Here is a 124,487-nt window from a genome sequence, read left to right on the forward strand (position 1 = left end):
GGAACTTTATTAGTATGGTCCCTGCCTCCAGTTAGTTCAACTTCAGATACCTCCATAATCTGTACTGTGGTGCTTCATTTGGTTCTTGACTTAAGAGTAACTGGTGTCGCATTCCCGGTCCATCACAATCTGAGCTAGAAGGACAATATGACAAAAGACAAGACAAATATGAATACACATAACATACAGAATAAAACATTTAAAGATATAGTTTACTATTCTGCCACCATTTATTCATCCTCTACTTGTTTCAAAGCAGTTTGAATCTGTTCAACACTAAAGCAGATATTTTGAAGAATGTTAGAAACCTGTAACTATTGATATACATAGTAGGAAAAACTGGGTTTGTGTTCATTCATTTTCTTTTTAGCTTCATCCCTTTATTAATCTGGGGTCACCACAGTGGAATGAACAGCCAACTTATCCAGCATATGTTTTATGCAGCAGATACTCTTCCAGCTGCAACACATCACTGGGAAAAACCCATACACTCTCATTTACACACATTCACTATGGACAATTTAGCTTACCCAATTCACCTGTACCGCATGTCTTGTGGGGAAAACCGGAGCACCCGGAGGAGGCCCACGCCAACACGTGGAGAACATACAAACTTCACACAGAAATGCCAACTTACCCAGCCGAGGCTCGAACCAGAAACATCTTTGCTGGGAGGCAACAGAGCTATCCACTGTACCATCGCACCGCCTGAGTTTATGTTCAACAGAACAAAAAAAATATTTTGAAACAAGTGGAGGATAAAAGATGTCATTATTATGTCATTATTAGATTTTTTAAATAAGCTATGACCTCACACAGTGATAAAATAGCAGCAATAAATCTTGTAATATTTTAATAATAAATAAAACATAAAATATATTATTTCAGTTCCCAACAACCAGTCTGACATATACAAGTTACAAAATATGTACAATATTGTACCTGGTGTGCTTGATGATGAAGTCAAACAATTAGTAATGCACTGATGTGAGAGTTGTCCTTTCCTTCAGCTTGCATCCTTGCATGATTCCTTTCTTTTCTGTAACAAATTAATACAATACAATCTATTTATAAAAATATTATTTTTACTTGCCACAAAACCATTTGTTTGGACTTGATACATATGTACAAGATTAATGGTGCAATTTAATTTCCAGGCTGTTTTGAAGTAACATAAAACATAAGATATGGATTTTAAGCTTATTTAACACAATTGATTTTATTTTTTTAACAAGGTTTAATATTTCATAACACACTTAGCCTTCTTTTTTAGCTAATTAATTTCCTTCATAAGTCATTTAACATCATGTTTCAACTTTGAATTTTTTAAAAATGTTTTGGCTCTAAAAAAATTTTTTAATGCAGACCAGTCTCAACAGTGGCCAGAATGAACCACATAACGTTACTCTGCAAACTTTTGCTGAAACTTGATAAAACACACATTAACAAGCAAATCAAGATCATTAGGATTAACGTTACCAAAAAGAGACTGTTCGTTCGGTGTTTGAGCTAAAACCAGTACAAAAGCAGAACTCGGCACCTATTACAACTGTATAAAACGGACAGCATATGATTCATTCATTCAAGCTCCCGTTTCGACGCTGTTCTTCATATAACACGTCTTATTGTTCATTTCAATTGTAACTTAAATGAATTTGTTAAAACCCCGAGCACAATCAACTTAACAGATTAACGTTACTGAACTGACGGCGGCCATCATTCTTAGCCGTTTTTAGCCATATTATCCACATATAAGTTACAGTTTTATTACTATTCAAAACAGGGGCTTTTCTAACAATAAAACATTACCTGACGACAAATATCTCACAAATATGATTTTAAAATAATAACTTACCCGATAAAAAGAAGATGAAATGGCGGACTTGACTTCACTTCCTCGTTTGAAAAAAATAACCGTCATTCACGAGGCTCCGCCCACTCCACCGTAATGCAAGGATGAAGCGAAACACATATTCGCCACCAGGGGGCAGTTTATGATTATGTTTAATAAATATATAAATATAAATATAAATATATATATATATATATATATATATATATATATATATATATATATATATAATAGTATATATATATATATATATATATATATATATATATATATATATATATATATATATATATATATATATATATATAATAGTATATATATATTAGGGTAAGGGTAATTAGGCAAGTTATTTTATAAAAATGACTTGTTCTGAAACTGTAGAAAAATATATAGCTTAAAGGGGTTAATAATTTTGACCTTAAAACACTTAAAAAAAAAAAACTGCTTTTATTCTAGTCGAAGACTTTCTCCAGAAGAAAAGATATTATCAGACACATTGTGAACATGTCCTTGCTCTGTTATGTAACATGCTGTAATTCTAGAATATTTACTGTTAATTTTAATATTCAGTAGCTTGTTATATAAAAACTATAACACTTTAAGATATATTTACAATTAACTAATTGCTAATTAACATGCTTATTAATAGCATATTGTCTATAAAATTTGTTGACGCTGTTACAGGTGCACACACACAGAACCAGCATAGACTTTTGGGCCTTTCTATGTTGAGTTTGCATGTTGTTTCTGTTGGTTTCCTCTAGTTTCTTCTATAGTGCAAAAATTTGCAGTATAAGTGAATTTTGGATAAACTAAATTTGCTGTAGTTTGTGATTAAGATAATGTGTGGTGTTTCCCAGCACTGAGGATTGTACCCTCAGGGCTGTGTTGCAGAAGCATTAGTATCTGATTGCAGACGTGCATATGCAAGCTGAGACACACAGTTTGACATGCAATGTCAGAAACAATGCACTCAAATAGAGCTAGTGACATCAAAGTGAGGGGTCGGGTTAGGAGCGGGGTTAGGTGTGCGCATTAAAATTGGTCAGATTAATTTTTATAATTTTTTGTGTTCTGTAGAATAAGTAAATAAAACTTTGTGTTGTTTACAAAGATCAGCTTATTCACGAACACATTCATGTTATTCACATTCTACTGCTCAGTTCTCTGACATTTTTTTCTATATAGTTATTTTATTCATAAACAAAACATTTATGTCTATTTAATATTCAAATTAAATAAAAAAGAACAATGTTGTATGTGGCATTTAATCAAACAAAATCATTATAAAAATGTAGAATTGCAAAAAATAACACCAAGAAAACAGCACTTTAATTCAGCATTATTAGATTATGAATTCATTTGTAAAATTGTTCATTAAAAAGTAGTACTAATAGCAAATTAAATCCACCCAGTAGGTGGCGGTAGGACACTGTCTTAATTCATTCAAATGGAGAAACTGAACAAAACATTAATGGATCAAAACATAATAAATAATGAAACTCATTGCATTTATAGACATACCAGGTAATATGAAAAAAAATATATGAATTTTACTCATGCTGGAACATTTACATATAACAGATAATATAAACTTATATTCATAGCAGCCCTAAAGTAAAAATAAATCCATTTTTGAGGAAATAAACTGAATTAATATGTGATAAGGTTACAAACATATACTTTCCCGGATAAGCAATAGCTTATTCCTATTCTTAATAACCTAAAGAATCATTTTCAATCACAGAAAGTCTTATTTAGAACATGCAATTTTATTATTTTCAGAGAAGGTGTAGCGCTCTCACTGCCTGATGAGGGACAATAATGTTAATAAAACACAGGAAACACAGAACTGCTGCTGCTTCACATCAGAGTCTGTGTATTGTTTGAGAGAAAAGCCCCTCCCACTCATTAGGTATGCAGTCCACAGGCAGAAGTAGCCGATCGGAAAAATGTAAATCCTTGCATCACATTACATTAATTTACAATACTTATTTTCTATTTTCTACTTCATAAAACGAAAGTGTACAGACTTAGAAAGACAAATTAACTTTGATTTTCAATTTCTAACAATTTGTAACCACTTCAAAGGCTCCCGTTAATTTAAAGTTAAACCGGAACTAAAAATACACTACACGCACTACAACCGATGTGTCACACGCGGGCCACATCTGGCCCACATACAGCAGGCCACAACTCACACTACACCCGGCGTTACACATACGGGCCACATCTGGCCCACATACAGCAGGCCACAACTCACACTACACCCGGCGTGACACATACGGGCCACATCTGGCCCACATACAGCAGGCCACAACTCACACTACACCCGGTGTGACACATAAGGGCCACATCTGGCCCACATACAGCAGGCCACAACTCACACTACACCCGGTGTGACACATACGGGCCACATCTGGCCCACATACAGCAGGCCACAACTCACACTACACCCGGTGTGACACATACGGGCCACATCTGGCCCATATACAGCAAGCCACAACTCACACTACACCCGGGGTGTCACACACGGGCCACATCTGGCCCACATACAGCAGGCCACAACTCACACTACACCCGGTGTGACACATACGGGCCACATCTGGCCCACATACAGCAGGCCACAACTCACACTACACCCGGTGTGACACATACGGGCCACATCTGGCCCATATGTCTCCTGCCATTGCCAGAAGTGAGCCATATGTGCCTTAGTTGGCCCAGATGTGGCCCAGAACTGTATGCTATCTGGGGAGTCATGCCAAACTATTAAAATCACGTTTTATGAACACCTGCCCACATCGACAGCTGCTCTAATAAATTGTCTGTGTCAACTCACTTTTATAACATTTATTCTACACAATAACCACGTAAAAAAATCTACTCAAATAAATTGCATTAGTTTTATTCAAAATATACAGTTATATAAAAACTGATATATTTTAAGTAAAGAGGAAGCAAATTTAATTTTTTTGGTATAAAACAAATAAAATTAACTAGATTGCAATTATTTAAAGTAGATAGAACCAACTTTGTGAGTGTAGCACTTTTTACAGTGTAAAGGCGGGGCTCCTTACTGCATAATCAGATTGTTGTCTTAGTCTGCTACAATGACTGTATTTTTTTTTATTTCTCTTTAAAATAACTGGCTGCTAAAATATTTTAAATAAACGACAATACAACGAAATCATGTTTAAAAAACATTTTAGGGTCAATAATAGCCTCCTTGAGTTTTTTTTTTTATTGTAACAAATCACTATAAAATGACTTAATTAATCCTACCATAACTTTACCCTATAATTAACCTATAGTTAAGTTTTTAAAGTGCACTTTAAACTGATATATTAAAAATATCTAGTATTAAAATAGTTATTAAAACTATTATGTTAGAAATGTGATATAAAGAGAGTGTCAATATATACTGACACTCTTTTTTACTGACCAGAATTCTATTGCATATAACAATTAGGAATATATATCAACATATTTTATGATGTTATTACCTTAAATTGTGATATTTTTGTTAATACAGTCTATGTGTATGAGTTAGCAGGTGGTTCAGTAGCTGCTAACTCATACTCATACATACGCTGCACCTCACTTTCACTTCGCAAACGGGAGAGCACGATTTTTTCGCAGAACTTGCTGTTTTAAAAGACAGAAACAGTTTAAACAGCCTAAACGCAGATGTTAGGCATTATTTAATATATTATTACAACATTTAATTATTTTAAGACTTTAGATGACATTGATGTTTGTAATTATTTTGAACGCATGGAATAACACTATTTTTGTACGCTAAATCCAGCACCGCCCGCTCCTTTCCCAATAATGTCAAGACACAGATGCATTGCTTACTGTCAAAGACAATATTTTTTCGTTATGACATAATTCGTTTCCTTTTTAATTTAAATATTTCATTGAAATCTAAATGTAATAAAACACATCAGCACCAAGGAAAAATCAGACGCTCAAAACATAATCTATAAAATTGCAAATATATGTCAAAAGATTGTAAGACAATACATTTGGTGAAGCATTAGGCTAATTAAATCCTCACTTTCCACTGACTGAAAATCATCCTCCCGCACAGCTGAGTGGACAGGCTCAAGCAAAAATATATATTTTTCTTAGAAAAAAAATATTTAAAAAAAAAATTTCGTATAGTTTTTCTCTTTGTTTCAATAATTTTGATGTTCAGTTATTTTCTAGAGAAAATATAAGAACGAATAACATTTGAGATGCTTCAAATCCGCTATATGCTTCAACAATGCCGAATCACTAATTCGGTTGTCAAAATAAATAAAATAAATAAAAATTAATAAAAATTTTTATTATTCTAGCCTAAATAACATTAATATTATACTAATGTTATAACATTAAAGTGAAATATTCAGTATCAGAGAAGCCTGTTTTAAACTGTTTTCCATGTTGTACCGGTCAATTACAATTTAATTAATTTAATCAAATAATTTATGCGCAGGACAGGCGTTTACAAGTTCGTATTCGCAACAGCACTGAACATGCCCACATTACCATACTCAGTTGAAAGGTGAAATAACTCAAACTCCTTGTGAGAATGGAGATGTCTGCTTATTTAAGCCAGTCTGTAAAATAAAATTCCATGCGAGATTACTGCGCAGCAGCTGGATCTAATCTGTCTGATGAAACGAGACAATTTCCATGGCTCATGTGCTAATAATGAGACTGTCTCCACTCCGTGCAGGGGATCATATTTGTCTAATTAGATTTACACTCAAATGTCTAAATTAAGTTTTTCTGTTTTAAAGAGCATTTACTCATTTTGAACCTTGTATTAAGCAATAGTAATCTGAATGGTAATTTTTGCGGAAAAACGCTTTAAAACACACAAACGCACACCTTTATTTGTTGTCATTCTTTCTTGCTTTGAATATATCACACACCGTTTAATCAGTTATCAGTTTAAATTATGTAATAAATAAATAAATGAATAAATAAATAAAAATAAATAAATAAATAAATAAAAACCAGCATTAATTTGCTCCCTCATGTTGGGTACAGTGCGTACTGCAGGCCCCACTGCACATATACAGACCCATGTCACAGACACATTTTTTACTAAATAACCTAGACTATACTATAAAGTAAGACCTTGCCTCTTCAGAAAGAATTTGGAGAGATGAGGTTCCCGCGTCAGTACAGGTGCACACACGCAGCAGCAGAGGCGCACTCAACTCACACGGGAGAAAACTGTACTAGTTAACATAAAGACTAGCAGCCTAATTCATTACATGATTTGGTAAACTAATTCTTTGAATACAACTCTCTTGAGCTCTAAAAGGAAAAAAAATGCAAAAAAAAACGTGCTGTTAAATTAATATTAGCAGAGACGCAACTGCCAGTCATTTGTACATCAGGTTTTTTTTTCATATTGGAGTAGCCTAATAAAATGTTTAGTGGGACACTGCACATTATCACAGTAAGCTACACTATAATTAATATTTAAATGTATTATATTCATTATTATTAACATTATTAAAATTAAACTTAAATTGACATAACGCAGAACCCTTTTAAATGTTTGCTTTCATTTTGACATAGCTAAAGCGCATTAACAGTTGTGAAAGAAACATCCCATTATGCAGCAACAGTCAAGTTAGGGCACTTAAAAATGCCTTTTGCGTTTAAATGGAACATACGAAAATATATTTTAGGCCTATTTTAACAGCTAAAATACAGTTATCATATCGATATTGTTTTGATAGCTCATGGCCCTAAATAAAGAAAATGTAACCTGAAAACAAGCTATTACAATAGGCTTAGCAAATAAATAAAATCAAAAAATAAAACATAATGGTTTATGATGGCGTTTTTACAAATGCCAACCGGACAATATCAAGAAAAGAAACCACACTTATTATAGCCTAACATAAATCTTTACTTTTACCTTTAAAACTATGAAAAAAAAGTTATATACTCAGGTGAGTTACCTGCGTGTTATGTATGACAAAATTTAACCAATTCTCACGGTAATAACTAAATGTATCTTTTTTTAGGTATTTTTCTGGCTAATGCCTTAAATGTAACTAAGTAACACAAATAGCTACCGTTTTTTTATTTTTTTAAATGACATTTATATTGGTTGGGTAAGGCTACGTGAAGCGTGATGACTTCCCAGCTAACATAAGACCAGCGGGCCACTGGCGGCCCGCCGGCGGCAAAGTCGGCGGTCCACCGGCAGGCGCCGTCCGCGGTCCACCGGCAATTTCCTCATCGTTATTCCAGCGGCCCACCAGCGGCTGCCGCCGCTTTTCCGACGGTGGTCCGCCATCGGATCGCTGGTTTTAAATAAGTGTTAGCTGGCGGCCCACGGTCGGTCCACAGGTCATTTTTAAATATTGTTTTAGCCTGTACAATTGCATTTAATATTAATTTGTCCAATAATTAAATCAAGTACAAAATACTTAATCATTATAAAATTTATTCATAATACTACATAACGAGCATACGTTAAACACTTAGATTATGGTGACTTGTTTCAAAAACACATACGTTAACAAATATAACAAAATAAATATAAAATGCATATAAACTACATAAAATTACGCTTTACAGTAGTTTCATTATGTTAAAGGGTTAAATATGAACTAAGTATCACCAATACTTGTACAGCATAATTAATGTACAGCATTTACTAATGCATTAATAAAATCCAAACTCATGCTTGTTAACTTTAGCTTATAAATTGTGAATTAAAATGAAAAAACAATGAACAACTTTTTTACCATTTACCAACATTAGCAAAGATGAATAAATACTGTAATAAATGCATTGGTTACGTTAGTAAATACATTAACATTAACTAATACATACAACCTTATTGAAAAGTGTTACCCATACAACAATAAGTTTGTCTATAATAAAAAGACAAACTTTGAGACTTATCATTATATATAAAAATAAACTATAAAAAACATTATAACATTATAAATTTTTTTATTATTTATAATTTAACATTATTATAATTATTTATTATAATATATTATAACATTAATATAACATTTAACATTAATATAAATAACATAAAAAATAATTACATTGTGAATAAATATTAACATATTACAATAAATGTAAACATTATTATTACAAAATCAAACTGTAAAATATCTGGAAGTTATTAAGAACTACACTGGGGCAGCACAGTGGCTCAGACTGTCACCTCACAGCAAAAAGGTTGGTGGTTCAAGTCCCGGTTGGGTCAGTTGGCATTACTGTGTGGAGTTTGCATGTTCTCCCTGTTTTGGTGTGGGTCTCCACCACAGTCCAAACACATGCGCAATACTGTGTAGGTGAATTTGAACATTGTGTAGAAGTGTCTGTGAATGCGAGAGTGTATGGGTGTTTCACAGTGCTGGGTTGCAGCTGAGAGGCCATTTGCTGTGTAAAACATATGCCAAAGTAATATCCAGATTCTTCCGCTGTGGCGACCCCTGATATTAAGCTGAAGGAAAATGCAGTTTCTTTTGTCTGCCCCCTCATGATTAGCAGATCCTAATAAAAATGTCTTGGAGGCTCCCTTCCGCTGTCTCTCTTGTAGCAGGCTTCTTTCTTATCCTGAAATAACAGAATCATCAATCATCATTTTTGTCCATCATCAGTAACTAGGTCACTATAAACAATAATGTTTGTATTTTTATTGTCTTTTATTGGACATCAAGACTGAATTGATTTGATTGATTAAATTAATTTACAGTTAAGTAACACTAAAATATGTTTACAGTTTAAAATAATAATTTTCAATGTCAATACATTTTAAAATGTATTTGGTAACATTTTATTTTGATGGTCCATCTGAGTATTAGTAGACTGTCTGCTTAATATCTGCTGATACTGCTCCTTCAACAGACATTAAACTGACAAGAAAAAAACTTTGCAACTACATGTCAACTTACACTAACCCAACCTAACCACAACCCTAACCTAACAGACAACTTATAATCTAATAAGAATTAGTTGGCATGTAAATGCAGTATAACTTAAACTCAACAAACGGACCCGCAAAATAAAGTGTGACCATGCAATTTATTAATGTGAGGTCAAAGCTGATTTGTCAGCATTATTACTCCAGTGTCAGAGGACTCTTCAAAAATCATTCTAATAGGATAATTTCCTGCAGGTTATTAATATTAACATTAATATATATTACTAACAGATCTGCACAAAACACCACAGTCCTTAGCAAATATTTAATGGTGCATGCTGTTTATGTGCAAATTAAGCTTACATGAGTTTTTAAAATAACATGTAAAGTGAAACCTCTGATAAGATTGTAAAGCAATTTGGGTCCACATTACTTTATAGTGCTACATAAATGCTTATAGTATACATTTATTTGCAGCTAAGAATGTCTAAATCATCTTACAGATATGAATGGCAATGATCTGTTTGCAAACATTTAAAATAAGAAATGAAAAACGTCAAAGTGTCAGTCTATTGTAATATCATTTACTACTTCTGATGGATATTTACTTATTGAAGGATATTTGCAGAACAACTGTAAAGAGTCAGTAAAAAAATTGACAAATCAACATGTCAAAATTGAAACAGTGGCACAGGATTGCAGCCAGGTTCGTAACTTATTCTGTTGTGCTCTGCACTATTTGTATTGTATTGGTATTTTAGAGCTTTTGTGTTTGCAGTGCAATTTAACCACAGTTAAATTCAGAAGTGATCTGGTTGAGGAGAGTTAATGCATGGAATTTTTAACATGGACATCTAGTGCATAAAGGGAACATATCTCAAAGCATTATGAATATTTCAAAATAAATACATTTTGAATTGAAATCTACATCAATTTCCAGATCTTTGTTTTAAAGAACTGCCACTCTGACACACACTGTCATTTGCTCATTACTGTCTGTCAGTCAGTCAAAACTTTACTTACATATAAATATGTTCAGCAGCTGATTGGCTCTAGAACCATTGGGCCCCTTTTAAGATGCTGTTGAAAACAAAAGAAAAAGAGAAAAAAGACATGACATAAATAAATATGAGTTGTTCATCATGCATGTACCAAAAAAATTATATTAATTTTTGGGCTTAAGAATGAGTTTAAGTGTAAGGGACCTAAAAATATATATTTTAAATGTGAATCCTAAAATGTAATTCATGGCTGTAATTTAAAGCTGAATTTTCAGCAACATTATTTAAATCTTATGTCACTTTATCCTTCAGAAATCATTCTAAGATGTTGATTTAGCATTTAAGACTGAACTAATATGTTGATTATCAAATGGTGCTGATTTGCTGTTTAAGAAACATTTCTGATTATTATGAATGTTAAAAACAGATGTGATGGCAAATACTTGTGTAAGCTATTTTCTTTTTTTTCCAGGATGTATTGTTTATTGTTGAATAGACCCTAGACCTTAAACGGTCATGTATACTACTGCAGTCAGTGAGATTTTTTAAGAAATGCATACTTATTAAACAAGGATGCATAAAACTGATCAGAAAAGAGTTAACATTTTTGATTCAAATACTGTTCAATTTAAACTTTCTATTCATTAATGAATTCTGAAATAACAAAACATAATAAAAATAAGAAATATTGCTTGATCAGCAGCAAATTATAAATACAATATTACATTTTGGACTGGAGCACTGGTGCTGTAAATTCAGCTTTGAGAAAAGCAAAGTAAAAATTTGTTTAAAACCACTCATTTACGTTTGCATGTCAAAACCTTAAAATAACTGCAATCAAGACATGTATCAGATGCATGATAATATAGGGATTTATTATGAAAAATGCAAATGAATCTATTTAACAATTAATTATAGTCTTACCTGTGTTTCCTCCATCTCTGTGATCAGCTCCCTTCATCTTGGCTCTTCTATTTTGTTGTAGGGGCAATTTTGTCACTCCTGAAACAACAGAGCACTTTTTGAAATCAATATTAGTTTACATTACTGTGAAATATCAAAGTAAGTTAACACATGTGTACTAACTTTAACGTTTTAATTTGCTCTCCTTGACAGTAAAGTGCATATTTTAGGATAAATAAAGTAGACTACCTCCAATAAAACATTGACAAACCTCTCATGTACACATAAAGATGTAATTAAATGCCAAAACTTGAATAAACAAGAGCTAGTAGCCTAATGCTAACGTTTCCTCTGCTAAGATGCTAACGGACTTTTTCCAAAGACACAACCGTCTCTATAAAATACATATTCAACTGAAACATGTCAATTGTCAGTAAGAAAGGTGTCGGAAACAGTTGTATGTAACATTTGCATGATTTTAGCGACTTAACTTACCTGAAATTAGTGAAAACTGCCGCATGAGAGAAGTGCTGTTGACGGTCAGGGGTCGTGTCGTGTCGTGTCGTTGCTCCATTTCCATGACAACGCTCTCTGCTGCAGTGCTGGAATAAGGCTCGGTAATGCACACTTTAAAGTAATGCAGCCTGAACGCAGCATTTACATAAACATTTAAACAATTTAAAAACAATTTAAATAATGGCATTTAATTTTAAATCTTGATTTTTAAACGTATTTTTTTGTGTTATGCTGATTTCACTATACCGGTATAGAATATAGTCTAACCGGGTTAGCTTGCATGTGTGGGCATAGTTTGATGTCTTTACTTAAAACTTTTAACACTTATTATTTGAAATAAAACGAAAATAAATAAGGAGAATAAAATAATGTAAAGCACTTGTTTGGCGCTGAAAGATCTGTCTCATTTATATAAACAGCATCGTTGCACTACCTAATTCATTGATGTAATAATGAAACTGTGCGTATTATTATTACTATAAAAGTATATTATACTGCCTTAAGTCAGTAACTTGGGCAGCAATGCAAAGTAATAACAAATAAGTGAATAAATAGCCTAAATGAAAGGAACAAGAGGGTCCAAAATCAGTCATAAGGTCTGCCCTATTAAAATGCCCCTGGCGCAGGGCCTGTCAGGGATGGCATTGTGGAGTTTTGCTATAACGCACATCAAACGCACCCAAACAAGCTAACCAACGTATTCAAGACCACTAAAGCTGGCAGGAGCTTGATGGGCTGGAGCTAAAATCTGCATTAGCCCTCCAACTGATGTTGCCCATCCAGCCCTAATAGTATTAAGTCAGTTTGCGTTTGCATAGACCTGCTATGTCAATGTAACGTCAATGTAACTTTACATTTTATTCATTATTTTAATTTATATTTTGCTAATTAATACTTAACTGTAAAAATGTTATTGAATCTACTTAAACTATTTACGTTCAATATGTCTGTTACAATGTTTAATATGTGTTAGTTGAGAAAGTTATTGTTGTGCTCCGGCTCCTTTAAGGGAGGCGCACTGGAAAGCAGGAGAGAGAGGGAAAAAAGGAAGTGGAGGAATTCGGCAGATGCAATGCTGTTGTAATGTTGTTTGTGAATGTTATGTCGATGCTCCAGATTAAATAAAAGAAACGAATTATCACCCTGGTATCCAGCGTTTATTTGCGATGCCCACGTTGAAGAGAATGGTCTGTAAACAGCCAGAAATAAGGGTTACAACAACATGCCCGGTCACTTTTGCCAAGGCACTTCCAAAAATACATTTCTGCTGATGCCATCTATCTAAAATGAACATTAACAAGCATAAAGACGTGGAATCTATCTATGTTAAAAGGTACTTTGTAAATAAGCATTTGCTATCAGTTCAGAGTGCCACGATCAGTGGTGAATTAGTCTTGTCTGGTTCTGTTCATCGTTGATTGGGTGAGAGCAGCTCAAGCTTACTGGCTGTGGAAATCAGCGGGAGTGGCTCATTATACTTCAGGAAAGCGCCGTTCATAACGCGCGTTTCAGTGGGGTTACGCCCTATTCACACGGGGCGTCAGCGTCAACGCTTCCCATTCACTTTGAATGGGTGACAACAGGCGTTGCCGAACTGCATTGTGGATCCGTCGGCGCCGCTTCAGGAGCGTTCCTCGCTGCAGAAGTTGGGACCAGCTCAACTTTTCAAGCGCCGACGGAAGCGTCAGCCAATCAGATCGCTGTATGCAAATACACCAGCTCAGACAGTGGCCTATGCTGACTGAATTTCATTGGCTGACGCTTCTATGACGGTCGTTTCAGCTCCAACTTCAGACACGCCCTCTGTCAAGCGTTGACGCTGAAGCCCCGTGTGAATAGGGCGTCAAAACGGCGTTTTAAACGGCGTTTTGTGGCAAGCGGAATGCGTCATAAGCCGCGCTTTTTACTAACACTAAAACGGCGTTAAAAACGGCGTTTTTTACAGGTTTACGCGCGTTATTTGCGGCGTTTGCAACCAGAACGGCGTTTTTAGCGGCGTTTGAAATGGTATTAGCGCCGTTTAATGCGGCGTTTTAATTGTAAACGCGATTGATTAATAGTGTATTTACGATACCTTCGGCTTGCCATACGCGGCTGGCTTGACCGCAGTCATATTCAGTCTAGTGCACTTGTTACGCGGATGTTGAGGAAGTGGTGTTTAGTGGCATTGGATGAGGATCATCCGCACTTGATTCAGCACCGTGAGAAAAAGAATCAAATGCCGCGCTGCTATGGACACAGCAGGCGTATCGCACACGGATCCGCTCGATGACTATGAGCTAATACATCGCATAGGCAGCGGGACATACGGAGATGTTTTTAAGGTAGGAAATCGATAGAAAATGTCTTGTACAAACAATTTTCGTGAACACTATGTGTCAGTGATGTAAAATAAAGAAAATATTACTATAACGATTTAAAATAGCCAATGTTTCCACCTCAAAAAAATCCAGATTAGTAAAAGTGTCATTTGTCATTTTGGTACCACTAACAGGGTAACAAACAGTGGCTCACATGCCTCATGCCTCACGTACACTGTTTATATATTGTCTATTAGCAAATTTAATTTACGCATTGTTTTTTAAAACACTTTCTTGCAGAACATTAATATGTTTGAACTTCACCGTATGTGATGTATTGTCAGACGGTTTCTCTGTTATGCTTTCAACTTTCACATCCCATTCACTTTGATGTTCAGGAACGCCCAGAGAGCATGCGATTCTGCTTACGTTCTGTAGGCTACTGTAAGCTACCTTTGCTGCTTCCTGATCAGATAGAAATCATGATATTTTACTGAAACATTATCTAGCAAATCAAATTTGTTCCTAAACTTAACTCTTTGTTGTCAAAACATTTAGACTTAATAATATCAGGGCATGAAAAACAGTACTTTTTGCATGCAAGGAACTGAGGAAAGAATTAATAAAATCGTTTTAAATCTCTATGCACAGTTTTGTCTTGCTGAAATGTCTTTGTGTATCTTACAGTAATCTTATTTTGATTGGCTAGATTTCCCATTTCATATCACTGTGACTGAATAAATTACAGTCATGGCCTTGATAGCTAAGAAAGACCTATTACAGGATGTGATTTGGTTCAGCAGGAAAGAAAACAGGAAATGAGTATTGGTACATGTCTCTACCTTTCTAGTGTGTGCTCATCCACTATTGGCTGATGGTTACTGTGGTTACACACTGACAGCTTTTTTTTTTGTCTTGGACCACACTGGCATATGTGCTTGATAAATTGTTTTATAATAGTTTGGTGGTGAGTGGTTGTAGATTGTTTCACGTGCTGTTGACACAAAATTAAAGGGATAGTTTATGCAAAACGTAAAATTCTGTCATCACTTACTCACCCTTTACTTTTTCCAAACCTGTTTTGTTTACATCTTTCTTCAGAATGTGTTCGGTAGTGTTTAACAGAATAAAGAAACTTATAAGAGTTGTTTCAACTTGAGAGTGAGTAAATGGTGAGTAAATAAAACAATTTTGGTAAACTAGCTCTTTAAATACAAATGAAATGTACAAAATTGAAACATCAAAAGGACATTATCATTAAGGACATTATGTATATTAAATTTGTTGGCAAAATATTCTAATGTTGATGTTTTGTTTATAAAATATAATATTGAAAGTGAGGTGACAACAGTTCTTATAATGGCTTGATACTCTGCAGGCTTTTAAAAGAACCAGGAAGAAGCTAAACTATATCTAAATCTGATTACCGCAAAAAGGTCTGATGTCAACACATGTTGGTTTTTGCAGAAGCACAATGACAATAAATTAATATGCTAAACCAACAACTTTGTTTATCTTTATAGGCCCGTAGCATCAAGACTTCAGTCATTGCAGCCATTAAAGTGGTCAAACTGGACCCTGGTAGGTCTTTTTTATTTAAATTCTCATTTGTATTTTATTGATATTGTAATACATTCATGTAATTTTCAGCAGATGTCGGCAATATTGAGTAGTTGCTTTTGCATTTTATGATTTTAAACTATCCATTAGCAGGCAAAGTCAACCAAACCCCTCCAGCTCTTTTTTTGTACTTAATGTACCTCCTAGGAATTTAAAGGGAACGTTAAACTGCACACACACCACACAAAACACACACACACACACACACATATATATATATATATATATATATATATATATATATATATATATATATATATATATATATATATAAAATATATTTATTAGATTTTTTTTCGCTGAAACTTGAGAAAAACTTTTAAAACACACAAAGAAAGCGACCAATAATAATCACAAAATAATTAGAAATTTTTAAAACACGAAAGCCTTATTTTGATTTAGTTATTAGCTCTTTATCAACTTACAAACTATAGTTGGGAAGCCCAGCATCATAGGAGGAAAAATGTTAAATGTTATTACTAGATGTACTATCCCAAATCAAAAAAATTGGGACAGTGTGGAAAATGCAGATAAATTAGAAAAAAAAGTGACTATTAAATTTACTTTGACTTGTATTTCATTACAGACAATACAACAGCACATAATTTATTGTCTAGCTCATGATTTGATTATTTTTAAAAAATGGTTGTTCTGCTTAAGCTTGGGAAACCTGAGGCGTTCCCAGGCCAGCCGAGAGACATAGTCCCTCCAGCATGTCCTGGGTCTTCTATGAGGCCTCCTCCCGGTGGGACATGCCTGGAAAACCTCCCTAGGTAGGCATCCTGGAGGCATTCGAAACAGATGTCCAAGCCACCTCAGCTGACTTCTCTTGATGTGGAGGAGCAGCGGCTCTACTCTGAGCTCCTCCCTGGTGACAGAGCTCCTCACTCTGTTTATAAGGATGTGACCTGCCACCCTGCGAAGGAAACTTATTTTCAGTCGGTTATATCCGAGATCTTGTCCTTTCGGTCATGACCCAAATCTTATGACCATAGGTAAGAGTAGAAACGTAGATTGACCTGTTAATCAAAAACTTTGCCTTTCGGCTTAACTCCTAATTTACCACAATGGACCGGTACATCGACCACATTACTGCTGCTGCTGCACTGATCTACCTGTCAATCTCATGCTCCATCCTTCCCTCACTCGTGAACAAAACCCCAAGATACTTGAACTCCTCCACCTGGGGTAAGGACTTTCCTCCAACCTGGAGATGGCAAACCACCTTTTTCCGGTGGAGCACCATGGCCTCGGACTTGAAGGTGCTGATTCTCATTCCAGCCGTGTCACACTCTGCAGCAAACTGTCCCAGTGCATGCTGAAGGTCCATGTTCGATGAAGCCAACAGAACGACATCATCACCAAATAACAGAAATGAAATTTTGTGGTCCCTAAAACCAGACATCCTTCAACTCAAGGCTGCACCTTGAAACTCTGTCCATAAAAATTATGAACAAAATTGGTGACAAATGGCAGCCCTGTTGGAGCCCAACATGCACTGGAAACAAGTCTGACTTATTGCCGGCAATGCAAACCAAACTCTTTCTCTGTTCATATAGGGACGAGACAGCCCTTAAAAAAGTGCCTCTGACCCCATTCTCCTACAGCACCCACCACAGAATGCTGCGAGGGACACGGTCAAATGCCTTCTCAACGTTCACAAAACACGTGGACTGGTTGGGCATACTCCCATGAACCCTCGAGCACCCTAGTGAGGGTATAGAGCTGGTCCTATGTGCCGTGGCCTGGACGAAAACCGCAATAGCCACATTTCCACTATCGGGCCAGTGCGAGCCAGGGCTTTAATCGGGCCGGGCCGGGCCAATAGCCCGGGAGGTTGAGAAATAAGGCCGAAATCATGTCGCGTTTCCACTGTCGGGCTAGTAGCTCACAGCGCGTCACGCAAACACCAACCACAGAACTCCCCGAATCAAACGTCACACAACCCGCCCACTTTAGCGGGAATCAGGACAGGCAGATAAAGCACACCATAGAATCATCACGAAACGAAACCATTGAAATGAAGACAACCGAAACAAACAAATGACACGTTACTGTACAGCAGTACATGAAATGTCTATACACACAGACCTGTGTATTTCCATTCATTACATTTGTTTACTCGCCGACCGACTGTTGGCATTGTGCATCGAGTGCTCTCGCCACTAACGGAAGGACCCAACACAGAGAGCGCACACATCCATAATATAAAGCCACAGAAATTCTCCTTTATAACTCGATATGGCATGTATTTTATTACATCCTCGTTTTGATAGACGTCGTGTTAAGTGTTTCAGCACAAGAGCGAGTAGCCTGATAAAATATAGCCATATTTGTTGCGTTCAGCAGCTATTCACTAAAGCTCTTCATTTAAAGTTTTATTTATAAATTTAACCACGTCACATAAAAACATAAATAGTTGTTTGAGGATATAGAACACATTTTGTGTTGGACTTTCCCCCGATTCGTTTAAAGCAGCGAGCGCTGCGCAGGACTGAGTGACAGAAAAAAAGGTATAGGTTAGATTCTGCTTTCACTCACCCAAATAATGCTCTGTTTGCGCGATTTGATTAATATCATCGCATCCAAATACTTTATAAATAATATTTCAAACTTTCTCCGGTGTTAACTGTTTTTAGAAAATATCGAAAATCGTTTTTTTCAGATAGGTCTTTGTAAAATGAAAGTTTGGCTATATGTGGCTTTTGTGGTTTGATTTATGTATTGTATATAGGCTACCTACATATAGCTAGCTTTTGTTTATTTTATATTGGTTTATTTATTTAATGCGATTTTTTATATATCCAATGTTTGCAATTCTTTAAATTATATTTCAATATATCTTAGGCTATTTTATCAAGATATGACACTATATTGTTTAAAGTCTACGAAAGTGGGCACGTAATTTGTTAAGTTTTATGTCTTTCTGTTGTATTTATATTGTGTATTATCTCCAAAATATATAAAGAAAAAAGCCGCTCGCGGCATAACAGAGCTGTGAAGGAGCGCTCTTGCCCGTTCTCACACACACATACAGGCATCTAAACGCGCACAAACAAACATTTTAAACTTGACAAAAACTCTCGAAAACCTTTACTGTCTGCTGTGTCTTTAATATGGTGTAAGGATTATTATGTGTTATTGAAACATCAAGGAGGACGCAGCAAAGAACGTCACTATAAATTAAAACTACTTTATTATTTTATGCAGCAGCCTTACATTTAAAAGGGAAACATAAGGGTGATCATACGCAAAAAGACCCCAGACTATAAGGCTAGATGTTTTCTTCCCCTTATTTCTTTATTTGTTTGGCGCATGTACTCATGTGCGATCAGAAAACTGCCCGCCTCTCCTTTCACTCCGCCCCGAAGCCCCAGTTGGCCCTCCTTGGCCCAAGGTATTCGGTGGGTCGAAAAAGGCTGGCCGCTGGCCCCAAGAAAGCCCCGCTTTGGCCCGATTAGGCCCCAGAAGTGACAGTGGAAACGCCACTGGCCTTGGCTCGCCCTGGCTCGCTCGCTTTAGGCGCGATAGTGGAAACGCGGCTAATGTTCCTCCTAGATCCTTGGTTCAACCGTCGGCCGGAACCTCCCCTCTAGTACTCTGGCATAGACTTTCCCAGGGAGGCTAAGAAGTGTGATTCCCCCTATAGTTAGAGCGCACCCTTCGGTCTTCTTAAAAATGGGAACCACCACCCCAGTTGCCCAGTCCAGAGATTCACCCTGTGTATCTTAGGTCACTGGATATTGTGTGGCTGTCTTGACTAACAAGTCTCTTTAATGTCACATGGATGTCAGGGACAGTACATTAATTAATACCAGTCCTGAAATTTTGAAACTTTGAAACTAAAGGACTAGAAAGGCTCACATGCAGCTACTATACTTCTCAGATGTTAATTCAATTAATTGCAAGAATTATTAACTATACAGCAATTTTTTATTTTATTTTTATTCTGGAAAATCAAGATGTTATTCTGAATATTTTTAAAAGATGATTAATTAAAACAAAATTAGAAAAGTTCACAGACCATTATTATTTAACTTTTTTTTTTTTCGATTAGCCTCCTGTCCCTGAGGGTAAGGATGTGCTCATTGTGTCCTTCTTGGTTGTCCACAGGGTGCCAACATTCTTTTGAAATTCTCTGTTTATTTTCTGTCAGGTGATGATATTTCAAGCATTCAAAATGAGATAACCATGATGAAAGACTGCACTCACAAAAACATTGTTGCCTATTTTGGCAGCTACCTAAGGTTAGTTCCACACAAAATTAATACTGCACTATGCAGAGAACTGAAGTAAAACTAACAACAAACATCTTTGTATTTCTTAGAAATAACAAGTTATGGATCTGCATGGAATTCTGTGGAGGAGGGTCATTGCAAGATATTTACCATGGTATAGAATTCAGCAATTTGCTTAATTTTTTTAATACTTCATATAATGTATTACTGCATGTGATTTAAATAATTGGACATGTTCTAGGCTATTGTTATTACAATTACATATTATAATTGTCATGTATATGCAAATAATATGACGATCAGTTAATCTGTCAGTTATTTTAATGCTTGATTGATTGGATAGAAAAATTGAAGTGAACATATTTACAACTTAAAATGAACAGGGCTTTGCCATGTTGTTTTTAAAACTTGTTTGAAGTGTATGCATTCACCATTGTTTTCTGTTGTTATTTATGTTGTCTGAAAGAGGGATAATGTTCAAAAGCTCATATGTTAATTTGTCTGTCTAAATGAGGTCATTGTGTTTCTGCAGTCACTGGTCCTCTGAAAGAGAGACAGATAGCTTATGTTAGCAGAGAGACACTTCAGGTGAGAAAGTATTCGTTCATTCGTTTTCCTTCAGCTTAGTCCCTGACTTTCAGGCAGGAAGCCCACGAGGTCTTAAGAATTCTTAAAATGTCTTCAAAAAATTTTTTTCAGCTTTAAAAAGGCTTAAATTTACTGAAATATTGGGTTGTTGGTTTTAAAGCTACCCTATTGGGCTGACACCCAATCTATTTCAAAACATTTTTTATATATTTAAGTTTTTTATTGCAAAGAGATTCTATTCAACAGCTGTTAAAATTTTACAGCAAATTCTCTAAACTTAATTGTCTAATCAGAGAAAGACAACTAAAGCAACACATCTCTTTACATGATTTTCCATTAATACAAAAACTATTTAAAGAAGTAACCAGCTCATTAGAAAAAATCCAAAAGTTTATCACTGTATAAGTCTAAAATTTCATTCATAATGGTCTTAAAAAGTCATAAATTTGACTCGAAGAAACCTGCAGAAATCCTGTCAAGGGTCGCCACAGCAGAATTATCTGCCAGAGAAGAAGCATTATCTTATCTTATATTATTTTCATTTGTTTTAAAGTAATGATTATTTTTTTAAGACTACTTAACTTAAAATTTGAAACTGCAGTAGTTCTGAAATAGGACTAAAGCAGTGCAATCAGTGCAACTTCCAGTAACAAAGAAGCATTATAGCAAGTTCTTGCATATATATATATATATATATATATATATATATATATATATATATATATATATATATATATATATATATATATATATATATATATATATATATATATATATATATATATTCTAGCCAAAATAAAACAAATAAGACTTTCTCCAGAAGAAAAGATATAATCAGACATACTGTGAAAATGTCCGTAATATAACATAATTTAATAAATATTTTAAAAAGAAAAAAAAATTCAAAGGGGGGCTAATAATTCTGACTTCAACTGTATATGCATGTAGCTTCGAGTACTGAGCACTGAAATGCACTGTGCATATTTAAAATTGTATTTTCTGTGACGCGTGACACTTGGACAAAATCATGTCCCTCTGGGATTAATAAATTGAAAATTAATCAATCAGTGGTATCAAAAGTGCAGAGAGTGTGGCAATGGTAAGAACCCTGTAAGTCAGACAATAACCGTTTTTTATTTTTTATTTATTTTTTTTTTTATGTGAGCAAAACCCAATTTGTGTTGTTGTTGTTTTTTCAGCAAACTACAAATGACATTTTATTAAATAAGCCTAGAGGTTTTCACCTAGAGCGTAAAATGATAATTGGTCAAAATTCCAAAACAATTTTAAACATGATCGTATACATTTATAAACCAAACAAAAGTATTTTAACTTTAGAAGAATTATGGAAACAATTAAATATTTAGTGGAATAACCCTTATTTTCATTCATAACAAATGACAACATTTGTCATTTTGACCAATTTTTTGCCATAAAAACAAAAAAATAGTAAAAAATATATATAAATAAAAATAATATTTTTAGTTTTAATCTGCAATTACTTTAACAGACATGTATAAAACAAAACAAATATATTAACATTTCTCTCAAATACATACTCTAGACATAATTATCTATAGAAAATTAGAATTCTTAAGTTGTCTCTTAATATATATGCGTGTATAGTGCACCTGCAAATTCATAGCACTTCACTTTTTCCACTTTTTTTATATTAAAGTCTTATTCCAAAATGGATTAAATTAATTTGTTTACTCAAAATTCTACACACAATACCCAATAATCACAATATGAAAAAAAGATTTTTTTAAATTGTTGTTAATTTATTTAAAAAAAACTTAAAAATCAAATGTACATAAGTATTAACAGTCTTTTATCAATACTGCTGATGCACCTTTGGTGGCAATTACAGCCTCAGGTCTTGTTGAATATAATAATGCCACAAACTTGACACAACTGTCGTTTGGGAATTTTTGACCATTCTTTTTTGCAGTACCTCTTAAGCTCTATCAGGTTGGAAGGGAAGCGAGGGTGTACAGCCATTTTCAGATCTCTCCAGAGATGTTCAATAGGATTTAGGTCTAGGCTTTGGATGGGCCACTCAAGGACATTCATCAGTTGTTGTGAAGTCACTCCATTGATATTTTGGAGGTATGTTTCGGGTCATTGTCCTGCTGGAAGATGAACTGTCGCACCAGTCTGAGGTCAAGAGCACTCTGAAGCAGGGTTTCATTTAGGATGTCTCTGTACATTGCTGCATTCATCATACCGTCTATACTAACTAGGCTTTCAGTTCTTGCTGCTGAAAAGCATCCCCACAGCATGATACTGCCACCACCATGCTTCACTGTAGGGATGGTGTTAGCCTGGTGATGAGCAGTACCAGGTTTTCTCCAAACGTAACGCTTGCCATTACTCCAAAGAGTTCAATTTTAGTATCATCAGACCAGAGAATTTAGTTTCTTATTGTCTAAGAGTCCTTCAGATGTATTTTGGCAAATTCCAGGTGGGGAGTGGCTTCCGTCTGGCTGCTCTACCATACAGGCCTGATTGGTGGATTGCTGCACAGATGGTTGTCCTTCTGTAAGGTTCTCTCCATAGAAGAACGTTGAAGCTCAGACAGAGTGACCATCAGCTTATTGATCACCTCCCTGACTAAGGCACTTCTCCCCTGATCACTCAGTTTAGATGGCCGACCAGATCTAGGAAGAGTCTTGGTGGTTCCAAACATCTTCCACTTACAGATGATTGAGGCCACTGTGCTCATTGGAACGTCCTGTCTCGGATGTCTACAGACAATTCCTTTGTCTTGATGCTTGGTTTGTGCTTTGACATGCACTGTCAACCCTGCGGCCTCATATATAGACAGGTGTATGCCTTTTTAAATCATGTCCAATCAAGTGAATTTACCATAGGTGAACTCCAATTAAGCTGCTTAAACATCTCAAAAATGATCAGTGTAAACAGAATGTACCTGAGCTCAATTTAGAGCTTCACGGCAAAAGCTGTGAACACTCATGTACATGTGATTTTTTTTTTTTAGGTTTTTATTTTTTATAAATTTTAAACAATTTCAAAAAATCTTTTTTCAAGTTGTCATTATGGGGTATTGTGTGTAGAATTTAAAGGAAATAAATGAGTTTTATCCATTTTGCAATAAGGCTGTAACATAAAAAATGTGGAAAAATTTAAAAGCTATGAATATTTTCCAGATGCACTGTATGTATGTGTGTTTGTAAACAGAAGTTTGTATATTTTTTTCACAGTTGTTTTTCATATGTTTATAGGGGCTACACCACCTCCATCAGACTGGAAAAATGCATAGAGACATAAAAGTAATTTTACTAATTAATATGTTATTACATGCAATCATATATACAGTAGTGCATGTGAGATAGAAAAGTTATGTGGATGTGCTCATTGTGTCATTCTTGGTTGCCCACAGGGTGCCAACATTCTTTTGACAGAGCGAGGAGATGTCAAACTAGGTCAGTCTGGGTTTACCACTATCTCATACACTTAGATATAAACATGCACATACATATATTAACTAATACTCAAATAATCTCCTAAATGTGGCTTTTGTCTCCCCTCTGTCTGTCAGCGGATTTTGGAGTGGCAGCTGAGATCAACGCATCTGTTGCTAAAAGAAAATCCTTTATCGGGACACCATACTGGTAAGCCACCAAGATGTAATGCTTTTGTAAACATAGATTGGGTATTTTTTCTACACTACCATTTTAAAGAGTATGTTCATTCATTCATTCATTCATTCATTCATTTTCCTTAGGCTTACACTCCAAAAGTATTTAGCTACTTATTCAAACTACTTGTTTAAAGTAATAACTTTGCACACATTTACACAAGTAAATACATAGACTCAATGATGGGCTAAAAATCTGCGGAAATCTGTGTCCTTGATTTATTAGGGGTCACTACAGTGAAAATAACCGCCAATTACTCTGGCATATGTTCTCTACGCAGTGGATGCCCCTCCAGCTGCAACCCAGCACTAAGCCTACACTAACTTGTAAACCCCCATTGCTCGGAAACACCCATAAACTCTCATTCCCACACACATGACAACATAATATTGTATTTTTTCATATATTATAATTAGTTACTATGGTTGTGCTGCTTAAAATTTTGGTGGAAAAATATAATTAATGCTCTAATATATATATATATATATATATATATATATATATATATATATATATATATATATATATATATATATATATATATATATATATAGTTGAAGTCAATACAGTTAAAAATGATTACTTACTATACTATACTTACTTATACTATACTTATTTTTTTTCCTTTTATAAATATTTCCCAAATTGAGGTTATCAGAGCCAGGAAATGTTCACAGTATCCCCTATAATATTTTTTCTTCTGAAGAAAGTCTTATTTCTTTTATTTCAGCTAGAATAAAAGCAGTTTTGATAAAAAAAAATAAAAAAAAAACATTTTAAGGTCAAAATTAAGCTTTTTAATTTATTTAGCTAATTAAGCCCCTTTAAGCTATATTTTGTTTTAATAGTCTACAGAACAAACCATTGTTATACAATAAATTGCCTAATCACCCTAACCTGCCTAGTTAACCTAATTAACATAGTTAAGCCTTTAAATGTCACATTAGAGATGAGTTATCAAAACTATTATGTTCAGAGAATAAAACATATATTGGGGAAAAATAAACAGGGGGGCTAATAATTCAGGGGGGCTAATAATTCTGACTTCCACTGTATAATGTCACTTAACACATCAAATGTAATACTAAATACTTATTTTAAAAATGGAGTGATATCAAACCTTAAAATGGTGGTATGAATAAAATTATTATATTGACTGTAAATACATTTAGAAAATACCATTAGTTATTTAAATAATAATAACATAGTTAATGGAAAAATATAATGAATACTTTATTTCAAATTGTCCAAATTTCTGTAATGGTTGCTCAAACATGAGGAGTCAAGAAGATTTATTAGCTTGAGAGCTAAACAGCAAACAGCTCAGCATGCAACATGGTTACAAGGTTCCCTCAACACATTCTTCTTCTACCCTTTTATAAAAATTAATATATTTATTCATTTTTAATATTTGTTGTATTTTATTGTATAATATTTTTCTCTTAGGATGGCTCCAGAAGTTGCAGCCGTGGAAAAGAAAGGTGGTTACAACCAGTTGTGTGATATCTGGGCAGTGGGCATCACAGCTATTGAGCTAGCAGAGCTACAGCCACCTATGTTTGACCTACACCCTATGAGGTTTGAACGCACAAACAAATATATACAAGAAAGTCACAAGATCCATTTGCGAGTGAACAAACATTTTTATTAACAAAATAACCAGCTGAAAGCTGTAGATGAAGGAGGTGCAAAAAATAATCCAGACCAACAAAGAGTAATCCAATACAGCTGAAAAGCTTAAGAGTCTAGATGACAGTGGTGCAGATTATAATTCAGATAGATGGGAAGTACACTAAGGCTGGGCATACTCTATGGGATTTAAGCAAGTGACCAACTCGCACTATACAGAAAGATCACATGTCTTGTAAAGCCAAAGCTTGCGATTCATGTGCACACAATACATTGTCTGATTGGTCCGCAGTGACTTGACTGCTCACACTATACATGTTTTATAAACATTATTTATATTTTTCTAAACATTTCATACAAATGATTTTTTTTCTAAACAGAATTTCATACACTTTTAAATATTTCTGTGCCTAGAGTATATCCATATCGTTTCAGCATGAGCCTGCAAGTGTGTGTATCTTTTTCTAAAACGCTAAATCAACTAAACAACTAAATCCAACGAGGCTCATTCTAATTTCGTACCCTTACATACATTTCTGGAGAGTGCAAAATACGACCAAGGAGCTACATTTTTTGCAGTTTTTCTTTTCAAAAATCCACCAGATGCCGATGTGTACGCTTTTTCAGCTCTCAAATATCTCTGACTGACCAACTGACCGATACCCCCACCCTCCCCCTTCCCTAAACCCAACCAATAGTGTTTTAAAACGCACCAATTGACCAGCCCTCCTGCTTGCCTAAACCCAACTGCAGTGTTTTAAAGAAATTAAGAAAAGAACCCCCGATTTTTACAACATTGTCACCCTGTTATTTAGTTGTTTATTTCATTTTTTAGCTTTTGTTTTTGTCCTACCTGCTGTCTGGAACCATTCTTCACTGGACTTGAATCCGGTTGATGCGGTCAACTTCGCTCTGCTTCTCAAGTCAATCGTCTGTCGAGCTACCAGACAAACTAATAACAGTGGAAAAGCCGTCTATACAGAAGTAAGCGGTCAGCTTTTAAGTGAGAAAAAGAACGACATCATACTGTCTTGTATCATTCTTTTTAAAGATGAAATGCAGCCATACATAGCTCTGGCTACAAAATTCGTCATCTCCAGAAACGTATATAGGGCTACGTTTTCAGAATGAGTCTATGTTGACTGAATCAGTTCATACCGTCACTGGCTTCCTTGTTTTTGGGATTTGTGGAGCTGGGCATTGATGGATTTGCTCTTTAGTGTTTGGACTTTCAGCATTGAAAATTAAACCACCCTGAAATGAACTAAACTGAACTTCAACTATGAAAACTGGACTGACACAGTTTCAATTTACTTGAACTTCTATGTTAAGCTGCTTTGACACAATCTACATTGTAAAAGCGCTATAGAAAGAGATTAATTGAATTGAAAATCGAAAAGCTCTGAACAGTCCAATGCTTGGATCCGATCAAAATTTCTGCCATGTCAAAAAATTGTCTGCCAATCTAACTGATTATCTAATCGGCTTTCAAATTCTGCACTAAAAAGCTGAAATTCAGCAAAATTCAAAGAAGGGATGTACATGTCAGAATTCATCTAAAAAATCAGGCCAAAATCACATAGTGTATGCCCTGCCAAAGTCTACACAACCTAGGTATACATGTTTTCTCTGAAATATGATTACGCGTGGGTGGCGCAGTAGGTAGTGTTGTTGCCTCACCGCAAGAAGGTCACTGGTTCGAGCCTCTGCTGGGTCAGTTGGCATTTCTGTGTAAAGTTTGCATGTTGTCCCCGTGTTCGCATGGGTTTCCTCTGGGTGCTCCGGTTTCCCCCACAAGTCCAAAGACATGTGGTATAGGTCACTTGGGTTAGCTAAAATTGTCTGTACGTGTGTGAATTAGTGTGTAGGGATGTTTTCCAGTGATGGGTTGCAGCTGGAGGGGCATCCCCTGCATAAACAATGTGCTGGATAAATTGGGGGTTCATTCCGCTGTGGCGGCCCAAGATTAAAAAAATGGATTAAGCCGAAAGAAAGTGAATGAATAAATGATTGTGTTCACTGTTGTTATTTTACTCACTGTACATGTAGACTCATGAGTATTTGCTCAAACATTTAAAACTCAGTAGTCATTGTAAAAAATGCATTTCCCAGTCTTAACTGTCCCTGTTTCATTTATTTTGCTTTATCGTCTTTAGATTACACAGTGTCAGCCAGCTGATTTTGGACTCCTTGTTAATCATGATGCTATTCTATGTTTTCACATGCAGAAAAGAGCGATTTTAGTTTTCCCTAGAAAAAAAGTGGGAAAAATACTTTGTGTAGACTTTTTTGTAAACTCTCCAAATTTGCCTTCAGAGCTTTAATGCTGATGTCCAAGAGCAGTTTTCAGCCTCCGAAACTGAAGGAAAAGAACAAATGGTAAACTGTTGATTTGCCTATCTCTGCATAAAATAATAAACTATTCTATTTGCAAAAAGAATGGAAACAATTTTATTTGTAACATCAGGTCCACAGAATTTCACAGTTTCATCAAAATGGCTCTCACCAAGAACCCTCGGAAAAGGCCAACAGCAGAAAAGATCCTACAAGTATGTTAACCCAAACTATGTAGACTATCTTTAATAATGTTTTTTGTTTGTTTAAATGCAGGACCTAATTATAACAATTGTATTAGTTATAATGACTTTTGTTCCTCTCTGTTTTCAGCATGCTTTTGTCATGCAGCTCCTCACACGCAACCTTGTTATAGAGCTGCTGGACACAGTCAATAACCCTGATCTGCAACAGACACAGACTATGGATGAAAGCGATCTAGAGGTGAACAAAGGACAATAATAATGTTTTACTTTAAATTGGGGAAAAATAGTTTTTTTCAGAACATGATCGATTAAATCTGTAGTGGGCATATTACTGTTAGTTACAGTTAACTTTTACTTACCTGAAAAAAGCTATACATACTTTTCCAGTTATTTTATTAAAGCTAGTTACCAAGGTAACACCCCTCAATTTTGTTTTGTTTGAAATGCAAAAGTAATATAATAAAAATATAGCAAAGCACTGAAATAAAAAAATAGACTAACAAAACTACAAAATTTAAACTACAAAAATAAAAAAAAAATTTTTACTAAAAATACTATAATAGTTTGTTATTGATACTAAAATTACACTATGTAAATGGATTTGTGATTACTATTCAATTACGTCTTGCTTAATAATCAGCATTAATAATATGGTTTTATTAGTTAATGTAATTACTAACACAGATTACGGAGAAATAAAACTCGTACATCATTTCATAGTTCAACATTTACTTATATTTAAAATTACATTATAAAACTAAACTTTAAGTTTACAGTGCAAGTTAAGAACTAAAAATAGGCTACTTTATTTTCAACAAAGTTAAGAGTTAAGATAATATATAACTTCTATAAAAAAAAAAAGATGAAAACAAATAATTTGTAATATAAGGCAAAAATCAAACAGTCCAATCAATAAGTGAAAATGGCAAAAACAAAAGCAATAGCAAAAGAAAATACTTGCGGACTTGTCGCTGGAATAATTGGGGGAGAATGACTAGTAATATTCAGGAACAAAAAAAAATAGTCTGGCTGTTAGATCTGTGGCAGGTTGGAGAGGAATCAAGCAACAGTCAGAACCAGGCCAGTCAAGGGTATGAGTCAAGGACATCATAAGTTCAGGCAACACAAGTGCAAACACCTAGCAAGGTAAGCCAGGGACTAGACAAACGTGCTGGGAAGATAGGGAGATAGTCCTGGGGCCTATTTCAGTAAGGAGGTTCAACCAACTCAGAGTTTAAACTTGAACTTTGAGTTGACTTACCAAGAGATTAAAAAAGAGTTTTTGGTTCATAGTTAAGCATGCACACCGCAACTATAAAAAGGCATTATCAATGAAGCGCAAATATTACGAGCCACCATGGCAACATCAAAAAAAAGAGATCAACATTTCTTTCTTCTGCTGAACTTGATGTGCTCATGCACAGTAATAGAAAATATGACCATATATTAAAAAAGCAACACCACTGCATCAGTAAAACAGAAACAGCATGGAAAAACAGCTGTCCAAGTTAATGCGCAAGTTTACATTTATAATATTTAAGTATAATAAAAAATATTGTAATGTGTGATGTTTATTGACTTTTCACTTGAAAAAAGTGGGGAATTAGCTGTAATTTTGAAGTTATTTTAGATGTGATTGCAATAAATTACATAAAATAGGCTGCTGCATAGTTTCTACAACAACAAGAATGCATATATACTTAAATCAATGTTCTGTGTAAACGTTTAATTTAATGTTTTCACTTTTACATGTTGATCAGTTTAAGAATTTTCTAAAATTTCTAAAATTGAGTTTTGAATAGGTTTAAAAGTGCACTTGTGTGTCTGCCGTTTTTATTGATCAATGGTAGAGGTTGATATGACATTAAGAATGTAAGCAGAACTAAAAAAATCGTTTTTAGAATGAGTAATAATCCCATTACTCTAGTTACAGTAGATATCCTTTTTGAAGGTCACTGAATTTAAGCGAATTATTTATTTTAAATGTACAAGCCATTCTCGTGACTTTGTTCTTTATGTTACTGAAATGTAGGTAACTGCTGTTTCCATCCAAAAATGTCAATTAAATTTATGTGCAAAACTGGAATATCACATAAAAGATATGTGACTAAAGCAGCGTTTCCATCCAACGAGTCAAAGCGAACAAAATCCACATCCTGATTAACTGGTGCCAAATATCAACAGTAAAAACAGAATTCACTGCGTTAGAAGAAGCTGCATGAATCTTTTTTTTTAATTTATTAAATGATTTGTGCCCCAGTGGTGGTGTTTGAAGGTGTCAGATGCGGAGCACAGACACTCTTGACAGCTCTGGATGTCATTAATAATATAATAACATTAATACTGAAATAGTTCAGGCATTTTAGAATGACCAAAACAACATTTCAGATGTTTTAAAGTGTGCTCAGCCGGCTGGTTTGTCCATTTGAACACATTTTAATCATCATATGATCTCTTACAACAAAATCACATGACCATTTGTTTGGTAAAATTGTTTCCATCGCATCTTTTCGTAACGAATAAAAGTTTATCCTACTCAGTAATGAGCATACATTTTTTTATGCACGTTTTCAAAAGTTATGCACATCTTGGCGTTTCCATCAACTGTTTTTTCTTCACATCTTTAAAAAGCACATAACTATAGGTGGGTGGAAATGTAAGGCTAAGGCGAAATATACCACTTTATCTTTAAAAAAGGGAAGGAGACTAACAGAAACTCAGTTTACAGAATAAAACCTGCTCCTTACTATGATAACTGATCCTGAATAAAGTTACCTCTCTTTCAGAAACAGGCTTTCTCGAATGTGACAAACCTGCCATTTTGAAATGGAAAACACAGAGTTTCTTTCATTTCGGGGTTAACATACTTTGAGATTTCACTTAATCTCCTTTCTGCAACGGTGCCCTAGAGTCAAAAACTAATAGCACAAATAAGGAGAATAAAAAGGGGAGCTAATGAGGAGGAAATGAGCAAAGACATGTGAAACAAATCAACTAAATGAAAGAGAATGATGGGGCGGTAAGAAACAATCAGGAGTACAAACAAAGAAGCATGTGGTTAAATACAAACAAACAAACAAACCAAAATAGAACCAGCTTATCAGTCTGGAGTCCTGACACTAATGGAACTTTTTTTGTAGTGATGCTAAACTTTAGTAGAATTACAAAAAAACAAATATTAAATTAAATTTTACAGATTTTCAGAAATCTTTATTTTTGCAGTTCAATTTGGTACCAAAACGTTTACCAAACATACACACTTCACCTTTAATACTCAATCAAATAGTAGACTAGTATTAAACTGAGACATTATATAGGATTTGTAACGTCTCTGTATGTTTTTTTACTATGTGATTTCAGAGTTTATGTCATTGTTTGTGTCTGTGTGTTTACAGACTTGCAGCGTCCTACCAGATAAGATTCATTCTTTAGCAAAACTTCCTGTTCAGAGGACTCTGTCAGAACAGCAGTGTGAGTCCTGTTTATAATCTAACACACAGTAAAACAGTTGTTTTTTGGTAAAAATGTAATGATTTTTAAAATTGTTGTCACAAACATCACATGAATACATGAATGCATTTTTGACAAGAGAAACCTTTACTTGAGTTTTCCTTTATGTATTAAATTGGGGGAGCAAATTGATCTTTTTTTCATTTGAACCTGACACCTAGAGTACGAATTGTTCCTAGTTGTTTTTTGCTCTACTCAATACACTCAAAGTCTATAGTGGCATGTGCATCAATTTAAAGTTGTTTAAAATAGCATTCACAAAAACTCATCAAATTTTCTCCAACACTATAATACAAAGAATTGTTGAGTAAAATGATTGTCATGAACTTTCTACACAAGTAGTGATCACTAATCAGGAGTGACAAAAATGTGACATTTGTCAGTGAAAGTCATTGCTGTGCTTTGGCAGATTACAGCAAGTCATGGCCACAAGCCAAGTTTAACTGGACAACAACAGCTATTGTAATTGAGAAGCCACTGTAGAGCAATGAAAGGATGCATTGTGTGCGTTTCTGAGTGTGCCTTTGGGTTTATATTTGTTTGCAAAAATGCAGGAGTGTACAGCCAAATCTGCATGGTAGAATGTCATGAAGACAATAATACAGAAAGTCATGCACTACAGTCCTACCACACATTGTATATGAAGGGGAAGTGTGGTGTGAATACAATGATTCTATTTTGACATGTGACTACATCTTTTTCTGCTTTCCAGTTGACCATGTGAAGTTTGGACTACCTATGAGAAAGGAGACAGATCCCTGTCCAGTTCTGGTGAGAATAAAAATTTGAATAAAATCTAAATGAATTTGTCTAATAGGGTGCATAATAATAATAATAATAATAATATTATTATTATTATTATTATTATTATTATTATTATTAAATACAGGGTTCATACGTTCATGGAAAGCCTGCAAAAAGTCATGGAATTTTGACATGGCGTTTTTCAGGTCTGGAACAGTTTTGGAAAAACAGAAAAACCCACAAAGTTTTGTGAAAGTCATGGAAATTAGTTTAACATATCTCTGTATACTTGAGTTAGGGCTGCACGATATTGGAAAAATCACATATTTTGCATTTTTGTGATATATATTGTGATGTGAATACAATTTTAATAGATGATTTAACAGGTTTATTTGGATTGATTGGGGGGATTTTGTAGAGGAGTGAATCTCGAATAATATATAACAAAGAAATTTCAAGCTTAGATAAATAAAGTATAGTAAAGATAAAAGTGAATTATAGTTTTCAGGCATTCAATATTCAGGTACAGATATTGAATAATCAACACTGCACAGTCTTCATTGTATATTATTTAAACTTTTTTTAAAGTTAAAAAAATTATTGTGGCCGGATGTTTTAAAATTTAAAATATTGAAATGTTCACAGTCACAGGCCCTAAAGGAACAGTTTACTCAAAAATAAAATTAACTCACTATTTGCTCACACTTTACTTGTTTTAATCCTATAGGTGTTATTAAATTATATTCTTTTTGTGTTAATTAAAAAAAAATCATAAATGTTTGAAACAAATAAGGGGTGTAATGACAATGGTCAGTAATTATTGGGTGAACTATCTCTTTAAAAATGCATGCAGATGATAAACTTTTACTCTATTATGATAAAACTCTATAACTCTATATAAACTATAATCCCAATCTTGCATTTTCTGCAATGTGACTATAGTGGATGTTGCGATATCAATGCTAAAACAATATATTGTGTGGCCCTAACTTGAATATAGGTTAGTTGTCTTTACTTCTTCTCTGTCCTTGGCCATAAACTTGCTCTGACATTGCTAGTGCTGTGTAGGCATTATTAGAAATAAATTTACATTGATAAAAAAACAAATTTAAACAAAAGAGATTGTTGTGTGTTTTATGATATGCTGTAATAAATTTAAACATAATTGTATTGCTTATTATTTAACAAGTAATTAAAAAGATTACATTAAACATTAAGTCATAAAGTTGCACTTGAATGATCTGGAAAAATCATGGAATTTTAGTAGTAAAAATGTGTATGAACCCTGAACATGTCTTCACAAAAAATCTGCCCAAATCTCTGTCAAATCTCGTATCAAATTACCATCAGTAGTTAGACAGCAAAGCTGCACAAATACACCCAAGGAAACTCTAAACTAGTTTAAAAAAATCTCCCAGTCAATCACCTGAATCCAATAGAATAAATATGGCCCTATCATACACCCGGTGCAATTAGGTACAAGACATGTATGGTGATTTGTTTCTATTTTTAGACCAGCGCAACCCTAATTTTTACATTTTGTGCCACAGTGTTTAAATAGGAAATCCATTTGCGCCACTTTGTGCACTCATGCGTGTACTGGTCTAAAATAGAGGTGTGTTAAGGCACATCATTGGCGCATTGCTATTTTGAAGACCTGAAATGGACCGCCCCATTAACCAACTAAAAGCAGGTCTAAGGTCCAGCGCAGACCGCGTTAGTTATGCCTTACACATTGCTTAATAAAGACAGGATGTACAGCAATACACAAATATCTTTACATTAAAAAAAATTAAATATTAAAATGTTACAAAAATTATTATTTTCTACATAAATATAAAACCACTGTCTCTATGCCTTCTTCTGGCCTCCATGCCTTTTTTCAGTTTATTCATAATTGTTTATTTTGTATAATGTTATAAGTAGTAGTATTTATTATATGCCTATTTATATTTGTTTTAATAATAATTAGTTTAGATCTTTTGATCCATCTGTCAGGTTTTTGAGACGTATGTCACTATATGGTCCATAAGAATAGGAAGTGTGTTTGGATATAACCAGGGCTGGAGTGGGACTCCTTTTCAGCCCTGGAGTTTCAAGCATTAGACCGGCCCACCTCAGTTCACGACTGACTACATTAAATAAGATCATTTCCCATTCAGTTTCTAATTACACTATCACGTCTTTTTCAAGAAAACAGCTGCTTTAGAACTTCAAATGTTCAACAACCTTACAGTTTTATATGTCTTAACAATAAAAATGAAAAAAAAAACCTAATTACTCAGGTGAGGATCGAACACGTCGTAACGCAACGTGCTGACCACTGGACCACAATGGTGCTGATACGCTTGTGTGGCCGGAATGATAGTTAAATCATCATTACTCTGCAGGCTATATATATACAGTATAGATATATATATAGATTTTTTTTGTGTGATTATTTATGTATTGCAGAACCAAGCCAGCACGCATAGCTAGCAACAACTATATACAAGCCAGGGTTTGCATTAAATGAAAATACATTTTAAAAAGAAAAAATATATATTCTAATTGTAATTTAAATTTTCATTTTAAAAAGAAAAGAAAAACTCTGAAGTGATCTTTATACACCTCTAATATAATATTATTTATATTTTAGTATACTTTAGTTTATCTAGTTATTATGCAGTTTAAGAAATATTCTCAATAAAGTTAGACCATGCTTTGATTGTTTTGGGTTTAGCTCTGTTAATTCTTGCTGTAGAACGTTCTTACAGCGGGTTCATGCCATATTTCAAATATCACTTTCTTGGTTGCAGTTAGTGCAGTATGAAATATCCAACGTTGGAAAGTTTAGATCATAATCATCATTGAACTAACAGATATTGGGGTATTTAGGAATAAATTTATCACAAAATTCTGAGAAATAAATAATATAATTTTGTAATCCTTTAATTCTTTTTTATTTGTAAAGATATTTGCGTATTACTGTATTGCATATTATCTTTTGTGTTTTTAGCAATGTGTAAGCGAGGTGCATAACTAACGCGCTCTGCGCTGGACTTAAAATCTGCTTTCAGCTGGTCAATTGATTGGTGATTTAATTTTCTGAAATAATTAAATAAGAAGAAATAAATAATAAGAGTTTCCTTGGCTGTATTTTGGTTCATTGTCTTACTGAAATGTTCACTCTGGTTTGATCTTCATCATCCTGATAATGTAGATAATGTTGGACTGAAGCAACTAATATTAATTTATAATAAGGAAGGGCAGAGGGTTGCTGAATAAAGATTTCAGCTGCTCTCTAGGATTTCACTGCCTTTTTACACTTCCCTTTCATCATGTGTTTAATATGTTTTTCCTGTGTCATTTCATTTTCATATCATTTCACAAATAACTTAACTTGTAAACTAATTATTTTGTTTTCTTTTCATATGTGGATTACTTTGGTTATTATCAACATCTGGTGAAAATTTCAAGTCAGCAGCACTTTTAGAAATATGTTTTCTGAGAAAAATGGTGGCATGATGAACACTTATTTCCCCCACTGTATATAGATTTATTAGCTCAATTTTAGAGCAAAATTGTTAGCCCTCCTGTGACATTTTGATTCTTTTTTAAATATTTCCCAAATTATGTTTGGCGGAGCAATGAACTTTTCTCTGTAATTCCTATAATATTCTTTTTATTTCTGTACAAATCTTAGTTCTTTCAGTTTGGCTGGAAAAAAAGCAGTTTTTACAATTTTTAAGGTCAATAATATTGAATGAAAAACTATTGCCCCCTAATGAAATATATTTTTTCACTTGGCTAGAGAACAAATCACTGTTATCCAGTAACCTGCCATATTAACCTTGCCTAGTTAAACTAATTACCCGAATTAAGCCTTTAAATTGCTTAAATAACAATATCTTGCCAATTAACTAGTAAACTATTATGTATTATGTCATGACAAGACAAAATAAATGCGGCATTAGAAATTAGTCATTAAAAACGATTATGTTGAAAAATATATATCTCGGTTAAACAGCACTTAAGACATATTTTTTAAATAATTGAAATTGATATTCATTGCATGTTTGCTTTATTAAAAAATATAGAAGTAAAAGTTTATAAAAATAATTAAAAAGTATGTGGATTTATATTTTGCTGTTATTTTGTAACTTATCATAATGTAATTACTAGAAAATAATTGGTTTGCTGTTCTGTTTTAGGAGGCATATGATGACTGGAGCTCTATCAGCGCAGACAAGGACTCTCCGTAGGTTCAGTTTCACTCTTTGCAATCCATTGACATTTGAGTCTCATTGTTAAGTGCTAAATTTAGCTGTTAAGAGGGCCTAATAACATACAGTTCTTAGAGGAAAGAGTTTAAAAGATGCCTTTTTATTTTGCAGGAGTTTGTTAGAATGTGTGGAAGAGGCCTTGATGGAAAGGTGATTATTTATAATGCCTTGACATAGATATAGAAATAAGTGACTACTATTGGAAATTTCTGTTAATGTAGGGAATGTTCAGGGAACAAGCTGTAAGGTGGCACAAATTACAAAATGATTACCATATTTTAAAAACATATTTTTGAATTTATGTATTTAATCTTTGATACAATGCAAACTTTACATTTAAACACTGAGTAATATTGAAGAAAACCATGTACTTGCTAAGAACAGTTGGATTTTTTGGTTGCCTCAGACAAACCTGAAATTTGTGTTTAAACATGTTTAACCCTATTAGAATTAGTGCATTCTTTTTAGCTTATGTTTATATTATATTATATTATATTATATTATATTATATTATATTATATTATATTATATTATATTATATTATATTATATTTTTTATATACTGTTTAATTCCTATAGTGCATGATAGCTGGTACAGAATATGTATTTATATGTATTTTGCCGGTTTAAAAGACAAATTCTTATTTTGCAGGAGTTTAACTATAAAGAGGGTCTCTTCAGTTGAGGTAGGAATGAATAAAAGTAAGCTTGAAAAGAGACATAGCATAAGTACCATTTATATATTGCTTATTTGTGTCCGTAATATCAACAGCACTCACCAAATGAAGAGGATAAATATGGGACTGTGAAGAGGATGGCCTCTTCTCCCCAATCAACAGCCCTCTGCCATCAAGAAAAAAAAGCTCCCACTCCCTCTTCTATCCCCTCGCCTATTATTGGCTCTAGCTCTCTGAAGAACCCTGCCCCCAACACTAACCCTAGCCTACTCAGTGAATCGGCTTTGCTTATTGGTTCAACATTGTCCCACATGTCGCTCATCACAAACTCCTGCCTATTCACAGACTCCTCCTTCCTCAGTCATTCCACCAGTCTAGGTTCCCTCTGTTTAACTCCAACTGAAGGTGAGATCTTTCAGTTCAAAGAATAGGCTAACACTTGAAATCAGAATATCTCTAGAGTTATGCTTTACTAATTTCTATCAGCAGTGTTTTAATTGTATTACATTTAATAACAGAGTACATTATCAACTACATAGTGCTTTCAGGGATTGAACTTACCTTTGTGAAGTTGGCACCTAATAAAAACAAACAATCCCCAAAACTATGCCATTCGTTTGTGCTGATACTTTGGTCATATCTAAACAAAAAAAAAAATTATAAAGTGTTTGTTTTAATGGCACAAACCACCACAAGTTTAGCACAAATGACCTGTGCTGATTTGAAGTCATTTGAGCATGGGGTGGAAAGTGCCGTCTCACGGTCAAAAAAATAATGCTTAATATCCCAGACCTCAAACCAGCACAAACATTCGTTTTTGCTGCACAAAACAGCAAAAACGTAGCAGAAACTAATGTCATAGTTTTGGGGATTGTTTGTTTTTATGGGGTGCCAACTTCACTGAGATATTGAACCTGCAGGGAACTTTACATAGAGTTAGCAGGACACAATTAATACTAGTTCTAAAGCCAAACACTGACACATTAAACAGGTTTAATACCAGAGAGCTCTGTCGCTCCAGACCCAGGAGGAACAAGGACTTATTCCACCCCGCCGGACTCTCCTGTCTCTCCAGAATGGAGCACTCTCAGAAGGAAACAGGATGACTCTGTAAGTAAATAAAGATGCACATAGCAAAATACCAAGCAGTGTGTAGCAATATTACATACATTATTATATACAGTTGAAGTCAGAAATATTAGCCCCCATTTGAATTTTTTTCTTTTTTAAATATTTTCGAAATGATATTTAACAGAGCAAAGAAATTTTCACAGTATGTTTGATAATATTTTTTTCTTCTGGAGAAAGTCGTATTTGTTTCATTGCGGCAAGAATAAAAACAGTTTTTAATTTTTTAAAAGCCATTTTAAGGTCAAATTATTAGCCCCTTTAAGCTATATATTTTTTCGTTAGTCTAGAGAACAAACCATTGTTACACAATAACTTGCCTAATTACCCTAAGCTGGCTAGTTAGCCTAATTAACCTAGTTAAGCCTAAACCTAGTTAAAGAAATTTGTTGAAAAAATCTTCTCTCCGTTAAACATAAATTGGGGTAAAAATAAACAGGGAGGCTGATAATTCTGACTTCAACTGTATTTTAAAATATTATACTAATTAATAAAGTCAAACTGTGTTTGAGAATGTCTCAAGGTAATCATTACCAAACTTTAATCAGTCTCTCGCAATTTATTACTTATAAAAGAAAGCTGTTGTCCATGGACTGCCACCTACACCACAAGTACATGTAAGTACAGAATAATTAGCCCTAATTCTGTTGCATGCCTTAAATTCATGCTTATTTTTCTGTGATGATCCTACATTGTCTTCCAGATGGGGGCCTGCTTCTCCAAAGTATTCAACGGCTGTCCATTAAAGACTCACTGTGCTGTTACATGGGTTCTACCTAAAACCAGAGGTACTTTAGTTAGCAGCTTTTTACTTAAAGTTGCTATTTATATTATAACTTTTTGGGACTAAAATGATCCAAAATCTATTTTTTAACAAGTACATGCCTGTAATTAGAACTGTCCTGATGAGGTTTTTTTGCCCCCGATTCGAGTCATTTGATTTGGAGGATCTACCAATACCTAAACCTGATCCAATACTTTTCTAATACATAAAAAATAATAAAGAAAAGGGAAAGAAACAGATCCAGGATGTTCCTTATTTTTTATTTAATTCACATTTTTGAACATATAACATCTCTATTTGCTTGTTGTCTTAAATGTAGACTTTTCCTTTCCACCTCTTGCATTTCCAAGTTTACATATCTCACTGTTTGCTATGGCAATGTTGTCGTCATCTACTTTATACAGGGTTTCCGTAAGGTCTCAAAACCTTTATCACAGCCATGTCACCCTGCAGCCCAAGACCGGTTACTCACTGAAGCTAAGCAGGGCTGAGCCTGGTCAGTACCTGGATGGGAGACCACTAGGGAACACTAGGTTGCTGTTTGATGTGGTGTTAGTGAGGCCAGCAGGGGGCGCTCAACCTGTGGTCTGCGTGAGTCCTAATGCCCCAGTAAAAGTGAAGGGGACTCTATACTGTCAGTGGGCGCCGTCTTTTGGATGAGACGTTAAACCGAGGTCCTTAAAAATCCGTGGTCATTAAAAATCCCATGGCACATCTCATGAAAGAGCAGGGGTGTAACCCCGGTGTCCTGGCCAAAGTCCCTCTATCGCCCTTACGATCATGGCCTCCCAATCATCCCCTTTAACCGAATTGGCTCTATCACTGTCTCTCCACTCCTCCAACAGCTAGTGTGTAGTGAACGCACTGGTGCCGTTGTCCTGTGGCTGCCGTCGCACCATCCAAGTGGATGCTGCACACTGGTGGTGGTGTGGAGAGACCCCCCCTCATGATTGTGAAGCGCTTTGGGTGTATGGCCATACACAATAAATGCGCTATATAAATACACATTACATTAAAAAGTATTAAAAGTTGATAAATCAATGTAAAGAAGTTTAAGGCTCTTAAAATGTATTAAAAAGTGGATGCTGGGTAGTTTATGAGATCAATGAAATCCTACTAGATTTGACATCATGCTGCATTGTTAACTGCAGTAACCAAGGCAACACAATTATTTCTGCAGTTCTATAGGCGCATACCTGCTGCATTAGCTATATTCATCAGAATCAGAAAGAGCTTTATTGCCAGGTATGTTAGCACATAAAAGGAATTTGTTTTCGTGACAGAGCTTATACAGTGCAACAAAATTACAGAGACAGGACAAAAAACAGATAATAAATATATCAAAAAGCAGCAAGTAGTGAATGCAAATATACAAATAGACAAGTGTATGTAGAGCTTTATTACTATGTACAACGTTATATGTGCAACTGTTATGTGCAAATTGGCATGTAAAGTGTGTTGTTAAATAAGTGTATAAGTGTATAAAAGTGTATAGCAAGAAGTGATGTTGGTTTCAAAATTATTATTATTATCAAGTGTTCATGAGATGGATTGCCTAAGGGAAGAAACTGTTTCTGTGTTGGGCTGTTCTGGTGCGCAGTGCTCTGTTGCGTTGACACGAAGGTAAAAGCTCAAAGAGGCAGTGTGCTGGGTGTGAGGGGTCCAGAGTGATTTTGGTAGCCCTTTTGCTCGCTCTGAAAAAATACATTTCTTAGAGAGTAGGGAGGGTTGTACCTATGATTCGCTCAGCAGTCTGAACTATGCGACATTGTCTTCGGAGGTTGGATTTGGTTGCTGAGCTAAACCAGACCAATATTTATGTACAGATGACTGATTTAATGATGGAGGTGTAGAACTGTTTCTGCAGCTCCTTTGGAAGTTTGAACTTCCTCAGATGGCGAAGAAATTACAGCCTCTGTTGAGCTTTTTGACAATGGAGTCAATGTGAGTGTCCCACTTCAGGTCCTCAGAGATGGTGGTGCCTTAGAACCTGAATGACTCCACTGCTGCCACAATGCTGTCCATGATGCTTAGTGGGGGCAGTTTACTTAGCAGGGGGGTTTCTACTAAAGTCCACTATCATCTCCTCTGTTTTGAGCGTGTTGAGCTACTGGTTGTTGTGATTGCACCAGACAGCCAGCTCCTTAACCTCCTGTCTGTAAGCAGACATTTAATAGAGTTTTATTCCGTATATGGATAATGTTTTAGTTTTGGATTAGTTTCTTACATTGATATTTAGTCAATATTCTGCAAGTTAAAATTTCGCCAGTGTTTCCAGTTGAAAGTAGTTTTAAGGTCTTAAAATGTTTGGAAAGTGTCTTAAAACTAACTCTCTGGTTCCTGTATATACCCTGTTATAATACCTCCAGACCACAGACATACTCGTGCTTTCTGCTACAAGCTGCTTCCATGTTCTTCTTTGCCAGCATTTATCCTATAGTGTTAGCAGTTAGGGTTAAACAATAGTAACAATTTGCAACAAAGTGATGTCATGCCGCACGCATTGCTGTTTTTGTGTGCAGTCAAAAAAGAGGTCTAACTCTGTGCCACTGCATTACTGGTGATCCCTGATCAGGAGGTAATGTCCAGTTCTGATCGAGTCTGAAACTGCGTTACTGGGCCAGATTTTCGATCACCTGATAGGATCTGGACATCCCTAGTTGTAATAATGTTTTCTAAATTTAGTAGTATTTGGTAGGTTTTCACTGGAAATATATAGTGCATCCGGAAAGTTTTCATAGAGCTTCACTTTTTCCACATTTTTTTAAGTTACAGCCTTATTCCAAAATGGATTAAATTAATTTATTTCCCATTTCCTAAATGTGCCAGACATTGAATAATCAACTCTGCATAGTCTTCATTGTATTATTTGATTGTTTAATCTTTCTTAAAGTTGCAAAAGTTTCTTGTGGCCGGATGTTTCAAAATTTAAAATATTGAAATGTTCACACAGTCACAGGCCTTAAAGGGATAGTTTACTCAGATTAAAATGTACTCCCTATTCACTCACACTTCACTTGTTTCAATACTATTGGAGCTATTAAATTCTATTATTTTTGTGTTCATTTAAAAAAAAACAAAAAAAAAAAAACAAGTGAAGGGTGTAATGAAAATGGTTAGTCATTTTTGGGTGAATTATCTCTTTAAAAGTGCATGCCCATGACACACTTTTTCTCTATTATGACTAAACTCTATATTAAACTATAATTCCAACATTGCATATTCTGCGATGTGACTATTGTGGATGCGATATCAATGCTAAAACAGGTTAGTTGTCTTTACTACTTTTCTGTCCTTGGCCAAAAACTTGATCTCACATTGTTAGTATTGTTTAAGCATTATCAAAATAAATTTTACTCAGATATAAAAACTAATTAAAAAAAAAAAAGATTGTTGCATGTTCTATGATATGCTGTAATAAATTTGAACATCATTGTTTTCTTAATATTTAAGTTAAGTATTTATTTTTATTTTTTTAAGTATATGTAGACATTACATGAACATTACACCATGACAATGTACTTGAAAGTTCGGAAAAAGTCATGGAATTTTAGTAGTAAAAATGTGCATGAACCCTGTAAAGTGTAGTAGTTCATTTAAGGGAAACAACAGGTACAGTAAAAACATGGTGATAGTTTCAACCTTGGCATATCGTAATCATATATACTGATATTTACTCATAGATCAATATCTTATGCTGGGTGCTGAGGAAGGGGTCTACACCCTCAACCTCAATGAATTACATGAGGACACTATGGAAAAGGTAATCATATAAGTTACCCTGTGAGATATAGAAACACGCATTCTATGTACAAACATACATACATTCAAAATAATTGTTAATTATACAGCTGAAGTCTGATTTATTAGCCCCCTGAATTATTAGCCCCCCGGTAAATTTTTTCCCAAATTTTTATTTTTCCAACACATTTCTAAACATAATAGTTTTAATAACTCATTTCTAATAACTGATTTATTTTATCTTTGTCATGATGACAGTACATAATATTCTTCTACATATTTTTCAAGACACTTTTATACAGCTTAAAGTGTCATTTAAAGCCTTAACTAGGTTAATTAGGTTAACTAGGCAGGTTAGTTAACCTATAATCAGTTATTATTTATCTGACAGAGTCAGTATAGCAGATAAAAATTCCTTGCTCCGTTAAACATAATGTGGGGAATATTTAAAAGAGAGAAAAAAAAGGAAAAAACGGGAGCTAATAATTCTGACTTCAACTGTAAATTCATGATTAATTTATTTTGTTTCATTTTAAAGCACTTACTGGTCTCCATGATTTACTAAAGCAAACATCCAGTGAAAGAGTATTATTAATTATTTTTTATTTTTCAGTTGCTTCCACAGAGATGCATTTGGTTATATGTGATGAACAATGTCCTTATGTCCATCTCAGGTATGTCCTGCATTAATAATAAAACCTTATATAATTTACAACAAAGATTTGATATCCTCTATAATTGTCTGTCTGGTTCTCTGTTTACAGGAAAGTCATCACAGTTGACTTCTCATAGCCTGCCAGCACTGTTTGAGTATCGCAGAAATATGCAACGTAGACAGGGACATCTCGCAATTAATGCACACCGCCTGAGCACAAAGATAAATGCAAGGTTAGTAGAATTAAACACACAATTCTGTCTTCCTATTTTGTATATAACATAATTGAATAATTTTATTCATATAACAAGAAGCGATTCTTGGACACACTGAGTTAAATCTAAGACAAAATAATGTTGTTGTTGTTGTTGTTTGTTTGTTTTTTTAAATACCAATCCCATCAGTTGGCCTTTTCTTAAAATAACACAAACACAAACAGTAGTGTTTACGATCTAATATAGCATAAAGTGTGTTTTAATAAATAAGGAGAATGTGCAAAAGATAAGGAGCCGAATGTACAAGAGAACATAAACAAGAGCAAACAATGAAGTAAAACTAGAGCCATTTCTAAAAAAATGTTTTCCTGCCTATACTTGTTTTTTTTTTTTTTAGACATGTTAGTGCTAACAACCAAGATATTATTATACAGTAGTTTTGAAAATTTAAATGAGTTAATCCCCGGAAAAGAGTGCATCTATCGTCATCAAATTAATCTAATGAGAATCAGATATTGTGTTAGAGGAACCAGACATCATGTTTTTCCTGAGACAGTCCCATCTCTACTTTTAGTGTCCTGACTTATTTAGAAAAAAATCAAGTTTTGATCTATATTTGAACTTTCGTTAAATTTCTTCAATGTGGATGTTAGTAGCAATGTTCTCGAATGTGAAATTAGCCTAATAAATAGTAGTAAAAGTATCCATAGTACAGGATGTTTTGATAAACACATGCCACTCAATAACATTTACAAATCATTATGTTATATAATAACAATAAATATTATCAGCTTGATGTGATTTAAGGGGAGTTTATGATTGCACTTATGATTGGTTGCTGCATGTTGCCTCAAAATCCAAAGGACTCAGCGCAATAAGACGCAAGATGTGCATGGCATGATTTGTTGCTATTTTAAGACCAGCGCTATTCTAATTTTTCTGTTTTGCGCCATGTTGTTTAAATACTAAATCTATTTGCACCACTTTGCATACTTATGGGCATGCTGGTCTAAAAAGAAGGTGTGTTGAGGTGCATTATTGGCGTGTTGCTATTATGAGGAACTGAAATAGACCATTTTTTAAATGCTGGTCTAAAGTCCAGTACGGAGTGCTTTAGTTATGTGCCTATGACCATTTTAAGACTCCACTTATCATTATATAATGCCAGAATGATAAAATAATAGCATCATAATGCAAGTACACTCTTTTAAAGTACATATTATATTTTATTCTTAAGAATATTTAAATTAATCATAGTCATTTCAACGATTTAATAATTAGGCATTGGCATCATGTGAAAACGGATATCCTAAATAAATAATCAATAAATGTTAACAAAAATGTGCAAGGTAAAAAGTAACAGAGGCTGCAATATCTGCTACCAGATCCATATTATGCACCCACATGAAAATATACTATAATAATTTATAGTAAATACTATAGTGTTTTTAACCATACTAACACTGACAGCTCCAAAACTCCAATAGAGATTGAGAGGCTGGACAATCAGCTATATATATATATATATATATATATATATATATATATATATATATATATATATATATATATATATATATATTGCATCACCAAAAATTAATGATGTCATGTCCATGTTTTGTGTGTTAGTTGATGGTTTGATTATTGTGACAGGCCTAGATATAAGTTTTTTGACCACACTTTATTAATATTTTTCATTTATTTGTTTGCTGGAAATTAAAACTGAATTTCGAAATAGTTTTGAAACAAATAATTGTATTTGTATATATTCGAAATTAAACTTGTAGGCTAATGGATATCTTCAGTTAAATGAGTTTCACTGTTTCCTTATACCACAAAAGTAAAGGAGTAAAGCAAACAGCAAAAGTAAAGTGAAAGTAAAGTTGCCGAATGGAAGAGACTCATCCTTTATTCTCGCGTAGATGGTGTGTTTAACTGTTTCTCGTTAAAGCACTCAGTTTTTCAGTTTGACTCAGACTCTGATTGGTTTAATGCATGTTATGCTCTAAACACACTCATAACTCGTTAAGAGAATAAGCACAACCCTGTTAGACTATGTACCAGGGCGCAGAGCATATTTTTCCATTTTTAAAATAGCAAAAGTGGATTCGGACACGCCGTTAATGCTAGATTGGTAAAATAGAGCACAAGGAGCTTGCCCTCCAACTTTCAAATACATCTGCATTGTTTGCGTAATACCCTCCGCCACCCCAGTTCCACCTGTGTTTTACATGTTATGTTTGCAACTGCAGGGTGTTATATTCTTATGCAGCATGTTTGTGAATATACTGACAGTAGCTAGTTATTGTATAACCTTTTTTTACTTAACACTTTATAAGGGCTACATTTCTTTATTAAAACTGATATAAAAAAGATGACTTGTGTTTTATATTTTATCTAAATGAACCCAAACTTAAGTCTGTATGTCAGTCTGGTGAGTTACGAGGTCACAAAGTTTGGTCCTATGTTAAGTCAATGGGATTTTTCCAAATTTTCCGATTATGTTTCGGAAAGCCGTAGGTTGGATCAGTTGGAGAAGATATAGCAACTTAATTCAGTATAGTTTGGAGGTTTGGAGTTAGTTTGGTGGTTGTAGTATGAACGGTCTAGGAGGAGATGCATTCTTAAAATTGTCTAAGAAGAAGAAGACAAAAGAATAATATGTTTAACAGTATGTTCTCTTCCTTAAACCACCATAATAAATGGTATCAATTCACTTCTTTCTCCAGGAAGTATGCCATGTCAGTAAAAATCCCAGACACCAAGGGCTGTAGAAGATGCAGTGTGGGTGAGGACCACTGTAGGATTGTGTTACTCATTCTCTGGGCATTTTGTGCACATCTTAATGTTTTTTTTTCTCTGCTTCAAGTACGAAACCCCTACAATGACAGTGTTTTCTTGTGTGCCGCTGTGCCCACTGGATTGGTTCTTCTCATGTGGTATGAACCTTTGCAGAAGTTCATGCAGCTTAAGGTGAGAAAAAAGAGATAAGGTTAATGATAATGTTCAAATTACATAACTTGACTCTCTCTCTCTTTCTGTCAGCACATTGCTTTGAGTCTGCCAGAGTTCCTGCCTATCTTTGAACTACTTGTACAGGAAACTAAGGAGCTGCCACAGGTCTGTGTCGGGGTGAGAAGTTATCCCAACCAAAAAGACACCTCTGGAGAGATGCACTTTGACATCATCCACCTGGATGACACACCACAGGGCCTGCCAGGTGTTGAACAAATGCTAAGAATTTAACTCAAAACATGTTTTAAACAATGTTTTGAATAGGATAAATGTACATTTTAATTGTAATAATATTTCACAATCTTACATTGTATTTGATCAAATAAATTGGGTATATGCAGAAGGACTTTTACTTTTCAGTAACCTGCGTCAAGCGCTTTCAGTAAACTGTATGTCGTTACAAAATCGGCATGATTTTAAGGTTTGTTTACTTTAAAAATCAATGATCTTCAATGCCTGGTTGATATACATATATGATTTAAAGTGGGTCTCTGAATGTACAAGAAGCACTACATTAAATTTAATTTGTCCGCTCCATCAGTGGGTAGCACGATCTCCTCACAGCAAGAAGTCGCTGGTTCAAGCCTCGGCTGGGACAGTTGGCATTTCTGTGTGGAGTTTGCATGTTCTATTCGTGTTCATGTGGTTTTCCTCCGGGTGCTTCTGTTTCCCCCACAAATCCAAAGACATGTGGTATAGGTGACTTAAGTAAGCTAAATTGTCGGTATTGTATGCGTGGGATTGAGTGTGTATGGGTGTTTCCCAGTGATTGGTTGCAGCTGGAAGGGTGTCCGCTGCGTAAAACAAATGCTGGATAAGTTGGCGGTTCATTCCTCTTTGGTGACCTCAGAAAAATAAAGCCTTAAAGCCTAAGACTAAGCCTAAAAAAAAGAATGAATGAATGTCCGCGCCATTTCTTTAAAAAGAAAAAAAATTATTTAAACCTAGTATTTTTAATGGAGTTTCTGCACTAGCCTGTTGATCCTGATGGTAAAAGGCTTTTCATCTAATTTTACACTTGAACAACTAAATGAATGCTATTTAAGTCTATTTAACTGATTATATTTTAATTACATTGCAATAAGAAACCATATTAAAAAAAATGTAAAATCGCATTAATCATTTACCGGAAGTTTATCGGATTGGAAGAAACACTAGAGCTGCGTCCCAAATCACATACTTATACACTATTCTATACTTATGCACTATTAATCCAAAATGCATTAAATTCATTTCCTCAAAATTCTAGCTCTAAAGCTCTAAATTGAGCTCAGGTATTCTGTTTCCACTGATCATTCTTGAGATGTTTCAGCAGCTTAATTGGAGTTCACCTGTGGTAAATTTTGTTGATTGGACATGGTCCCAGGATTGACAGTGCATGTCGAAGCACAAACCCAGCATGAAGACATAGGAATTGTCTGTAGACCTCCGAGACAGGATTGTCTTGAGGCACAAAATAATTCTGCTGCTCTGAAAGTTCCAATGAGCACAGGGGCCTCCATCATCCCTAAGTGGAAGATGTTTGAAACCACCAGGACTCTAACCTAGAGCTGACCGGCCATGTAAGCTGAGTGATCTAACCCAATGGTCACTCTGTCTGAGCTTCAGCGTTCTTCTGTGGAGAACGGAGAACCTTACAGGAAGAGAACCATCTGTGCAGCAATCCACCAATCAGGCCTGTATGGTAGAGTGGCCAGACAGAAGCCACTCCCCGCCTGGAATTTGCCAAAAGGCATCTGAAGAACTTTTAGACCATAAGAAACAAAATTCTCTGGTTTGATGTGACTAAAATTAAACTCTTTGGAGTGAATGCCAGGTGTTACAAAACCAGGCACTGCTCATCACCAGGCTACTACTATCCCTACATGAAAGCATGGTGGTGGCAGCATCATGCTGTAGGGATGTCTTCAGCAGCAAGAACTGGAAGACTAGTCAGGATAGAAGGAAAGATGAATGCAGCAATGTACTGAGACATCCTGAATGAAAACCTGCTTCAGAGTGATCTTGACCTCAGACTGGGGCGACGGTTCATCTTCCAGCAGGACAATGACCCAAAGCACACCGCAAAAAGCTTGTGCCAAGCTTGTGGCATCATATTTAAAAAAGACTTGAGGCTGTAATTGCTGCCAAAGGTGCATCAACAAAGTATTGAGCAAAGGCTGTGAATACTTATGTACATGTGATTTTGCAGCTTTTTTATTTTTAATAAATTTGCAACAATGTGAAAAAATATTACATTGTCATTATAGGGTATTGTGTGTAGAATTTTGAGGAAATAAATTAATTTAATCCATTTTGAAATAGGGCTGTAGCTTAAAAATATGGAAAAAAGTGAAGCGCTATAAATACTTTCTGGATGCACTGTAGACTGATGAGTAGTGTTTTATCTTACTGAAGTTACTTGACTTTGCAGATGGTGAGACTCTGGAGGTCAAGCAAGTGATTCAGCTTGACAGGGACACGATTCTTGTCGCACTGGAAAGTAAAAATGCTTAAAGTTTTCATGAATTATTTTTGTGTTTGTGTGTATCCTTACATTGGTTTAGAAAGTCATATTTTATGTATATATGTGATTTTGTATTTCATTTTATTATAGTGTATGAAATAAATAGAATTCTCATGGGTCATGAAATTTCTGGAATATCATGAGACTATCTAGACAATGAAAGTCAGGGAATTATTATTATTATTATTTATTTTTTTTATCGAGGACGGATCATAAAATGTCTATTAAAATTAGGTTTGACATTTTTTGACTCTCCAACCACTATTTAGTCACATATTTAAAGTCTTAGAATGGTGTAAAATAATAATTTTAGAGTATCAATTAATGTTATAGTTTAATTGAGAAGATTAACCCTTGTGCACTGTTCAAATGTACTACCCTTTTGTTATGTTCAGGATTAAAACATCCACTGAATTTTATGGAGACCCGGAAGGGACGTTATGGTGGGGAAAAAATTGGGTGGAAGAAAAAAAATAAAATACAATGATAGGAAAACATATTGCTTTTCCTCTTAAAGATCGCATTATCTCGCAAAGATGTTTTGCAAGGGAATGCAAAGATGTTTTGCAAGGGAATGCAAAGATGTTTTGCGTTCCCTCGCAAAACTGTTTTTCCACAAACTGTTCACTTCATACATGTCAACCCTCCTGTTTTTGCCAGTATTCCACCGTATTGAAATTAATATAAAAATGTCTGCTCCTTGAAGAAAAAGGAAAAAATAGGTTTATGTAGTATAACAATATGTTGGCTTTCTCATGCCACCTTAATGCCAAATTTGACCTCTTCCCAATAGGGAAAATCACATACAATAATGATAAAAATGCATAATAAAAATGCATGATTATATGGTGCCATGGTTTTGCAATCTGGTTATAATAAAAGTCAATGGGGCAAAAACAGCGACCAACAGTAAATTATTAGGGGGGAGGGGGGGATGAATATGAATCAAAGAAAAAATGTATCAAAGCCAGTGTGGTTTCACATGTTGAAGATTTAATAAAAGGTATTTAAAAATCCTGTCCGTAATTACTTTTTATATTAAAAATACTTCATTTTGTGCATATTTTTTCATCAAATCAGTAACATAATTTATGAATTTAGCAGTTAAAGAGTTAAAATCCTGTACTTTTCTAAGCAATTGAGTAGTTTTGATCAGGACTGAGGTTGATTAACAGATTTATGCAAAAAAAATTTGAAAAATAAATTATCGAATGTATTTTTACAGCAGTTTAATTCAGTCAATTAAGTTTAATTAATAGTACCACATGAAACAACCAGTAGGGCCTTTTGATATCCTTGCTGTGCTGTAACAGCCTTTTTCATGTTCTGTGTGTATGGCTCCTGCAATATTTTTTTTTAAACTAAGTTCAACTTAATATTCTGGCAAAATATAATCTAAGTGTCTTGCTTCATCAAATTCCATTTTTAATGGATTGCTATCAGCTCTGTTTTTGTGTGTTTTTACAATCCAAGAAACCTTTCTGTTTCAGACATCGTGAAGGTTGTTAATTTGCAGGCATGCATGAGCCAACAGAAGACCCCTGAACTAGATTTTGAGTTTTCCATTCACACGCTGGGTAAGCCCTGTTCGACTGTAGCCATTATATTTACATCTTTCTGTTGCATTTTATGCTAATCTGTTTGTCTTTGCAGTGTGCCTGCAGGACAGTGTTCTTGTCTTCTGGAAGCATGGCCTAAAAGGAAAGAGTTTACAAACTAATGAGGTAAACCTAAGATTTAATTCAAGTTTATTGGATAGTGCTCAAAATAATTCAAAATAATAATTGTTTCAAAGCAGCTTTACAAAGTTATTGCATTGCAATCAAAATCAGAAATGTGTATAGGTGTATAGGTATTACAGTAATGGCTTTATTCACTGGTGTAAGATTAAAGAAGAACCTAGAAAAGTAATGTTCGTAGACAAACTTTATGTTGGCTTGAGAAAGCCTCGTTTGAAAGTTTGAAGTAGTTTTATGTTAGCATGTTTATAGTATGAATTGGCATGTTTCTTGCTAGGGTGTTCTGAGTGGTTAGTAAGGTGTTGCTAGGTGGTTGCTAGGCACGTTTAAAAACAGATAAGTTTTGCTACGGTTACGCTATACGTCCACACTATGCCGGAGTTTTCGAGTGCCAAAAACGGAGCGTTTTGGAAACGCTGGAGAGTCCATTTTCATTCTAAAACATTTCTGCTCCGTCTCAGTGTGGATGGGGAAAAACATCTGAAACTGGAGGCGGGGCTGCAGACACTTGCTTCTATGATTGGGGCTTTTCCTCGATATTAAGTATTTTTCCTACTTGTAAGTTCAGACTTCGCAAGTCGGATATGTCAGGTAAATCTTCATAGGTAACAGTGTACTTTATAACCTTATTCACATCATCCTGGATACGTAACAATCTTAACAGTTAAATAAAAACATGATATAAGGAACTGCTATTTTAATTTTCATATTAACAACTTAAAAGACAGCAGAAATATTGAGGATTTGTGCTGCATATATGAGCGTCATCTTCCCTCTATGCATATTTATAACAAAACGGAGCCTATAGCATTACTGCCTCCTTTCATTTTAATTGAAAATACGAAACATACCCTCTGTTTTCCTGAATATCAGTTTTAAAAATCAATAATGGCCGTTATAAAAGTATAACGTACAATACGTTTATACAATATAGGAAATAAAGGCAAACAATCAGTCAATATACAAAATGTATGTGATTACATTAATTATTAACTTATCTTTGCACTCAGCCAAAACAGGTTACCTGAGAACAAGCAGTAGATTCAAAAGACCAAAGTCTGGGAATATGTCGTTAGATATAGACAACAAGATGAATCAAATATCGCGTTTAACAAATATAGTGAGATTTGATTCAGCTGTAAATCTTTGATGAACAGTCCGACGAGCACAGCTCTCATCTGGTTAGATATGCTGTAGCGCATGCCAGAGTGTGTGTGGTCACGTGATGTGCGTTTTCAGTGGTTTGGTGTAGATGGAGAGTTGTTCAGAAACGCTGGGTAAAATGCTAGTGTGGACCGGAATCGTTTTCATTCTAAAATACGTTTTTTAAATTAAAATGTACTAATGTAAACGGGGCCTAAGGGGTTGCTAAGGCATTTTTTAAGGAGTTACTAAAGTGTTGCTAGGTTGTTGCTAAGGTGTTGCTAGGTGGTTGCTATGTGTTATAGGTTATTGCTAAGGTGTTGGTAGGTGGTTGCTAAGGCATTGCTAGGTCATTGTCTAGGTGTTTTAGGTAGTTGCTAAGGAGTTGCTAGGCAGTTGCTAAGGTGTTGCTAGGTGGTTGCTAGGATGTTTTGAGTGGCTGCTATGGTGTTGTTAGGTGGTTGCTAAGGTGTTGCTCTGTGGTTGCTAAGGTGTTGCTTGGTGGTTGCTAATGTATAGCTAAGCGGTTGCTAAGGTGTTGCTAGGTGGTTGCTTGGGTGTTCTGAGTAGTTGCTAAGGCATTGCTAGGTGGTTGCAAAAGTTTTGCTTGGTGGTTGCTAAAGCATTGCTAGGCAATAGCTAAGGTGTTGCTAGGTGGTTGCTAGGGTGTTTTGTGTGGTTGCTAAGGCTTTGCTTGGTAGTTCATAAGGAGTTACTAGATGGTTGCTAAGGTGTTCTGAGTGGTTGCTAAGGTGTTGCTTGTTGGTTGCTAAGGCATTGCTAAGGTATTGCTAGAGGATTGCTAAGACATTGCTTGGTGGTTGCTAAGGCATTGCTAAGGTGTTACTAAGTGGTTGCTAGGATGTTCTTGAGTGGTTGCTAAGGTGTTGCTCATTGGTTGCTAAGGTGTTGCTAGAGGATTGCTAAGACATTGCTTGGTGGTTGCTTAAGCTCTGCTAGGCGGTTGCTGAGGTGTAGCTAGGCGGTTGCTAGGATGTTGCTAGGTGGTTGCTAAGGTGTTGCTAGGCATTGTGGCTAGTAAGTTGAAATGTCATCAGTGATTGGCAGATTGTCTGAGTCTGAGTTAAGTGAGTATGACAGTCTGGCGCAAAGTTATAAGATCATAAAGTTTGGTCCAATGTTAAGTCAATGGGACATTTTCGAAATTTCCGGATCAGTTTTTGGAAAACTGTAAGTGGGATCAGTTAGAAAGTTGGGACAGTTCTGTAGTAAATAGCTTTCTCAAGCCACTATAATTATGTTGTTCCTTTTACTCCAGGTTACCCAGGAGATCACAGATAGAAGTCGAGTTTTTCAAGTTTTGGGAACATCTAGGTATGTTTTACTACTCCCGTTTACTGTATCAACATGTTTGATATTAGAAAAAAACTTATAACAACCATCTTACCTTATCTTATAACAATATCATCTTTCTACAGGGATATTATTTTGCAAAGTACTCCTACAGATGATCCGTCGGCCATGAGCAACCTATACATACTCACAGGGCACGAAAGCAGCTACTGAGGGGTCTGAGATGCTGAGAATGTTCAGAGATGGAAACACTACAATAGTCCGTCCTTCTTCACTGAAAAGGTTGTGTCATCCATTCCAAAAAGTTTCAGGAACAGAGCAAGACATGGAGCCATGTACACACAGTTCTACAGATTCTTTGAGGAGTCATGTACACACAGTTCCATAGGGCCTTTGAGGACTAGACTCTGGAGTTAGATCAGATTTGACGGCTCTGGAGTTAACCAAGAGAGTATATGAGCTGTGGACCTACACTAGGTTTAAAAAAACTTATGAAACAACCTGTTATAGGTGACTGACTGTACTACTGAGATGGTCTTTTTTTTAACGCCAACCAGTCTGTCCTTTTTAGTACATTAAATTATAATATTGACTGTTTGGTGCTGTGATTTAGTCAGTAAACAAGTTGGCAGAATTTTATGAATCATTGTAATTTCTGTAAAATTTAAAAGTTGCCGAAAAATTAAACAAATATAAATGACAATGGTATATTTATGAATAGTTGTTTCCTGTTGTTCAAGTCTTGTGAATATTTTCTCCACAATAATAATCAGCTGCAGCCCCGCAGACCCACACACGTTTCAGGCACAAACAATCCAGCACACACGATCTAGGCAAACCATATAGGTTATGACGGATGTTAATGTTATTAACGTCTTCTCAGACATCGCCATCAATATATTTTTATATAAATGTTGAAGTCAGAATTATTAGGAATTATTAGCCCCCTGATTTATTATCCCCCCTACTTATTTTTTACCTAATTTATATTTAATGGAGAGAAGTTTTCAACACATTTCTAAACATAATAGTTTTAATAACTCTAAAAACTGACAGCAATGCTTCCTGATAGAACAGAATAAGATGACCTATATAAGCTATGGTGAATTATGTATAACTTTATCACCACAGGGGCTAACTTTACAACTCACTAAAAACAGAAGTTTTTAACTTTCGGCTTGGGTTTAATTTATAACAATTATTATTAGGCAATATTAAAACAAAAAACAAAAACAAAATGGTTGATAGTAGTGAGAGAACATGTCTATAAGGAAGTTACAAAGCTTAGTGTAACAAAGCACAAACACAAACCTGTCCAGTAGAGGTCGCTAACGGACTGCTAATCACATATGCCTTTCAAAGATGTGCACGTGAGAGAAAAATGCAATCTCGGTGAAGCAATGGGCAGTGAAGTTGTATGTTGCTAATTATCGTTGTTTGTTGGATTTGTGCGTGTTATAAACAAATCACATTCACCAGTGTGGAATAAAGCAACTTAAATTAACTGAACCAGCATTCTAACCGATGCACTACAGTGATTATCACCTCTAAACTGGCAACTTAGTTGAATACTTCTCAACAGTCAGATTTCTTGTTAGTTTTTCCGTTTTAAGCTGTAGGCACCAAAGATGTTTTCTTCATGTTTTGTGCACAGAAACTCTAAGGATTGCTTTACCAGGTAGTTCATCTGCAAAACAAATGTCAGCACAAATAACAATTATTCATTTGACAGCCGCTGGAAGAACGGTCTACTTGTTTGTATTAAAGAGTCAAACAATCTTAAAAATTAAACGATAAAGAGAGAGTGTAGATGTCCACTTAAGTTCTTAAGTGCACAATAAACATACAGTGCTCAACATATATGAGTACACAACTCACAAATCTTTCATTATATTTGTGCATACACATTAGATTAGTCAGTACTGAAGCCAAATCAGGAGCTTATCTAACAAAACAACTTATGATAATGGTCCAAAATTAGTACACCCAAATTTATGTTATAGAAAAATATTAAATAAAACATTTAAAAACACCTAAATTCAAGAGAAACAAAACATTCTACAATTTTGTTGGAATTTTGTATTTTGTAATTTTTTTTTTCAAATATGTTGCTTGTATTATCTTTCTATTTCTAAAGATGTTCAATGACTAAAATATTATTTTAATAAATATAACTGTTTAATAAATCTATTTTGTTTAAACGCACCAAATACATTGCTTATATTCACTGAGAAATGGATATAAATATTCATTTTCAGAATGGACTGTACTCGATTATGTTGAGCTCTGTAGGTAATATTTATCACAAACTCTTGTTTCCACTCATCACCTTATGTTCTTGTGAAATCCCTCTATCAAATTAATAATTATGTCTAAAAACAAACACAATGTACAAGTAATATGAAGGAATTTTTATGAGCAATTTTACCGGTACTACTGAATTATGAAACTGCATTGTGTTTTGCATTAGGGATCACAGACGTGACAATTCCACAGGTTATTTGAAACACTGAGGCTATGCATTGTTGTCTTTTTTTCTTTTTCCTGTTTTCTTGTGATCTCAGATACATAAATGTTATCTAGATATCACAAAAAATGTTACAAATCCAATATAAATTACAAAAATAAATATTCATATTTTTGCCTTAACAAACCATTTAAGAAAACTTTAAATTGCTGCTGCATTATTAAAAGGGTTAGTTCACCTAAAAAAAACTTATTAATAATTACTCACCCTCATGTTGTCCCAACTCCCGAGACCTTTGTTAATATTCTGAACAAATTATGATATTTTTAAATTAAATCTGAGACTCCCTCATCCATAGAAAGCAAGCGTTCAGAGACACTCAAAGTCCAGAAAAGGCACCAAAAAACATTCTCAAAACAGACCATGTGCCTTCAGCGGTTTGAACTGAATATTATTAAGGAGAAGAAACTGTTCATTAAAGTTATAATTCTTGTTTTATGTGTGCATAAACATATTCTCATAGCTTCATAAAGATTTGTTTGGGTTCCTTTTCTGGATTTTGAATCGGGAACCTTACTGTCTATGGAGGATGAGAGAGCTCTCAGATTTAATCTAAAATATCCTTATCTGTGTTCTAAAGATGAACAAACGAGGTTTGGAATAAAACAAAGGTGAGAATTTAATGGTGTAAACTACATTTTTTGATAAACTAATCCTTTAATTGGATTTAATTCTATAAGTTATTCTTATATTAAATATGTTTATGAACATCCGTGAAAAAAAGTACCTGTATGTACATCAAAAAAGCTGCCTGGATGGATATTTGTTTATCTGCAAGTGGAAAAAAGAAAAGATTAAAGAATATGATTTAAATATTGTACATAACCCATATTTTTGGGTCTGGAGCGGCTGTGCACTGATTATGGAAATGAAAAATTGACCAAAAACAAATGGTTCTGACTGACTAAATTTGACAATGAAAAAATAGGAAATGTGCTTCAACTGGCGTACCAAGAGCTGTGGAAATGATGGGAAAAAAAACACAGTTTTAAAAAAAAATTTAATAATCCAACACTGGGTAATCAATATCAAAGGTTTCTCAAACTTGAAAGCTCATGCTACACTATGTTGCAGGGTTTTGCTTTAACACACACTGTACCTGGCAGATTGATGTAATACTGGAGATCCTCTGGTTCAGTTCTGCTTAACTGGGGCTGGATGGAGATCAGTACTGGAAAGAGAAAAAAGAAACAGACATTCGTTTTATTGGCATATTCCTAAAAATGTAAGAATGTGCAATGATATCTGAAAATGCACATGATAGGAAGAATAATGGATTGAGAGACTTCTAAATTCAATTAAAAAACAAGATCTAACATTTATTTTCATTATTTAAATTAACTTTAATATAATTATGACATTAAATCTGATTGTTAATTACGATCACACATGAACACATTAATGCATTTAATGACTTTGTGAGCTAAACTAGGTTTTTCTGAACTGAGCATTGTATAAGTTCATGAAATACTGTTTTTTTTCTGCAAATTTAAACAGTCCTATAAAACATCCGTATTTTTTACAGAAGAATGCTATAACAACCACTGCCGGTATTTTTCTGTAAATTGAACAGAATTTTTGAACAGTGTAAATAAATTAAAGGTAAATTATAAATGTGTTGATTGAACTAAACAACATTACATTACCTTTATGTAACTAACTTAAGTTCACTCAACTAAATATTCTTTCTTTAAGGTAACTTGTGTGCCTGAACGTGTGTGGGTCTGCGGGGTTGCAGCTGGATAAATCTTATTTACACAGCACAGGGAGTTTGCATGTTCTCCCCGCGTTCGCTTGGGTTTCCTCCGGGTGCTCCGGTTTCCCCCACAGTACAAAGACATGCGGTACAGCTGAATTGGGTAGGCTATATTGTCCGTAGTGTATGAGTGTGTATGGATGTTTTCCATAGATGGGATGCAGCTGGAAGGGTATCCGCTGTGTAAAACATATGCTGGATAAGTTGGCGATTCATTCCGCTGTGGCAACCCTAGATTAATAAAAGCACTAAGTCCAAAAGAAAATTTATTAATACAAAGCAGTCTACTGTGTAGCGTTTCCTGCAATGGTTGGTCTCTCTCACTAGTCGGCGCTCTTTCTTTTACGAGTTATTTTGTTTTGTAAATGTCTCCTCTTTTTCTGGCGCATTTAAAAAAACAGGAAATGTATAACCAGTAGTTTACGAACGTGTTTGACGGCTTGTCTGTGAACAACAGTTTAGGCGTTAGACTTTATCTGTTTGGTAAAGTAATTAGATTATTGTGATATTCACATTTTTTTCTGCAAAATAAATCGTTTAATATTGTTCTCGTTATGAGTTTAGAGGTGCATTGTTTGTCATTTCGTCAGCCGTACGCTACTCTTGTGTTAAATGGTGTTAAAACAATAGAAAGTCGCTGGCGACCCCTGCTGTCAGAGATGCAGAACAGCACTCTAGCTGTTCATATTGCTTGGAAAAGCTGGGAAGGAGAGGACTGGAGGCTCATTCTCACTGAAAGACTGGGAATGACATCCAAACAAACGGAGGAACTCCTGGAGTCGGGAGAAAGGTTCGGGCGGAGTGTTATAGCAGGTGAAGTTTAAATGAAATTGTTATTAATTATATTATTTAAAACTGTAAAACTGAAGTATTTAATGATTATGAACATAGAAAATTAAACAAATTTGTTTCCATATTTTGTGTCGTAGACATAAAAAGATTTGATGGGATAACATCTAGATATAGACCCTATTATAAAAATCAAGGATTCTTATTGGTTTGTAATCCCATCTTATTTGTTTAAAAAAAATATAAAGAGGTATAAAGTTTTTTCCAGTAAAATTCCACTGAAACTTTCCAAATTTCATAAGCAGGTTTGTTGTATTGTAAAATGCTGTACAAACATAATTCATAATGTGACATTATGGAACAATCACTGTATATTAATGCAACGTAAATCTTTTTTTTTTTTGTGCGGTGTGGGGGGGGGGGGGGGTTGGTGGCAAAATGGAGGTTGGTCAGACTCAGTACTACATATTTTGGATAAGAACGCTTGTTTTGTTAGTCGCAGTGAGCTTGGTACTATCTTTAAATTTAACTTTGAATTTATCTTTAAATTGTATTTTCTTACCATTAATTAATATGTTAAAAGAGATCCTAGTTTATTTCACTGTCACATCATAAATTATGAATAGTAAATTAGGTAAGTTAAATATTGTGGACAAGAAATGTACAAATAAGTTTATTAGAAAGTGTCTTATACAGGAATGCTATCCTGGTCCTATTAAAATAATTGATATTTTCCAACCTGTTAATAAGAATTTAGTTAAGAAAATTAGACGCATATATTTGACATTTCATCTTCCTCCAAAATACAAAGAAGTACATTTTAAAATGATGTATGATATTTACATTTGAATTGTACTGTTTGCCAATTCTGCAATAGGGATATTGAAACTGTTGAACATGTATTTCTTCATTGTAATTTGGTTAATCCTTTCTGGACAAGTGGATAAAACAATGTATTTCACAGTAAATTGTGTACTTAATATATAATCATTGACTGTAAATTGTGTACTTATTATATAATCATTGACTGTAAATTGTGTTCTTATTTTACTTAAATTCTTCATTCATAAATGCAAAATTTTGAAAACAGCTCCTCAATTGATTGTCTTTAAAAAAGAGTTTGCCACCTACTGTTTGTAAAAGCTTTAAAAATAATGAAGGGTAAGAAGACTAAACAATTGTATGATTTGTTTCAAGAATATGGTTTTATTTAACCCCTTACAGAGTTTCAGTTTGATGTCTGATGTTTTTTTTTTAAGTTATTTAATACATTTTGTTTGCTTGTTTTGTGTCATTTTATGGCTTTATATTTAATTTACTCTATATCTGACATGTCTCAGTCAGTTTATGCAAGATTATGTTTAGATTGAGTTTGGCCTGAATTGTTATGTTTTTGAAAGGCAAAAAAAAAACAAAAAACAAAAAAGAAAAGATATGTTGCTACCCAGCATACTGTTTGCATTAAAACAAGTCCAAATGTCAAACTTTTAAATCATTCAGTTTGTCTGGTTTTGCTTATTTTTGTAATTAAACTGTTGATGAAAAAATAAACCGATCAAATGAACTACAATATGTATTATTATTTTGACATGCTGTTCAAATACTGAAATTAAAGAACCATAAATCTTAATATTATGTATTTATACCTTTTTTTGGCTCGCTTTTTTATTTGCACATTATTAATTTTTATTTTTATTTTAACCATTAAATATTTGAACATCTATTTCTTTACTGTTTGATGTCTGCACGGTATATTGTTCCCTTTTTTTATTTATTATTTTAAACATTTTGTTTGTTGTATATTTGTTTGTTTGTTTGGTGTAATTTTATTGCTTTTTTATTTGATTCACAGTATATATGACATATCTCAGTCAGTTTGTGCAAGATTATGTTAGGATTTAGTTTGGCCTAAATTGTTATGTTTTTGAAAGGCAAATAAAAAATAAAAGTAAAAGATATTATTATGTGGCCATCCAGCGCACTGTTTGCATTAAAACAAGTTCAAATGTCAAGCTTTTTAAATTATTCAAAGTTTGTCTGGTTTTGGTGATTTTTTGTAATTGAACTGATGATAAAAATAAACTGATTAAATTAACTACAACAAGATTATGAAAAAATATTATTATTTTGACATGCTGTTCAGATACGGGAATTAAATGACCAAAAATCTTAATATTAATTTATGCCTCTTTTTGGCTCACTTTTTATTTGCATATTATTAAGTCTACTTGTATATTATCTATTAAATATTTGCAGGTCTTGTGGATGTTGGGGAGACGTGGTGTTGTCCAGACAATGTTCCCTGTGAAGAAATGAAAAAGCTAGAGACAGCAGCCTGCTTGACTGAACTCAACTTGAAATACCTTACAAGACTCTCAAACCCCCGCTGGCTCAATGAACCAATGTATGCTAGGGGTCATAAAGATGTGTGGACTGTAAACATACCAATTCGTCTACTGCCTTCTGCTTCTTCTGTGTCTGAAGGGACGCTAGGGCATGCCTTTACTGGAGATTTGTAATATAGATCTAATGGATCCTTTTCACACTAATTAAAACAAGTTTAATTTCTTGTTAGTGTTAAAGTGTAATTTTTTTGAATGTATAGTCTTTATTGTGTTGACCTAATATGAATAGCAGTGCTGTTTGAACAAAAAAAAAACTATACAACTTTTTTTTCTTAGGTAAAATGAGTATTCAGGTTGTCAAAATAGATTATTATATTCTACATTATTGTTGTAGTGATGTCTTTTGTTTTCCTTATTGAACACTTTGCCCCTTGAGATTTAGAATGGTTCCATCACTATCGATTTTAAAACACTCCTAAAAACGTACCTATTTAGCTTGACTTTTTAATATTATTTTAATAAATTTTTTTTTTACCGGTTCATTATTACATTTATTTAGTTGTTTCTCTTGGCTTGTTTTTGTTTTTATATTCTGTCTTTTATTTTACTTTGACTTATGTACACTCTCAGAAACAAAGGTACGGGAACTGTCACTGGGGCAGTACCTTTTTAAAAGATACCCAAATAGTCCACAGTGGTACTTAAAAGGTGCATAATAGTAAAAAAAATTTACCTAAAAAGTTCCTTTGAGGTACCATTATGGAACAAATATGTATCTTTTAAAAAGGTGACAGCTCCCGTACCTTTATTTGTGAGAGTGCACATCACTTTGGTCAGTCTTGTGACTGTTTTAAATGTGCTTTATAAATGAGTAAACTTGATCTTATTATTTGAGTGTTGCTGTGACTGTAGGATTTTGAATATGGATAGAATCATTTGAAGCAGGGATAGATTGTTTGGACCCGATTACTCTTAACCCCACATAATGCTGTTGGCTATATTCTCATTTATTTTTTCCTTAATAAAATAAAGATGTTTATTTTTGCAACAAAAAAAAAAAAAAAACCTTTGACGTGTTTGTGTCAATATTTGTTTATATACAGAATATGAATTACATTGTCAATAAAAGATACATAAAAGGAAAAAAAAGGAAAAGAACATGATATAAACTTAATGGTAAGACCTTTAAGAATCAATTACAGTATATTAATTAAAGTCATTACAAAATGAAATAGTTCTGTTTGCTTTCTTATTTTCATATAATGATATTCAATTTAAATAATTAAACTAAATTTATGCAAAAAAAAAAAAAAAAAGGAAAATTTGGTTTGGTGTTAGTCAATTTGCATTTTTGGATATGAAATTTATAAAGAAAATAACAAAGCATGGATTTCTTTTAGTAGAGGCAGATTCATAATGACCAAAAATATTTTCTTTAAAAGAAACAGAAACATCTTGTTGTATATCATCATTAATAATGAGCCAATGTGTTTCTAAAATTGTACAACATAATTACAATCCCAAAATAAATGAAAAACAGTTTCAGTGTAAAAATTAAATATTTGACCAATATTAAAACTAAACTGTTTCAAAAATTGTTTAATACAGTAGCAGGGCAGCAAGATGGCACAATAGGTAGTGCTCTCACCTCACAGCAAGAAGGTCGCTGGTTCGAGCCTTGGCTGGGTCAGTTGGCATTTCTGTGTGGAGTTTGCATGTTCTTCCTGTGTTGGCGTGGGTTCCCTTTGGGCTCTCTTGTTTCCCCCACAAGTCCAAAGACATGCGGTACAGGTGAATTGGGTAAGCTAAATTGCCCGCAGTGTATGTGTGTGAATGGAAGAGTATGGGTGTTACCGAGTGATGGGTAGCAGCTGGAAGGGCATCCGCTGCGTAAAACATATGCTTGATAAGTTGGTGGTTTATTCCGCTGTGGCGACCCCAGATTATTAAAGAGAAGCTGAAAAGAAAATGAATGAATGAATGTTTATTAGGATCAAATTTGTTGATTAATTTAAAAGACACTTCTTTAATCTTATTGGTGAGGAATTATTTTTGTTGCAATAAGCCCATATTTATTTCCATTTCAAATATATTATTCCAATAGATTACAACATAACAACCTTTTCAATAAAAAGAGATTTAATCTTGTAATTTTTATCTTTTTTTACTAGAAAAACAAGTTTTACCTATAAACATCTCTGTCAAATAAGAAAAATGAATAAATGGTATGTTATATTCTAAAATAAATTCAAAGTAATCCATTAAAAACAATCTCTGTTGTTAAATGACTAACTAAAAGCAAACCAGTTATTTTATTATTAAAGATTTATTTTTATATAAGATATTTTGGTTATTCCAAATATTTTTGCCATAGTTATTACTAATACTAGTTATTTTTCAGTCATTATTATTATTATTATTATTATTATTATTATTATTATTATTATTATTATTATTTAGTTAACCTTTTTTATTGCACAACAAGAACAATACCATACAAAAAATGAGGAATATGCTTACATTTTTTTTATATCAAAGGAACAAATCAGTAGAGAATAAAATAATAATAATAATAATAATAAAATTACAGGGGATACTCATTCATTCATTTTCTTGTCGGCTTAGTCCAGGGGTGGGCAAACTCGGTCCTGGAGGGCCGGTGTCCTGCACAGTTTAGCTCCTACTCTAATCAAACACACCTGCTTATAGATTCCAGTGATCTTGAAGACACTGATTAGCTTGTTCAGGTGTGTTTGACTAGTGTTGGAACAAAACTCTGCAGGGACACCGGCCCTCGAGGATCAAGTTTGCCCATCCCTGGCTTAGTCCCTTTATTAATCTGGGGTCACCACAGAGGAATGAACTGCCTACAGGGGATATTTAAATTACAACAAATTTGCAAAAGGATTCCAAAATTGCATACATTCTTATTTTTATGTTCAATGTATTTTAGGGTTTCAATATAATGCTTAAGATCAGTTTTGAACAAATAAATTTTGGGTTTATCATTGGACCATTTTTGTTTGTGCATGGTACTTCCCATATATAATCATTAAATTAATAATTAAATTTTGCTCCAAAGTTTTGTTATTATTATTGTAACATAATACTGTTATACATTATTTGTATATAAAAAAATATCTTGGCAAAACTGTTTTATTTATTTATTTAATTAGTTTAAATATAAGATATTTAACATCAAACCAAAACATTTTGGTTTTGTACATTCAAAAAACGGTTTTATCAATTCTTCCTCTGATTCACAAAAAGTGCACACAGATTCCATGTCTTTTGAAAATATTTCAACAACTTGTTTCACTGGATAAATAGCTTATATGTCATTTCTTTAACTTTGTTGGTGAGACAGCATTTACTACACTATAAAAAATAAATCCATAAAATTTACAATAAAAAACGGCAGCTGTGGTTGCCAGTATTTTACCATTAAAAATACGGAACAAACCCTAAAAGTAATTTGTAATTTTTACAGTAAACTACCTAATGTTATTTATTTATGTAATATGTTTGCATTTTGAATTACCAACATCTACACATCTTTTGTTACACAGAAAGACACATTAACACAGCCATATGCAAGGAAGTTACATATAGAACCAATGCTTATCACAAACAACTTTATCCACAAGCAGAAAAATGTATCTGTGTTTAGAAGTTGCTCAGTGTCATTCACACAGCTACTAAACACGAGTATGGTAACACGCATAAAATTAAAGTCATGAAATAAACATTATTTATCAACATAAGTTGTAACATAAATCTCTTATGTACATAACTGATGGGGAAACAACCAAAAATATCCATATTAATGTCAACAAAAAGCATAAAAAGTGATGTGCCATAAAGGGAATTCTGGGAAAGTCAGTTTATGGTTATTCGCCATATATACCAAGGAAACATACTGTTAACCAGGTTACAGATTTTTACTGTAGCATATATACAGTTTTTTTACTGTTGAAATCACAGGCATTTTTACAGTGTAGGTAAATTCCAAACTTTTTCCCACTCAATCTGCTCAAAAAGAAATTCCAAAAAGATTTGCATTTAGACTACAATGTGGTTCTGCATAACTTTTTAATGTAACAGTTATTAAATTTATTGTCTATAATTTTCACACAATTGACATACTTAACTGATTAGCATGTAAAAGATTTGATTCAGAGGATAAAATACTGGATAAGAGCTGAACAAGTCCAATAGAAATTGCATCAAATACTATTGCAAATTCTTTAAAAGTTATAGGGATCTTGTAATTGAAAAAAATCACAATGATTAAAAAGCTGTCCATTACTTATAAATAACTGTCTTACCAATATAATATCATTATTGTACCAATTTCTATAAAGTAAGCATTTATTTTAAAGGTTATACATTTGTTGTTCCATATTACTGATTTATGTGGAGAAAAATTATTAAAAATTATAAAATGCTTATAAATAAGCATTGATAGAGAGCATACCTGTTTATGAAAAGAGGAATGTTTTATCGACACCTTGATAATATCAAATTACACCTTAAAAAATTCTAAACCCCCTGGTGAAAAACTAACTCAGGGATGATGCTCTAAATTTTGTCTTTAGAAATCAGGCAATTCTTAATCCATTTGTTTTTAAATACACAATTAGAAGTCCTGAAGTTTAGAACATTAAGACCACCATCTTCAACTAGATTGTACAAAACTGTCTTTTTTTAAAAATAGCGTGGTCTGTTCCTCCATATGAAATTGAACAAAAATGTATCCACGTCTTTTATGACTGATTTTGGAACATCTAATGCAAGAGACGTATATACTAAACGTGGACAAACCTTCAATTTTGGCTAATAACATCGTCCTTTGATTGACAAATCTCTCATTAACCATAAGTTTAATTTTTGTTTAATTTTCTTAATAATTGGTGTAAAATGCAGATTAGCTACTTCCCTCTTTTTGATCTTTACAATTTTTTATACCCAAATATTCCACCATCTCCTTTACTGGAACAGTCGTCTATATTATAAGGTTATACAGTCTGCCTAGCCCAAGGTCACGCTAGTGCATTTTGGGTAATGTAGTTAGTTGGTACTTAACAGCGCTGGCGTGGCGATGCTGAAGGCGGGTTTACGAAACCTACTGCGTAGAAGGTCGAGGATTAATATTCATAACCTGCGCATTTGTTAGTGGGACCTATCAATACAACGTAATTAAAAATCTGGACAAACTATCGCTATTGGAAATTTACGTGGCACCTACTTAATTCGTATTCATGAGCGTAGCCTTCGGCGTAGTATGATTAAATGTCTGAGCGTATGACAAACTTTAAAACCGTTCGCACTTCGCATATACAGAGACGATGAGCGTTGCATGTAACATTGTTTGCTGCACTTTTCTAAACTTGCAATAGAGAATGGACAAGCGACCGACTTCGCCTCAGTCAAACGCTGAAACTCCAGACAGGTCAGTGCTAATAACACTCTTATGGTTTATGATTTTTATACGCGTCGCGACACAACCCTTTTATTCTTGTAATGTTAAGCGTCTGTCTATGCACCGCAGTGTTGAGAGGGGGTGTGGTGTCATAAACCGTTGTTTCATTTATATTACATTTATTTTGGTATCTTGATGTAAACAAAAACCTTGGACTGACACGTATACACAAAACCTATCGTCTTCTGCATATGAAAAAATATATATTAAATAAACTCACAAACCCATTTATATTATAGTCCAACAGGAGCTCATGTTGAATGGTGCAAACAACTAATTGCAGCCACAATGTCCAGTCAAAGCTGTGGACCCATCAGCTCAGAGATGATTTCCAGGGAATATAAGGTATGGTCGTGCCGATGTGCATAAGTTACATTTAAAACTGGTTTTATTTTTCCACTTTAACACAAGACAGATTATATTGGGTTTGGATTGCATTTTATTTTACAAAAGTCCTTTTATTTTACTGCTTATAAAATGGATGTTTATGACCCCTGTGCATTATTTTGTTTGGTTTAATTTAGTTCATAATTTTTTTCATATGTGTAAAGCAATATATATATATATTTATAAAAACCCTGTAATGCTCACTGACTAGCCCAATTTTGTTTATTCTTTGTTAGTTTTGCTCTGCCAAAATCTCCACCCGGTGCTTTTCGTTCATGCACTCTTATGCAAGAGGCAGCACTCTTCACACTTTTTTTCCTTAATGAAACCACAGTGGATCAGAACATAGGGTTTCTGCAGGGTCTTAAAATGTCCTAAATCTCAAAATCCAAAATTTAGGTCTTACAAAGTCTTAAATTTACTAAAATATTGTGTTTTAGGTAGGCATGGGATAACCATTTTCAAAGTTTACCGCAGTTTGGAAAAGTTAAACTGCTTTCTAAAAAGTTATACCGTTGATATACCGTTCATAAGGTATGTGTAAGATTTTTTATTTACATTTTTAAATTTTTTTTAGGAAAACAGTATCTCGAACAGAAAAGATATCCAAAGATAAATTGTAAAGAAATCTGTGTTTTTAAAACGAATGAAGACAGCAGGGGGGTATTCCAGAAAGCTGGGTTAACTTACCATCTGCTAAAACCTAAACTCTCGGTTGATTTACCCAAAACCTGCTTACCGCGAGTATGTTGGTTCCAAAACAGGTGACAAGAGTTAGTTAAATCAACCTCCTGAAGATAACCGCGGGTTAATGCGCGTGCACGGCACACACCTGAAGGCATTTTCAGTAGATCGCCGAATTCACGAGTCACCATAGAAAGTCACGGTAAGAAAAAAAGGGCAACGCACTTTACAGAGTCGAAGCTGGAGGGTTTAAACACAGAGATTACACATCTGCTTCAACGAAGGAAAGAAATATAGAATAAGAAATAGATAAGAAAATAAAAAATAAATAATAAGAAAATGTATTAGTTCATTAAATTACACATGCCACCCTCCATTTTATTGTAATGATAAATTAAACTACTCTTTAACATCCTTTTTGAGTATGTTGTGTAACCATTCATGCATTTAATTTTCCTTCCATTAATTTCTTAAGGCCACAATATGTGTATTGACAAATAAGGCTTATAGAAATTGTAATCTTTCTGGAGCTAGAACTCTGTCCAAAGTCATTAAACACAGAAACATTATTATTAAAGGTAATATTTAATTACTGGAGCTCTTTATTTAACACTCTAGAATATGCTTTCTGACATGCAGCTAATAGAAAGAGGCCTGTCTAACTGCTGTGTCCTATAATAAAGGCTTTTCAGTGGTTGAGTTTTTGACTTAAACCACACACTCTGTCACTGTTGTAAGTGATTGTTGTCAGATAGCTTTAGGTTCTTTTTATTTTGCATGCAGACGAAGTTCCTTCTGCCTCAACTAACAAGCAGTGTAAGAATTTTCTGCACTTTTCCATATTTGAATATTACTCTTGGATCACAAAATCTTTTATCTACATATTTAAATTCTAAAGTAGCTGTATAAGGTCCATCTTCAAAGATAAAGTCACATGAGCATCAACTTAAGGTGAGAAATGTATATGAAAAATATGTTACACGTTTAAAGGTGCGTGTGTAAAGCAGTGTACAAAATCATTCATTTTATTTCAGGAAATGAAGAAATGAACAGACCAAACTATTTGAGTAAACATAGTTTTTTGACTAATTATATATATTCTTTTTAGCACTCTTCCATCTGTTTTGTCTGCTTGGGTCACTGAGATTTCCTCTGGGTCAGGCTGCAGGTACGTGTCATCGTATAAGGCAGAAAAGGGTATCTTTTGTCCTCCAGCAAGTAACAATGTAGTGCCTATGATTCTATTGTATAATACAAATATAATAAAAATAAACATTGTGTTAAGCAACATTTGCTTTATAGTTTTTTTTTTTTTTCTATATTTGTATTAAACACTTGAATCATTATTTCCTGACAATCAGCCATTTGACCTCAACATAGTGATGAGGTGGGGTGTGTGATGAGCTGGTAAGTGGAAGCAGTAATGAGTTTAATAGTTGAAACATCAAAAGATTAAGGATAGAAAATTAAGTTGTACCTGCACACTTATACTTTGGACAAATTTTATATTATCAGTGTCCTTTAGTGACTGATGGAGCTTTAAAATCGGCTGCAATTAATGCACACAATAGCATTTAGAAACCCTGAAAAAAAATTATATTAAAAAATGTAGGTGTGTGTGCGTGAATGTATATATATAAGAACGACGTCCTACATCTTAAATTATAGATATATTTTCCTACAAAAGACAAAGCTGCCACTTATAATATTATACAGAAATGTGAGGGTGCAAAAGGAGAGAAAAAACACACAATCTTTATGTGAGATTCGAACTCACTCCGTTGTGCGCTCCGTTGTTCTTTATCGACGCACTGTCCACTACTCTATTGCCGTGCTCTGAATCTTCTGTGTAATGATACGCAGTGATTTATGACCAAGGAACTGTACGAAAGTGTAAAAAACAGTTCAGTGCCAGGCATACTGTACAGGTGGTCATACTGCCACATTGTACAGTTGCCTAAAATGCCCTGACGCGAATACAAAGAGCTGCACTGAATGTTTTTTATGGTAAGCGCAGACCCGGGGTTTGTCACATTTGATTTCAAAAAGGTTTGTTAAATACATTGACATTATGAATTTGGTTATGAAAAAAACTATGCACTTATAACCCTCTCACAACGAAAAAACTTGTATTTGTGTGTCCATATCCATAAATATTCCCATCAAAAGAGCATGCAATGCTCAGTAAACTCTCTAAAACAGACAAACTCTAAAACATAGCAACTTACTCTCTGAACATAACCTGCTCTGGAGCAGGTTATCTTCAGAGAGTAAGTTGCTATGGCTACTTAACATACCCAGAAGTTACCTCCGATTTTGGAACCAAAGTTGAGGTTATCCACCTACATACTCTCAAACTTACCCGGGTATGTCACATAACCTGCTTTCTGGAACAGCCCCCAGAAGTCAATAATTCGTTGTCATTATTCAGCCTGACATGTTTACTGCTCCAAAATATTTTTAAAATGAATATATTGTGTTTAAAGGGGAAAATAAGTTTTAGTATTTTTTACCCAGACATTTAAAAAGAATATATTTTAGAGCAGTAATCACAATACCATGAAACCATGATATTTTTATCCAAGGTTATCATACCGTCAGAATCTTATACCAGCCAATGCCTATAGGTCAGGGGTGGCCAACCCTGTTCCTGGAGAGCCACCTTCCTGCAGATTTCAGTTGCAACCCATATCAAACTCACCTGAACCAATTAATTAGGACCTGAACACCACGTGATAATTACAGGCAGGTGTGTTTGATATGGGATGCAACTGAAATCTGCAGGAGGGTGGCTCTCCAGGAACAGGGTTGGCCACCCCTGCTATAGGTCTTAAATCTTTTTTAAACAGGTCTTAATTTTCTTTTGTTCATGTATAGCTACCCATCTGGCTAAAACCCATACAATTACTAACAATCATCTTAATAAAACTTAACGTAATTTTTAACTCTAATAGAATGGTTTAATTATTTTATTTACAATGTGTATATATATATATATATAAATATTTGTTTAAATGTTCTCCATGTATTTACTGCTGAGGACACTGATCTGGACAGATTGTTGTCCATAGATTTAGTTTTTAAAATGTTTAAAACATTTGTTCATTTTTTATTTATTTTTTTTGTTAAAGAAAGTTTATGTTAGGAAAAAAAGTGTATTGATACAAGTAGAGCTTGCTTGTTTTTACACAATATTTAAAATGTTTTGCTAAAAAATAAAATCTCATGTAATTTTTAAATTATTAATGTATTATTAAATGTGTTTAATTATAACAAATAATTTTTGATGGGGAAAATAAAAATATTTTCCATCTGGGCCATTTGAAAAATGCCTTTAGCCCTGGTCTAAAATTTCATTCATAATGGTCTTAAAAATGTCTTTAAAAGTCTTAAATTAAACTCTGAAACCTGCAGAAACCCTAATAGTTTAAATTGTACATTTAATCAAGTCTACATGAAAAAAAGTACATTTCTAGTATTATCTAATCCACATTTTGCTACAAAACCCTTTCACAACACAATATGTTGTTTTACCTGGCCACATGTCCTATAACCATAAAAAGGCCATAAAATAGTCCAGACATTTCACAGAGTGATGACTTGCTAGTTTATATTATAGCTTGAGTTTTCCTGCCTTCTATTTTCTCCCACAGATTTTTTGATCAACATTTCCGGAGTAGAGTTACCCAATTCTAGCAACAGCTTATTAACTTAGAGGTTAATTGCATGTGATTTATTTTATGTTGATATGGCTTTTTATATTCCATTTGGTTTCTTACACAACGCTAGCAAATAATATAGCTTGCCATGACTCGGAATGTAGTTCACAGATCTAATCTATTTTTGATATTTAAAAAAAGAAGTTGTCATTACTTGTCAATTATTTGTTGTAATCTACTTATGAATAGGCCCACATGGAATCTGCGCACGCAGAAATCTGCAGATTGTTGCAGATGTTCACAAGGGTTATATGGTCATGGAAAGCCTGGAAAAGTCAAGGAATTTTTACATGGCATTTTCCAGGCCTGGAAAAGTTTTGGAAAAACAGAAAAATCCACAAAGTTTTGTGTCATGGAAATTAGTTTAACAAATATCTGTATACTTGAAATAGGGCTGTGCGATATTGTAAAAATCTGATATTACGACATTGTATTTCTGTGATATATATTGTGATGTAAATACAATTTCACCAGATGATTTAACAGGTTTATTTGGATTGATTTTGTAGAAGAGTGAATCTCGAATAATATATAACAAATAAATTACAAGCATAGATAAATAAAATATAGTAAAGATAAAAGTGAATTATAGTTTTCAGGTATTCACTATTCAGGTACAGATATTGAATAATCAACACTGCATAGTCTCCATTGTATATTATTTAATCTTTATTAAAGTTACAAAATATTTCTTGTAGCCGGATGTTTTAAAATTTAAAATATTGAAATGGTTACACATTCACAGATCTTAAAGGGACAGTTTACTCAACATTAACTTTTAAAATGTAGTCACTATTCACTCACACTTCACTTGTTTCAATACTATAAGAGTTATTAAATTATATTCTTTTTGTGTTGTAAAAAAAAAAACGAAAACTCATAAATGTTTGAAACAAGTAAAGGGTGTAATGAAAATGTTTAGTAATTTTTAGGTGAAAAATCTCTTCAAAACTGCATGCAGATGATAAACTTTTACTCCGTTAGGATTAAACTCTATACTAAACTATATTCCCAACATTGCATATTTTGCAATGTGACTATTGCGAATGCACACATTGTGATATCGATGCTGAAACGATATATTGTGCAGCAATAACTGTAATATAGGTTAGTTGTTTTTACTTTCTGTCCTTTGCTAAACTTGCTCTCGCATTGTTAGTGCTGTGTAAGCATTAGCAAAATCAATTATACATAGATATAAAAACAAATTTAAACAAAACTGATTGCTGCATGTTCTATGATATGCTGTAATAAATTTGAACGTCATTATTTTTTTTATTATTTACCATGTATAGACATTACTTGAAATATTAGGTCATGAAAATGTACTTGAAAGTTCTGGAAAAGTCTTGGAAAAGTCATAGAATTTTAGTAGTAGTATAAATGTGTATGAACCGGTATGAACCCTGTTTTCAGCCCATCATTGAGTCTATTTATTTAGAGGTGTGTATATTTATATTTATTTAGTTTTTTAATTAATTTCAGCAATATTACTGACTAATATGAAAATGTTCATATGATTTACTTACAGTTTGTAAAGTATTAGTTTCTGTATTTTAGTACATATGTGGTAGATATATTATATGAGAGACTTGCTTTGTTTACCAAATAAATGGATCTAATAGGATTTGCATAGTAAATAACTAAAGACTTAATATGTTAAATAAAAAAATTATGCATTTTTAAGTCTTTAGTTATGATTCACCAAAAACAATCTGTATAAATCCACAGATTTTTTACAATATTCTGCACAGAAATAGCCAAAAAAATTGGCAGATTCTGTCTCGCCTTGCTTATGACTTATCCTGACAGTTTCAGTTCTTTAGCGGGATTGACAAATAGTTTATCTTGATCATTTGTAATTATGAAGCTGACTATGACGGCAAACTGTACAACTTTCAGAAATTCCATAAACAGACTTGGTATCACAGTGTTATCAGATATTTTGGTACACAAACCTTGACTAACATAACTAATGCCATGGAAAATTAGATAGAAATTAACGTTTCTGGCCCTAGTATACATGCATGGATGCTTGTAGTTCTTGAAAAGATTGCACTTCCACAATCTTTCTGATGTAGTTATATGCACTGCTTATTCTTTCTTCTCATTACTCTCTGTTTTTTCTGTGGTGTTGTGGTGTTTCTTTGGTGCAGGACTGTGATATGGAGGTTAAAGGATTTCTCTTGGACAGTGACCCACAACAGACTGCCCCCTCCTCGGCAAGTCTCTTTCTGTCTGTGTGTGACTGTTGTGACAAACGTTTCAATAAGTTTACATATAAACAAATAAAATTTACTACAATAATTTTTAGGCTTATATGAACTTTCCTCTTTTTGTTTCTCTCATCTTGTACTTCAGTTTCCCAAGCATTCAAGTGCACTATTCGCTTTTTAGTTATCACCCACTGGCATTTTTAACCTAGTGCTGCTTCAAATCATAATCATAATGTTCTGTCACCTATTGCTGTGTCTATTAGGGCTGGGCGATTTGGCCTAATATCAAAATCTCGATTAACTGAACATTTCAATTAATTATGATTAATGAATCATTATTTATTTATTTTTTATTTTTTTTGCCCTCATAGTTCACTGACAAGTTCTGTACATTAAATATGTTTACATATTACAAGTGAGCGATTTCTAAATGAAGGATGCATTGCTTGATTTTAAAATAATTGAGCATCAGTGTTCAACATCAATGTTGAACAACTGAAATTAAAACACACATTGCCCAAAGCGAACACACTTATATATATTTTATATATATATATATTATATATAAGTGTGTTCGCTTTGGGCAATGTGTGTTTTAATTTCATGTCAATGTATTTCATATTAAAAGTAGAAAATAAGCAGTATTTCTTCTACTGTAGATAAAATTACTTTTGTATATTCTGTAAATAATATCTTATACATAGGTTTACCTACATCTTCTGTAAACAAATATTTTAATGTAAACAATTTTAATGTAATATAAAATATGGCGTCTCAAGGTATCTCTGGAGCAGCTTTCAATCATCGTCAATGTAGTGCAAAATAGGGCTCAATAATAGGTCCATCATCCTACTTGACCAAAGAACAGACGTGGCTGCAGAATTTTAAATCATTCACAACATGTGATTGCATTTTGTGAGAGCGCTCGCCGCTGATGCACACCAATGTGAGAGCGCGAATTCTGCGCTGGACCTCACACGTGCGCTTGATACAGAACAATAAACCAGAATGGGGTCATGTGATTCCAAACACGGTATAGAAAGTAATCGAAAAAATTGACCTGGAAAAATTTGATAGATTGTAGGTTCTCAGAGTCAATTTCAATTACTTTTCGATTAATCGCCCAGTCCTACTGTCCAATTGTCTATTAATCTGTCTGTCATTTATAGATTTTCACAAATTATAAGAATTGAATGTACTGCAAAGACATTACATATATTGTAAACACTTTTATGTGGATAATGTATTAGATCAGGGGTGCCCAAACTTTGTTCTGGGGGGCTGGTATCCTGCATAGTTTACCTCCAGTGTCCTTCAACTCACCTGACTGGAAGTTTCTAGCATACCCAAAAAGATCATGAATAGCTGGTTCAGGTGTATTTAATCGGGGTTGGAACTAAAATATGTAGGACACCGGCCTTCTAGGGGTCCGTTCTTCGTACGTGGATTAATCAATTAACTTGATTTGGTTGTTGGCGATTTGACAGGATTGTTTCGTTCTGCAAAACTCATCCGAGAGTTGTTGTAATAGCAACAGATCTGGTAGCTCAAACCTGCGGGGAAGCAGGTTGATTTCATATAAATAGGATTAGATCGGGTCTTTACAAGCAAAGGAGATATTGAAAGTATGAACTGAATGCTGATATTTTCTTACAGTAGTAGTTATATACACTTGGGAAAATAGTAAATAGTTAAAAAAAATTATATATATATATATATATATATATATATATATATATATATATATATATATATATATATATATATATATATATATATATATATATATATATATATAACGCGGTGGGGCGGTAGGTAGTGCTGTCGCCTCACAGCAAGAAGGTTGCTGGTTCAAGCTGTAAGGTCCACCCAGTTGGCCCAATGCCGGTGTCCACTGGTGGATGAAGGTTCACTGCATGTTCGGTCTTTCCAGTGCACAATGTTGATTTATATTAAACTTAACTCATATCTGACTCCAATTTTAGTATGAGGTGGTTTAGAATATTAATATATTTATCCTCGTTTTATCTGACTCCAATCATAAAACATTAAGAAGATTATATCAATATGTAATTTAGATAAATGTTTGAACCGTTTGTCTTCACTAGTAACTATTACATCCGTTCATTCGGGTGCTCATGTCGCTCAGAGAAATCGCCTCGGCCGAAGGCGTCCCTCACGGTCACACTCCGGTCAGTCTTGAATATTAAACAGAGGTAAATTGACTAATACTTTAGATGGCCGCTACCAGCGCGCTCGTTCTAAAATACTTTAGTTAGTCCCGCTTAGATGTACACCTTTGAGTTAAGACAATCATCATTTCTAATTAGAGGTTAGGGCATTAATATAAATGTACCCGACTACTGGACTCTATAGTAACTTTGGTTTTCACCAAGCCCATGGTTTCCCATATGAACTTAATTTAGAATGATATTACCTTCAAACAAAGGTCGGGTACCCAATCTAGGTTAGTCGTGCAACACCTTGTTGACCTAGACGGAAGTTATCGCCCTTTCCACCTAAGTACACATGAATCAATATCAAGAGTCAGCCGGATCGCTAAAACACAATTAGTGTGCCAATGCTCCATCTCAATTGGATTTTAGTCCGTCTACTGACCTGACGCAAGACGTGCGGAAACAAGGATACAGCGTAATCTACTTGAATTAATAATTACAGAGTGAGCAAAATATGGTCAAACATTACAATTTATTAGTCAGGTAAATGTATTATGCCAATTCAATCAGTCAATTCATAAATGATCAATACAAAACATCAAATTATCAAAGATAAATCCAAGATGAAAAAGATGCATTCCTGACTTTGAAATATACATAACATGGGGCAGACCCCATGTTATGGGCTGATCTGGTTAGGCAGAATCGCCCCGAGTTTTTCTTAGACCTTACCTTAAATAATCCAAGAATTCCCTCAAGGAAGGGGGTGTGAACAAAAGGCATTCACCCTTAGTGGCACACCCCTCTCAGTGGTTCAAAAGATGCCTGAAGTTATATATTTATTGTTCTGATTATGTCTATTTCTGAGAGAATGAGACCATTGTACCAATCGCACTGAGACATTTCAAATGATATCAAACATGATGGTTAAAGTCAGTTTGGTTAATTTAAAACATTCAAACATTGAAATGACCATATGCGTGAATTGGGGGGATGAAGCTGAGTCTCAGCATAGTCAGATGCAAATGCAGCAGGAACTGGTTTTTCCCGCATTCCTCCCTGGTGGGTTGTGAAGTCACCAGTCTCTGTTTTCAGCTCATGTTTTGAATTGTCAAAGATATCAGAATATTTGCAATATTTCAATTCTTACAGATAACCCCCATTTGATCCCGTGGGTCAGATATAAATGTGTCCATGGGGTCACTATGTATCCTTGTTGAGGTCGTTCAGGGGCAATTCAAGACAGTCTCTGCAGCATTATCAGTTGTAAGTCGTGTTCAGCAGGTAGCTAAACAGGTCCAGGCTCGTTTTCACCTCTTTTGATGAGCCTGACCCGAATGCACAGTTCATTCAGTCCATACAGGCCTTCATAGCCTCCACTGTGTCCTTCCCCTGGCAAAAGTGTCCACGTCGTGTGGGCTTCTCATAGTCTGCTTCTTCTGATGAATCTGGTCACCTCCAGACATGCAGACATCGGCATGTGGGGGTCTACAGTGTGTATACACTGCCTTCTCCCGGACACCTAAACAGCAACTCGATGGCTCAGCGATTGAACAGTTATGAACTTGTGTCATTCTGCATTGGAGAAAGTCATGAGGTTAAGCATAAAATATATGATCAAAACATAAAAGTCAGCAAGTGCGAGTCGTACAACTGGTCTCAGGTCTCTTTCAATCTGTTTAAAAGGTCCAATCAAAAACAGATAATTCTTTGTCACCACTGAGATAGGGTATAATGATAAGGAGAATATTAAATATTCTTGGTTTGAATTACTCAAGGTAAAGCTATCAAAAGGTCAGTGCAACTTATTAAAACAGTATAACAGGCAGTATGCATCATAAAACATATCATCATGACAATACATTCAAATAAATGACATTCATTTTCAAAATGAAAAAACGTGAAGATATTTGTCATACATGATAGTAATCACATTATTTAACCATAATTATGAAGGTATATCTATAATAATATGTGTGTTTGTGTGTGTATGTTGTGTGGTGTGTGTGTGTGTGTGTGTGTGTGTGTGTGTGTGTGTGTGTGTGTGTGTGTGTGTTTGTGTTTATGTGCGTGTGGGGGGGCTTGAACACAATTGATGGTATTTGTCAAATTTAAATGTCCTAGTGATTATAAGAAGTGTCCTCACTTCAGTTTAATTTTAATCACTTTAGCACTTATACCTGTTATTGGTGATAGATTGGAAAACCAGGGGCCCTCTGGTTTGTCAACCATCCCCACAACAGTCAGTGTATCTATGGCAAGTTCGCCTCTATTGAAGTTTTATACCATCAATTTGTTGTCAAAGCCATGCAAATGTGTAATTTCTTTTCAGCTGACAGAGGGTGTCAGAGGGTGTTTGTTGTCTCATCTGTCATCAGATTAATTACTCTGTTCTATGTGTGTGAGGCTAATGTGTTTTGTTTGTATAAACATGGACAAACGATAGATTTGACTCCTGGGTCTTTGAAGACTGAGGTGTTATCTATGTGCCTGGGTTTACCTGTGGCTATGTGTCAGTGTAATGCTCCGAACAATGGTAATCAACTTTTATAATTGTGTTGCAAAATTTTAGTCCTGTCTTAGCAGGGAGCCAGCATAAGAATGTGAACATGAGGTGTGTTCCGGCTCAAATTGATTCCATATAATATCTTTTACGGAGCATGTTAAGGTGCAATGTTCAAAGCTGGATCCTGTAAAAATTGCATTTTCATGGTTAATTTAATTATCACACTCTATACTCCTGTTTGTAGTTCAAACTGCAGCTATACAGGGGATAGCAGAGTTTTCTACTTTTGGAGATCAAAGAAACAAATATCATGAATTTCAACATAGTTAATTCCATTTTCATCCAGGACATGTGGTTTAACATGTGTATAGTATAAAGCAAATTTAAAAATGCCACCAGGATTCTTAACAATAGAGTCTTTTGCTATTGTTCTTGCAAGGATAATGCAGTGACGTTTATTTTTGCCTCTAGGTAACCAGGCTTTTAGTCCCATTGCTATTAAACAATTTGGGAAGATTTTAACTATGAGATCTTTTTGTGTCTCTGTTTCATTTAACATGTAAATTTACATCTTTGTTGAAGAAAGATGTTTTGTGAAATCACATAGCCTCCTAGAATGCTGAATCCATTGATAAGATCAGCTGTGGATAATTGTTATTCTGATGACTGATCAAAGACTTTTTCAGAAGACTCACTGCAGGAGGTGAGGGATTTGCCTCACAGGGGTTCTTGCTTTGAGATGCAAGATGGGAGACTTTTGGCCTCTCAGGTTATGGCCTAACCTTTTGTCGCCCTCATTTGTATTTGTTTGATGTGGACCGGATCTTGAGTGTTCTTTGTTATTCGTCCGCCTAAGGTGAGAACAAAAGCAGAGAAGAACCATAGTTATTTTAGAATTTTCATCAGTTTCAAATTCAATCATGTGGAATTAATGTTAATGCATCATTTTGCAATATTAATTCTGCAAGCCACATGATGTTGCTGGTCAGATGTGAATTGCTGTTGTTGATTTCAGCATATTGTGAGTGTGTAACACCTGTTTACACAGTCTGCTGTATTCTGAGCATTATCTCCCAGTTCCGCTGGGGACATTTTTCTGAATCAATCAATGATTTTTCATTAATTTCAGTTCACAATCTAATGGGCCGATACCCATAGTTCATCTTTTGCTCTCATTAACAGTCAGATCTGTTGGCAGAAATCATTTCACCCTTTTGGTGTTCTCTGCTTAACGGTTGTCATTTTATGGTGTGACTCACAGATTCTTAGATCTTTTGACCCATAAAAATTTTGGTAACTCTGAATGTTATCATATCCATCCCCCTTTCATTATGTTTTTTCTGGTGAGCTTAACTCTCTGATCAAATTTTAATTGTAGGTGGTGTTTTTCAGCGAGGATTTTATTGGTTTACAATCAGTTATGCTATAGTAGTTCTGTCAGTGTTTTCATTAAGCATAAAGAAGGCAAACCTCCTCAAAATGAATGTTTCATCCTTGGTCTTTAGTGCCATGATTGGCGATTATAATATAATGTACATTATTGTTTATTCTTAATGTAATTATATTATATTAAAATAGTATGTATTAAATATAATTATATCTGGTCTCTGGAGAGTGTTTTAGAACACAGTGCATTGTTTTATGCAATTACAGCAAACACATTCTGAGCATCTTATTATCACTGAGGTGAGACTTCTTTGCTCTCTGTCAGGCCATTTGAATATGAAAAGGTTTGAGCAATCAGGAGGTCTAAGGGCTTATTTAAAGCTAAAATCTTTTATATTTAGTCTGTTTCGAGATTAAATTAAAGTATAGTGGATATTTTAATTGATCAGCATCATATTTGAATTTATCCCCATTAAATTTAAATGGCAAATTTCTCATTTGTAAAAGCAGAGTTTTCATTAGAGCTTATTTGTCTTTTTTGCAATCAAATCATTCTGTTCTGCTCACCTTTATTTTTCACATGCAAATGCCTTTAAACAGACTGTTGTTATTAATCCAATTTAAAAGTTTACAATTGTTTTTAAATCTTAAACCATTTTTCCTGTTTTCCTTTTTTCCATTTTTCTCTTTTTTATAAAACAGTAGATTTAAAAACAATGGATATTTTTGATTCAAACTTTTAGGATCTAATTTGTGACTCTCCACTGAGTCCCAGAATATAATTTGGATGATGTTATTCCAATTTAAGCTTCAACTCTTGCTGCCTAGCAGACAAAGAGATATTTTAGAGCAAGGGATGGCGTTTTTCTATACTGCTGTTATCATGTCCCTGATAATCAAAGTGGTTTTGTCTAATTCTCAACCCCACCGGATAACGCATTCCGGTCTAACATTTTTGAGCATTTCCGACTCATTCTATCAATGTGTTTATATAGGGTGCGTCCAGCTTTCCCTCAACATTTCTAATAGGCAAAGAAGAATTGACTTACCACAGCAGCTGAAGATAGAATAGAAGATCCAAACCTCTTGGTTGATATAAATCCATTTTGTGCTGGAAAGACGTAACTCGCCTGAGTTGGGAGATCACGGAGATGGGTCACCATTTTGTAAGGTCCACCCAGTTGGCCCAATGCCGGTGTCCACTGGTGGATGAAGGTTCACTGCATGTTCGGTCTTTCCAGTGCACAATGTTGATTTATATTAAACTTAACTCATATCTGACTCCAATTTTAGTATGAGGTGGTTTAGAATATTAATATATTTATCCTCGTTTTATCTGACTCCAATCATAAAACATTAAGAAGATTATATCAATATGTAATTTAGATAAATGTTTGAACCGTTTGTCTTCACTAGTAACTATTACATCCGTTCATTCGGGTGCTCATGTCGCTCAGAGAAATCGCCTCGGCCGAAGGCGTCCCTCACGGTCACACTCCGGTCAGTCTTGAATATTAAACAGAGGTAAATTGACTAATACTTTAGATGGCCGCTACCAGCGCGCTCGTTCTAAAATACTTTAGTTAGTCCCGCTTAGATGTACACCTTTGAGTTAAGACAATCATCATTTCTAATTAGAGGTTAGGGCATTAATATAAATGTACCCGACTACTGGACTCTATAGTAACTTTGGTTTTCACCAAGCCCATGGTTTCCCATATGAACTTAATTTAGAATGATATTACCTTCAAACAAAGGTCGGGTACCCAATCTAGGTTAGTCGTGCAACACCTTGTTGACCTAGACGGAAGTTATCGCCCTTTCCACCTAAGTACACATGAATCAATATCAAGAGTCAGCCGGATCGCTAAAACACAATTAGTGTGCCAATGCTCCATCTCAATTGGATTTTAGTCCGTCTACTGACCTGACGCAAGACGTGCGGAAACAAGGATACAGCGTAATCTACTTGAATTAATAATTACAGAGTGAGCAAAATATGGTCAAACATTACAATTTATTAGTCAGGTAAATGTATTATGCCAATTCAATCAGTCAATTCATAAATGATCAATACAAAACATCAAATTATCAAAGATAAATCCAAGATGAAAAAGATGCATTCCTGACTTTGAAATATACATAACATGGGGCAGACCCCATGTTATGGGCTGATCTGGTTAGGCAGAATCGCCCCGAGTTTTTCTTAGACCTTACCTTAAATAATCCAAGAATTCCCTCAAGGAAGGGGGTGTGAACAAAAGGCATTCACCCTTAGTGGCACACCCCTCTCAGTGGTTCAAAAGATGCCTGAAGTTATATATTTATTGTTCTGATTATGTCTATTTCTGAGAGAATGAGACCATTGTACCAATCGCACTGAGACATTTCAAATGATATCAAACATGATGGTTAAAGTCAGTTTGGTTAATTTAAAACATTCAAACATTGAAATGACCATATGCGTGAATTGGGGGGATGAAGCTGAGTCTCAGCATAGTCAGATGCAAATGCAGCAGGAACTGGTTTTTCCCGCATTCCTCCCTGGTGGGTTGTGAAGTCACCAGTCTCTGTTTTCAGCTCATGTTTTGAATTGTCAAAGATATCAGAATATTTGCAATATTTCAATTCTTACAAAGCCTTGGCTGGGTCAGTTGGCGTTTCTTTGTGGAGTTTGCATGTTCTCCCTGCGTTCACTTGGGTGACATGCGCGACTGATGAATTGGGTAAGCTAAATTGTCCGTAGTTTATGATTGTGTATGGATGTTTCCCAGAGATGGGTTGTGGCCGGAAGGGTATCCGCTGCGTATAACATATGCTAGATAAGTTGGCTGTTCATTCAGCTGTGGCAACCTTAGATTAATAAAAGGACCAAGTTGAAATAAAAATGAATGAATGAATATTCATTAGACATGTACAATATTTGACTGTTTTTTTTTTGTTTTGTTTTTTTACAGGAATAATACTTTATGCAGTCATGCACGTGTTTTGACGGTTATTATAACAGTGATCAATAAAGGAAAGGATTGCAGATCATGATTTCGAGGTTCGATAGATCTGTCCTTCACAACACACGCATCGATCTCAGATCAATTCATCCAGACATTTTAAGCTGATTCGCGAACTTTTTTGAAGAACCAAATTAGCCAGAAATCAGTTATCAAAAATAAAAGATCTATGTTCTTATAAATCCTCTAAGATCATTTAAGCAAGGTATGAAGAACGGAGTTTGAGCATCCCTGTATTAGATTAACTAGGACTTGTCACAGCACTTATAAATTGTTGTTCTTGTTTTTGGTCTGATTGTATTTGTTATTATTTCTCTGCTGCAGAGACTGTCAAAAAGCATGATTTGTATGTATATATATATATATATATATATACTGTAGATCACTGGAATGTGTGGAAGAGAAATACAGATGTACGACTCATGTGGAATTATGAAGTATCACCACCCTGTGCCATTTTCTCAGACCTTTAATTAGCATAATGCTAAAACAGATCTCCATAGATCTTTTGTCTTTATGAAGGTCAAGCCTGTTGAATTCCACAGTGCCGTCATTGTTTAGCAGCTGGAGTGTAAAAGAATGACAACCTCTATGTTCATAAAGCTGCCAGGCATTTCTGTCACTGTGGGTGGAACAGATCCATGGGATCTTATCCCATTGAACACCCTACTGCTCTTTGTCAACAGTGTACTCACAAACACTGAACTTTCATGGCCAAACTTTGATTATTGGTTCTTGCATGGGGTCTTTTGGTTGCATACTAAATTTATCTATATGGAATGCAATTTGCATCATCAAAATTTTGCATCATCATCACTTTTTGTATAGTGAGAGATTTTTCCAGTGCTGTAATTCTAAATTACACAAGTGTCATCTGCGTTTAATTTACAGCCTCAAACTTTGAGCTGAGTGTTTGCTTTAGGGAGAGATTTCTTTTTTTTTTTTTTTTTACTTTGGGTGTGGTGGCTTTGGAAACCACATAAGCATATTTTATATCTCTCCTACACTAAACCACAGTTCCATTTGAGTGTGTGTATGTGTGTATTGCTAAAATTTGTTTTACTTTGTGGTGACAAATTGGTTCCTATGAGAAAAACATATTGCAAATAATTTAGAATGAAGAATTTTGGAAATGTAAAAAAAAATAGTGGTAGTGTTTAGGTTAGGGTAAAGGGGTGTACAGTTTGTACAGTATAAGAATTACTACCTGTAAGGACTCACCACAAGTATGCACATATTTTAGTTTTAAATGCTTAAAGGTGCAGTAGGTGATCTGCCAGAATGCTAGCATTAGCATAATAGCTTAGAAATTTTACGACCCTCCCCTGTTGTCCAAAGCCACGCCTCCTTAAGTGATGAACACGCGAACGCGCACCATTTAGATATAACACTAGATAATGTCATTCACCAGTTAGAAAACTTTATGGAGACACATAGTTTATGAAGTTGTTTAGTTGTTTAGTTGTTGACAGGCCAGCGGGTGTAAGATTATATTTCCCAAAACTGTATTACAGGCTGTCACTGTTTAAAATTGAACAAATGTTTGAATATAAATTAATCTTTACCTCAGTAAAGCTGGTTAGGCGGAAAAGCATTTACTTATGCTTTGTTAATAAAATAAATAAAAATTAGATCCGAAATAAGGAGTCATATTTTTGCTTTACACTTACTGTAGGTTACCAAGACAACAAGTGACTTTTCATTTTCAGTTGTGCTTGCTGATCCTCGTACATCGCTTGTTTTCAGCTCCTTTTACACTTGAACATCTCAGTGAATTCTCAGGTCTTTTTAACCGACTAGTATTGATGCTGTAAAAGATACTCAATGAACTTGAAAATAGCCAATCTTTTGCTGCTTTGCGTGGCTAAAATAGTTTTAAAACACACCTGTCTAAAAGAAATACTACTGTGGTGTTATTCTTCAGTTAGTTGTTTTGAACTGCATAACGTCAATCCCCTCCAGCCTGCAAAAGTACTTCCGATATTAATTCAGGGTTTACAAAGAGGGCAGAAGCTCATGAACAAAAGGCCATATTGGTCTTTCAGAAAGAAGTTCCGGTTAATGCAGAGTTTGCAGGATGCCGCCTCTCTGTCGGTGGTAGATCCATGCTTCACGTGTGGGTGCAAGTAATATATCTGTCTGCTTAAAGGCTGCGCAAAAATTAAAATTAAAATTTGTTTACAGACAGCTTGAAATACCTGTCGTAATTGAGTTATTTGTCAGTCCGGTTCATCCAATATTTAATTGGATGAACATTTTTTTAATTTAATGCCTTATGGAGAATATAAAAATACATATAAATACATTCATATAATTTACTTTTAATCATTACTATTGGAATGTGAAGAGACTTTCAACCAGCACAAAAAAGACCACCACCTACTGCATCTTTAACATTTGAAAACCAGTAAATGTAAACAAATTACAAACAGTACCAAACAAGGGGTTACATCCAAAAGCCTGTAATATGCTAAAAAAAAAAACTTAATTTATGGATTTATGCCAGTAAACAGGGCATGAGTAAGAAGTCTGGTTACACACAGGTAATGTCATGCCTAATTAATTAACATAATGACAAAAGCAAATAAGCAAACTTTCAAGACACCTCGTAAATGTCGTTATTAATCTTAATTTTGGATCATTTAAATTATCATTCTGAAAATGTGAGTTTGTGATATTGCACATTTTCTGAATTTCTCTTTAAAGTATTGGAAAGGATATAATACTCAAAAGGATGTGCATGTAGTCATATAAAAGTATTTGTATTTCAATGTGCGACAGGCTCTCAGAGAAGGAAATAAGCAGGCTCAGATGGAAGAGGCTCCGCGTATTCCTGGAGAAACGATCAAAGCTATTGGTAACAAATTTTAAAACAAGTTGTCTCATTAAAGAACCATCATAAAATTATTTTATTTTTAGGTGGCTAGAGTTGGTCTTCCATGCCAACTCACACTTTTGGTGGTAAATAACCCTTGTTTGTTGTGATTTAAAAAATAATAATAATAAATAAATAATAATTTTTCTTCACAGTCAAAGACGTCATGTACATCTGTCCATTCTCTGGGGTCATAAGGGGCACTTTAACCATCACTGACTTCAAGCTCTACTTTAAGAGTCTGACAAGGGTAAACTCTCTTCTGAAACTCTCTTCTGGGGTAAAAATGCTTATTTTCTTATTTACAGCTTCTAGCACCAACACACCAAACTATAGGAAACATAAACTAAATATTGTTTCCCCTCACGTTAGTGTCTAAGTCTAAAATTTATATAGCTTGAACATGCTGCAAAGTTGTCATAAGTAACAGTTTTTTTAGTAAATAGATTGAACCATTTGAAACTTTCAATGATCCTCCTTTAAATATACACTCCAGGACAAAAAAAAAAAAAAAAGATCTAAATGTTTTTGAAAGATGTAATCTTTGAGTAGACCTGTCACAATAATCAATATATCATCTTATCGCACAACAAATTGACATGACCTCAATCTTTTTTGGTGATGCTAAATTTATAGCCCATACATAAACTATTCTAGCAGCATTTTAGCTAACATCTCTATTACTATTGAATATGTTAGTGTCCATATGGTTAAAAAATACAGTAGTATTTACTATAAATGACTAATATATTTTCATCTGGGTGTTTGACAACTGAAAATAGATCTGGTACCAGTTATCGCAGCCTCTGTTACTTTTTTACCATGCACTTTTATTAGTATTTATTTAGGATAAGCGTTTTCACATTCTGATTCCAATGCGCAATTGTTCAATTGTTAAAGCTACGATAAATAAATGAAATAGTTTTAAGAATAAAATATGATATGTTTTTTGGAAGAGTGTACTTTCATTGAGATGAGATTATATTGTCATTCTGGCATTATATAATGATGGCTGGATTCTTAAAATGACACATATCATTTATCGCAGTATATTTTGATGCAATATATCGTCCAAAAAAAAAAATTGTGTGTGTGTGTGTGTGTGTGTATATATATATATATAATTTTACTTTACACCACTGATTGAATTAGTGCTTTAATTCCTTGGTGTTTTTCTAATTCTATTTAGAACAGATTGTTTGGTTACTGCAGCTGTTAATGTTGTTTTCTGTGTTTGAGATAGGATTCTCCATTTGTACTGGATGTTAATCTTGGAGCCGTAAGCAGACTGGAGTCTATCGCGGTTCAGAGTCACGGGGATGACACTCAAGGACTTGAGATAGTCTGCAAGGCAAAGAACAACTTTTCCATTCTTCAATGACTTCATTTAGTCTCCTTCACACACTTTTAAATATGAACTTTTTTTTTTCTTCCACAGGACTTGAGAACCCCACGGTTTGCATACAAGAAGGAGGGACAAAGCAATTTGGAAATGTTTAAAATATTGTCAAAGTATGCGTTCCCGCTTTCCCACAACTTGGTATGACATTTTGAAAATATCTGCAAGTAACAAACGTAACATACCAATGTTTCATACACTAGCTTCAGGCTTTTAGTATGTTTAATGATACAGACTCCCTATATTCCTTCAGCCTCTCTTTGCCTTTAAGTACAGAGAGACATTTCCAGAGGATGGATGGAAAATCTACGACCCAGTTGCTGAGTACAAGAGACAGGTAACAACTGTCATGCCCAGTGTTGGGGGTAATGCATTACACGTAACGCGAGTACCGTAATAATATTACTTTTTAAGTTCAATTCAATTCATCTTTATTTCTATAGCGCTTTTAAAATGTAGATTGTGTCAAAACAGCTTAACATAGAACATTATAGTAAATTAAAACAGTGTCAGTCCAATTTTAGGTCAGTTCAGTGTGGTTTAATTTTCCAAAAAAGTCCAAACACTGAAGAGCATATCCATCGATGCGCAGCTCCACAAGTCCCGAACCATGCAAGTGGCAAGGAACAAAGTTCACCAGTTGGTGAAAGTGAAGGAAAAAATTACCTCGAGAGAAACCAGGCTCAGCTAGGCACAACCATTTCTCTCCTGGCCAAACTTCTTGTGTAGAGCTGCAGTCTAGGCGAAAGCGCAGGAGGCTGCAGAAAGCTGGATGTCCATCGTGGAGAAGCTGCAGGTGGGAGAGGTCACCGGAGAGTGTACAGGCTGGCTCTTTAGGATCAATGCGAAGACTCGTCTGTCACTGGGAATCAGTCTCATGCTCCTCATTCCTCCATGATCACCACAGCCGCTGCTCAGGATACGACCTGGTCCAACCTTGGGAATAATAAAAAAGACTAACATAAACGCAGATACCGTTCAAATTATAATGTCTTTTGGGAAGTGTTCCCAGCTCAGGTTGCCCTAAATAATGCAGACTAACAATCCTTTAGAGGATTTAGATTTTTTAAAAGCATTTGTGTTTTATGTGTATGCTAATGCAAAGAGATGTGTCTTTAATCTAGTTTTAAACCAACAGAAGTGACTAGAAAGTAAAGCATTACTTTTAAAAATTTGAGTTACTTTTTGAATAATATAATGCGAGTTACTTTTTAGTTTAGTTAATTTTCTTTTTAAAAATAAATTGCTGAATTAAAATTAACATAGTCTCATTGAATCCTGCACTCAATAAGAGAATGCAGGAACAGACAGAAAGGAACATTTCTGCAATGGAAATATTCTCATTATTTTGAACACATGGAAGACCAGGAAAAGAGGATTATCTGAATGGACAGTAATTTTACTTTCAATTTTTATTAGAGATGACAGGAAAGCAATGTAAGAGCCCATATGCTGTATTTTTGCTCATTAAGACACCCAAGACACCTTAAAAATGTTAATATGTTGTACTTTGAAACTACATAACATCACTGCATTGTACAATGTGGCTTTTTTTGAACAAACATATTCAACAAAAACAGTGTATTGCTTAAGTCGGCTTCTTCTACATTCAAACACATTTATATGTTATATTTTGAACTGCAATAAGGGATGCAACAATTATAAATTTTAGTTGTTTGATTATAGTCTGAAGAATAATCATGGTTTCATGGTTATTATGCATTTATTAAATTAAAAAAACTACTAGTTTAGAAAATCACAAGAAGAGTGCTTATACTTTAAATTGTTGTATATTGCTGCTCAGTAACCAAATACAGCACAAAATAGTAATCAAAAACGAACAATATCCATTTCTCTCTTTGGACTTTGAAATAAATAAGAAAGTTTTTGATTTAAACAAGAGTGACAATATTACAATGAAAATAAATGTTAGAACAATAAATAAAAAAATAAAATATTGTATTTGTTTATTGTTAATTTAAGCTATATATTATCTAAAAATGTAAACGAACTGTTGTTATTATCTGCGTTTAAACACACATAATTATTTTAACAAATTTAATAAATAATTTGAGTAAAGAATTTAACGTATCTTGTGTTTACATTGCACTGAAAGCCACGCACAACTCTTACCACTACAGCTTGAGAATTTCTACTATGTGCGCCTGGAGGGTGCAAGTGCTTCGGTCCGCTTTCATGTCGCATGCGCACCGCTCCCAATATGCGCACGTCTCCATTGGAAATAATGAAATTGTGTGCTGAAAAGACGCAATATGTGAACGGCTTGCTGCTATAGTTAATCCAATGTGCATGCGTATTAGCCTCAGTGTAAGCTCTGAACTTTAAACTTGCACAGTTCGCATAACTTTGTTTAGTTGCAGCAGTTTTGTTCTGTGCATCAGAAATGCGACGTTAAAAAGCCTTTTCGGTTAATTAACCGTAATGAAGGCTGCACGGTGGTGCAGTGGGTAACATATTCGCCTCACATCAAGAAGGTCACTGGTTCGAACCTCGGCTGGGTCAGTTGGCGTTTCTGTGTGAAGTTTGCAAGTTCTCCTTGTGTTCACATGGGTTTCCTCCGAGTGCTCTGGTTTCCTCCACAGTCCAAAGACATGCAGTACAGGTGAAATGGGTAGGCTAAATTGTCCTTAGTGCATGTGTGTAAATGAGTGTGTATGGATGTTTCCCAGTGATAGATTGCAGCTGGAAGAGCATCCGCTGCGTAAAGCATGTGGTGGATAAGGGACTAATCCAAAAATGAAAATGAATGAATGAATGTATAACCATAAGGAATTAAAGTGAAACAGCTAATCATTGCATCCCTATTAATGATATCAGTGCATTGTACAAAAGACCTTTTCTACAAACATATCCAAATGTTTTCGGCTGCTCACGCCACTCGCTTAATGTCAGGTGACTCGCACTCTGCGCAGCCTTTAACTGCAGCTCTTGCTGTAATGAACAATTCAATGAATCTTTATTTCTATATCGCTTTTACAATGTAGATTGTAAAACAGACGCATGTCACTTCATATTCATGGCGACCGTGTGTCACGGTGACACTATTTAGAGGGCCGGAAACATTGCTTCGGGGGCCGGGTTCGACCCACTTGCTGTCAATTGAATAGAATAGCCCTGCTTTAAACCCTTATTGATCTGTTTATACGTCATGTATAGCTCAGAGGTCAGGAAGTTCTTTGAAGATAACATTATCCTACATTAATTTTTTTAATGTTTTTTTTTTAAAGGCAATTGAAGGTTATACAGTATGTTGTTAATTGCAGAGCTCCTCTATTTACAAAAAAATCCTGCAAGTTCTGAAAGAGATCAAGCCTCTGTCAGATCAGAAAAAAAGTCATGCAAAAGTAACTTTTGAGGAGTAGCTCACTATTGTAATGCATTATTTTCTAAAATAACTTTCCCCAACACTGGCTGCTTAATTTCAAAAGAATGTGTATCAGAATGGGTAATTATTGGGGTATATTGCTCTGATCTACTTTCATCAATGTTGTGGACGATGACAGGGTCTTCCGAACGAGAGCTGGATCATCAGTAAAGTTAACAGTGGTTATGAGGTGTGTGAAACATATCCTGCTCTGCTGGTCCTGCCTTCAAACGTCACAGAGGATGAACTGAAGAGAGTTGCAGCTTTTAGGGCCAAACGTCGTTTCCCTGTAAGATAATAATGCATTAATTTGGCTTTACAATTTAGTCTCCATTGCAAATGTTCTTTGACCAATTGAAACAATATCTGTAAATATTTAAACATTTTCATTTAACTGAATTAGTCTTAAACTTATTTTATTAAAGCAAGAGTTCTCATTTTCATAATTGAAAGTTATGTTAAGTCTTGTGATCTGCTTGTTATCAATTCTGACTTAATAACTCGCAATTCTTCGACTTAATAACTCAGAATTATGACTTTATAACTCGGACTTCTGACTTTAAAACTCGGAATTCTGACTTAACAACTTGGAATTCTGGCTTTAAATCTTGCAATTCCGACTTTTTAACTTGGAATTTTGACTTTATAACTTAGAATTGCAACTTTATAACACAGAATTGTGACTATAACTCAGAATTGAGACTTTATGACTCAGAATTCTGACTTAACTCGGAATTCTGACTTTATTGTTCAGGATTGTGATGTTATAATTCGGAATTCTGACTTTATATATATTTTTTTTACATTGCATTTCTTTTTAATTTATTTATTTAGTGGCGGGAATGGCCTTCCATAGTGAATTAAGCAGAATTTACCCATTTATTTAAGTCTAAAATATGAATTTGTTCTATTACTAAGGTCTTAAATGTTATGGTTTTCCCTTAGGTGCTTTCCTGGATTCATCCTGAGAGTCAGGCCGCTATTGTGCGTTGTGGTCAGCCACAGGTGGGTCCATCAGACCGCCGATGTAGGGAGGATGAACGGTACCTGCAAACAATACTTGATGCCAATGCTCAATCTCACAAGCTCTGCATTTTTGATGCTCGCCAAAGTACTGTGGCTGACACCAACAAAGTAAGAACTAAAGAAATATAAACCCATATAAAGCCCTGTTATTGATTTTGGCATGATTTCTTTGCCGTAAGGGATTCATAATCAACAAATGGGCGTCGTGACACAAGATTCAATTGTTTCTTTTAGTCTAATGTGGCATAGTTGAAGACAACCAATACCATGTGTGCTACGCCTCATGACAGAAAGTCTAGCATGTTTAATTTTTTCCCCAATCTTTACAAAGATTTCCGTCACATGGGTGACACTGAACAATAGGAGCATGTAATATCTCAGTTATATCCACGGGTGCTGTCGCTGAACTGTGGGTCAGGCAATCCAAAAATAGGCTGCATATTAAGGCTACTTATGGGTGAGTCTCGGGTGGAAAAGATCAATCATTGGTTATGCAAACTTTAACTACTTTCTCTAAAATATTAAAGTGTTTTAAGCAATTATATTTGACAGACTGGCACAAATATGCAGACACCTCCATTCTCACAGTGAGTTTCCGAGTTCTCACAACCTTAACCGAGTTTGCTCCTCTGAGGTAATCTGGGAACATAATCAGTGCTGCTAATACATTGTAAGCCTGTCTTGCTTATTAAAATTACTTAATTAAACTAATTAAATTGAAACTCACTGGCAGGATGATTTTGTCATTAAAAATGACAACTGAAAAAATGTAAAGTATAAAATAAGTTTCACTTAAACTTTCACTGAAATTTTATTAGATTATAAAAAACATATCATTTTGTGTTATGGTTCTTGTATAGCGGACTAGTTTTGAAGCATGTCACCTTAGATGTGCACCTTAGAAGGGGACACAAAACTGTCAGTGGGTGCCGTCTTTCGGATGAGACGTTAAACAGAGGTCCTGACTCTCTGTGGTCATTAAAAATCCCATGGCACTTCTCGTGAAAGAGCAGGGGTGTAACCCCGGTTTCCTGACCAAAGTCCCTCTATCGGCCCTTATGATCATGGCCTCCCAATCATCCCCTTCCACCAAATTGGCTCTATCACTTTTTCTCCACTCCACCAATAGCTGGTGTGCGGTGAGCGCACTGGCACCGTTATCCTGTGGCTGCCGTCGCATCATCCAACTGGATGCTGCACACTGGTGGTGGTGTGGAGAGACCCCCTCATGGTTGTGAAGCGCTTTGGGTGTATGGCCATACACAGTAAATGCGCTATATAAATACACATTACATTACATTACATTACATATTTTTTCGAATACCCTTAAGTAATGTAGCTTAGTTTTCAGCAAGTATGAGTGTATATTGAGATTGACATAAGATTAAAAAAAATCTCATAAAATTAATAAAATACAAAATATTGGGTCCCACTTTATATTAACTGTCCTTAACTACAATGTACTTACATCAAAAAATAAATACAATGTACTTACAGTGTTTATAATGTATTTGAGAACACTTGTGGTGCTTTTGAGTTGGGATAGAGGTTGGGTTATGGACAGGTTTGGTGGTATGGGTAGGTTTAAGGGTGGGTTAAGGTGTAAGGGATGGTCAACAGTGTATTTACAAATGTAAATACAAAAGTTAATTAAAGATGTAATTACATACATGTATTTAATCAAGCATAAGTACAATGTAAATACATGTATTTACACAATAAGTACATTGTAACAAACTATTAATTCCTGTGTAAGTACATATTAGTTAAGGCCACTTAATATAAAGTGGGACCAAATATTGTTATAGCTTCACTTATGACTGCTTTGGGTAATAACGCCCATCGTAGAAATTATGGGATGACTGATTGTGAAGGAACGTGTAGTCTGGCACATTTGTTACCCACAAAGTCAAGATTTTATCAAGACAAAATCGCATAAACTGACATAGTGACTTTTGTAACCGACAATAAAAATCATATGATCTCACCGGGGTTTTATGCCTATTTCAGACTGCGTGATTTTAGCCCCGATTTTGGCTCGCCGACAGATTTTGAGAAATCGCCGACAAATGCCTGAAATCACAGGCAAATTGCTGCTCGTGCACGTGAGTGACAATCACACAGTATGAACTATCAAAGACGCCATCTGAGAGAATCGCCGATGAGTCGCCGATGCCTGTGAGATATTTGGCATGCTAAATATCTGGAGCTGTCGGCGATTCAAATCATGCCGTGTGAATTGAGTTTTGACTGAAAATAACATCAGCCATCGCCTACAGCCTACATCGCCTACGCCTACAGCGTGTGTGTATACCTGCTGCAGGCCAGCGGGAGGCTGGGGGAGAAGTTAAAAGCGCTCTTTTTTTCGGTTTATTTGGACCCACGAAATGGAGGAAAAACTAGTGGAGGTTTGACAGGACTCAGGAGCAACCGTGTCTGTTTGACGTTTCATACAGAAAGAAATTAGTTTATTATCAACGTTGAGGGGAAATGGCTAATTCCCTTTAAACCCAGGTGAGCAAACATGTACATGTTCTACCCCATCAAAGGCTTCTTTCTCATTATGTAGTTAATAACAAAAGATATACTACGTGTTTTTGGCTGTGAATTGTAGTTTAGACGAAGTTGTCGGCGATTCCTACCCCTCGTTTTGCGCGTGTACTTAAGGGGTTGGGGTGTCCCAATTTTGCTATCTATGATACCTTACATAATAACTCCTTTATAGCAGTCCCACAACTCGATGCTACTTGAATACTCTGTCAGAAATGTCTAGTGGCTGGGAATGAGCTTTTTACAGTGTCTGCTATAATGTTAATGTTGTTTTTTGTGTGTGTGTGTGTGTTTACATATAGGAATATGGCCAGGGTGTAAATACATTGTGCAGTTACAATCTTATTGCCACATTAGATCGTTATGATAACATGATATACGTCTCAGTGACTTCCTGAAGATAAATGCCAAAAAATAACCCAACTGGAATAACTACAGCAGTCACTATGGTCTGATCTCATATGAAGCAAGAGATCGCGATGACATATGATGACGTGTGCAGGTGCTGCAATGGAAATTTCTTAGGGGTAAGAAATTTCTTAGGGGTAAATTAAATTTCTTAGGGGTAAATTTTGAAACCCTTCCTCTTCACACTTGATTTCAAGGGCCAAGGGGATGATATACTAAAATAGAATTGGGATTGGGCCTAATTTAAAATGCGCTGATTGAAACATGTTTTTATTTGAAATTATAGCAACATGTATGATGATTCAAGAACTATTTATCAATTAGAGAAATGTCTATGCAGTGTTTCCTCTAGGGTTTTTTTCCAGCTGTGGCGGCAGGCCTTTTTACACAGATCTACCAACTACCTGTGGCGTTCTTTCAATAACAAATGTCATGAGCGCAGTATTATAAGTCAAGATCGCATTTATGTAATAGCCTACGAGCATGTGAATCTCTTTGCTTGCGTGCCGATTTCTTCTGCTCGTGCACAAAACGCACAAAACCCATGCATCACGCAGCTGTCAGTCAGTCAGCATGTAACCTGAAAGGGTTAAACAAATAGCGCACAGCACTACTTCGGTTACGCTGTTATAATTCAATTACCTTTTAATATGTTTTGGTGCAATTATTACCTGTTATTAAAAAAAAAAAAAAAAAAAAACTATTCATTCTAAAATAATAATTTTACTTACTCATTATAAGTGCACTTTAATTACCCAGATGATGCACTTATTCAACCGTTAAAAACAATTGTGGAATGTTGGACACTTTACGCACACTATGGTTGCTGCTTTGAAGGGGCGGAGGTGGTGTTGGATTAATTTATGTATTTTGGCTTGTGAAAGCAAAATTCTCCTACAAGTATTTACCACATCTTGATGGTAAATGCGGTTACACTCATGGCAGGTATTAATTGGTAGTTTGGTCATTTATTTCAGTAATTTGGCAACCGTCAAACGTCATCTGGGACATGGTTTAAATTTCCGCTTAGTAAAAATGGCATCAACGTCAGTGCCTAAAATATATACTAAACTCCAAAGTGTACAAGGACCACAGACTATAGCTGCATCCCAAATGGCACACTATGCACTTACACCTTCAACAGCATAGTAACTATGCTGATGAGTGTATAAGTGCAAAGTGTGCCATTTGGGATGCAGCTATAGTCTGTGGTCCTTGTTACCTTTTGGGATTTCTGTCACATTGCTCAGCTCTGAACAAAATCTGCAGACTAACTTTGATTTTTGTCACCTAGTATCCCAATATTTTTCGTTGTAAATGTGTGCATGGATCATAGCTGTTTTGAAAACTGGTGTTTGCTTTCTGGCTGGTCAATACATGGTCATTCAACAAGCCAACTACTGTACCAGATTTTTTAGCGTTTACTTCTTCTTTTTTTATTTTTTTTATTTTATAGGCCAAAGATGGAGGATATGAGAATGAGAGTTTCTACATCAATGTGGAGCTGAACTTTCTGGAAATACCCAACATACATGTGATGAGAGAATCCTTAAGGAAACTCAAGGAGGTGGTGTATCCTGCCATTGACCAACAACACTGGTTCTCAAATGTGGATGCCACTCACTGGCTAGAATACGTCAGGGTGAGAATTTGGATTGTGTCAGTACACCATATTAGTTTTGTAGCATGATTGAAATCATACTTTATCAAATGGTCATCATTATATTAGAAGTATGTTTGTTTAAGTCTACAAGCTGAGTCTGTAGCATGTTAAGAGTTAGTTATTAGTGACTTAATGTCAACATTTGGGGCCATGCTATAATTTAAGAAGAAGTTATTAATTTTAATAATAATAAAAAATTATCAAGAAAACAGAGTAATTTACAAGAAGTTCATAAGCTTGTTGCCAAGAGATATTTTTGAGTTTTCCAATAATTTTAATTTTAACAAGAAAATACTTTGAGGGATCAAGCATAGGATCTGGCATTATTTGTATTGCGACTGTGGGTGAAAACTCAAAACAAGATATTATATTCAATATTTTGAAGAAATATGAAACCCTGTAACCACTGACTCCACAAATACTATGAAAATCAGTAGTTGCAGGTTTGCAGATTTCTTCAAAATATCATCTATTCTGTTCAACAGAGTTCATCAAGATCGCTAAAACTAAACTGTAAAAATACTTTGAAAGCAAATTACACCTGAGAGAGATGACTCCAAGTTTAAATATTAGAATGTCTCAAAGGAATGTGGCATAGGGGGATAACTGGGAATAGAACACAGCCTTGGAACTATGTTTCTAACTACTGCTCCAGAGGTGTAGTTGCAAGTGTACAAGTTTGCGATGCAGTTTGCCAATGTTTATTGAAACAAGGGATTTGGGAAACGCCAAATCAATGAACTATGTTTGTAACGACGGAACTTGGGACCTTAGTTGGCTAACAATGGTTTTTGGAAACGCACCCCAGATTAGAAATAAGTAAAGGGTGAGTAAATTATGACAATTTTCATGTTTGGGTGAACTATCCCTTTAATTGCTGTCTTTATTTTTGTCAATTTCCATCACATCATACAGAAACCTAGGTTCCCATTGGAGTATGAAATTTTAGTAAAATTCTTAGTCGTGTTAAACATGCTTATGACCAATCAGTCTATTCATTGGCATCAATTCAGGGAACTCAAAATAAAATAAAATCCAAATACAAAATGCTAATCAAATATTTCATTTAAAAATAATTTTTCATTATGTATTTATACTTGCATTTAAGATAAATGTGCAGAACTATTCAAATTTTTGTCTTTCTAACATTTAAGTTGCTTAATTAATGATTTAATGTGGTATATTATGTAATTTATTTAAAGGGTTAGTTCACCCAAAAATGAAAATTCTGTCAATGATTACTCACCCTTATGTTGTTCCAAACCCTTTGCGGAACACAAATTAAAATATTTTTGATCAAATCCAAGAGCTGTATGACCCTGCATAGACCACAATGGTCCAGAATAAAATGCTATGAAACAGTGAAAATGTTTGCATCGACATCAGCATCAAATTTTTTGCCTTAATCTAATTAAGACAATAATATGAATAAGGTGTTTACATGAGTTTCCACAATTCCTCCAGAGTTTTATGTAATTTTGGGTGTTACACTTAAAATTTTTCAACTTTAACTGCTGATTGGCACTTTCACTTTTATTCAGGAATATTGCGCACATGTCCCTGTAACAAACGAGATATTGGATGCGTGTATGAACTGCTGGAAGAGTGTTGTTTTAATAGAATTTGATACCGCATGCCGAAAGGGGAAAAAATCTCTGCATTTCATGATGTGGTTGTCTTTGGTCCTTCACGGACTCATTAGGTGCTGAGAACAGTGTCAAACAGTGTTGTGTTTATGTGTGTGTGCGTGCGTGCGTGCGGATTATCCTGTGGCAAAATGCGCTGAAAATCCTACACGATGGTAATAGTTTAATAGAGATGTTTACATGTCTGCACTGCACTTAAGTAATGCAATTAAAATCTGCATACTCCACATGTCAACTCCTAGTCAACTTTAGTGGTTCAAACTGAATATTGTTGGAAAATTGCTCTATAATTCCATGCATGTTCAATACAAACTCAGGAGGCGGAGATCAATTTCAAAAGTAGTAGTAATTTATTAGGCACAAATGAATAATTAATAGGGCCCTGGGTTGCACAAATATGTCCTATTGGTTATACAATGCTACCCAAGAGAACACGAGGCACTCTGCATGTGCTTCCTTGGGACTAAAGACCCATTTTATAATCACAAAGAAGGCGGGTTGTCTCCCTGTCAGCTTTTCTGCACCGTCTGTGCTTCCCTTTTTCTGCACAGAGGAACCGAAGAGTTAAATGCACAAGCTTTGAGGCCTCCATAGGCCCTAATATGTTTTCATAAATGGTTACTAAGGAAATCAGAAGTGAGAGATACACTCTATTTTTGTTGTTTCTGCTGCACCTTTCTTGTCCAAGATAGCTCCTTCTGCAAAATGCTTCATAAGTATGCAAAACACATCTCACTCCAAATAGTTTTTGTTAAAAATATAATTTAGCAGAGCATACAAAATATTTCCAATATAGAGTGAAAAATGACTGTAATGCAAATGGTTTAACATATCTTTAGCACACACAACATACAGTTAAAGTCAGAGTTATTAGCCCCCTTTGAATAGTTTTTTCTTTTTTAAATATTTCCCAAATTATGTTTAACAGTGCAAGGAAATTTCCACAGTATGTCTGACAATATTTTTTCTTTTAGAGAAAGTGTTATTTTTTGTTTTATTTTGGCTAGAATATAAGCAGTTTTAATTTTTTTAAAAAACATTTTAAAGTCAAAATTATTAGCCCCTTTAAGCTATATTTTTTTCGATAGTTAACAAAACAAACCATCTTAACTTGTTTAATTACCCTAACCTGCCCAGTAAACCTAATTAACCTAGTTAAGCCTTTAAATGTCACTTTAAGCAGTATTGAAGTGTCTTAAAAAAATATCTAGTATACATTATTTACTGCCATCATGGCAAAGATAAAATAAATCAGTTATTAGAAATGAGTTATTAAAACTATTATGTTTGGAATTGTGTTGAAAATAATCTTCTCTCCATTAAACAGAAATTGGGGGAAAGAATGAAAAGGGTTTAATAATTCTGACTTCAACTGTATTTGTAATAATGAATAAAGGATATCACTAATGAGAAATAAAAGTATGAATTCTATTTCCTTACAATATTATGAAGCTACAACAATAATTTTGTACATACATACTTCTCAGTGTCTGTACAGGCCAGTGTTTCCCAACCACGTTCTTGGAGGCCCACCTACACTGCAATTTTTGGATGTCTCGTTTATCTGTCACACCCATTACAGGCCTTTCCAGGGTGTCCGTGGTGTTGTGAAAGGTAGTAAATGAAATTAGCCAAAATTAAGGGCATTAAAAATACGGTTATAATAATAATAAAAATAATTAATTATTAAATAGTTAATAGTTAATTTTGACATAAAATAAATTAAATATATAAAAGAATTATCTAATATTTTGGATTTTCTTTCTTCTTTTTTGTGTGTTTGGGTGGGTTTTGGACAGCTTTTAATCTGGAATAAGTCCACTATATTTGGCAACACTAGTGGTAGCTTGGCAACAGAGCAGCGACATCAACACACAGAATCTATCGGCACAGTTCAGCACAGGTTCATTTCAGGCCGAGAACAGTTTGTAATCGTGCTGCGTAATTCCAGGCTCAGTGGAGAAACAACAATAACTTCACCGAATTGTTCTCAGAAGAGCAGCTATTGACATTGATGACATATATAATTAAAATCTATGGACAAAGTCCCATTGTGACATTTTGATTAATCCCTCTGCTTTACTTAAATGGATATGTTATCTGCAATATGTAATTCTATTTGGAAAGATATTTATACCACTACAGTTGCAGCTCTAAGTCGTGCTGGTATTATTATTACTTTTTTGAAGGTATTAAAAGGTATTAAATTCAACTTAAGAAGTTCTGCTTTCAGTCTCTATTAATGAGCTGATGATCGAAATCAGGTGTTTGGTTAAGGAGATATGGAAAATGTGCACAGCTGGTTGTCCTCCAGCAACATGGTTGAGAAACACTGGTAAAGGGAATGTGTTAATAATCACAGTGCACTGATGTACCGTGGATGCCAGTGCTCAAATTCCTCAGAAAGGACAGACGCATCCGATGTATATGTCTGCAGTGCAACATGCATAAAGAGCACAGCGCAGTTCAACACACATGTCTATGTGCCCGAGAATAAACTGTTAAATACATTTGTGTTTGTGTGTATGTGTGCACAAAAGGATTCTCATAACCTGGTCATATTCTGATTGAACCACTGAAGGCATGTGCTCAGTTTTGAGAATATGTTTTGGTATTTTTCTGGACTTTGAACAACTTTGCAGCTTGGAGGATAAGGAAGTTCTCAGATTTAATCTAAAATGTCTTCATTTATAGTCTCACAATGAATAAAGGTCTCTGGTTAAACAACATGAGGGAGAGTAATAAATAGCAAAAAAAATAATACAATTATGTATAATTTTTCAAAATTATGATTAGCAAAAGCCCACAAAATTTAACTAATAAAATATTTCCAAATCAACAACACTTACAAATATTCAAGTTATTTTCTTTTTTAGCTCTTGCTAGCTGGTGCTGTTCGGATTGCCGACCGAATCGAGTCAGGGAAGACATCAGTGGTGGTCCACTGCAGTGATGGCTGGGACCGCACAGCTCAGCTCACCTCTCTGGCTATGCTCATGCTAGACGCACACTACCGATCGCTTAAAGGCTTCCAGGTGCTGTTGGAGAAGGAGTGGCTGAGCTTCGGGCACCGATTTGCTTCGGTCAGTATCATCCTGCATTTATATGAAAAAAAAAATCTACAGTGTCACAGGATTAAATTTTCTTTCTGTCTTTACGTCTGTTAGCGTGTGGGACATGGAGATGGGAATCATGCAAACTCTGAGCGCTCGCCTCTGTTTGTTCAGTTTATAGATTGTGTCTGGCAAATGACCCGGCAGGTGAGGAAAAACTCTGACAATGCATACAATTAAATATATAGTATGATGGCACTATTATATGATCACTTTAAAGGTTTTACTAGATCTTTCTCTTTTGTTCTTTCCATAGTTTCCTTCTGCATTTGAGTTCAATGAGCTATTTCTCATCACGGTACTCGATCACCTATTCAGTTGCCTGTTTGGGACATTTCTTTACAACAGTGAGCAAGAACGGGTTTCAAAGGCAAGAGCAGATGCATTTATTGTTTTGAGATAATGTTACTTGGTTTTAAATAGGGGTATGATATTCTACTACTAACCTTAATTATCTAATCTGATACTAGCCTTTATCACAGATTGGCAGATGGGACAGATCAAAATGGTATACTGCTATGTTATTTCTGTTTAACAAACAATATCATCTTTCTTTTAAGTATCAAAATTATTATAAATATTTGTATTGTAGGACTTCTAAAGACATTCTGTAATTTATTTGAGGTGCATAAAAATTACTAAATAAAAAATGTTACATTTAAGTTCATGGAAAAACTAGAGCCAAATTCATGGTTCTATTTTAACGATCTAGGCGCAAAGTCTAAAGAGCAAAAGCATTAAGGCTGTGTCCGAATCCACTTTTGCTATTTTAAGGATGGATAAATATGGTCTGCGCCATGGTGCATAGTCTAACAGGGTTGTGCTTCTTTTCTTAATGAGTTATTATGGGTGTGTTTTGAGAATAAACCAATCAGTCTCATCTCCCATTCCCTTTAAGAGTCAGTTGAGTCGTGCCATGGTGCATTTGCTATTTACATGGCAGACTTGAGTGGAAAACTCAAGGCTTCATTAGCGAGAAACCAGTTAAACATGCCACCTTCAGTATGAGGATAAAGAACGAGCCTCCTTCAGTTGGTCTTTACTTTCTCTTTCTCTCTTTCGTTGATAAGGAAACTGTGTTGTAAGCACAGACATCCATTAGCCTACATAATTATCTAACGCGGCGAAGCAGTGGCGCAGTAGGTAGTGCTGTCGCCTCACAGGAAGAAGGTCGCTGGTTCGAGCCTCGGCTCAGTTGCTGTTTCTGCTGTTTCAGAGTTTGCATGTTCTCCTTGTGTTCGCCTGGTTTTCAACCACAGTCCAAAGACGAGTGGTACAGGTGACTTGGGTAGGCTAAATTATCCGTAGTGTATGAGTGTTTGTGTAGATGTTTCCCATAGATGGGTTGTGGCTGGAAGGGCATCCGCTGCATAAAAACTTGCTGGATAAGTTGGTGGTTCATTCCACTGTGGTGATCCTGGATTAATAAAGGGACTAAGCTGACAAGAAAATGAATGAATGAATAAATTAACTATCGCGCTCTACGCTGGACTTTAAACCTGCTTTCAACTTTCAGTTCCTCAAAATAATAATGCGCTTTAACACACCTCTTTTCTAGACCAAACACCTATAAGTCCACAAAATTTCACTAATGGATTTTTATTTTTATTTATTATTTTTTTTATTTTATTTTAATTTTATTTTATTTGCTATTTAAACAAAGTGGCGAATAATAGGAAAAATAAGGCTGCGTTAGTCTGAAAATAGCAACACGTCAGGGCAAACACGTTATGCGCCTTATTGCGCCGGGTGTATGATAGGGCCCTCAGTTTCCGGGTAAAATGTTCTCTTTGATGCTAAAAGAGGCTTCAAACAATCTGTACAAAAGTCTCTTTAATGGTGGTTCTAAATGATGTGGTGCGTCTGCAGTGAATTCACAAAATTATTAAAAGTTATAACGAACTGTTCTTATGTATGAAGATGAAACTTATAGTTTTGAAAATGAATATTTTTATACATTTCTCAGTGAATATTTACAATATGTTTTGATGCATTTAAACAAAACAGTTTTATTAAACATATATATTGATTAAAATAAATTGTTGATCACCTAATGACTTTAGGCATAGAAAAATAGTACATTTAAATTAATTTAACCCCTTGACTGCCCCTCTACCAAACGGTTGACCATGTTTTTACTGTTTTAAATAATGACTGTGAAAATCATTTAAAAAATGACTGTTTCAAATAAGGGCTTAAGGCTGATTTATACTTCTGCGTCAAACACCGGCGTAAGCTACGGCGCTGACGCATAGCCCTTCGCCATGGCCATCGGCGTCGCTGATGTGCACCTCTCAAAAAATGTAACTACATGTCGCAACGACGCGTAGCGCAAGCTCTGTGATTGATCGGCTTGGTATCGCTGACGAGTCTGGGCGGGACCGAGAGCCACGTGAATGGTGCGAGCCTGATGGAGCGATTGTCTACAAGTGTGGAGTCCCTTGAAGGAGCTCCGGATGGAAAGTTTTGTTTTGTGTTTACCTCATAGTAAAAGTTGTTGCACGTCCGCCGGTTCCTGCCCTTAAAATGAGCGAGTTTGAGCCACTTGTACATCCCGGAGATGTTTAGGAAAACAAAACAGCAGCGAAGAAACTCGACACAGAGGAACATTTACACCTCACTGCCAACTAGCGTTTTGGAAGTGTTAATGCTGACCAACAGAGACAGCGCGCAGAAGTATAAATGCACAGCTACGCGCGTTGCATGCGCCGTGGGTTACGACGGTCACTTGACGCAGAAGTATAAACCAGGCTTAACTCGCACAGCACTGTTGATTTACAAAAACAATCAAGTGAACATTAACATTAACCATGTTAATCTATTTTCAAAACTACTCTTGATGTCTGACACAGATAATACTATTGTATATTATCTATATTGGACATCAAAAATGGTTTTGCGTTCTTTTGAAATAATTCTGTCATGATTATTAACCATCATGGTATTCTATCATGCTTTTTCAGGAGGTTTACAACAAGACTGTGTCTTTGTGGTCATATGTGAACAGCCAGATTGAGGAATTTACCAACCCACTGTATGTGAACTACGAGCACCACGTTTTATATCCAATTGCCAGTCTTAGACATCTAGAGCTTTGGGTCAGTTATTATGTGCGCTGGAACCCTCGCATGAGGCCACAGGTGAGAAGGGATTTTTGTATGTTTTATGACCTTTTTTATTATTATTATTATTTCATGGAAATGTGGCGTTTGGGAAACCTCTTTGAAAAGTATCATTATTGCACACCACTTATTAAGTAAAATTACTCGCGTTTAAATACAACCAGATACTTCACACTTTAAAACAATCCAGTAACTTAATTTTAATTTGGTGAAATTTCCATTTAAAATGAAAGTTAGAATGTGTTTAAAATGTATGCATAGATATATTTGTTCTTATATTCAAGAATAAATAACATTTTTAAAAGTATTTTACATTTTTATTTTAAAAACTTTTAACAAGAGTTTTGTATGTTTGTCAGGTTCCTATACATCAGAGTTTAAAGGAGTTGTTGGTCCTAAAGTCAGAGCTGCAGAAAAGAGTGGAGGATCTAAAACAAGATGCAGCTTCATCAAATTCTCTTTCCTCCTCAGAGCATGAAGGCATGCCCATGCAAACTACTGTCTGAGTGTGTCTCATTTGGTAAACTTTGTAGTCGTAAATGATATTTGCTCCCATCTCTGTTGTCACATTCGGATAATAACAATGTTTACATATAATACAATTCTAGTGTAATGCTTGGAAAATAACCACATTGTGGTCATTGATGCCCCCTATAGGAACTACTGGCAGTGCGTTCACTCACAACACTCTTTCCAATAAATCTTTTAATCATGCCAAATATGAAAACTGTTAATAGATTTGCTTTGTTCTAGTGAAACATATTTGTTAGACACACCACCTTCAGACGAAATGTAAATAATTTAAATGTATTTAAATTATATTTGTCTAATGCATGCACTTTTATATTGTTTTTGTTATACACATTTTATAGCATTATTTAATTTTTTATAAAAAAAATTAAACACATTTGAGTAACTTTTCATATTAATATATGTACACATGATTGTGTTGAACAAATAAATAAAACATTTGCAGTTCCATTTCATCTGTATGTCTGTAGCGCTTTTTTACAATGTACATTGTGTCAAAGCAGGTTAATGTAGATGAAGTTCTGCGAAATTAATTCTACAACAGTTTCAAACTTCACTGAAAAACCTCGAGAGAAACCAGGCAGCCCAATTTCTCCTTGTTCGACTCCAAACATCTTGATTTGCAATTTGGTCACCGGAATTTATTATTATTATTATCATACGGTCATGGAATACCTAGAAAAGTCATGGAATTTTGACATGGCATTTTCCAGGCCTTAAACTTATGAATAAACATAAAAAGCTTCTTATAAATTAGCTTCTTATAAAAAAAAGATATATATATATATATATATATATATATATATATATATATATATATATATATATATATATATATATATAGCCTATTTTTACATTTAAAAGTAATAATTTAACAGTAATACATTTAAAAATGTTTGTTTAATATGGGTTGTATACTAGTATTCCACTATTTTACATAGACGGGCATAACCTTTGAGTTCTGAATAAGCCAAAAAGGCACAACCCACCTGTTTACTGTAGTAAAAAACACTTTCTATGTTCCAGTGCATTTTTTGTTTCCATGTATTAAATAAATAAACTGACACTCTTCTAATTAAACGACCTCTATCTATCTATCTATCTATCTATCTATCTATCTATCTATCTATCTATCTATCTAATCTACACACACATTCATTCATTCATTTTCTTGTCAGCTTAGTCCTTTTATTAAAAAAGGGGTCGCCACAGTGGAATGAACCGCCAACTTATCCAGCAAGTTTTTACGCAGCGGATGCCCTTCCAGCCGCAACCCATCTCTGGGAAACATCCACACACACACTCATACACTTCGGACAATTTAGCTTACCCAATTCACCTGTACCACATGTCTTTGGACTGTGGGGGAGACCGGAGCATCCGGAGGAAACTCACGCGAAGGCAGCTGGGAGAACATGCAAACTCCACTGAAACGCTAACTGAGCCGAGGATCGAACCAGCGACTCAGCGACCTTCTTGCTGTGAGGCCACAGCACTACCTACTGCGCCACTGCCTTTTAATTTTTTGTTTTAAATGCGAAGCTTTTTTAATTTGACCAAATGATGTGGTCTTCACCCATATCATAAATTTTAACTACCCATTAATAACATTTATCATGTTTTTTAAAACAACAAATCGAATAACCAATGTCACGGTACTTTACATCTATTTAATTCATTTTATATTTTACTTTATCCACATTTTTATTAGTCCATTGAGGTACAGTCTGAACTTTATTTCTGAAGATTTTAATTAAATAACCGTTTTTAGACCATCCTAAACATGCTACATTCTTTCTACTTCCTATGCAGCAAACGTACAGCATGCACTTTGTTTCGTGTACAGTTCACGCTCGCACGTGCTTTGCCACAGAGCTTTTTTCTGTTTTGACAGCAATTCCCGCCTTGTTTTTGGAAAATGAGGAGTGGTTTATGCCTTTATCCAATGACGGCACACGAAATTTGAATATGCATGAGCTTTTAAACCAATCCACAGTAATGGAGGCCGTTTTAAATGCCTTCCGGGACTGACCAATCAGGCAGGTCTCGTAGTGAGCTAGCGCGAGGCTGTGTGGTTTTCCATAGAGGAAGCGTGAGGCCGTGTGATTGAGGAGAACAGACGACAGGACAAACATAAGAAGGTATCTTTCAAACGCTTGGTTTGAATCTATAGGTTGTGACCCAATATTTTCTTAAAAATATTAATTAATGTTTGTAAGCGCTTGTTTAATGTGTAAGTTATATTATATATATAAACCTCGTTTACGTTGACAATGTTTTAATTTGTTCTAAACTCTTTGATTTCTCTTTGTAGTTTACAGTTTTGCAAATCTGTATTTTATTTTTGTTATACCGCTGTCGATTGACAAAGTTTAGTGATATGTTTTTAAATGGTTGGTGATTTTAAAATATTAATCTGCATATATATAAAAAAACACGAGCTGGTAAATGGCCAGACATGTTGTTGAAAAATGCATAGTGTATTCTTAACTTTAAGTAATTGTTTCGTTTTATGTGCCCGCTGGTTATTAAGAGCTCTGAGTCTTTTAAGCGTGGACAGCCAATGCCAGTCATGGCTGGTTTTAACTCTTTGGTCTTTGTTACGTACGGGCTTGTATCAGGTGCTAATTTGCGAATCCTAGCATGGCGAAGAGTTGGCTCCTGAATATTTGAGTTTTTTTCTTTATATTTTGCCGTTGCTGCGTGAAAGTCCAGCAACGTAACTGAATATATATATTAACTATTTTTTTTCATAACGTTCGTGTAATTCATAATTCGCTCTCTGGCTCTTTAACGCCTCCCATGACGCCAACCAAACAAGGTTACATTGTAGGCCCGTATAGTAGCCAGGGGGGTTCAAGTGGTTCGAAAGACCCACCCCCCATTGACAAAGGTCCAGAATTTGTCCCATATATGATCTTGTCCTATTTTAACCGCTATTCCATCATAAATTGTGAAAATAACCCATCGATGAAGGCTTTAAGACCAAGTGGAATCCTCTGTTTTCTGTTGTTACTTTAGCTGATCAGTTTTAGACAATGCAAACAATTATTTTTTTTTTTTTATGAGTCAAACTTATATGCAAGAAAACATACGATCTGAGTAAAGTGGAGTCATCTTTTACTATCTACTGTCCTAAACCCTGCCGCTGTATTGTTGTTAAATAGAGAAAACCCAAGTAACTTATTCTGAACCTTGGACCTTGTTAATGAAACAAAAAATGAACAATAAAGCACCAAAGGCAGCCCATATTAAAGTTAATTTTAATGTTAATTAAGTTATTGTTATCCATGATTTTTCAATGTAGCATTTTTACAAGAGAAAAATCTAGAAAAATTGTGAAGCTCTACGTTTATTATTGTTTTTTTGTTTGTTTGTTTTTTTCATTCAAATGACCAAATTGTAACTATAAAATGTGTTGAATGTGCTGGCCAGATTGTTATATGCCTAATAAATGAACATAATCTACATAAAAAAAAAAAAAAAATGAATCCTATTTTTTTAAATGATGTAATAAATTAGTATTTTATAGTATGTTTTGTTTTCAAAATCTTTAAGGAAATTTTTTGGTTCTGATGACCATCTGACAAGAGTGCTTAAAATATTACTAAAATTCAGTATTTAAACCTCATAATTAAAAAAATAAAACTGAATAAGGTCCACTTTAGGGAAAAAAGGAACCCCTCTTTCACCAGGCTGGCTACGGACCAGCAACCAATGAGTTATCAATGTACATGAGTGTACATTTAAAAAAAAAAACAAGATCTTGGTTCTTTTTTTGGTTTGGGGTAAGAAAACGGATAAATTGATTTTAAATTCATTATGTAAATGTAGGCGGTGCTGAAACACCCTTTTTTTTTCCTCTGATTGACCAACCAAATCTGAGCTTGTGACGTCACCCTCAAAATACAACTCCTTTGTGGATCAACACCCAGGCTTTTAATTATTGTTATTATTATTGAATTTTATACAAACATTTTTTTTTAAATAATAATAATAATAATGGATATATATTTATTTATTTATTTATTTATTTAATTTTTTCTTTTCTTGCTGCTCTGCACCTGATGCTGAGCAAAAATGACTATTCCCAAGCACCTGGTTTGCATGATTGTTTCAGAGCTACTGTAGACCTAAATAACAATAATTATAATAAAAATAACTTGGGTTAATAATAATTAAAATTGTTTACTTAGTGTTTTTATTGTTTAGCTTTTTATTAGTTGTTTGCAATACCAGAATAAGAACACATTGGGCCATGGGCCTATAACAAAGCGTACCATTTGTTTATATTTTATTATTATTTTGAGGGCGACATCACAAGATTAGATTTGGTTGGCCAAGCAGAGAAAAACGGGCATTTCAGCACCACTTATTGAATTTTAAAGTCATTTATCTGTTTTACTACCCTAAACCAAAAAAAGAAAATAGAACCAAAATCTCTTTTTTTTTTCTTAGTTCATGCAAAAGAAAAAACGAAAAATGGCAGTTTTCCTTTTTTTTTTTTGAAAACTTTTATGGAATGGACGGAAGAGCCTGATTTTTAAAGTACTCTTGTATTGATTTGATCTCAATCTTATTTTGAAAGTCGCAGTTTAAAACGAAGTTCATTTTATAATAATATTCTGTTGTCAGTGTAAGCTTTGTACCATTACAAAACCATTAGTTTATGCTTTTACAATGTCAGCAAGTGTGTATTAAACATTAATTCAAAGCATACAATATTATGGACCAATCGGTAGCAATCAGAGAATTCCAAAAGAATTCAGCACTGCTCACAACCCATAAAGCAAAGAAAAGTGTTAGTCTCTTTCTATGCTTATTATAGACTTATGGACTTATTTTAAAAATTCTGTTAATTGCATGTTATGATAATTATGCTATACATTTGCATGTTATGATAGTTATGCATGTTATCTCATTTGCATTGTAAAATGTCTTTACATATTGTACATAATATTAATTAAAAGAAAACTGTTGCATATTTTGGTATAAAACATTTTTATGCAATTCTAGGTGTGGGAATATTTTAGTGGCTTTGTAATAATGGCTAAGGGTGATCCAGGGAAACCCAAGGGCAAGATGTCTGCCTATGCCTACTTTGTCAAGACATGTCGTGAAGAGCACAACAAGAAGAACCCTGGTGTTACGGTTAACTTCTCAGAATTTTCCAAGAAGTGCTCTGAGAGATGGAAAGTAAGTAGATTTATTATCTGGTGTTGTCTATATCCTAAAACCAAATAAAACATCTTCTAAAACCCTTATTTGTTGCAGACCATGTCTCCGAAAGAGAAGACTAAATTTGAAGACCTGGCCAAACAGGACAAGGCTCGTTATGATCAGGAAATGATGCACTACAATCCAGGAAAGAAAGGTCGGAAGCAGAAGAAAGACCCTAATGCTCCAAGGCGGCCACCGTATGTCTTTAGTCTTTAGTACTTTTCGTCTGTCTTTCTGTCTGTCTGTATGTCTCTCTGTCTCAGTGATTCTGAATTATGGCTGGGGCGGGGCAGCAATTCAAGTGATTTTTTTCAAGTGCATTTTGTCAGTAAAGCTGGTTCTAATAAATTGATTTATTCAGACAATATGGGCATGGAGATATGGGTAGTGTGATAATAGCTGCAATGAGTTCAATCCGTGCTACAGTTTTTTTTTTTTTTTTATTCCTGGTTAAATTGAGACTCTCTATGTGCAAAATTGCTCGACAGGTTGTTTACGTTTGTTGTGAGGAATCATTTCAGAACGTAGGATAGTGAAAATGTCTTGGGTGGATGACGTCAAACTTCCTGGGTGTTTTCTTTTGTGTTTGGCGCATCTTCATTGTCATTCGGTCTGACTTTGACAGCTGAGATCTTACAATGTGAAAGGAGCCATGTTCTTGCAGTCTGACATGCTACAATTGTTCGAGTTAAACAAAAAATGGAGTCGTGTGAGCCTGCCTTTGACCAAAAAGTAAGCTTATGCTGAGTTCAGACTGCATGATTTTAGCCCTGAATTTGACTCTCTGACAGGTTTTGAGAAATTGCTGACAAATGCATGAAATCAGAGGCAAATCGGTGCTCGTTCATGTGAGTAACTATCACAGTGTGAACTATTAAAGATGTGATCATAGAGAATCGCTGATGAGGCATGACTTAAAATCATGCTGTGAAATGTGTTCTGATTGAAAATAACATTGGTGATTACCTATAGCTAGGCCCACATGGATTCTGCATGCTCAGAAATCCATAGACATTTAGCCCATCATTCAGTTTATATATTTACTTGTGTAGATGTGTGTAAATTTATATTTATTAGGGATGTCAAAAATAATAGTTTTTTCGGTGCACTGCGATGCAGAAGCGGACAATTCGGTATCGGTTCATTAATAATCATAACCGGTTATTACTGACGTCATTTACCTCAAATGCGCTCTGTCGCGAGGGTGGCGATCGCGAGTATTTACAGCGCTTTAACTACTTAAAACTCATAAACTGTGCACAATTTCACTGTGTGTTTGCTGGATCAGTCTTTCACTGACATATACAACAATAGCCCCTATTTCACTGAGATCGAGAGAATGAAAGTAGCCTACTCCATTTCTCTCTCTCTCTCTCTCTCTTTCTCTCTCTTTCTCACACACACACAGTGGCCCATTTGACCTGCTGGCGTGGCTTTTCTTCTCTTCTCGGCTGTTTTACAGCGTTACTTTTTGCATCCAGAAACGAGCACGTGTCTGCAGAGTTTTCTCAGCTGTGAGATTGCCGCTGCCGCCTGCTGCTTATCAGCATCACTCATCTATGAAGAACGCAGCGCGCAAGAGCCAATCGCAACCGTTTTTTTTTTTTTTTTTGAGGGTGTGACCAATCAAAGGGGTGTAAGAGAATTAGACAAGGATCAGAAATTGAGCTGGATATTTATATTTGTTTATTATTTGCTAAATGCTCGTTTTGTTTAAAGTTACAGTTTATGTATCTGACTGTTTGTATTAAATGACAAAATTGTATTACTAATAGTACATTTGTAGTGTAGGTTCACACCTCTAATATTTATACAGTTTTTTAAATTAATTTTTGTAATTTTGTTGTGATTTATAATAGTAATATTAAAATGTTGATTTTATTTATTCACTACACAGTTTATAAAGTAATATTTTTCTGTCTTTCAGTAATTGTTTTTATATGAGAGACTTGCTTTGCTTACTAAATAAGTACATCGAATTGAATTTGCATTGTAAACATAATATAAAAGTTAAATTATGATTTTATATAATAAGTTTTTAATTAAGATTCTCCTAAATTCATTCCACAAATCTGCAGAATTTTTTTTATTATTTTTTTTTACAAAACTCTCAGCAGAAATGGCAAAAAATGTCTGCAGATTCTGTCTGGCTCTACCTAAAGCCAATGAGAGAGCAGCATCTGCTAGTATAGGTATCTGAAGGCCAGTTTTTCTATTTAGACCCAAAAAATGGAGGAAAGACTAGTGAAAATTTTGCAGGAGCACCCGTGTCTGTTTGACATGTCATACAACCAATACCACAATCTGGTCGAAAAACAAACAAACTGCTAAATCCTTTCAAAACCCAGTTGAGCAAAATAAATGCATTTCCTACCCAACTAAAGGCTTCTTTCTCATTATGTAGTTAATAATGTAGCCTATACTATGTGACCTCGTGTTGTTTCCATGCCACTTCTCACATGTGTTTGGTTGTGAGATGTAGTTTGCGGACCGAAACAAATTTGTTAGCAACTCTTCTTATTGTAAAGTCATGGAATGTGAAAAAACCTGTCACTGAGCAATCTTGCAGTTTACACACCTAAGCGACTGAATGCTACCCCAGATAGTCATGCAGTGTAAAAACATCTGTGATGTGAATATTTTGAAAATCATGCAGTCTGATCTTGGCATTAGTAACACAGCACATGTAATAGTTTAAAACTAATGTTAACCTATGAATATAAACTATTTTAAATGCCTTTGAAAAAATATATTTTAAGATCACAGCTAAAAAGTCTATGTGCCATTGGTCACACTTAAGTTGATCCATTGAATATTGCCCAGAACTAGATCTCAATAAACTATTGGGCATATGGCTTAATAGACTTTAATGTCATGACCAGGGGCCTCATGTACGAAGACTTGCGTGGAAATCATACTAAAACATTGCGTACGCACAAAGCTGTAAATGTGCGTACGCAGAAAAAAAATGTATGACACACTGCGTACGCCGAATCTCACGCATATTCTTTTGTACATCTGAATGAACGTGAAACTGAGCGCAACATGCACGAGCACAAAACCCCTCCATGCCTCCTCCCCTGTATGAATATGCTAATGACTCTACTTTAGCAAAACCCAACAAAAAAGCTAAGGCAAAAGCAAACAAGAAGAGAAACTTTGAACAGAATGTGAATTGGAGGTGCTCCTTTCGGAGGTAGACCGGAGAAAAGCGGTGTTATTTGCAAATTTGTCCTCCGGAATTAACAACAACAGAAAAAAATAGAGTGGGAGAGTTTAGCTGATGCGGTTAACACAGTTGGGTCTGAACATCACTGAGTGAATTAAAAAGACATAGTGTGATTTCTAGGTGTAAAATGTTGCAGTACCCTTAACAGTCTCAGTGGCGCAGCTCGAAAAACGCATGTCATTGTGTTTTGACACGTTCGGGCATGAACTCGGTTCGAATACAGCGTCTGATAAAGTCATTCTTTTTTTTCCCCCCGCTACATATCAGATTTTGCCAACTATTTATCACGAGAAAGACAAGTAGGAATCATTAATAAGTCTGTGCATCATATTTTATTTGCACATTTATTGAATGGAAATGTTTCTGATTCACGCATGCAAATTCATCTTCAGATAGTGTCTTTAAAGAAATGTGCGTGCAGTAGATAGCTCAGATTACATTGGGAAAACAGGCGACCGCTGCAAATTGCGCTTTAATGTTTGGCTGGTCAACTGTATGGTATGGAAACCTTATATACCTGCTAGATGAACCTGTCTCATACAGCTGCCATTGCAAGGCTCAAAGACACTTTGTAGAGAGCAATTTAACAAAACTGCCTCTAGGAGTCGTCAATGGAAATAAAACAGATATGCACAAAAAATGTGGGTACGCCAGCCATAAAGCTGGCGTGGAGCTGCGCACATTCCCACATTCAGTTCATCGTTAGTAAATCCAAACGTGGGCGATTCTCTGAGCGTGAAACCTGGCGTACGCAAAGTTTTTGTGCATACGCAGTGTTGAAACATGAGGCCCCAGGACTTTGAACTTGATTTAGTATTTTAAAAAGGTAGCCAGTTCAGCGTTGCAAGGCTTGGAGTGGTCTTCACACTTATGTCAGGAGTCTAGCAGTAACATTGTGGACTAGTTGCAGTGATTCAAATTATTGATCCAAAAGTAGAGTGAGCTACAGTAGTATAAAAGAGAAGTTATCAGTGCATGAATCCACTGAAAGCTAGGCACTGAAGCTAGGCAGGGCTGTGTCTGGTAAGTACCTGGATGAGAGACCACATGGGAAAGCTAGTTTGCTGCTGGAAGTGGTGTTAGTGAGACTAGCAGGGGGTGCTTAACCTGCGGTCTGTGAGGGTCGTAATACCCCAGCATATTGTAAGGAACTCTATACTGCTCGGTGCAGAGAGTTTAACACCTTCTGTTTTCGGTCTCAAACCTTCTATTTTATCACTGTAAAAATGAATCGCTACTAATTTGCAGTTCAAAATCTAGGATTATGATTTTTTTTTCATCAGTTTGCAGAAGCTCAGCCCTGACAGATTTTAGAGCCATCCTAGAGCTGGACATACCATCGTTGTACGCAATTCTAAAGACTTCTAAATTATTATTATAATATTTTTTTTTTCTATTTACGTTCCAGGGCACAGGTTGCTGTTTTGAGAGTGCAGTGTAGTTTTATTCTCTCTATCCTTTTTAAATTTGAGGGGTGCCACAGTATTTAGTGTGCTAGTAAAGATGGTGTGCATACTGCTAGTTACTACATCAAGGTCATTTGTGTTTACAGGTGCATTTTGAAATGGAGAAGGATCAGGCAAGTTATTTATGAATTTATCTTTAGTGGACTGAACGATTGTTCTACCAGGGTGGTAGATCTGTGCGGATCTGCTAATTTCAGGCAACACTGCTTGATATAAGAAGCCACTACCTCTTACTATACATCACTTTGTGGTATGTCTACTTCAATGACCTCAATTCCATGAGACAAAATTAGATCTAGTGTATGCTTTAAGCGATAGGTTAGACCAACAACATTTTGCTTTATCCCAAATGAATGCAAGACTATGAACGCGAGGCCTAATGTATCATTGGTGTTGTTAAAGTCTCCTGCAACTAGTATTTTGAGTTGACCAAAAGATAGTTGTCATTTAATACTTTAAGAGCCGTTTCAGTTTATTGCTGCCCTCTAAAACCTGAATCAAGGGCTTTGTTGATTTACAGCAGTCCAATACTCTAAGTTTTGTAGTTGGAGTAGTGTCAGGTGGCTATAGACTATTATGGCCAAACTTTCTTGGATTAAAGTATAAACTGAGGAGTGAAACAAGTCAAGCGGCACTTTAAGACTGCAAGCTGAAGTGCTGTCTTCAAAATCTTTCAATTTTATAGAAGGATAATGACTGCTTGAAATAAATCCTTCTCTGAGATGATTCTGTAGTCATGTGATTAAATGTCATTGAATATATATTAAAGCAATTAAATCATGTCACTAGGGATTTCCTTAGTGTCTTCATGGGAGTTTGGAGTTTCTGCGGGAGAGTGCCCTCTCAATTATGTTTTCCTCACAAGATGTGCATGACGTGCAGCTTTGCTCCATTAAATTTTGATTAATTGCTCAGCCTTTTAATATTGTTGCCTTGTTGCTTTTTAGGTCTGGATTTTTCCTGTTCTGTGCAGAGCAGAGGCCAATTATCAAGGCTCAGAACCCCAGCCTTGGCATTGGAGATGTAGCCAAGAAACTGGGAGGGATGTGGAACAACCTGTCTGATTCTGAGAAGCAGCCCTTCCTATCAAATGCTGACAAACTGAAGGACAAGTATCAGAAGGTGGTGAATGCATTAATAAAAGTCTCTCTGAAAAATCTCTTGTGCTCCCATTAGTCTTCACATAACATATTAAAATCTGAATATTACTGCTTTCACAGTATTTTATTAAATTACATTTATTTATTTTTTAAATGTGGCTATTCATAGCATAAGACTTTGGTTAATTTTACGTTGTTTTGGTTTCTCAGGATATGGCGTTTTACAGAAAAAAGGGAAGTGGAGGCTCATCGTCTGCCAAATCTGAACCAAAGGATGACGACGACGACGATGATGAGGAAGAAGAGGATGACGACGATGATGATGAGGATGATGACTAAATGACTGGTTTCTCCTAATTGGGCAGTAAGGTGTTTGATCACTTAAGTCTGGGTCTAAAAGGTCTTTTTGTCAAGGCTGCTATACACTGATAATCAGTAAAAGAGCCCAATGCTTGCAAGCTCTGTCTTCAGACAACCTCTCTCAATGGTGGGTTTGCTGGTGGACCTGTTACAGCTTGCTATTAAACTGTTGGTAAGAGCATAATGTTTCCACACTGTCGAACAAAAAGTATTAGCAGTACAAACTTTTTAAAAGTATTTAAGTGGTGTCTAAATATGGCTGTTAAACTTAACAAAAAAAAAAAAAATCTTTCTGTAACTTTGTGTTGTTGGAAGGATGTTCATTATATGCAAAATTATTATTATTTCTTGAGTGATTAAGTTGAGTGAATTTTATGTTTGCAAAGTCTAGTGACTTTATCAACTTAAACCAGAGGCAAGTGATCAAATGTTTAGGGGACATGAGCTATTATTTGCTCCTTCAGTTGTTTGATGTTGTGTGTCAATGATACTGTGATTTGAAATAAACATGGCATTTTTAGATGTTAAATGTTTTTTTTTTGTTTTTTTTTATGCATTTCTCATGCATAAAGTAGCATTTAAATATTTGGAGTATTTGTCAGTTAATAAAAGGATACATGTAGCTATTATATGGTTTTTGTTTTTAAATTCAATTTGTATTCTTGATTTAATTGCAGTGAAATGATTATTACCGTGCAGTGACTGTAAAAAGCCACTAGATGCCAATGCAGGGTAAGAATTGCAAACTCTTTCAATAACCAAATTGTAACTTGAAGCTGTAAAAAATACCATTGAAAGTCTTTTAAAAAACGCTTGCTTCAATTTTTTTAAATTGTGTGAAAATGAAAGGGATCGTAGACCCGGGAATGAAAATTCTGGCCCTGAAGTGTTTATAAACCTTTGAGGATTTTCCTTTATTTCCCAAGATATTTTGAAAAAAAAATGCTATTGGTGGTCCAGAGATATCCAATGTTGTTGTTGTTTTTTTTTAATCTTTACTTCTATAGCACTTTTATTATTTAGATTGTGCTGAAGCAGCTTAACATAAATGAAGTTCTAGTGAATAGAAACTGCTTCAGTTTAGTTGTCAGAGTTGTAATGTACACTACTCGCAATAAGTTAGGGATATTGTGAGAGACTCCGTGAATGTCATACGTATGGTGTGTGTTTAAAGGTGTAGGTGAATGTCTTTAGAAAGATTTTGTTGTGCTGATTGAAAGTCTCCGCACATTCAAATACTATTGACTAAAGTAAATTATCAAAATCTGTTTTTTGTTGTTTTTTTTTTTATATTCTGGGTGAGGCATAAGACAAAAAAAAGTTAATTCAATTAAATATTGTCGGGCTGACATTACCCATAATTCTGATAAGTAGCTCAAACAGTCTGTCAGCAAATGTTGATTTAGAAAAACTGCGCACCTGTTCATTTGGCCCATGGACACAAGTGACAGAGCTAAAAACAAATGCTCAATCAAAACTTTTAAAAATCCTGAATCAATATTGGGGTTACTTTTGCACGCTGGAGTAAGGATGACAGTGACACCATGGCTAAAACATTTCTTTTTGATGGGTAATGTTATGTTTTAAAACTATTTTAGTCACTCAAAGCTTATGTAGAGTTGGATGGTAAGTACAAATGGATTATATGCACAGAAGTGTTGTTAAGCCACTGCAATCTTCCGGTGAATGATAGATTTGACTATTTTCAGTTTCATAAGGGACCTTTTACAGTATCGATAATGTAGAATTTTATTTATTTATGTATTTATTTATTTTAGTTTAACAATAAAGCATCACTAAATAGCGCTATTTAGTGCTGTACATTCTGAGCTGCATCCAATGCTTTTTAATGCGCTCCCCTAACCCTACCTATTACATTGATGTCACTCACTCCATTGAGTGCATTGTGTCTAACATTGCATCGCTGTGTTATTCAATCTCAGCTTGCATCATAAAGGCTGCATCCAGATACTATTGGATTACTGCACCTTTAACTTCACACACTTTTGGAATAGGGAGGCAATTGCATTGGGGTGAAAGACGCGCATCATTTTGTATTTTCTATGTTATGGTCTTATTGTGTACAGGTTTATATTGGGGCCAATACCAAAAGACAGACTTTTTCAATGTGGCATCAATTTTTACATTCTGTGGTATTTTCAGTAAGTCATTTCAAGTTCATCATTCAAACAGCCATGAACACACAACATCTAATGGACGAGCAGCGCCCCCTGGCCAAGGTGCACCTTCGGGTTGGTGGCAGATAGTCAGATGTTGCTTGTGAACTTTGTTTTAAGTGTCATCAGCAGACTTGCATCAAGATGCAGATGTAACCCTTTGCTTTAAAGCTAATATAATAAAACCCAACTTCGCCACCTAGGTTACTACCCAGGAACATCTGTCTAAAAAACACTTGTTTGATTAACACAAAAGTTACAACAATATGAAGGACCCTGCTGGTTCGTTTTTGATTAAAGACAGAGATGTGACTTACAAACATAAAAAATTTATTAAATTCACTATGGCATACAAAATCTTAATTTTAAAATGCTCTCATCACAGTTACCAATTAAATACATTAGGCACAAAGGGACTGCAATAAATGACATTAACAGACAGGGGGACACTTCACACAGCAAATCAGTGTATAAAAATTATTAAAGCAAGTGACAAAATCACACCCATACAATTCAACAAACCTCCTTCAATTTAGCATCAATATTACAGCTCATCCGCCCACCTGGGGATATACACAGCCTAAAATACTCACAGGAAACAAACTGCACAAAAAAAAAAAAAAAAAAAAAAAAACAGGACATAAAATTCACAATGAAGTGTATATGATCACGTTGAATATGGATGGTAGATCAAGAGCCAAATACAGTGCATAGAAATAAGTGTAAGTGTAACCTTTTGCATCAAAGACACCAACAAGTTATCTTGGGAATGACAAGACAAGGGGAAAATGTGAGCAACAACCCCTGTATATAAACTGTATATACTTTAATAATTTGATAATGCAAAAAAGCACATCATTTCAATTAAATTGCATATATTTTTTTTATGTTTCTCTTGATAAGATCCACTGATAATTTACCTATATTACACTCCAGTCCAGCATGTCTCTTTCTGTCTTCCACTGATTTATGCAAAACAGCACATTAGCCTGTGCATCGAGGCTACCACATGATAGATCGATGAAGACATAAAGTACATGAACATGTCCAATTATTTGTCAAAGACTCATTTTCAATTCATTATCATTTGGCAGACCTGAATTTTTATTTAATGCCTTGAAAGATGAGATTTAAAATGCTTTAATAAAAAATAATGACTAGCCTGCTCAGAAGAGCTTATTAATATAGTCTGATTATACACCTGAGGGTGTATTTTTTTAGGCCATAGGCAGATTTAAAAACAACTTATTGGTGCAATTGTTATTAAATTGAAAAATGTAATGCATAACCCACATATTACACTTGCTCCTCAGCTGGGAAAGTAGTAATGATATTGTAGTAAACTATTAATAAATCAAAAAACACTACAAAAATAAAATAATCATATAGCTAATAATCAAATAAATAATTAAATGATTCATTCATTCATTTTCTTTTTAGCTTAGTCCCTTTATTAATCAGGGGTTGCCGCAGCGGAATGAACCAGCAATTAAACAATTAAAGGATAAAAAAATAATGATAAACTACATAAAATACTAAAGGTTATGAAAGATTGTTATGTCAAGTCATTTTCATCCGCTTATCCGGAGCCGGGTCGCGGGGGCAGCAGTCTTAAGGCTGATTGATACTTCTGCGTCAAGTGTACTGTATGCTACGGTGCAGCCTACATGTGGACACATAGCTCTTGCCATGGCCATCTGCGTCGCTAACGCGCACCTCTCAAAAAATGTAACTGCATGTCGCAACTATGCAACGCTTGGTAACGCTGACGAGTGTGGGAGGGACCGAGAGCCGTGCGAGCCCGATGGAGCGATTGTTTACAAGTGTGGAGTCCGATGAAGGAGAAAAGTTTTGTTTTGTGTTTACCTTACGGTTAAAGTTGTTGCATGTTTGCCGGTTTCTGCCTCAAAATGAGCGAGTTTGAGCCACTTGTACATTAAGGAAACATTCAGAAAAAACAAAACACCAGCTAAGAAACTCGACACAGAGGAACAAAAACACCTACTGCCAGCTAGCGTTTTGGAAGTGTGAATTCAGAGCAACAGAAACAGGGCGCAGAAGTATGAATGCACAACTACGTGCGTTGCATGCGCCGTGGGTCACGCCCATCCCTTGAAGCAGAAGTATAAACCAGGCTTTAGGAGAGAACTCGAGACTTCCCTCTCCCCATATACTTTCTCCAACTACTCCGGGTGACCCAGGCCAGCCAAAAGACATTGCCCCTTCAAAGTGTCCTGGGTCTTCCCCGAGGCCTCCTCCCGGTGGCACATGTCTGGAACACTTCCCTAGAAGGGAATTTCCTGGAGGCATACAAAACAGATGATCGAGCCACCTCAGCTGACTTCTCTTGATGTGGAGGAGCAGCGGCTTTTCTCCGAGCACCTCCCGGGTTGCAGAGCTCCTCATCTGGTCTGCAAGGATGTGCCCTGCCACCCTGCGAAGGAAACTCATTTTGGCCACTTGTATCCGAGGTCTTGTCCTTTCGGTCATGACCCAAAGCCATTGGTGAGAGTAGAAATGCAGATTGACCTGTAAATCGAGAGCTTTGCCTCCTTCTTTACCACAACGGACCTGTACATTAACCACATAACTGCTGCCGCTGCACTAATCTGCCTGTCAATCTCATGTTCCATCCTTCTCTCACTAATAAACAAAACCCCAAGGTACTTGAACTCCACCTGGGGTTAGGACTTTTTCTCCAACCTAGAGATGGCAAACCACTATTTTCCGGTGGAGCACCATGGCCTTGGATTTAGAGGTGCTGATTCTCATTCCAGCCGTGTCATATTGGCAGCAAACCGGCTCAGTGCAGTGCATAGTGAAGGTCCATGTTAGAGGAAGCCAACATAGCAACATCATCTGCAAATAACAGATGAAATCCTGTGGTCGCCGACCCGGACTCCTTTCAGCTCAAGGCTGTGCTTTGAAATTCTATCCATAAAAATTATGAGCAGAATTGGTGACAAAGGGCAGCCCCGCTGGAGCCCAACATGCTCTGGAAACAAGTTTGACTTATTGCTGGCAATGTGAACCAAACTCTTACTCTGTCCCCTATACTCCCAGAGCACCCTCCACAGAATTCCACGAGGGACACGGTCAAATGCCTTCTGCAAGTTCACAAAACACATGTGGACTGGTTGGGCATACTCCCATGAACCCTCGTGCACCCTGCTGAGGGTATAGAGCTGGTCCGCTGTGCTACGGCCTGGATGAAAATAGCGTTTTTCCTCCTGGATCCTAGGTTCAACCATCGGCCGGATCCTGCTCTCCTGGAACCAGGTTATGAAAGATTTATTTATGATTTAATTCATAATAAATTAGTAAATATATAAAAAGTACAACACACAAATTTGTTGTCCTGAAGCACCATATAGAGGTTTCAATAGGTAAAAAATCTTTCTCATGACTCATTGCACTTTTAAATTCTGCACAAAAAAACTTTTTACTATAAATTACCCTTAGTGTAATGCAAAGATTTAATTGAGGTAAAAAAGTATATATACTTTTTCCACATCCAATGAATTGTTTTGATGGCAAGTGTTACAACTGTCTTGGTATCAAGCTTTGTTCACATAAAATACTTGTAGATTATGTCTTATGGGGAAAAAAACTGCATAGTTGGTCTTAGTGTTTTAGCTTTTATCTTAGTAAAGATTTTTAACATGTTTTTTTAGCTTTTACAATAAATACTTAAACATCAACAAATTATGAAAGGGATGAAATGTAGATAGTTAATCTCAATGATTCCTCTACAGCAGGGGTGTCAAACTCAATTCCTGGAGGGCCGCAGCCCTGCAGAGTTTAGTTCCAGCCTTGCTTTAACACACCTAGCTGTAGGTATCAAACAAGCCTAAAGCACTCAATCAGTTCAGGTGTATTTAATTAGGGTTGAAACTAAACTGTGCAGAACTGCAGCTCTCCAGGAACTGAGTTTGACACCCATGTTCTACAGTGTTCAAATGCATAAAAATTAAATAATAATAAGTGATATAGTATTTCTGACTCATTTATGATTAAAATCTTTTATTAAAAGTATATTTTTAAAAGGTATTATTAAAACTCTTCTTGAAAACTCCATTAAACATAATCAAAACTGACTCTAAAATTGACATACATGTAAATGTTGTAATACCTGATTATATGCCATATGTGGGTAATTCCTCAACTACGGGCACTTTTATGTCCAAAAATATATATAATTTTGTTCAAATTCCTCTTTTTTTGTCAAACTAACAATAAAACCTTTTTAAAAATTTACTACCTTTCTATTGTATTTTTTCATATTATTCAACCTTCTTTTAGGTGTTAAAATCACCGTTTTCACCTTGTTGCACACCAAGAGTTTTAAACGTCAACAATGAAAATAACATTTTAAAATATTACTTATCTGGTATTTATTAATGTAACTTAATTAAGCACTAGTGAAATAATTTAAATATTTTATAGTTATTAATGTAAGACTATTATCAATATTCATTTTTATACAAAATATAGCTGTCGCATAGTATCAGTTTCATTTCCACCACAACACTGTAATGACGCTTTAAAAAGTTTGTGTGAAAGATTAGGTGGTTTCTATAAAAGTAAATGGTGACATCACATGTGTAAGATGGAGGGAATTAATTTTTTTTATGAACCACACTTTTAAATTAGATTAGAGTAGATTAGATTAGATTCAACTTTATTGTCTTTACACATGTACAAGTACAATGCAATGGAATGCAGTTTAGGTCTAACCAGCAGTGCAATAGTAGCAAGTGCAGGAAACGGGTATAAATTATAAAGTGCAGTTATAGAAAAACTATGGTGATATTTACAGATGGATGTACTATCAACATTATATACAGGTTGTATTAGCTATGAACAGAGATTTACAATTAATATATGTTCAGGTTGCTATTAATAATCAGAAGTGTGCAGATAGATAAACATAACTACAAATGTATACGTACAGTGGGTGTGTACATACAAAAGAAATGTCCATATGCAGTGGGTATTTACAGTTTAAAAAAGTAAATCAGTGCAATGTTTGCTATGAATATGTGCAAATTTTAAATGTGCAAATGTTTAACAGTGCAGTGATTGTTAAGAGTGTTTTGGGGGGGCAAAAGAGTCAGTGCGGTGCAGATTTCAAAAGGGAAACAGCTCTGGGGAAAAAGCTGTTCCTCAGTCTGCTGGTTTTTGTCCAGGGGAGCCTGAAGTGCCTGCCGGAAGACAGGAGTGAAAACAATCTGTGAGCAGGGTAAGAGGTGTCCCTAAGAATTCTGCGTGCTCGGCGCAGACAGTGTTTCTTCTGGATGTCCTCTATGGCTGGCAGTGTGGTCCCTGTGATGCATTGGGCAGTTTTCACCACCCGCTGCAGTGCCTTACACTCAGCAACAGAGCAGCTTCCATACCAGACAGCTGATGAAAGCTGGTTCTTCTTAAGTTGCCTTAAGAAAAATAGGCGCTGGTGAGCCTTCTTGACCAGGCTGGAGGTGTTGGTGGTCCAGGAAAGGTCCTCTGAGATGTGGGTCTCCAGTAACATGAAGGATGAGACAGGCTCAATGGCAATCCAGCACTTGAAGAAAAATCAAGGTAAACATTGCTTGGCAATGAAATACATTTATTCTACATCATTTCCAAACATGGTGTAGTTTCAAAGATTTAAAAACAAAACAAAATTAAGGTAAATACGAGTGTTTTGTATACATGAAAGGCTAGTGTTAGTTCAAAGCTAATGATGAAGCTATTTCTCATTTTTTCACAATAAACTGTTGAAAAGTCATTTCCACCACTGCCATTTCCATCACCACACACATTTTTAAAAAATATTGAAAAAGTTCTCATCAGACATTAAAAATGTATTTACAATGTATACGTTCCTGCTCTATTTAATGTACAATTTCAGTTTATTTATTTTCTAATAAGCTTTTAACCAAATTAATATTAAATTTTAGAGTGTGACAGGTGTACTGTTCAGCATACAACAAATTTATTTCATTGACAAATGTTTAATTTTTGTTTACATTGTAAAAGATTGGTTAATCTAGATAAAAAAAAAAA

General features: G+C 34.9%; 4 protein-coding genes and 2 long non-coding RNA genes across 18 annotated transcripts; 4 read left to right on the plus strand and 2 right to left on the minus strand.

Annotated features, from left to right (window-relative positions):
• Positions 1-9,195: 9,195 nt before the first annotated feature.
• On the minus strand, positions 9,196-12,242 carry LOC141379884 (uncharacterized). Its single transcript, XR_012396825.1, has 4 exons — positions 12,158-12,242; positions 11,684-11,761; positions 10,782-10,838; positions 9,196-9,451 (listed from the first exon to the last, which is right to left on the minus strand). It is a non-coding gene; the product is annotated as an uncharacterized lncRNA (long non-coding RNA).
• Positions 12,243-14,286: 2,044 nt separating this feature from the next.
• map4k6 (mitogen-activated protein kinase kinase kinase kinase 6) lies at positions 14,287-54,893 on the plus strand (the record flags this gene model as incomplete). The annotated part of the gene is given in 32 exon segments (NM_001045260.2): positions 14,287-14,502; positions 16,002-16,059; positions 20,255-20,345; positions 20,426-20,490; positions 20,869-20,924; positions 24,170-24,217; positions 24,328-24,370; positions 24,487-24,559; positions 26,033-26,164; positions 28,532-28,594; positions 28,683-28,764; positions 28,883-28,993; positions 32,151-32,226; positions 32,978-33,036; positions 37,203-37,249; positions 37,386-37,424; positions 37,926-37,959; positions 38,046-38,355; positions 38,972-39,060; positions 39,654-39,695; positions 39,782-39,866; positions 43,546-43,625; positions 44,217-44,277; positions 44,368-44,491; positions 47,203-47,261; positions 47,343-47,446; positions 47,519-47,693; positions 49,902-49,970; positions 51,485-51,571; positions 51,648-51,718; positions 54,156-54,211; positions 54,316-54,893. Coding segments are annotated over 32 exon segments (2,670 nt in total). The 3' UTR covers positions 54,404-54,893.
• Positions 54,894-58,879: 3,986 nt separating this feature from the next.
• On the plus strand, positions 58,880-62,672 carry zgc:110222. Its single transcript, NM_001017643.1, is given in 2 exon segments — positions 58,880-59,286; positions 61,519-62,672. Coding segments are annotated over 2 exon segments (522 nt in total). The 5' UTR covers positions 58,880-59,027; the 3' UTR covers positions 61,782-62,672.
• A 4,043-nt stretch (positions 62,673-66,715) lies between these two features.
• mtmr1b (myotubularin related protein 1b) lies at positions 66,716-105,345 on the plus strand. 12 transcript variants are annotated; one of them, XM_073934516.1, is made up of 16 exons: positions 66,716-67,059; positions 67,329-67,434; positions 74,036-74,101; positions 85,954-86,029; positions 86,203-86,327; positions 87,291-87,398; positions 87,486-87,587; positions 87,700-87,783; positions 90,971-91,120; positions 91,777-91,965; positions 96,272-96,457; positions 101,001-101,207; positions 101,292-101,384; positions 101,494-101,607; positions 104,201-104,377; positions 104,719-105,345. In XM_073934516.1, the coding sequence occupies exons 1-16, from the start codon at positions 67,010-67,012 to the stop codon at positions 104,863-104,865; spliced, it is 1,980 nt and encodes a 659-aa protein (XP_073790617.1). In that variant the 5' UTR covers positions 66,716-67,009; the 3' UTR covers positions 104,866-105,345.
• LOC141379885 (uncharacterized) lies at positions 76,788-79,930 on the minus strand. 2 transcript variants are annotated; one of them, XR_012396828.1, is made up of 2 exons: positions 79,474-79,930; positions 76,788-77,794 (listed from the first exon to the last, which is right to left on the minus strand). It is a non-coding gene; the product is annotated as an uncharacterized lncRNA (long non-coding RNA). The 2 variants fall into 2 exon arrangements; XR_012396827.1 differs by lacking the exon at positions 76,788-77,794 and adding an exon at positions 78,867-78,962 and having other exon boundaries at positions 79,474-79,627.
• A 1,582-nt stretch (positions 105,346-106,927) lies between the features above and the next one.
• hmgb3b (high mobility group box 3b) lies at positions 106,928-116,894 on the plus strand. The gene is given in 5 exon segments (NM_001017769.1): positions 106,928-107,031; positions 109,907-110,086; positions 110,165-110,307; positions 115,753-115,927; positions 116,116-116,894. Coding segments are annotated over 4 exon segments (597 nt in total). The 5' UTR covers positions 106,928-107,031; positions 109,907-109,936; the 3' UTR covers positions 116,245-116,894.
• The last annotated feature ends 7,593 nt before the right edge of the window (positions 116,895-124,487 follow it).

This window comes from Danio rerio, chromosome 21 (assembly GCF_049306965.1).
Source record: "Danio rerio strain Tuebingen ecotype United States chromosome 21, GRCz12tu, whole genome shotgun sequence".
In the NCBI taxonomy this organism is placed as follows: domain Eukaryota; kingdom Metazoa; phylum Chordata; class Actinopteri; order Cypriniformes; family Danionidae; genus Danio; species Danio rerio.

Excerpts from the sequence above, each read along its gene's own strand:
- mtmr1b (XM_073934516.1), top strand. The coding sequence starts at position 67,010 with ATGGACAAGCGACCGACTTCGCCTCAGTCAAACGCTGAAACTCCAGAC. Across the intron at positions 67,060-67,328 it reads AACGCTGAAACTCCAGACAG|TCCAACAGGAGCTCATGTTG; the intron begins GTCAGTGCTAAT and ends TTTATATTATAG. Across the intron at positions 87,588-87,699 it reads TCCCGCTTTCCCACAACTTG|CCTCTCTTTGCCTTTAAGTA; the intron begins GTATGACATTTT and ends ATATTCCTTCAG.